Source organism: Neomonachus schauinslandi, chromosome 3 (assembly GCF_002201575.2).
Source record: "Neomonachus schauinslandi chromosome 3, ASM220157v2, whole genome shotgun sequence".
Taxonomy (NCBI): Eukaryota; Metazoa; Chordata; class Mammalia; order Carnivora; family Phocidae; genus Neomonachus; species Neomonachus schauinslandi.
This window is the reverse complement of record NC_058405.1, coordinates 172,241,947-172,379,438: the sequence shown is the minus strand read 5'-3', so window position 1 is coordinate 172,379,438 and position 137,492 is coordinate 172,241,947. Positions and strand designations below refer to the sequence as shown.

Genomic DNA, 137,492 nt, shown 5'->3' with positions numbered 1-137,492 from the left:
AGGAGGGCAGGCAGTTGGGCCAGCTTCACCAGACGGGGCTTCTATCCCAGCTGAAGATGAGCGTCCCGGCCGTCCTAGAGCTTCCCAGGGCTGCTGACACAGCTGCTCCAGATACTAGAGCACGTGTTCTCATGGGTGCCGCTGACTGAGAATATTTGGATGCTGGGAGAGTGGTTTCTAGCACTTCAGGAAAGCCCAGCCAAGTCCCCAGTCTCTGCAGGGACCGTTCCAGAAAATGAGACCCAATATCTGGTAGGTGAAGTGAGGGAGAATGAATAGGGGTAGAAAGAGTCAGGACATGTGGCTTCTGGTCCTGGCTCTGCCACTTAGGAACTGTGTGACCTTGGTTATCATTCCCCCTCCCTGACCCTCAGTTTCCTCCTGTGCAAAAGTGAAAAAGTCAGATAGGATGTATCTAAGTTTACTTTTAACTCTTTCCTTTTATGGATCCAGCATCACTCAATTTGATCAAATAGCTACACGGATCATCTAGGCAAAATCTAGAATGAGTCAGTGGAATTTGAAATTGGGAGAAGTTATCCATATTTGAGGGCCATACTTTGCTTAATTTTATTAATATTTTGGGCAGGAGTATTTTTTATACTTGGGAAGGTGGGCTGGGGAAGTTGGAAAGTACCTTATTCCACTTTACTTCCTGGTATATACACAGCCGAAAGGTTCAGATTAATTTGGGTGGACTGATATCTTAAATACTCACATCTCTTGTTTACTCTGAGGTGACTTTCTGATGTTAGAGGCTCTATTCTTCTTCCATCTGTATCAGTTAGATCATTTTTTATTGCAAGGGACAGAAAACCCAACTCAAATGGAATAAACCAAGCAAGGAAAATGTATTGTCTCACATGTCTGAACCATTGTCACTAAAATACATTTCTTCTCTCCTCTCAGCTCTGTATCGTCTGTATTTTCTCAAGTCTTAGGTAGGATCTCCCTTTGTGATCACAAGAGAACATCTAGAAACTCTCAGGGTCACATACATCCATATTAAAGTCTTTGTTGGCTGGGATAATTTGAGCTGCAGACAACAGAAAATATGATTCAAGTTAGCTTAATCAATGAGGAAAATCTTCCCCTTACACAACAAGAAATCCAAAGATGTAGCGAGATCCAGATTGTTTAAGTGCCTCGATAATGTCATCAAGGAGCCAAGTTTGTCTACTCCTTTATTTTCAGTATCAACTTTTCTCTCAGAACAGCCCCCCACATGGTCACACAATGGCTGTTGGAATTCAAAGTGTCATATCCAGACATTGCAATGCACAGCAAAAGAAGTAAAACTACCTCTTCCTCCAGCTTTTTCTTCAGAAAAAGGAAATGTTCCCAGAATCTCCTAGAAGACTTCTCATATATTATGGGACAGAATTGTTCCACTTGCCCGTTTTTCAACCAACCACTGACAAGTGGGATACAATTATCATGTTAGCTTAGACAAGTGGTTTTCAACCAGGGAAGATGTTGTCTCACAGAGACAATATCCAGACACTTCTGGGCATGTAGTGGGCATCTAGTAGGTAGAGGACAGGGATGATGCTAAGCATCCTACAGTGCCCAGGACACAGCCCTCACAACAAAGAACTATCTGGTTCAACATGTCAGTATTGCTGAGATTAAAAAACCTTGGCTTAGAGTGGAATGGTTAGTGAAGAGTCAACCACAATGTCTTCTACAGTGTTCTATCTGGAAACAACAGTTTTTGTCCCAACATTTCTAAGAAAATCTCACTATCATGTCCATCCCTGAACCAATTACTGTGTACAGGAGGATGAAGTGGAATGAAGAAATGATTGGTTTAAGCCTAGGTCAGGTTCTCCACCTCTGAGCCAGGATGAGTCAACCCTACCTGAAGCTGAGAGTGGGGGAAGAAAGGGTGATACTGCAGACAGAGCTGGGGATGGTAATCAAGATGAGGTGAATAGATGCTGGGCAGCAAAAACAACAGATGCCCACCACCCACCTCCTCCCATCAAGAGACTACAGAGGCAAGAACTGTGTTTGTACTTGGACTCAAAATAGCAGCAGCAGCAGTGGAAGGTCAATGGGACTGTCTAGGAAGACTCTGGACTGGTGCCAGTGAATTCTTCATTGCACACGGTAGGTAGACGTCCTATGGCTTTAATCACCTCCGTCCAGGCAGCACTTTTCACCTAAGGAGATGCTCAGTCAGCCTGGCAAAGTGTAAGCAGGAGAGGCAGAGAAGGGGGAGGGAATGGAGGATGTGGTAGCTAAGAAGTGTTCATAGAGAGGAAGAGTTGGGGCACAGGTGTGCTGTGTGTCCCCAACCTCAGATGATTTCTCTGCCCTGGAACTGAGCTCTGTGGACTGCATCACCCAGGCCCCTTTGTCCTCTGGTTTATGGTTGGGTTTGTCAATGGTTGGCATCACCAGGAGATGAAAGGGAGGGAGGAGAGATTCAGACATTTATTCCTCCTGATTCTTCCTTGCTGTCACGGTTCTTACAGTGGCCACATTCCATTATGACCAGTGCTTCTGTTGAGTCGTTCTTCTTTCATGATGCTTCTTTCATCTAGACTCCATCATACCATTCCCTCCCTTTGCTCCTTCAGGCCTAAAGGTAGCATGTTAACTCCTGGAGGTTACCTTCTTGAGTGACTCAACACTCCGTATTGGTTCCCTTATTCCTAACTACACGTCTGTATATAGTACCTTCAATAAAAAGTCTCTGAGTGTGTTGTCTGGTTCCTCTAAGAATCCTGACTCAGACAATAGGCAGATAGCAGCAAATATAGAAAGAGCCCAGATGTCCATTGACAGAAGAATGGATAAAGAAGATATGGTACACACACACACACACACACACACACACACACACACACACACAATGGAATATTACTCAGCCATCAAAAAGAATGAAATCTTGCCACTTGCAATGATGTGGATAGAACTAGAGGGTATTATGCTAAGTGAAATAAGTCAGTCAGAGGAAGACAAATACCATATGATTTCACTCATATGTGGAATTTAAGAAACAAAACAGATGAACATAGGGGAAGGGAGGGAAAAATCAAATAAGATAAAAATTGAGAGGGAGGCAAACCATAAGAGATGCTGAACTCTAGGAAACAAACTGAGGGTCAGTGGAGGGGATGTGGCAGGGGGGATGGGATAATTGGGGGTGTGGCATTAAGGAGGGCTCTTGATGTAATGAGCACTGGGTGTTATATGCAACTGATGAATCACTAAATTCTACCTGTGAAACTAATAAAAAATATAGGCAGGTGGCAGGTCCAGGATCCACTGAGCCACACTGTCATACAAGGTATCACATGCCTCGATCACACCCAATGTTCTATAAGTCTAAAGGATAGTCACTCACACTTGTTCTTTAGGACCTAGCCTTCTTGGGAAGCCTAATAGTTAAAATTATGGATTTGAGGGTTATTATCCCTCTCTGCTTTTAGTCCCTGCCAACATTTGTACCCTATTGTCTAAGTAAGTAGAAAGTGTGCTGACAATGCTATATTTGATAATGCTACCTACCATTTCTTGAACACTTATAAGATGCCAGATGCTGTACCAAGCACCTTATATGTTTTACCTCATTTAATTTGCACAACAAACTTATGGGTTAGATATTATTATTTTTCTTGTTTTATAGCTGAGAGAACTGAGGCTCAGACAGTTAAGTAACAAGATGAAACAGCTGATAACTATGGTCATTAATACCAGTACTCATCAATATTTCTGATTCTCTTCCCTTCCCTGGATACATAGAAAGCTATATTTCCCATCTTTCTTTGCAATTGGGGAAGGTCTTGTGACTAGTGTTCTCAATGGGTTGTGACTGCAAGTGACAAGGTACTTCTGGGCTGACATATTTCAGAGCTGGCATGCGACCTTCAATCATCATTCCTCTGCCTCTGCAGTCATGGTAGCATGTGTTGAGAGGGGATGCCTTAAGATTAAAGCAGCTTGCACTGCTGAGCACTACATGAAGGGAGCTGCCCTGCGGGGGCCCTCAGACCTGCACTGACTTGGTGGAAAGGCAAAATAAACTCTCATTGTGTTAAGAAACTGGAAATGTGGTGCTATTTGTTACTGAAGCATAACCTACCCTGTGCTGACTGAAACAGTGGAGGAGCTGGGATCAAATACAAGTCTTTCTGAGCCAAAAGGCAGTGTCCTTAGCCACTGAGCAAATTGCTTCTCTCTGCCTCTTTATCCAAGAAGACTTCTTAGAAGTTGTCACCCTGGAAAGATGAGAGAAAGGGGACATGAGAAAGGAATGTGATACTTATGAACCCTCTTACTAGAAGAATAAAAGAGTTAGGAAAGAGATTAGGAGAAAATCATGCTTGTCTTTCCTTTGGTCATTATATATATAAAAAAAAAAGGGATTCTTTGGAAAAAATTTTTATAAGTAGGGCCTCTGGCATTTTTGCATATAGCCAGGGAATTAATTGTAGCTGCTCCTCATTGGAAATAATTTTGCAGCCCATCTCTAGGGAAGCATAAATGGGAATGCTCTCTGCTTTGGAAGAGAAGCTCCAAGCTATAGACCTTCTGCCTGCAAGTGAGATAGAACCTCCATTCTGGTCACTGTCTCCCTATGTGGCTTTTCTCCTTCTTAGTTCAATAAAGACAATTTGTTGGTTTAAGACTGTTTATTAATGTCAACCGCCTTCTCCTTTCAGCCTTCTTTTACCTGCCATCCCCAAATCCCAAGATTGACAGGCCATGACTTTGTTTTGGAAAGAACCCAGGTAATGAGGCCAGTGTCCCCATATCTAAAGGCACTTTGTGTAAAAAATCACAGTCTCCCAAGGTTACTAGAGAACCTGAGTTTAAAGGGATTACTTTGGAAACCAAGATGTTAAAATGACCTTGCTTTCTCCACTGAAGAAGATAATTCTATTGTGGGGGAAAAGGACTGACGAGGAAGGTGGCACCAATTGCCCACATATTCATATACCTATGGATGAGAACATGGACCACTCAGTCTTACCCATATTCCCAAGCATGTGTATATGGGTCCCCAAACTGGGAACAGCTATGAGAGGATTTGCTAATTAGCATCATGCTTACACATTTATTGTCAACTATAATTACTTGTTTATTAGAGCAGAGGCTTCCCTGTTTATTACAGTCATTATGGTTTGTCAGTAAGAGATAATGTGCTTGAATTTCACAAGTATGTATGAATTGCACAAATCTTGCCAGTCCTAGCTAGGACCAACTTTCAATGAAAATGCTCAGAGAAGATAATTCTCAAGGAGGCACGCAATTTTATTTCAGCTAATAAAAAGTTATCCTGTCCAACAGAACTGCAAATTGTCTCCTAAACAAGGAATTTGCAGCAAGCTCCCTCCTACTTAGCAGTAATCTATATTTCTGGTCTGTTGTGTTAATGCTAGGCACTGTGCTTGGCGCTTACTTGATATGTGTGTTCTTATCCATTCTCATCACACCCTCTAAGGGAGGGATCCATGGTCCCATTTTCTAGATAAGGAAACTAAGGCTCAGAGAGATGACATGACTTGCCCTGAGAGACATGCCTAGGAGCAGCATCCAGGCCTTTCTTACTACAAAGCCCATGTCTTGTTCATTCTACACACACACGCTGCTCACAGGCATGTTCCCCATATAAGTGAACTGGAAGAGAATGTTAGCCAAGGTAGTTTTTCTGGGGCACATAACTGCAGGGGTGTATATAAAGGGGAATTGCTGGGTGACAGGCCTGTGAGATAGAGTCTCAAGATTAGAAAAGCAGAGCTGAGGTGTTACAGCGTGTTAGTGTAGGGGAGCTGGTGATGGGAGGAGGTTGTGTTGTTTTGCTGAGGATGTCAGAAAACATGACGCCCAGCTGGAAAATTGGAAGACCAAAATTTATTCATTTGGCTGTTATGGATGGGGTGGGACAATCAGAACATTAAAAATCATTAGTTAGGTTTCTGATTATATTTAAACCTTTTTGTTTTTGCAGATGCTTTTGGTGGTGGGAGGGGCAGGAGTTGCAACATGTAGAGAGTGCCATGCATTGAGTGGCCTCTGGCTGTGTCAGCACAAGGAGCTAGAGGTCACTGCAGCCATAAGGAAAATAGCCAACTGTTACTGAGAGTTCACTATGTGCCAGACACCATGTTAAGTGTTTTACATTAATTTTCTCATTTAATCTTTATATCACGCTGCAAGGTTGTTTCTGTTTTGTGTACAGATGAGGAAACAGGCACAGAAGGGTTGAGTAAGATAGCCAAGGTCACACAACCAGGAACTATCAAATTCAAGACACAGTGTCCCACCTTATCTGCACTAACAGAATTCTGAGACATGCCCATACACTATACTCGTTATTAACCTGATTCCAGTGTGTGAGAATGCATCCTGGACTTCAAGAGGCAAATTTGTGTTTTCTTACTTTCTTATATTGAGGTATTTACTTACACACAGTAAAGTGCACAAATCTTAAGTGGATAGCTTAACGGATTTTTACACAATTAAATACTCATGTAACAGCTCTCTATATTCATAGCTATATCTAATCTAAAAAGGTAGAGATGATAAATACTGCAGGAAGTGAAGGTATAATTTTAAAATTTCCAGTTAATATTGTTTAGAATAGAGCAATATCGCATGCACATGAATGGCATTACATACATCTTCTTGGTGTAGTTTACAGAGCTCAGGTTTTTCCTATTTTGCAGGATATATGAATCTAGACACTCGGGATGTACGAGGTGCAAGTTGGCATAAATCAGGATACTAAGGGGCTTTCTTTGGTTTTTACTAACTCTGTCTCACATCTCATGCACAGATAAACTTTTGTGCTCTCCACATAGGGGAGACGACATATCCTGTGAATTCCCCAGGACAAAGAGGGTATATAAATTCAAGGTTTTATTATTCAAGGTTTTATTATATATATAAAATATGTAATAATTTATTATTATTTATTAAGTATCTAAAAATCAATATTTCTATCTGTCTGGCTATCGATCTACATGTGCACATCAGACAGCCATTTAAAATAGGCTCTTTTTAAAGCCATGTTGCATTAAGTGAGCTCTCTGTTAAAATGGGTTATATATAGCACATGGCTAAAGTTTGCAGGGTATGGGTATCATTGTACATGTGTGAACTGGGCGGGGGTAATTCATGGTATAAATACAGATTATATTTCTGTTTAGGATTACATATGTACATGCACATCTCAGGTTCCTATAATTCTATGCATAGTCACATGTCACTGGAATAAGACAATATGTTCCCAAAGAGGGTTGGTTGGTCAAGGGCTTTGTCCCCACAAAGGACAAAAACCCTCATGTTCTGGGGCCAGGTGTGGGGTGGACACATCAAAGGCACATCCAGTGGAGCTTGGGGAATCTTCAGCTGAGACTACTTCTTTCTTTGTCCAAGGATGACTCTGAGCAGGCAACTGCCTCTCAGCACAATTGAGAAGCAGATTCTGTCTTTCATGTCCACTGCCTCATTGCAGGCTTTTTGAATATTTAACAATACAATTTGCCTTCCCAGAAACAGAGTTTGGAGAAGCTTTTGTACTCTCCATGCAGACATTGGTAAAGTAGGTGAGCAGGAGGGCTGTGAGACATGGAGCTGGCCACAATCATTCCCCTCCAGGAGTATCTTCAAATTGAAAACCCCAACAGATGGCTCTGAGCTAAGAATGTAGCAGGGAAAGGAGGTTGTGCAGGTGGTTTCAGGCACCAGTCAGGAGGCTTAGAGAGGAAAAGGAAGTGCTGAGCTGGTATCAAGTGACCATGGCATGTGGTGAGAGGGAAACCAGAGACTTACTCTCCACTAACGTATAAGAGCTTGGCTCAAATTCAGGCTACTGCAGTGTATTTCACTGAATGGCGAAGCTGGAATGAACCACATCACTCTTCAGATCCCATGCTTAACGGACTGAGCTACCCAGGCACCCCATAATCTGTTTAGTTTCTTTCTAGCACTTATCACCATATGAAATTAACTTATTTATTTGCCCACACTTTGTTCACACAAATGTGAACTTTGTGAGAGCAAAGCCTTCATCTATCTTGCTCCCTATTGTATCCGCATCACTGAGAATGGTCCAGGACTCCAGTGGTGAACACACAAATCTCTGCTCAGCACTTTTCCATACCATTATGTTGCCTCTTTTTTTTTTTTTTTAGATTTTATTTTTATTTATTTGAGAGAGAGAGAATGAGAGACAGCACGAGAGGCAGAGGGAGAGGGAGAAGCAGACTCCCCGCTGAGCAGGGAGCCCGATGCGGGACTTGATCCCGGGACTCCAGGATCATGACCTGAGCCGAAGGCAGTCGCTTAACCAACTGAGCCACCCAGGCGCCCTGTGTTGCCTCTTTTTGATATTGATTTGGAACTTGCTCTTTCCTCACTCATTTCTGGAGAAGAATATCAACTCCTAGCAGGGAAGTGTTCACGCTGCCCATGTAGCGGCTGGTAACTGTAGGGTGGGGGCCTGACTTTGAGCTTTATCTTATAAAGCAGTTTCTCTACAGTGGAACCCAAGTACCACCTGTTTCAGAATTGCCCAAGGAACTAGTAGAAAATACACATCCCAAGTCTATGATTGACAAAGAAGTAAAAAATCTCTGGAGGTGAGAGTTTACTGGGAAATCTGTACTTTTAACAAGCACCACAGGTATCTTAGAGGCATCCTTAGTCTTCAGAGGAGCTCTCTTAGGTTTTAAGTTCAGTCCACCAACTAAGCATACAAAATAATTTTGCTTTTTCCTGGTGAGTTCTCACATTTATACTTGCATTGTCTTGTGAATTATCAAACTCTCTGTCTGAGTTCAGAGTAGAGTGCCTTGGGGCACAGAAAGCATGGGCACAATGACTGATGTTCTCAGTGCCCTTATGTAAGAGTTATCAATTGCTGTGTAAGAAATTACCCCCAAATCTAGTGTGTTTCTCACATTTGGGACACTTTTTTGCTCATTAGAAACTCCTTGAGAAGGATGGGGTAGGGTGACATGAGTCAGGGGCAGAAAAAGAAGAGAAAATTAAAATCCATTTCAGATGATCCCTTATCAGTGGCTCAGTGAAAAGCTTACATAAAGAGGAGCCTGGGCTTTTGGTTAAGGCGAGGCTGTAATAATTGCTCTGGATTCTTGTGATCCACAATTGAAAGAGATCTATTGCTTGGAGTAATCCCTTTGGTGATGGTAGTGATGGTCACAATCCATTTAACAAGTATGTATTGAACACCTAGTACATGCCATCACTGACCTAGGCACATGGGATTGAAATGAACCAAAAAAAAAAAAAAAAAAAAAAAAATCCCTGCCCCATGGGCTTAAATTCTAAAAGAGGAAATGGAAGGAAATGATGCTAGCTAGCATCTCCCTTCCTGTCCAAAGCGTTTCCTTCTCATGAGTTCTTAGTCATGAGGGGTTTAGTCTCCACCAGGTCCTCAGGTTCAGTGAGGGATTCCCAAAACTTTATTTCTCCCAAGGCTTGCAGATGGATATCTACTCAAATACTCATGTATTTCCTTACATGCTGGGAAATGGACTCTTGGTTGAGAGGTAGATGTCTCTGTATGTGTGTTTGGGGTGGGGGCTGTGATAGAGTACAGAGAGTTTAAAACAACCACATCTATTTTACAGCTTCTGTAGGTCAGGAATTCAGGCACAGCTAAGTTGCGTCCTCTGGCTCAGCTTCTTTCATGAGGCTGCAGTCAAACTTTTGGCCAGGGCTACCCTCATTTCAAGGCTCAACTGGTGAAGGATTCATTTCCAAGCTCACTCATATGGTTGTTGGCTATATGTGGTTCCTCATGGGCTATTGGACTAAGGGCCTTGGTTCCTTGCTGGCTATTAGCTGGAGGCTATCCTCAGTTCCCTGCCATATAGGGCCTCTCTCAACATGGGAGCTGGTTTCCACCAGAGTGGGCAAGTGAGAAGAGCCAGAGAGAGAGTGAGAGCAAGATGAAAGTCAGTCTTTTATAATCTGATCTCTGAAGTGATATGCCATCACTTTTGCTGTATTTTATTTACTAGAAGCAAGTCACTAGGTCCAACCCACACTCAAAAGGAGGGGATTATGCAAGAGCTTGACTACCAGGGGATGGGGATCATTGAAAACCCTTTTAGATGCTGCCTATCACCGCCTTAGCCTGAGTTTTAAATAAGGGACACAATATGGCAGACAGATAATAACTGTGTGGGGATTCTATGTGGCACAGAAATTTAATTTAAAAGGCACTGTTGCATCATAAGAAGAGCATAGACTTTAGATTGAGAGAGGCCTGTCAGCTTTGGTGTTAGAATCTCAGCTTTGGTATTCACCAACTGCATAGTCTTAGGCTTAGTTATTCTGAGCCTCAGTTTTCTCACCCCAAAAATGTGGAAAATACCCACTACCTAAAGAGTTTTAAAAATAAAAAAATCACTTGGGTAAGGCACTTATTAAAATGCATTTTCCCAGGTTCTCCTCAAGAAATTCTATTCAGGAGACCTACGTGGCACCTAAGAATTTCTATTTTTAATAAATGCACAAATATTTCTAAGTATGTATGAAAAAGGTGTGTGGCTCAGTACATGGTAGCTATTAATAATTTGCATAACTTTAATTCTGCAATTATTCTTGAGAAACAATATGTTTGAAGAGATCCAACTGATATTTAGAAAGCAAACTATACTGAAGATCAGAAGATGTAGAAGTTTGAGCTCTTGTCTGACACTTACTTTGCTGTGGGATCTTGGGCACAAAGCCACCTAATCTTTCTGGACCTCTTTTTTTTTTTTTTCTTTCCACCCTCTGCAAAATGTCTTCTAGCCTGAGTACTCTCTGTCTAGATGAAGAAGAAACAATAGCAGTTAGTATGGGATCACCTTAGGACTCCCCTAGTTGGAGAAGCAAGTGCAATGGCCTCCATAATAAGTCTCTTCTGAAATCTTCATCTCCTAATATTTATTCCTGAAGACTATTCCTTAGAGCCTCTTATTCCTCTACCCTTCTAATTCATATGACCCCAACATCTCTGTATGTAATGAGATATATCTGAAAAACAACCTCATTTAAAAGAATAAATCTATTAAGGAGCTGAGAACTTTCTGGCATGAAATGAAAAATATTGATTGCTTCTCACCTGTTAGCAATGAAATCCCATCCAGTTAATTAACCTGCTCAGAGATAAAGTTTATTACTGCCCTTCACCTTCAGCTCCAAATCTTTAAAACCACTAAAACAAGTAACTGGTCGATGAGTAAATCTTCTCCCAGATTGGCATTCAGGGCTTTCTGTGATCTGGCTCCAGCCTACCTTTCAGTCTTGACTTCCAGCTGCTTAATTTCAAGCACCTACTGCTCCAGTCAAATGGAAAAACTAAAGTATTCAGAATCCCTCCTCCAAATTCTACATATTTTAACTCAGTTCATATCTCTCAGAAAGCCAAGAAAAAGGCTTTCTTGGAGCTCTGGCATCTCCACTTCTCCCCACCTCTCCCAATTGCTGCAAGCCATAAACATAGTTACCTCCTTATTTTAAACCATCCCCAAATTTTTATACCTTTGTAGCATTTATTATTTTGGACCTCATATGTACATATTTATAGTACTAGAGCCTTGAGGATGCAATTCCAACCAATCCATTTTTTGTGTTGCCGTCTTCCAACACAATGCCTTGCCTATGATTGGTGTTCAGTAAATATTTTTTGACTACTTGAATGGAGACTCATTGATTAACATTTTCTTTACTGTGGCTTTTACTCTTGGGGCTCACAACCATTGTTTCATCAATAGAGTAAGGAGACTCTAACTAGGTGAGGTGCTTTTCAGTATTTACATTATATTCAAAACAGAGCCCTCAAGCCTTCCAGTCTTTCTGAAAACAGCCCTGTTGTTGCTCCCTGTCCTTAGTAGCTTTCTGTTTCTAGAAATCTTTTTCCTTTCCGTGGAAGGGTTGGGAAAAACAATCTTATGGATATCACCCCTTTCTATAACTCTGAATATAGGTTTCATATGGCTCTTCTACTCCTACCCCAATTTACTTGCACGACACACTTGAAACTGGTATTTTATGAGTATTAGTATTTTACAAGACCCTGAAATTCAATTGTAGGTAAAGCAGATATTCAGTCATGTCTGAGAGCACTCACATGAATGTGTTTAGGTTGAAGGGGAGAAATAGAGTAGCTTCACTGAAACGAAAAGGCCCTTCTTTCATTCAGCATTCATTTTCTTGATCACCCACTAGGCTTTAGGCACTATGTTATATGCTAATGATACAAACATAAATACTGGTCCCTGCCTTCAAGGAGCTCTGTGTCTTGTAGAGGGAGATGAATATATGATGAGATCATTATTATAGAGTGTGATTTGCACAATGTCAGAGTCAGGCACAGGGTGATGTGGTGCACAGAGAATTTTCTTTGAGAGCAGATGGATTTTTGTAACAAAGAAATTCTCTTTTGCAGCAGAGTGGGTGTGCTGATATCAGTAATATACATATTATTTTGTAGTTGTTTTTGTAGTTATTTTTGTAGTATCCTCTTCCAACCATTCACCTTGGGCCAGGTGTCAGCATCCATGGTGGGTGTTGAGGCATGATTCATACAAGCAGCCACCTTGGCTTAATCAAGACCCAGACTTAGGTCCTTGCTCCTTAGAGCTTGTAGGAATAAATCATTCAAGGAGATGGCAGCAAAGGGGTAGTTTTCTTATGATTCATAGGGCAGAACTTCATGTCAGTGATATTTTGGTGCAGAGATTTTGCATGCTTCTCTGTCTATGGCTCCAATATTTCTAAAGGCATTACCACAGCTGTGTAGATGACTCATTGGGATAGCTTGCCCAAGTCTATGACCCTGGAGGTGTGTGTGTATTGAGGGGGAGGGAGGTTATGAAGAAAGGCAAGAAAGCAAACCTAAGTTTTAAATGACCGAAGTCTACAACTCTAAGTACTGAGTTATTTATATAGACCACTCTAAGTTTTCTTTTTCTTGCTCTTCACATTTGGGGAGACCTTACTACTCACTAGAAACTCCTTGACAAGGATGGGGTAGGGTGACATGAGTCAGAAACAGAAATAAAAAAGGAAATTAAAATCCATTTCAAATTACCTCTTGTCAGCAGCTTAGTGAAAGGCTTGGGTGGAGGGAGGCTGGAGATATTGGTTAGGAGGAGGCTGTAATATTGCTCTGGGTTCTTATGATTCACAATTGGAAGAGGTCTATAGCTTGGAGTAATGATGACTTTGATGATGGTGATGGTGGTCATATTCCATTCAACAAATATGTATTGAGCACATACTACATGCCATCACTGACCTAGGCACATAAGATTAAAATGGACCAACGCAACAACAACAAACAAATCCTGCCCTTTGGAGCTGAATTTCTAGAAGAAACTAGCAAAAATGATGCTGGCATCCCCCTCCCTCTTTGAAGCATTTCTTCTCATGAGTTCTTAGTCATGAGGGACTTAATCTCCACCGAGTCCCAGAGTTAGTGAGAAAATCACAAAACTTTATTTTTTCCAAAGCCTGCAGACTGATATCTGCTTACAATGTTTATGAGCAGGGAAACAGACTCTGGTTGAGATGTAGAAGGCTCTGTGTATGCGTGTTGAGAGGGCTGCTGATAATGGACATTGGGAAGAAATTCTACAACCTTACTATCCACACTGATACTTTCCAGCTGGGGGAAAATGTACCCTGAATTGCTCCTTTCCACCCCACTTGCCTTTCTCCCTTTCTTGCTCCCTCCTCCCTTCCTTCCTAAATCCCTCCCTAGCCTCCTTCCTTCCCTTTCCCTTGGTCCCTCCCCATCCCCTTCCCTCGAACAGTTCTCTTCTCCTCTCTCTCTCTCTTTCTCTCTTTCTCTCTCTCTCCCTAGCCTCTTTTCCTCTTGGCCCCTTTCCCTCCTCCATCCCTCCGCGGCGTCTGCGTCAGGCCCCTACTTGCGTGACGCGCGGGGTCTGGGTGGGAGCTGTCCACTCGCCTGGGGTGCTGAATGCAGCAGCGGCGGCCGCGGCGGCGGCGGCAGCGGCGGAGATAGCTGAGAGCCTTCTCCGCTGCAAGAACCTTGTTTCCATTTCTCGGACGGTCAGCTCACCGCCCCGCCACCTCCCTTCCAGCACCACCCCTTTGGGAACTGAGCCAGGGGGGCAGCAGTCGCGGCGGCGGGTGCTGAGCAACGGCGGAAGACGAGACAACACCTGGCAGCAGCCTGGAATCTGATTTGCTTCCTCTCGCCTTTTATAAGAGATATATTTATATACGGCTTTGAGGAGTCGCGAGGACCAAGCCGGAGCCAACTGCTGGCTGTCTCCCACCTCGGCCACACTGCTTCGTTTCCCCCTCCCCACCTGCAACTGGCACCGCAAACAAGCCTTACCTCGTTGCATCTGCGAGGAGGTAGCAACAGCGAGCCCAACCAGCCGGAGGCAGCGGAGAGGAGGGAGGGGCGTGGGGGGGGGGGTGGCAGAGAGCCGGCCGAGGCCGCCCTTGGTGGGGGTAGCGGGGGCAGAGCTGCCGTGAAGACCCAGCAGCCGCCCTCCTCCACCCCCACCCCTCCAGAAGCACTCTTTCCTGATTATTTGAGAACCGAATTATTATTCTTCCACTAGTTTTATTTCATTTTTTATTGCCCCCCCTCCTCACTCCCCAGCCGCCCCCATCCCTACGCCTGCCTCGCCGCTGGTTGCATGGCAGCGCTGCCCGGGAGCGGGGGCTCAGAGCCGGCCCCCAGGGAAGGAGGAGGAGGAGGAGGAGGATCATGAAGCCGGTAGTCGCGGCCGCGCCGGACGGCGAGCAGCAGCCAGAGGACGAGCCGGAGCAGCCCCCGCCCCGGAGACACCGGGACGCCGACCAGCATTCACTGCTGCCGCCACAGCAGCATCGGCGGCCGCGGGCAGACTCGGAGCAAGAGGAGGAGGGCGACAACGGCCCAGAAGAGGAAGAGGAAGAGAAGGCGAGGCCACTCACCCGCCCGGATCTGCCCTTCTCCCGGCCTTTGCCCCTCGCCCAAAGGGACCTTTGATGGAGCCAAAGGGAAGGGGCCCTGGATTTACAGACTGCCGCAGGGGTGGGCTGGAGGCTGAGATCATGTAACTACTCCTTCCTCCTGTCTCTTCCCACACGCCCCTTTTCTCTACCCCTTCTCTCTGCTCCACTGCCTCCTGTCCCCTATACACACACCTTTCCTCTAGCCAGGATCTTAATGCTCAGGAAGGAAGCGGCTCTGCAAGGGTTAAAGGATCTTTTCTTTTTTCCCCCTTTCTTTGCCCTTCCTCAGTCCATTATTCTCCCACTTCTGTTTCCCTTAATTGGCTTTACCCTCTTCCGTGCAGCCTTTTGGCTGCAGAGGCAAAGCACAAGCCCCTTGCCCAATTTCACCTGCAATCCCTACTCACGCCCCACCCCCCAACCGCTCTCTTAAAAACAACTCTGGTGCTTCTGGGGATTAATTGCCCCAGTTTTCCGCCCAGGAGAATTAAAACTTCTCCCAACATCCTCTCCTCCCCACCATACCCCCCACCCCCCACAACCAATCTCCAGCTTCCTGAGGAAAACTATCTTTTCTCTCTGCATATACAGTACTCAATTTTTCACTGAGCTGTTTTGCCCTAAGTGCAGCTCAGTCCACTCCAAATTTGATTTATAATCGTCCCCACCCTTTTATACAAAAGAAAAGAGATTTCCCACTGCCTAGGAATTTGAGAAGAACTGAAAATATCTTCTCTTGGGAAACTTTCTGACAACTAGACCTTGATCTCAAGGCCCAAAGAGCCCTTCCTCAACATTTTTTTTTTATCCCCCTTCCCCTGCCATACCCCCAAGTCAAAGGCAAAAAAGGAGACACTCTGAGCAAAGCTAAGGTTGGTGTGGGGGGGGGGGCAAGAAAACCCTTTTTGTTGTTGTCAGTCTTTCCAGGGAGAGTTCAGAACCAGTGACTCACAGTTCTCTGTCCTGGGGGCAATTGATTTGCTACTTTGAGGGGGTGTAAGAGGAGGCAGCAAGAAAGCAGATTCCCCCCATAACACAGCTCTGCTGGGGACCCCCCAAAACCATTCTCCTATCTTCCTTTGAAAAGACTCCAGCTGCCCCTCCTGGGCTCCCTGCTTCCCCTGGGCACATGCTGATGCCCTTGAGCAGGCTGCTCGGGTGGTGGTGGTGCTTCTGTTGTTGCTGTGCCTGGTACCGCTGTGGATCGTGTGCCCCGGCTCCCCAGATGTTGCGCCACCAGGGTCTCCTCAAGTGCCGCTGCCGCATGCTCTTCAATGACCTGAAGGTTTTCCTACTGCGGCGCCCCCCTCCAGCGCCCCTGCCCATGCACGGCGACCCCCAGCCCCCCAGTTTGGCAGCCAACAACAACACCCTTCCGGCTCTGGGTGCCGGGGGGTGGGCAGGCTGGAGGGGCCCTCGAGAAGGGGTGGGCAGGGAGACCACTCCTCTGCCACCTCCACCACCTTTGCCACCTTCTTCTGTGGAAGATGACTGGGGTGGCCCAGCCACCGAGCCACCCACCTCGCTGCTCAGCAGTGCCTCCTCAGATGACTTCTGTAAGGGGAAGGCTGAGGATTGCTACTCACTGGGCAGCAGCCTGGACAGTGGCATGAGGACCCCGCTCTGCCGCATCTGCTTCCAGGGGCCGGAACAGGTGAGACCCTTTTTCCCTTTTCCTGCTGCCTTATGGTGTCTCTAGGTCTTGCACATTACTACTCCCCTGCTTGCCCTGGGGAACCATAGTGCTGTCTCTAGTGTGAGGAATATACGTTTTAAGGGCTCCTCAATGATGTTTCTTGTGGTTAAGTTTGCCCAAAAGGTGTCTGGTAGAGCCTGTTTGGTGACTCAGTTGTACCCCAGTTTTTGAATTTTCCTTCCAATGCTAGTGTCTTCAATTCCATCCAAAAATTCCATAAGCATCCACAGAAGAGAAGATTCAGAAGTCAGAAGTGATAAAATGAAGGAACTTGGTGGTACATTCATGCTTGAAGCCAAGATACCTTTTTATCTGATTTGTTGTTACTGACATTTCCCCCATCCCATCTTCAGTCCCAGATTCAAACATCTTCCCTCTTCGGAGGGAAATGTGCAGAGATTGTCTCCTCTTTCCCTATTCTCATAGACTGAAATACAACAAGCCTGACCCTATTTTCTTACTTTGAACTACCCCCTACCATATTACACTAACATCCTCAGCAGTATGTTTTAGTCAGCAAGGAAGAAATGGGGAGAGATTCTAGGTCCAAGAAGACTCTACAGTTTGCTAAGACACTTCTTGGAAGACTTATGTTTTTTTCCCTAGGTTGAAAGCAAATAGGTAAGTGGGTTGAGAGTGAGTTTAAGAGATATGGAGAAGGAAGTAAGGAATCTTGTCATATCTACTCCCCTTCTCAGGCCTGAAGCACATCAACTTAGAATATCCCTTAAACCGTCGCCATCCAGGACAGGGGTTGCCAAGTACAATCATGGACCAGTCTTCCTAAGTTTGAAGGTCCTCCCTTCCCTGTTCATTCAGATTTTCACAGATAGACTCACCCCAGCCCTTTCAGCTCCACTTCCAATCTAGTGTCTGCTAGAGGCTGGAGATAGTATGTGGACATTCCCCAAGAGTCATGAATTATGGCAACACTTCCCACAGAATCCCAAATAGAAAAGTCTCATCTGAAAAATCTGATCTAGTTAGTGATGCTGGAGAAGGAACATTAAATTGCACCTTGGTCAGGGTTCTGTGGCCGCATCAGCTACTTTTTCAGTAGCTTCCCAGAAGTGGAAGGAAGACTTCTGGGTGCTTCCTGAACAAGTGGGAGAGCAGTAGATGCCATGCCGGTGATCCTGAGGGGGTTCTGGCTCTTGCTGAAGGCTTGCTTTGTGAGAGACAGGCTTAGCTGATATTTTCATTCATTTTATCTTTGCTCTGAATGGGCAACATGCTTCAGGGACAGATGATGACCGGGGCCACAGCCTGGGCATTATGAGAGGAGGTGACATAGATCTCAGTGTGCATAAACGTTTCTGAGGGGCTAAGGGCTGGGTTCCTCCTTCTTACGACTAGGCTTACTGAAGTCCCAAATGAAGTCCTGCCCAGAGTTGAGGACTCTTGTTAGGTGAGGCAGTCCAGGGCACCTGCTCAGTGCCTTTTTCCAGACCTTGTCTCCACTTCCATTCATGGGCACAAGGTGGGATGGCTTGGCTGAGAGCAAGAGTGAGGCCTCATTTTGGGATGCTCCTGGTCAGCCTTTTGCCCCAATCAGGAGCCTCATCTTTTCCAAAAGAAAGAATTACTTAGCTTCCAAATTTCTTAAGCTTTTTTTTTCCCATATGGGTTGGCTTAGGTCTGCATGTCACAGGGGCTGCTGGGAGTGTGGCTTCTGGCAGAAACACCCTTGTCTCTAGAAAACAGCAGGACTTGGAGCCTGTTCTGGATGGTATTTCACTGTGTGAACTTCTTCAAATCACTTTATGCCTCTGGGCCCCTTTTCCAACTTCTGTGGTTTAGAGGCACCTTTTTCTGTCCTCCTTTTTTTCCTTATAAGTGTGTTGGGAGGATTCAGTAGATAATGAGCCTGAAAACATCTTGAAAGGGATTAAAATATAATGGCAGGTATTTTGATCATGAAAAAGCAGTACTTTGTTGAAAAGAGGAAGAAAAGGATCAGTAGGAATATTGTGAAATACCCACACGTGATATGGGGTCTGGGCAGAGGTTAGGAGCTTTTATTTCTTGTTCATTATTTTTATGGTGTTTCATAAATAAAGCACTGAATAAAAAAGCTAACACCAATAAAGGAATGGGCTCTATTATTATGTGGAAGGAATAGGGGCATCGTGTTGGCATTAAGACTGGATTAAGTCAAGCACTTCCTGCATATGATGATTCTATTTGGGGGTTTGTATTATTCATGCAGGAGCCAGGAGATTTTAATGAGATTGTGCTATAGTAGTGATAAGAGAAGCATGTGTTGGATATGAACATATTTTTCCCTCTTTTTACTCAATTTTCTTCACAGGATTTCAGTGAGGAAGGGCGACAAAGGGGAGATGGGGAAACCCTCTAGAGTAGGAAGAGACAGAGAGACAGAAAGACAGAAAGTGAAGAGCTGAGATATCAGTATCCTATTTTCTGTTCAGGGAGCCAGCTGTCCAGCAATCCTGCACATGTGGCTCTGAAGGGAGAGCAGTCTGCAATCTCAGCAGCTGAATGTCTTGGTCTTTTCTTTGCCCAAACAAAGGAATCAAACAGCTCCCTAGTCATTTGCCTGCTGCTCCAGGGGCTAAAAGACTGCCCCAAATGAAGATCTGATCTCTTCCTGACAAGGGCTTCTATGTGGTAAGGGGCCACTGGAGGGTCCAACTAGTTCCAGGTTTGCACGTCTGTAATGGTCTTTACATTCATTCATTCATGCATGCATTTACTTTTAAAATGTTTTCTGGGCACCTACAGTGTGCCAGATGCTGTTCCAGGCACTGAGTATCCAGGAGTGAACAAAACGGGCAAGACCTCTGCTGTCCTGAAGCTGACATTTCTAGTAGAGATGCAGAAACAGACCAGTCAACTAGTAGATAAATAAAGTGATTTCAGATGGTATTGAGGACCATGATGAAAGTCAAACAGGATAATGAGTTAGACAAGAATGAAAGGGAGGTTTTGGGAAAGATGCAACTACATTAGAAAAAGTGATCAGGGACAGCCTTCCCAAGAATGTGCCATCTGAGCTGTCCCCTACGTGATGAGAAGGACCCCATGATACATTGGCCTGGGGGAAAAGCATTCCAGGTGGAGGAAATAGCAGGTTCAAAGACCTAAGTGTGAACAAGCTTAGCATGTTTGAGAAACAGAAGAGAAAACAGGAGAAGGCAGATGGATGGTGTGTGAATAAATGCTTGGAGAGCCAACTTGGCTCCATGCTGGAAAGCTGACTGAGTAGCCACTCCCCTCCTCTCAGCCATTCATCCAGGTTGGACAGGGGTCAAGGATCCATGGAAGTGTGGGACAAGAGCCCAGTTGGCAGCTCTTGACCCTCTATTTCTGGCTGAAGCTGCACTGGTTCACTTCAATGGACCATAGTGGGTAAGCTGAGGTCTCTGAAACCAGATGGCCCCAGTTCGAGGCCTGGACAAGTAGCATGCCCCTCCGTGCTTCAGGTTCTTCCTTTGTAAGACAGGGATAATAATGATAGACCCCAACTGATGGTCATTCTGAGCAACAGATCAGTCAACACAGTTAGAGCCATGCTGTCACAGTGTTTTGCTGTTATTATCTCAGAGGGCAAGACAGTGCTCCCTCTGCCTCATTTAAAAGGAACAGTGGGCCCCAGCTCCCAGTCTAGTCCCTGGAAGGACTGCTGTGATTGTGGTCTGGTGGTGGTAGTAGATTGCTTCTTGTGCACTCACAATCCTCTAGGCGCAGAGTGCGGCTCCTCTGTTTCCATCATCAAAGGGCTTTATTAAGTAAGTGCCTCCCTAGGCCTGCTGCTCTGCTGAGCAGAGTCTGGAGACACAGGGCTGATGTGGCCCTGCCCTCTGGGAGTTTCACAATCTAACCCAGACATCAGAGAGACTGATAGAGATCAAGAACTCACAAACAGTGGGTCGCAGGTGAATTATAGTAATATTGGATACAAGAAAGAGATGTGTGCTTAAAAGCAGCTAGTGTGTGGGGTGCCTTTTCAGAGAGACAAGTGGGGGGAATGTGCTACCTTTTCCCCAATTAGTCAGAGAAGGCTTCTCTGTTGCTGCTGAAGACCAAGTGAGAAGCAATGGATGTAGGCTGAGTTTAGACAGCTGGAAGCAGAAGAGCTGTGAGACACATGGACACCTCGACAAAGAGGTGAAACCATCTCCTAGGCAGGGTCAGCTGTGGAGCACCTAGAGATGGGTTCAAGAATGAAATCCACCATGGCAGTGGTGGTGGTGGTGGGGCACCTGTTTTGGACCAAATGGAAAAGAGGAAATGAATTTGGAAGAGATGAACAGGCTTGGTTTACCTCCCTTATTCTTCCTGGTGTTTGCTTCCATGGAGCTCCACGTTCAGAAGGGGCAAGAGTAGTGTGAAATATTTTAGTCAGTGTTTTGGGTCCTGGGAGAGTAAGAGAAGAGCTTTGCAGTGCTCGGGAAAACCTGGAGATCCCAAGATGCAATCAGAACCCTGGGAATGGAGATCAAGTAGAGCATTTTAGGAGAGACCCATACAGTGTATTATTTTTCTTAGCACTATGGTTCAATTTTACATTTGTGTGTGTGTGTGTATGATCATTTAATTAATATCAGTCTCCACGAAGAATGGACCCATCTCTAACATTTATGGACTCTAGAACAAAAGTATAGATAGAGGCTCACATACCATAAGCCAGAATACCTAAAAGTAATAAATCCAGATAACTGTTAAATAAAATGAATTTTATCCTCCTATCCTGGCAAATAAAATGTCAAAACAACCTGGAAGACAGGTTTGAATTTAGAATTATTGGATTCCTTAGAATTCTGTGCTAGCCATATGGGGGGTATCCAGCCCTTAGTCTACAAGCCACTTTGATTTTCTTTCCACTGCTGGCTACATCTGGCAGCAGGATGAGCCTTTGTCACACACACACGTGGACATTCCAGCTGGCTTGCTCAAGCTCTGTCCATACAACCCCTAAACAGCTGTCCCTTGCCCCTCTTCCTTTGAGCCCAAGGAAGAGAAACCTTGAATGTTCTGAGAGCAGGCTCATGTCTCAATACACAGGAATTCTGGGGTCCCAGGTAATCAGAACATGTTCTAGAAGAGAGGCATAGCTCCTAGACCTCACAGATTTCCTATGGGAAGGGTACAGGTGAAGAAGGGCCAGAGTGGAGCCTTCTGCAGCAAGGGACCCTCTTGTCTGGGTCTAAGGAAGGTATGCAAAGGGGTTATAAGATCCCTAGAAGCAGCAACTTATGTGTGTTTGCTCATCATTGGGTCATCAGCTCCCAGTCTGGTGCCTGGCACCTGTTTCATACTCTGTAAGTTTTTGTTGAATGAATGATCCTCTAGAGCTCATCCAGTGGACAGCTCCACAGGTAGGGGGCTGGGGAGAAGAGACTATAAGGAAGAAAAACACTTGCCGGCATCAACTGCTGAAAATGTGCTGTGCAGAAGGGGCAGACCTGTTCTGTGGGATCACAAAGGGCAGTACTTTGGCCAACTTTGGTTTTGATAGTAGAAAGAAATTTCTATCAAAGCTGTCCCAAGATAGTATAGTCTGCCTTAGAAAGGGGGCTCAAACGGGTGACTGGAGCTAATGACTCTCAAGATCCTTTCTGAGCTTGAAAGTTGGGGTTCATTACAAGGAGATTGCTTGAGGGTCCAGAGACATTTTTAATCTAAGTGTAAAGAGATGAACTTGCATCCCTTTTCAATTCAAGGGGTCATCTCATCCCAGTATCTAATCTTAGTGTGTGCAATAGATGGCATGTACAAATGTGTCTTCAGCAGAAATCACAAAGAATAATCTCTGTCCTGTGTTCACAGAAATCCTAAGTTGTTCGCAATCATCAATTTACACCGGGCACATACTAAAGTAGGAAAGCAGCATGTCATGAACAATAAGCAACAGATACTATTGTGGACCTAAGGATGCAGAACGTCCCAGAAAAGGGGAAGCCCAGTTACCCCCCCACCCAGAGTCATGAGCAGGTGTTGTCATGTTCCCCTCTTGGGTTTTCCACTGTGGTTTTTCCATTTCTACTTTGGTCAGTCCTGGTCCTGTTTAAACGGAAAGCTGCAAGGACCCTGTGCTCTCATTCTTTATTGGGAAGTGATGTAAGGATGTTCAACCTCCACCATCAGGTCCTTGGCTACTTTCCAGATTTAGCCATCTATTTTTTACACACACATACATGCACACACATGCACAGGAATAAAGCATCAAGTGCACCTGTCTCACTTTGACAGAATTAAGGATTGGAGGAAGAGAGGCACCTTCTGTCTTGACAGTTGTGGAGTGATTCTCACCTTGATTGTCTGTAGATCCTCTACACAGTGTTCACTTTGGAGTCATCCTTCCTCACTTGTCAGCCTGCGTCTGGTTGTGGTGGGCTGGCTAATTTATTGGGTGTGGCTTCTAGCTGAACCCCCCACATAGAGAAGTACTTAATAAAGCTGGTAGGGCAGGAGTAAAATACGGATTTCTAAAGAGCCTGGGAGGAGAAAGGCCAGATACTAGGATTCTCTCTCTCCTCCCCTCCACCACCGCTCTCCTCTTTTCCAGCTGGTGTGTTGGAGAAGCCCAGCTGTGGCCTGTAAGTTGGGGGAGGGGGAGCAGGTTGAGGGGGGAGGGGCTACTCGAAGGAGTGTGGGAATGAGCGAGCTGCTTCTTGTTTGCTGGGAAGGAAGCCAAGTTGGAAGTGAGCCCGGATGTAAAGGAGCTGGCAAGTGAATACTGTGTGGCCTGAGCTGCACACCATCTCCCTACCGAGATGTATCATATGTAAGATAGAGTCTATGCGTGCGTATTGCATAGAGTACACATTTGATACCTCCCTCTGCGTATGTTAAAAGTAAAAATGGGGTGCACGTGGGACTGACTGCCTCATAACAAAATAGGCAAAATTGATTTAGTTCCAATTTGAGTTCTAGGTAAATGTAAACTATCAGCAAAAAAGAGGATCCACAAATAGAGGCTCTGTCGAACTCCATGATTCAAGCCCCAGTCTTGGGTCTAGTTCGTTGCCCGTGTGAGGATTTCTTCAGGGGTCCTGTTCAGAGATGTTGAGGTGGACAGATCAAATTAGTTTCCTTCTTTATGGAAAGGTCACTTTGGATGTGGTTGAAGTCAATCAACATCAATTTCTCCAAAAGAAGCCTCTTGAAGCCACCCTAGTGGCTAGCATATGACTCTGCATACAGTAGGGGCTCAAAATTTGTTGATCCCTTGGTCTCCTTCTTGGCACATGTTCATTCCAGACTAATAGTGCTATCTGTGGTCCCTGGTAGATGGTATATTTGGTACACATGGTAGATGGTGTATTTGTGTGTGTGTGTGTGTGTACATGTGCACATATGTGTATGTGTCAGTATACAAATTAAAATGCCAAGCAAGAGGGATATGGATGCTCCCTTGAGACCCCCCCTCCGCCCCATCCAACCTCCTTTTCAGATTCTATCATAACAAATAGTGATGATTCTTATCCTAGCAATCATAGTGATTGTTGTCCTGGCTTGAGTCCACTTGGCCAGGAGCAGACCTGTTCTTGTTCTCTTGCTGAATGATGGGAGGAACACAGGCTTTGAAGTCAGAAAGACATGAATTTAAATCCCAATTTGGGCCCTTCCCAGCTGGGTGACCTTGGGCAAGTTACTTAATCTCCCTAGACCTTGATTTCATTGTCTACAAAACAAGAATAAAATATTCAGCTTGAACACTTACCATAAGTGGTGGACATGCTGTATTAAAGTTCTAGGCACACAGCAAGCTGTTCATTAAATGGGAGTGATAATTACCCCCATTCTGTCAGTGTGACTCAGAGACCTGGAGTAGGGTTCCCAGATCATGCTGCTGCCTTTCCTACTACTCTCTGTTACTACAGCCTTAAAAAATCAGGTGCTCTAAGTAAGGCTGTGCTGTGACCACAGTAAACCCCAGCTGTTTTTGTGCCTGACATCAGAGGTGCGCATTCAGATCCAGTGTGTCTGTTTAGCTGACTTTCTGCCTCTGTATTGCCTGATTCAGTTCAACCTCCCTGCTCTCCTGCCCAGGTCTCTCACCCCCAACATAGTTGTCTTTATGTATCTCCATCACCGCTATGTTCCTGACAGATCTTTATTAAGCAGCACTCTCTTCTTGGCAGGAACTGTGCAGAAAGACACTTTCCTAGATTCTGAGTCCCTAGAGGCCAGGAGCAGGCTATGCACACAGAGGAGCACATAGGGGAAGGGGCAGAAGAAATGATTGCCCAACGTGTGACAGCAAGGTGTTTGCATTCAGGGTCATCCCTAGACTAGTGTTTCTTTTTTTTTTTTTTTAAGATTTTATTTATTTTTTTTTTATATGACAGAGAGACACAGCGAGAGAGGGAAGACAAGCAGGGGGAGCGGGAGAAGGAGAAGCAGGCTTCCTGCGGAGCAGGGAGCCCGACGCGGGGCTCGATCCCAGGACCCTGGGATCATGACCTGAGCCGAAGGCAGACGCGTAACGACTGAGCCACCCAGGCGCCCCTAGACTAGTGTTTCTTGAAAGCCTGGGATGAGATGGGTACCGCAGACAGACACCGTGTTAAATAATGTTGATCATCAAGTGAGGAACGCTGTTCTCTTTTCAGTTTGTTCTCATGCCTTATGATTATGTCTAGGGGAAAATCTCACTGGAGTGATAATATGTCTTTAACACCTTTTTAACACTTGTCAATTTCCTTTGTAAACAAAGAGAAGGCATCAGGCTCAGAGTCTTTGGACATCCAGTAATATCTAGCTATAATTTGTTAGTCTTGTTTTATTTGCAGTTGTATGTATCTATTCTTTTATTAATAGATTATTTTTTAAAGCAGGTTTAGGTTTGAAGCAAAACTGGACTGAAAGTACAGAGTTCTCATATACTCACTTGTCGCCAACCCTCCACCCCAACCTCATCCTGCACCAGAGTAGTGATTTGTTACAATGGATGAACCAACACTGACACATCATTATCACCCAAAGTCCATAGTTTACATTGGGGTTCATTCTTGGTGTTATATGTTTGAAGGGTTTTGACAAATGGATAATGGCATGTGTCTACCATATATGGTATTATTATTGTTTCATGGCTTAAAAAGTTCCCTGTGCTCCACCATTTATCCTTTTGCCCCCACCCCCTAACTCCTGGCGATATAGCCTGGCCTCTGCCAGAATGTCATACAGTTGAAATCATGCAGTATGTAGCCTTTTCAGACTAGCTTCTTTCACTGGTAATATGCACTTACAGTTCCTCTGTGTCTTTCTGTACCTCGATAGCGCATTTCTTTTTAGCACTGAATAATATTCTATCATATAGACACAGCTTGTCTATTCCTACTTTGGTAAACGACATCAGTTTTTTATTCATGGTAGTGACAAAAGTCTCCTTTAGAAATACATTTATTGAAGTAAAAATGTAAGACATTTCAAGAAAAATGTTAAGTATCAAGTAAATAATAGTATAGATAGTACATGCATACCTTGAAAGTGTACGTGACTGAAGTTTGGGTGACATTGACCTGAGCCGCATACTTTATAATAGTGCTGAAATGTTTGTGGATACCAAGAAGTGCCTCCGGGGGGGGGGAATGCTGAGTCCCAGGCCATGGCCCCGGGGTAGTGCCCTGAAATCTGCATTTTCAACCACTGGCTTTGACAGTTCTAATGCAGGTGATTCAGGAAGACTGTGTTATTAGGCAACAGTTTGGAGAGGCAACCAAAGTGGGGAAGAAGAGATGCCTCCCCCAGACCTGAGGACATACAAGCAACAGGCGGGTGGGCACTGGAGGTGGAGAGAAGACACAGGACCATGTGACTAAGAAGGAAGTAACATGTGTCACTCAGGGGAGAGACAGGAAGTGATACCTCTTGCATCTCTCTCTTTCCCTGCCTCAGTGATCTGAGAGCTATAAGTTTCAAACAGGATAGCTGCAAGATGGAAAAAGCTAACCAACACAGGGCTGTAACACGAGGGAGATGCAAACTTTGATTATATTAAGATGCTGAGACTTGGAGGTTTGTCTGTTGCCCAGCTAATGTTAATTTCCCCGGCTAATACAACCATTATTTCTCACTCCTGAATTATGTTCAGAGAGTATTCTTGAGCAAAGTCAAATCAGGGGCCTCACTGGGGAAGCCCCAGAGTTCCAAGGCAAGCAACAGAAAGTACACAGCTTGCTGTCCCATAGCTCACTGAGTACCCACAATGACATGCATCAGCTCACAAATGACACATTGCTTTTACCTACAGCTCATTGGCTGAATCTAGAATGGCTCTACCTAATAGCAGTAGGGATGGAGAGTGTCATCCTCCTGGGTGCCTGGAAAGAGAGGAAACTCAGGTATGGTGAGCTCTAGACGTCTCTCCCTCAACAGTATTAGTACCTCTCTCTTAGGGTTGTGAGAAAGGTAAATGAGAGAACACATATTGAGCATGTAGAAACTGCTTGACCCACAGTGAGCACTCAGTAAATACCAGTGGTTTTGTTACTATCTCCTCAGTTATAAAAGGAGGAGGTTGTCCTCAGAAATATCCAAGCCCCTTCTAGTTCTGGTATCCTCTTCATGCCATATCATGTGGAGGAGCAGCACCTGGGGCCGGCATACCAACTCCCTCCACCAACAGCAGTCTCCCTAGAAGAATGAACTTAGAACTGGACCTTAAAGACCAAATCAAGGAAAGAATATGGAAAATAGGACAATGAAGACTGTTCCAGGCATAAGAACAACGGAAGCAAAGAATCAAAGATGCTTTTGCAGAAAGTTAGCACAGTGGATAAGAACATGGGTCCTACATAGCCAAGCAGAACTGCCTTCAAATCCCAGTGTTGCTGTGTAGTAGTGGTATGATATTGGGAAAATCATTTACAGACCCAGAATCTTCATTTTTCTCTACTATAGAATGGGAATGATAATAATAGTATCTGTCTCAGAGGTTGCTGTGAGGTTCAAATGATAGAACACATGCAAAACTCTTGGCATAGTGTGGAATGCAAACATAAGGATAAATTTGCAGATGTCCAATAAACATTAGCTCTTAATGTTGTTATCTGACCTTACTCACTTCTTCAAATTTTCTTTGAGAATTTCTGCCTTGGTGTGTGTGTGACTGTGACTGCTGATCTCAGGAGGCGCTGCCAAGACATCATCAGGTTAGATGAAACTAAATATACCCAAGCACTGCTGGTAGACTAAGTGAAAATTATCACACAGATATACATACTTTTTTTTTTAATGTGTATGAAAGCCACTGTGATGAACAAAATCAAAAGCATCCCTCACTTTAGTGTAGCATCTTGTCAGTAAGTATATTCTCAATCAACAAATACTCAAAGTACTAGTCAAGTCACTTGAGTGTTTGTGAAAGTGACACATTAAAAGGGAGCTAAATCAAGGGACATTCTACAGAACAACTAGCCAGTACCTTCCAAAAGTGTCAAGGCCACAGAAAATGAAGAACAATGAGGGAAATGTCCCAGATTAAAGGAGTCTAAGAAGATATGACAACTACATACAATGAGTGATCTGAATTGAATTCTGCACCGAGTAAAGGACATTAGTGGGACAGTTGGTGACACTTGAATAAGGTGTATAAACTAGTTAACAGTATCGTATCAACGTTAAGCTCCTGGTTTTGGTCACTGGTCTGTAAGATGTTAACCTTTGGGGAAGTTGGCTGAAGGGTCAATGGGAACTCTTTGTGCCATTTTTACAAGTTTTTAAATGAATCTGAGATTACTGCAAAATTAAAAGTTAAAAAATAAAAATAATTTCAATGGGTGTAGTTACTTCTACATGGAAAAATTGGGAATTACTAGTACAGAAAAAAGGCCATGATTTTGATGGTTTAAAAACCTCATTTAGAACTTGGGCTCTAGAACTTCCTAGCTGTGGGCTTTGGGCAAATCATTTAAATCCTTTGAACTTAAGTGTCTTTTGTCTGTACCATGGAGCAAATAAAAAATACTTCATAGGGGTGCCTGGGTGGCTCAGTCGTTAAGCTTCTGCCTTCAGCTCAGGTCATGATCCCAGCATCCTCTCCTGTTGGGTGCATGTTTGTGGGAGTGAGCGAGAATGCTGAAGGGGTAAGGGAGTGGGGGGGGGTGTGCACAGGGAATACGACTATTGAATTCAGAAGAAAAAAGCATTTGAGGATGTTGGTCCTTTCACTGCTCCAGCCTTTTGCACACCTTTGTTCCAGACAGAGCCTGGAGAGTCTAGTCTTTGCAAAATCAGTACTGATGTTTTACATAATACTTGTCGCCTTGTTTCTTGCTTTGGACACCCATTAAGTGTTTGCTAGAAAAAAAAATTAGTTTGGGGCTTTGGAGGAGTATATGATACGATTTCAAAGGTTCTTCCTCCCCCCCAAAAAAACACATAGAGGTTCTTCATGATTTAAATTAATTTTCATCTTCCCTGTGAATGTAAAGGAAGTAAAAAAGTGTTTATTTGACATGCTAGCTGGAATTTGCTTCCAAACAATCCAGTGACTGTAGATGATACAAGACTGATCATGTGTTTAAAAGTGCTGAAATTGGGTGATTGGGTTTATTGTACTATTTTATCTACTTAAAAAATGTTTTATTACATTATATTTTATGTGTACTTATATATTTTATAGTTATATATATTTTATATATCTTTCTCTACTTTTATATGTGGTTGAAATTGTACATAATAAAAAGGTAGGACATATTTTTGCTATAAAAAGACAGTTATTAAATAGGTTTCACAAAAGGGGAGGTGGAGCTAGCTGAGGGTGGATGAGATAGCTTTGGGCACAATAATGCTGGGGACCTGAGTCAAAGACAGAACGTGAGGATGTCTCACCAGGTACTTCATTAATCTTGCTCAATGAGGGGAATACATTTGATGACCTCTTAAGGGATCTTCCATCCCCAAAGGTCATGATTTAAAGATGAGAATGTCCTGTTGTCCATTTCCTTCCTGGTCTACTTGGTCTGATGGCAGCAAAAGGATCAGACAAAGATTACCAGAGAAGCTAATCTTTGAGTGGACAAGTTGGGCTGAGAAGGAGGAATTCTCCCAGGGAAAGTGTGTGCCAAAGTACAGCAATACAAGATCTACCTCATTCTCCTCATTAGAAACATATCCCTTTCCACTTGGCCTAATCCTCTCTCCCTCTCATTGCTTTTCAAATTGCCCTGCTATGTTTTAAGACCCAGGATAGCTTTCCTCAGAGAGCTGGGTGGATTAAAGTGTGGGCAGGGTGCAGAGAGGGGAGCGGTGGGTTTACTCCTCTCCAGCAATTACTCTCAATGCTAGCTTCTCTGGGCTGGGTTCTAATGGCCTTTCTGTAATAAGAGCCTCATGGTCTGGCTGTGCTTGGGAGCCACCTGCCTGGGAATAGTAACGCCACAGAAACTTGCATGGTTAATTGAACTGAGTTTTTATATGGAAGCTTCAGGAGAGTCTGGAAGGACCCTTGGGGTTCAGGAGCTTCCTTAGCCTCCAATACATGCTGAGGCACTAGCTCATAATCTTGTGGTAAGGAGGGAAGAGCAGACGTTATTTTTCTCATTTTTAGAAGTGAGAAACCAGGATCCAGAGAGGTGAAGTGTTGTGTTCCTATTTTCAGACTGGGAAATACCAGTCAATACAGGAGAAAGTCATTCATCCTTACCCCACTCCTCTTTCAGCCATAAAAATATTTGTTCATTCACTTCCTAACACACTCCTATATTGTAGTGAAGTGTTAATTTACCAGAACATTTGGAGAATGGAAGAGACTAGGGAGGGAGAATGGGCAGGGATAGGGTCAGCTCATGGTTAATTTCATTTTCTAGTTCATTCAGGGATAACCCTATAATTTATGTTATAGCTTTTATTGTTGAGAATCTTTACAAAACGTAAGTCCACCTTGCAGTGAGTTTGAACATTTCCCAAATATCTTTTATGTTGAAGGATTATTGTTTAACACTAGGCTCTGTGGTTATAGAAGGCAAAGGGAATGGAGTTCTAGCTTCACAGACCACAGATACCTTGCGGAAGTTGGTGAGTGGATTTTATTTAAACTGTGATATCAACTTGTTTCATCTTCCTCCCACAACAGGGGAGTAAAATTTCTAGTTCCTTCATTCAGCAAATATTTATTGAGCAGCTGCTTTATGCCAGAACTGTGCTAAGGGTTCTAGATATGCTAGTGAACTGGAACCTGGCTCTTGTCCTCCAGGAGCTTTGCCGTCCCATAACTGCAGTTGGGGTGATAACAAGGCAGGATGGTAAGCTGATAGTTGTGCTGAGTGCAATGGCGTGCAGGCTTGAGGATCAGGGAGGCCTTCTCGCAAGAGGAGAGATCTGTGCTGGACCTGAGGTTGGCGAAGATAAGAGAGTGGGAGGGCATTTCAGGCAGAAGTAGGAGCTTTTCCAAAAAACTTGGAGGGAAGAAAGGAGCGTCACCCCCAGGAGGAATGGAAAAGCCCACTGTGCTTCAAGACACAAGCATCACTCATCCTCCTTTCTTTACATCATCTGGGAAATCAAGTTGGCTGCCTCCCTAGGGTGCCAACTGTGGAAGCTGTGAGTCTTGCTCGGCTTGGGGCTTCATCTGTGTGGCCTAGTCCAGCCTGGCTTCTGCCTCGCTTGGCCCCCTTGAGGAAGGGGACACAGGGGTCCATTGTGGGTGGTCACCATGGTAACCAGTATCTCAGGTGGCTGGGGAGGGCAGCCGATTGACAAAGGGGGTATAGAGGCCCCAAAACTGCAAACATGTGGAGGTCTGTGTTTCACTGAGGTTTGTAAATAGTGTCCCATTCAAGGCCCAGGTTAGCTCTCTCTAACCTAAAGGCCATTTTCTGGCCAAAGAGTCCAAAAAAAAAAAAAAAGTCATCAATATAGCACTGACCCCATCGTGTTTCCAGACCTTCATCTTCTCCAGCTCTCCCATCTCTCTGTGCTTGCTCCCATCTGTGGAGATCAGGGAGACACAACAATGGTACTACGTTTGCCTCTCTTTTTTCCTTGTTAAATTATCATTCCTCAGTTGCCATCAGCATTATTGCTACCTACCTTCATGCTAGAAAATGTTAACAGGTTTTGTTGCTTATAAAAGAGTATGTTGGGAGAATGGGATGTCCCTTTATTTTTGAGATCAAGGGAATCAAGGTCCAAAGAAGTTACGTGATGTTTCTGTGCTACTGTTATGCACACACCCTGGACTAGGCATAGATGATACAGCCACGAACCAAACAGACAAGGCCTCACCTGTCATGGAGCTTACAGTCTACAGGTGAAGTCTGGTGGCATTCTGGCCCCAGGTCATGCTAGTGTCCTGGTAGGCCGTGGCCATCCTGGGCAAACTGCTCTAGCTTCTTGGTACAGTTCTGTTTGTAGCTCTTGCTTTCTCTCCTGGATAATGCTAGTTTCTTGATCAAATTTCTAGTCCCTTTCCCACTGCACTTCTGCTTCAAATATGCACAAGAGATCCTTTTTCTGCCCTTGGTGATGTCTGGCATGAAGCAGAACTACCAGTGGTAGCAGCGATATCTGTGTTATGCCTGTTGTTGCTCTATAAACTCTCCAGACTCTGAGCAAATAATTAAGGGGTAGGACAGAACTTCAGCCCTAGTTACGCTCCAGAAATGTAATAGAGTCTTCCAGGACAAAACTATGGAATAGAGATTACCATCCCTTGCTCTTCTTATGGATGAAGAGGCTGACTCAGAAGGGTTGTAACTGCGTTGGTTTGTAGGGCTGGACTTTAGATTCTGGGCTCCTGGCTCCTAGTCCAGTGCTCTTTTTTTTTTAAGATTTATTTATTTATTTGAGAGATAGAGAGAGCATGAGCATGCAAGCAAGGAAGGGGCAGAGGGAGACGGAGAGAGAATCTCAAGCAGACTCCTCACTGAGGGCAGAGCCTGATGTGGGGCTCGATCTTAGGACCCTGAGATCATGACCTGAGCCTAAATCAAGAGTCAGACGCTTAACTGGCTGAGCCACCCAGGCGCCCCTCCAGTACTCTTTCTACTATTTAATTAAAAATAATTAAATGCAGTAGTTATTTGTTAAGTACCAATGATGTGCCAATCATGGTGCTAACCCTAGGAATACAGAGAAATAAACATGGCTCCTTCTGTCAGGGACCTTTCAGTCTTGTCAGACTGAAGTATGTGAGGGAACTGTCATAAAATTAATGGTGGAGAGATGTTCTAGTTATAGCATGGGCAGAAAAGAGGGAAGGGTCAACTCTGCTCAAATGAATCAGAGGCAGGCAGCCTCATAGACAAGAACCTCCAGCCGGTGCTAAGAGAATGGGCAAGAGTTCACCAGAGTTCAACCTGGCACTTGCAAAGGTGAGCTGGTGTGGCATGTGAAAGGGATACACGTGAGGAGTGTCAGGAGACAAGACGGTGAGGACCAGAGGTCCTTGAGCATGTCCAGTGTGTTGCCTCCACTAAAGCTACTCCTTTCAGTAAGGAGGCAAAGAAACATCCAGACCACACCCTGACTCTACAAAAAAGAGTTCTGAGCAGTTCGCTCTCCTGCTTCTTACTGACACGGAAAAAAGCTAAATGCCTTTGGTTTGGTGACAAGCAAAGACTGTTGGGATTTGGACCTAACCAATCCTTCCAGCCTCCAGCCTCCAGCCTCAGCACCTTGACGTCCCATCAGCCACTCCAGCCAATCCCCACTGCCTGCCATTTTCCATTCTCCAAACACACCCCTTGGCTCTCTGCCTTTTGGTTTCCATTCAAAGGCTTTGTTTCACTTGCAACCTCTTTCCTTCCTGCCTTCACCACCAGCCCGAACCCTGACCACCTCCTCACCTGTCACCCTCACCTGTCACCTTCTCCATGAGGACTCCCTCCTACATTGCATCTCATCCTGGCTGTGCTCCCATAGATGCACTCACCACAGGCTGCCTGCCCTGTTATCACCATTGACCTTCATTTCCTTTCCGCAGTGGCAGGTGAGCTCAAGAGAGCTGATGCCACGCGTATAGCTCACTGTTGTATCACTCGCCGTGCCTAGCAGGCTCAAAAAGGCAATGTCATTAACAGAACCCAAGTCCATTAGGTGCTTAAATACTTTCATGGATCTACTCAAGAAAAGCATTTTTTTTTTCTAACCAACATTTTCTGCTTTCTGCTAATGTGGGCGCTATGGACTGAATTGTTGCCCTCCCCCCCAATTCACATGTTGAAGCCCAACCCTCTATGTGATGATATGTGGAGATAGGGCTTTGTGGGGGCGGGTAAGAGGGTTAGGGGAAGTCATGAGGGTAGGGCTGCCATGATGGGATTAGTGTCCTCACAGGAAGACACACCAGAGCATTGTTGGCTCTACCTCCACCAGGTGCAGACACAGCAGGAAGGTGGCTGTCTGCCAGCCAGGGTTCTCTCACCAGAACCCAACCATGCAGGCACCCCAATCTTGGCCTTCTAGCTTCCAGAACTGTGAGAAATAAATATCTGTTGTTTAAGCCACCAGTCTATGATATTTTGTTATGGCAGCTGAGCAGACTAATACCGTGGGGGAGGGGATCTATGAAGCGTGTTTTTAACCATATCTCAGTGGCTGGCACCTCACCCTCCCTGCCATTCCTTCAACACAGTCAGTACTGCTTCTAAGACTGGGAATCTGTCAGTGAGCAGTCAGACATGCCCTTGCCCATAAGGAATCTACCTTCTTTTATTTATTTATTTGTTTGTTTGTTTGTTTGTTTGTTTGTTTTTTAATTGTATTATGTTATGTTAGTCACCATACAGTACATCATTAGTTTTTGATGTGATCCACGATCCATTGTTTTCGTATAATACCCAGTGCTCCATGCAGTACGTGCCCTCCTTAATACCCATCACCAGGCTAACTAATCCCCCCTCCCCGCCCCCCAAAACCCTGTTTGTTTCTCAGGGTCCATAGTCTCTCATGGTTCATCTCTCCCTCCGATTCCCCCCTGCTCATTTTTCCCTTCCTTCTCCTAGTGTCCTCCATGCTATTCCTTATGTTCCACAAATAAGTGAAACCATATGATAATTGACTTTCTCTGCTTGACTTATTTCACTTAGCATAATCTCCTCCAGTCCCATCCATGTTGATGTAAAAGTTGGGTATTCATCCTTTCTGATGGCTGAGTAATATTCCATTGTATATATGGACTACATCTTCTTTATCCATTCATCTGCTGAAGGGCATCTCAGCTCTTTCCACAGTTTGGCTATTGCGGACATTGCTGCTATGAACATTGGGGTGCATATGGCCCTTCTTTTCACTACATCTGTGTCTTTGGGGTAAATACCCAGGAGTGCAATTGCTGGGTCATAGGGTAGCTCTATTTTTAAATTTTGAGGAACCTCCACACTGTTTTCCAAAGTGGCTGTACCAACTTGCATTCCCACCAACAGTGTAAGAGGGTTCCCCTTTCTCCACAACCTCTCCAGCATTTGTTGTTTCTTTCCCTGTCCATTTTTGCCATTCTAACTGGTGTATGGTGGTATCTCAATGTGGTTTTGATTTGAATTAAGGAACCTACCTTCTTGCTGTCAGAGGCAGAAACCCGAGGACGCCACACAGGTGGACTCGAGGGACATTCAGCAAACAACTGATGTATAGTCTTCAGGGATTTCAAGATCCTAGAAGAGGAGAAAGATTGAGGGACTGTTGCCGATGGCAGGAGACCAGAAATAAATAACGTTAAATGAGGTGTGGGAGCCTGGAACCCAAACCAAACATGGGAAAACTGGTGAAGTTTGAGTGGGGTCTTTCATTTAGTCATAGTATTTAGCATAATTTCTGATTCTCATGGTTGTATGGTGAATGCGTATGATGTCAGTATTGGGAGACGCATGAGGAGGGATATACAGAAACTACCATTTTTGCAACTTTTCTGTAAGTCTGAAAGTACTTGAAAATAAAAAGTTAAAGAAAAAAAAGAAACCTGAGCATAACCCTCAATTCCTCTCTTTTCTCCTGCCCTTTCTCCATCATGGGCATTTTTCTTTTTTTCTCTTTTTAAGTAGGTTCCATGCTGGGCATGGAGCCCAATGTGGGGTGACCCTGAGTCTCGAACTCTTGAACTCATGACCCTGAGCTCAAGATCTGAGCCAAAATCAAGAGTCAGATGCTTAACGGACTGAGCCACCCAGGCATCCCTTCATGGGCATTTTTCAACCAACATATTCTTCCATTGCTTTTACTTCTGTTCTTTTTTTTTAAGATTTTATTTCTTTATTTGTCAGAAAGAGAGGGCACATAAGCAGGGGGAGCAGCAGGCAGAGGGAGAAGCAGGCTCCCCACTAAGCAAGGAGCCTGTTATGGAACCTGATTCCAGGACCCTGGGATCATGACCTGAGCCAAAGGCAGACACTTAAACAACTGACCCACCCAGGCATCCCCTTTTACTTCTAAATATCTTTCCAATCCATCCAATTCTCTGGGCCTGGACTGCCACCACCTCAGTCTGAGCTGCCTGCTTCTCTCTCCCTGATTCTTAAATCTCTGCTTTCACTCCTGTTTACTCCATGTCTGTTCTCTACAGAATTGCAGTGATTCTTCACCCACATGGGCTTCACACTCAGGACCACATCCCAGCTCCTTGACCTGCTTTATAAGGCCAACCAGCCTCTACCTACCTCTCCAGATTCTTTTGTTGCCTACCCTCACCTCCCATCTTTCTTATCTTTCCTAGAGATACTGACCTTCTCTCCGGTTCAAAGGAGCTCCCATGCTCTTTTTATCCCATGCAAATCCCCATTCCTTCTGCTCAGGAAGCTCTCTGCCCCCTCACATATGCACTTCTCCTCTCACCTAATTAGTATCTCCCACCGTTCAGAAGTCCCTACTTCCTCTGTGGGTTGGGCACTCCTCCCATAAGCTATGTGGATCCTGCACTCACCCTGGTGATCACAGCACCCACCCCACTACACTGTCATTGCTCCTATATTCCTCCCTGGACTGTAATCCCAATGAGGGCGGGTATTGTGTCTACTTGGGTCCTATTGCTTCCCAGCAACTTGCACAGAGGTCAACACACTGAGGACACTCAATGGATTTTTATTGAATAGATAAACCAACATTTCTAAGCATTAACTTTATGCATCAAAACCCTACTTCCAAGCTATGTGTGTTCATGAGGGGGTGGTGGGTACCAAAGAAACAGATCTTACCTTTGATGGGGTGTGTGTGTGTGTATGAATTCATAACCATCTCCTGAGCTTTCCTGGTGTAATCTGACACCAGCCCCTATACGCAGAGGGCAGGGAGAGACTGAGGAAAGAGGCAGGCCACCCCAGGTGATAGGTGGCAATTTTAATACTAGCAAAGGGAACTTACATATGAGGCTTGTCTTGGGTGGCAAGAAGGTGAATGGATCCCTGCACCTGTCTTCCAAGTCTTAAAAGCTTATAAAGGGTCCTTAACTGGGCTCAGCTGGGTATACTGTGCAGGTGTTTTCAACACCACCTCACTATCTCAAGGCTCTGGCTTTGGAGCAGCCTCTGGGAGCAGGGAAAGCAAGCTTGCAGGTCAATGGATGGTCATATCTTTTTTTTTTTTTTAAAGATTTTATTTATTTTTTAGAGAGCGAGCGAGAGAGAAACAGCATGAGAAGGGAGAGGGTCAGAGGGAGAAGCATGCTCCCCGCTGAGCCGGGAGCCCGATGTGGGACTCGATCCCAGGACCCTGGGATCATGACCGGTCATATCTTTTTGATCACATTTCCCAACTGAGTGTGTGTGTGTGTGTGTGTGTGTGTGTGTGTCTAGAGTGTGTAGGGTAAAATCGGTTCTGAATGTTACTTGACATAGGGTGGCCAACCATTCCAGCTTCCCAGAAGACTGATGAATTTCCCACAGTGCGGGACTTTAGTGCTGAACCTGGAATAGTCCCAGTTGGGCCCGGACCATTGATCACCCTACAACAGTGCTCCAATGAACTGCACCGTAGACTGCTACATCCAGGGACAACACCTCAGATACTCACTGTCTGTTTACCGTATGTCAAGAAGCACTTGTTGATTGACTGATAGGTGCCTGTTTTCACACTCTAGGATAAAGCAGCCATCAGCTGTTTGCCAGGCTGCCTAGAGTCAAGGGGGTGTGATCTCTGAGACCCTCCTATTAGATCTTACACAGGGCAGGAGGGAGAGCTTAAGTTAGATCTCTAGCACAGAGCTTCTCAGACTTTAAAATACGTATAAAACGCAGGGAGTCCCTGCTGAGCTGCAGCATCTGATTCCGCATGTCTGGGCTAGACCCTGATGTTCTGCATTTCTAGAGGTTCGCAGGTCAATGCTGGTACTTCTCGTCCACAGAGCACCCTTTGAGTGCAAGGGACTCCGTGGTTCTCAGTGTTAGCTGGCATATTAGAATTATCTGGGGGGACGCTACAGATGCCCAGTCACAAACCCAGACTAATTAAGTCAGTCCGTAGGGTGGGAACAGCCATCAGTATTTTTAACTCTTCCCGGGTGATTCCAATATGCAGACAGGGTTGCAAATCCCAGGGGGCGGGGCAGGAAAGAGAGAAAAATAGCTGATGATAAGGGCTGATTGATTGGTCCAGATGGGCTAGGCTGTGCTGTCAAGCGATTTATTGGAAGTGGAGTCAGAAATCTAAAAGAGGGAGCTTATTTTGGAAAGCCTAGAGGCAAGATTCTTTAAAAAAAACAAGGCATGACGGTTTGTGTTCTTTGGCCCTTTAGCCAGAAATCAACAACATTCCTTGAACCCCCGGGGTGATGGAGCCCAGTGCAAAACCGTGGGGAGAAGGGGCCCTGCTCTGAAAGCAGCTGATAGGGGAGGGCAGAGGTCTTCTGAAACCCACACCAACAGGTTTCACAGACGAATCATCTACGCTGGTCTTCCGACTATTCAGAATGTCTCTTCTTTCCTTGCTTGTTGATGTCCCCTAGCAGCTGTTCCAAACATTGCCCATTCTCATCAAGCTGCCCACCTCATTCTGAGCAGATGAACTTGTCTCCTACTTTCCTGAGAAATGTGGGGTCAGCCATTCACATTCCATCATCTCCCCACTTCCACCGGTCATCATTCTCCCTTCCCTTCTGCAAATGTCCATCTTTACCTCGTGTCTCCCCTCCCTCCTATGTGCCTCCTTCCCAAGATGATGACCCCAGTGCCCTTTGTTCCAGCTCACCCCATCTTCCATCTGCACTGGGGCTCCGGATCATCCACTGCCACTGCATGCACATGCATGCTCTCAGACATTCCAATCACATCCTCTTCGCTGGCCCTGCTCGTGGGCACGCAGGCGTGCTAAGGTCTTCAATATCCCCAGAAGGTGTAGTGCTCTTTCATCCCCTCATGTGCACTTCTGTTGTGCAGTCTGGTTTCCTCTCCACCATTGACTGAAAATGTTCCTTGGAAGGTCCCTGATGACCTAATTCTAAAACCCAGTGGCCTCTTAGAAGCTCTCCTTTCATGGTTCCTCTGCCCGTTAGACACCCTCAGCTCTTCCTTCCTTGCTCTCCTGGGTCTGTCTTTGTTAATGTTTGTGTGCGGTGCCCATGAGCGCTGGCCGCTCACCATCCCTCCCACCCTGCTTCCAGTGAAGACTTGTCCACACAGCCGGCCCTCCCCTGCAGGTGTGGGTCATGAAGTCAACTGCCTGACTGCATTATAGCCAGCATTCTCTCCCATCCCCCACCCTCTGCCCTCCCATGAAATACACCAGAATAGGATAGGATGAAGTTCCGAGCAATACCTACATTCCATGTAGGAAGGGTAGGTATTGTTAAATGTATATTTTTGCTGCAGATTAGTTTAAAAAAAAAAGTTGAGAAGCTTCTGTTCTACTTTGTCCTTCTGTACTGCCAAACCGGGAAGTGAAAACGACATTCCCACACCTCTGCAACATTTCTGAAATCACAGTAAGACCATCTTCTGCGAACTGAGCCCTCCTGCCAAATTCCCTATGCTGCTGATGGTTTCTCCAGGGTTCCCATGCCACAGCCTGCATCCTACGACTTCTCCCTCTCCTCCTCCCTCCGTGCACACCTCCATGTGCACTGAATCAGTCACCAGGGCCCACTCGGAAGACTTCAGCATCCACCCCCCTCCCCTGCATTTCCCCTGGCTTCCACCGCACTTAGAGATCTTTCTGTTCAGACCCATAGGCTTCTAAGTACTTTCCCCACCTCCCGTTTTAGGAAGCCCCCCAGCTCAGTTACCATCCTGAACTGTCATTCGTGAGCTGTATGAGCTCAGGAATGTTGTTTGACATTTCAGAGTTGCGGTGTCATTACCTACCTGCAAAGTGGGAATATTTAATATTTTTCTCACAGGGCTGTTTTCAGGATTCATTGAAAGATATATGAAGAGTATATATAGGGGCACCTGGGTGGCTCAGTCATTAAGCATCTGCCTTCGGCTCAGGTCACGATCCCAGGGTGCTGGGATCAAGCCCTGCATCAGGCTCCCCGCTCAGCAGGAAGCCTCTTTTCTCCCTCTCCCACTCCCCCTGCTTGTGTTCCCTCTCTCGCTGTGTCTCTCTCTGTCAAATAAATAAATAAAATCTAAAAAAAAAAAGTATATATAAAGCTGGATGACTGATTATAAACAGTCTGACAAATGTTAAGAACTCAGAGATTAGCTGTCAGTCTCCTAATTCATCAGACACCCTGCTATCAAACCTTCTATGACTCCCTATTGCCCACTGAATAAAATACCTCAGCTCTGGTCCTAGTCCCCTAAGAGTCCTTCAACTTGGCCACAGCCTTACATTTAAATCTTCACTTTCTACTAGTCCCTGTTTTTCTCGACAGTGGGACGTATTACCATTCCTTTCACACACACGCTCATTCCCGTCTTCATGCTCTTTTCCTGGGCAGTTCCTTCTGCTCACCTGGTCCCTCCCCTAAGTTCCACCTGTCTCCTCTCTCTGGCATTCCAGAACAGTCTTGCAGCAGGGGAATACGAGAGCCTTCCCCTCACTGGTGGCCCCACTGGAGACTGTGGGAGCTGACTGGGTTAGAGCCCAGGCGCTGCAGGTGTCTCAGAGGGCAGGTGCACGGCTGCACATGGGAACCAGCTCCTAAGGCCCAGGACAGAGAAGAAGGTGGAATGTGGGTCTTTCCACAGGCATATGGAAAATAAGACCTCATCCCACTCCTCAACTCTCTTTGCAGGGTCTCTGACTCCCCTGCCACGTCCCAGATTCACTCATCCTCTGAGTGGAATAAGCTCCAGAGTCTCTCTAACTTCTATATCCCCATTCCCACTCCTAAAGAGAGGTCGGTGCCCCCTTCCCTGCTGCCCGCATAGCAGAGCATCCTAGGCCCGTCACAGCAACCTCGGTTCCCCTGCTGGTCCTTCTGCAGGTCTGCTTCTCAGCCCAGCTCATCTCTTTGACAAGACAGGTGTGGACCTGAGCACCAGAACGTTTGTGCACCAGAGGGGGTCCTTTCTCCTCCTAAACAGAGGCCGCCCTGGGTTCAACCACCTGCTCTCTCTTGTGCTAGACAGATGCCCTGGTGACTCCTGTCCCCATAGACCACTGATCCTTGGTCCTTCTCATCTGTCAGCTGGAGGGAATAGCATGAACCTTATGGGCGGTTGTGAGGATTGACTGTAGTTATAACCTGTAAAGCCCAGCCCAGTTCCTGGTGTCCTTAGGCCGCGGTGCTTAAATTGAAGGCTCTCTAGGGCTGTGTGGGCAAAGGTACATTTTCTTTGACCAAAGCTGGGTATATAATTTATTTTTAATTTTTTAAAAGATTTTATTTATTTGACACAGAGAGAGAGAGCATAAGCAGGGGGGGGCGGCAGGCAGAGGGAGAGGGAGCAGGGAGCACTATGCGGGGCTCAATCCCAGGACCCCGGGATCATGACTTGAGCCGAAGGCAGACGCTTAACTGGCTGAGCCACCCAGGTGCCCCTATATAATTTATTTTTTATGAAAATCATACACACACACCCTAGAAGTAACTCCTTTGAAAAATTGTTAGATTGGAAGGCCCAGAATCATTGGGTCTTTTCTTCCCAGCTATGGGCCATTGCTAAGTGGTGGTTGCCCCTAACTATGGGCAGTTTGCTATAGTCCCTCCATAGTCCCCTGATCTGACCCTCCGTGTATATGGCTGATATTTAATATTGCTGCAATATTGCACTTTTTGACTGCTGGCTCCTGAGCAGCTGCTGTCTGGGGCTCTCCCATTCCTACTGCCCTGGCTCTTCCACTGGGATTAATGCTCTCTGATCTCACCAGGATCCAGCAACTAAAGGGTTAATGCCCAGCACGGCCAAGCACCTGGGAACCTTGTCAGGGCTCCAGAGCAGCTGATTAGTTGGTGTTTGTGCAGGTCCAGTTATTATTTTGAACAACATCACTGCCCAGATGTACTAGAGCCTGTGCCTCATGTTTACCTCTGAGTCCCCAGCATTGAGCCGGGACCCAGCACACGGTATGTGTTGTTTGTTGACTGGCTGACTGACGGACTCTGCCTTATCTTCTCAAAAAGTGTTAGTTTCACCTTGTTTTTTTTTTTTTTTTTTAAGATTTTATTTATTTTTGCGAGAGAAAGAGAGAGAAAGAGCGCAGGCTCATGAGCAGCGGGGAAGGGCAGAGGGAGAAGCAAACTCCCCATGGAGCAGGGAGCCCAATGTGGGACTCGATCCCAGGGTCCTGGGATCATGACTTGAGCCAAATGCAGGATGTTTAACCAACTGAGCCACCAGGCTCCCTAGTTTCCTCTTGTTAAAGAACAAAAAGTCAACTGAGTCAATTGGAAGATCTAGTTGGCAGATCTAACGAAGCAATTCATGAATCAGGCAGCATCCCATCTAGGAGGTAGAGGGGAGCCCCAAGATGTTGTACAAAATGGACGGTTTTTATAGGAAGGAAGGTTGGGCAAGAAAGTTAGCAAAAGAAAAGGTCACCTTCCCTTAGGGGGAAGGGCAGGGGGTCTTATTAGGTGGATCATCTCCTCTTCCTGGAGGGGGTAGGTGGAGAGGGCCTATGTGACAGATTAACTCACTGGTGCTTATCAGAAAACTCCTGCCTGACTGGTTAAGACCTACATTTCTGGGGGAGGTTGAAACTGCAATTAGGTTAGATAATCACCCCAGTTTGGTGATTTGGCCTAAGTGATGCCATTTTGGGCCTGTGATTTTTCTTTTTAACACACTCTTTTGCCTACCTCTCCCCTTCTTTGGAGGCTAACAGGAAACTGGGTCATCCTGGATCCTGCCCTTCTACTCAGCTGTCCCTCCCAACCTCTCAGTCCATAACTGGATTCCGGGGGTGGGCTGGGTTGGGTCTGGTGGTGTCCCCGGACCCACGGCTCTCAGCAGCAGACAGCCCTCTTCCAGAAGCCAGTGCAGAAGAATACAGATGGTGCCTTCTGCCTTGTGGGCAACCAAAATGTAGTCATGCACGAGAGACCGTGGGTGTAATCAAAACCATTTTATTTCTCAGACAATGGAAACAAACAGAACAGCAATCTCAGTCAGGACATAGAAGGACCAGCAGGGAGCACACAGATTGGAGGAACTGCAAAATGGCATAAATTAATGAAAATGATTCTGCTGGCACTTCTCACCGCTGGCCTGCCTCCTTGGAATGGTACTAGCAACCGCTTTCCTGGGGCCCAAGCCCTTGGGGGACGGGCACCCTGGGAGGGCACGAACTTGAGGGTTTGCCAGCAGGAGGGAGTGTCAATAGAATGAGGGGGAGGCAGAGGCACTGACAGCCACGGAGCTGTTCGGAAAGGTGCAGATGTTGAATTTGAGAAACCGGGAGGCTCCTGGGTGAGTTCTGTGCTGCTCCTGGCTGCCTGGGTGACCTTGGGCAAGTTGCCTCACCCCTGGGGGCCTTGGTTTTCATATCACTGGACAGACTGGCTACCGGAGTTTGCAAGTCCCTGCCAGCCCCAATATTCTGTGCCCCCCCAATACGTTTTCATGCAGACCCCCGTCCTCATTCCCTTTGTTGAAATTCTTTGGCTTATATATTGCTCTCCTTCAGCTGGGAGCTCGTCCTTAAAGCCAAGGATCATTTCCTTTCTCTTCTGGATCATGAGGTCCTAAGAGCATGGAACGTGCTGAATCTGTGCTGGAATGATGGACAGAGGGACAGCCTGGGGGATGGCTAAAACTGTTGCAAGCAGTAGCCACGCAGGCTACTTACAAAGGAAGGGTGGGGGTCAGGTTAGGAAATCATGGGCTTTGGCTCCGGGTGGGGTTCATTAGTTTACACTGAGGCTCTGACCTGGAAGCCCCCCTCTGCCTCTTCTTTTTCCTCCCCCACAGATACTGTCGGGCTGAAAGCTGCCAGGGAAAGAGCTCTGGAGGGCATCATGTGTGAGCTCCTAGCTGAAACTGCACCGCCAGCCCTTCAAAATCATTTTGGGTGTTACATTCACGTGCTACTGTATATTAAGACAACAACAGCAACAACACGCGCACGGGAAAGTTTCCCCGTCAGCCCACCCAGAGGTCCCTCATTTTGGCCATGAAAATGCAGCATGGGCCCCAGAACTGGGACTGTAAAGCCAATCTGACAGTGCAGATGCTCCAGGGAGGGGTGGTCTGAGCAGCCGGCCCCACCCTCTCGACTTCCTGTTTCCTTTGTCTGGGGCGCCGGGTCCTGGAAAAGGGGGTTGCGGAGGGGTGCGCTGGAGGGCTGGAAATTCTGGCTTCTGCACCCCAGACTCCGAGGGGAAGGGGGCGGTGCTGGGGGCGGAGCCACGGGCGGGGAGCCAGCTGCCGCTGGATTTAAGGAGTTGTTTTCAATACACCCCAGCAGGAGGCCCAGGGTGATGGTGGAAATTAAGTGCACCGCACCCCGCACCAGGCTCCCTGGTACCCAGTGGCCCGGCAGAGCCCTGGGTGATAATGAGGCCTCCCAGAGGGTCTCCATAGGATCCCTCGTGATGCCAGCTTTCTACTTGAGAGACCCCGATAAAACCCAAAGCCCTAAGTCAGTGCCTGCCCCATAGTGGGCAAATGAATGAACGAATGAGCAGATGGATGGAGGACCAAGAGGGCAGATGAGGATTTGAAAAGGACTGCAAGACTGCCAGACTCGCAGTGTTAATGCCACTTTTGCCTTTGTTGAAGCAAAACACGGCTTAGCTGAGCAGCCAAGAGAGTAAAGCATGTCTTAAAGAAGGAGGGGAGGGGAGGGGGGATGAAAGAATGAATGGATTTTGTATTTTGAGATATTTACTAAGAAATGTAGCAGCTGTTTAGCACCTGCTCATTAGAGTCAGAGCAACCTGAATTCTAGTGATGTGGAGGTGCCAAGGGAGGGGAGCCAGGAGGACGGGCTGGATTTTCCAAGGGGGACCATGGGCTTTTGCCCATTGAGGATGGAGGACTGTGGAAGGCAGGAGGGTGGGCATGAGGAACTGAGGAGGTGCCCAGAAGGGCAGGGTCACTTCACACGTGGGCATCTTCTGTGACAGGCCAAGCACTCTCTTCTCTCACAGATGCCAACGCGATGGGTGTGCTGCTGCGGAGCACCAGGAAGGGGGTCTTGGTGACCAGGTCTATCCTTTCAACTATAGCTCAGGAACTGCAATACTAAAGGTCAAAGGACTGGTCCAAGGTCACTGTTGTGTTTTTTGTGCTTCACTCTCCCCTTTCTGGAGACCCTCTCTCACCGCTCTGCTCCCTCCTGTCCAACCCAGGGACCACAGAGTGGTTGGAGACACAGACCCTGGACTCAAACTAACTGCCGGGATCTTCAAACACCTCCTTCCCTGACTTGCTGGCTGTCTTTGGGAAAGTTACTTTGTCTTCTGGGTCTCTGCTTCTTGTCTTGTAAATGGAGAGATAATAGTAGCACCCACTTCATAGGGTTCTTGTGAGCATTAAACAGATGATCCAATTAAAGACCTTGACATGTCCTAAGTGGATGTGGGCTATCATCTTTGAAGACTTGGGAGTCCAAAGGCCATGAATGTCTTAGCTCAGCCAGTGAGTACCTGTGTGACTATATGGATCAGAGTCTGTTTAGGAAAAGAGAGCTCATGCTGGTTAGTCCAGGAGGGAACTAGTTTTGCTGGTGTGGGAGGAGCTGTAAGTCCAGCAGGAGACTTTGAGGCAGAACAAAGAAGCAATGCAGTAAGGTGGTACCATCCCTCAGCTGGAGGGACAGAGGGAGGGGGCAGGTTCCTGGAGGCTTCCTGGTGGGATCTGGGACCCCAGAGGAGGGGTTGTGTGGGGTAGGGGGTACTGAAACTAAGAAGGCTACACAGCTACCCCTGAAGTTGTTCCCTGAAGCTGAGGGAATAAGGACCAACCTTAGCTTCTCCCTAACTCCCACCCTCCAACCTCCTGCTTGGCGGAACCAGTTGGCCGTGGAGCCTCAGAAGTGTGGTTTCCAGGGGTCAGTGCCCTGTGACATAGAGCAGAACTGGGCAAGGCAAGGAGTGACCCACACAGGGACATGGGGCACATGACTTACCCTAAAATAGTGTTTTAAATTGCTTAAGAAAAAGTGGGGGAAGGGGGAGGATGCTTGGTGGTTGACCTGGTGCAACCGTTGTGAGCCTCCTATGGGCTAAGGCTGACAAAGCCCCCGTGGTCATAGCAAGTATTCAGTAAGTGCTCATATGTCTTCTGGAAGGCGCTGCTACCCCTGTGACCTTACACCACCTTGCTCAAACTTGAAAGTTGAGCATTTATTGCACAATGCAGTGCCGTTGGGGATCAGATATCTGTTTCTTCCACTAGAGGATGAGCTGCTAGGAGTGACTTCCTCCTCTTGGCATCCCTTGCTCCTAAAGGGCCTGTCATTCAGTAGTTGTTGAATGAGAGTTTTGTAGGTCGACATACAACATATAACTGTTCAAAACATTCTCCAAGCAACCCTTCTCCAGCTAGGCTGGAGTTCATGGCATATGGATTTCTAGAAGTAGTGAGTCACTAACAGAATTTTAGTGGAGGGAAAGAAAAGACAAGAAGAGAGGCATGAAGCTCAAGGAAGATGGGAAGTATGACATTTTGGAGAAGGACATCAGGGCTTATTCAAGGTCACACACATAGTGAGGATCGCCAGCTCTCCAGGCTTCTAAGCTAGTAGGTGATTGAAAACTTTAGCTTTTTTCTCTTTATAAAAAAATAACACATTAACTGTGGAAAATTTAGAGAAGCCAGGTAAGCAGAACAAAGAAAATAAAAATTATGCATAAAGCCAAGCCCCAAAATAACCACAGTAAATAGTTTGGAGTTTATCCACTCAGTCATACACATATGGCATTTTTTTTTCTTACTAAGAGTAGTATCAATCTGTTTTGCAACCTATTTTTTTTTAAAGATTTTATTTATTTTAGAGAGAGAGCGTGCACACACACAGAGGGAGGGGCAGAGGGAGAGGGAGAGAGAGAGAATCCTGAAGCTGGCTCCTCGCTGAGCGTGGAGCCTGACTCAGGCAGGGCTCCATCCCAGGACCCTGAAATCATGACCTGAGCCAAAATCCAGAGTCAGAAACTTAACCGAGGTGCCCCTGTTTTGCAACCTATTTTTTTTTAAACTTAACAATAATGCTTGAACAAGTTTCCAAGACCCTAAATTTGCTTTCACAGCACACATTATAAAGATAAATTATAAAGCATCATAACAGTCCACTGTAGACAGTCACTTGATTTAACCCACCTGCTCTTATTGAAATTTTTGCTTGTCTTTAATATTTTACTGTACTAGAAAATCATATGAGGAAATCCATATAGCCTGATCCTTTTGCACCTTGTCATTATTTCTTTAGGATAATTTCCTAGAAGTGGAATTACTGGTCAAAGCACATGCACATTTTTACAGCTTTTAACAGGGATTGCCAAATTGCTTTCTAGAAGGTTTTTTTTTTTCTTTTAATTATTGGCATTCCCATTTGCTGTAGAGGAAATGGTTCTAGGTAAACTTACCAACACTGAATTGATCTAATATTTTGCCAAAAATCAATTAACCAACTGACCCATTCACAAAATGGCCAGTTAGGAAGATGATAGGTAGGTAGGTAGGTAGGTAGATATAGATAGATACATAGATAGATACGGCGAGCAAGCCAAAGCCAATTCATTAAATGGCCTATTAACAGAATAAGTAATTTAACAAATGTACTGATTAACATTGTCGTAAAGCAATTTCTATTGCATGAGAAGGTTTTCCTGTGCCTGTGGAGATGGCCGTTATGTGTGAGTGCACTGGTCTCATTTTGTCCTTAGAGCAGCAGTTGAAGAATTGCTCAGTTTCTTGAAATAACGGGTTTGTGTGTGTGTGAGAGTATCTTTACATTTTTATTTATTTATTTTTAAGTAATCTCCTACGCCCAATGTGGGTCTCGAACTGAAGACCCTGATATCAAGTGTCGCACACTCTACTGACTGAGCCAGCCAGGTGCCCTGAGAGTATCTAATAATCAGAAAAGTATATTTCTTCATTAGAAACTAGCTTGTTGGCATTGCAACTAGGAATCTTCCTGTTTTTACTAATTTCTTCTGAAATCCTTTTTACATCACTTTCCGTTGCTACACTTTTAACATTTTTATGAGACTTCAGCTCATTTCTCAATGGTCCTTCGATTGATTTCTAGCAATTAGTAAACAAAATTTAATATGTGATCTGGGTACTACTGTCACTTTTTAGTCCCCCTGTTACCTTAAATTTGCCTAGCATTTTTAGGACTGGTAACCAATTTACTTCTTATCTTTCCTCAATAATTGTATATTGATGGTTAATGTCCATCATATTGGAGGCACTTGTCACACTGTTCATTCTCTTCCAGATTCTTGTTTTCTTTTTCTGCTGCTTGCCCTTTCATGTCTAGCCTTCCAAAAACTTCTACTAAGTCATAACATTCCAGTTGCTCCATGTTAGAAACCCACACCTCAAGATTTCATGTTAGATGGGACTGTGTCCTCTGGTTTCTTTGGCATGCTGGGGACTATCTTTTAAACTTTTTCAATTGTATGCATTTTTAGCATTCATTTACTAATTCCCAAATTGCATATCAACCTTAATACATTCCTAGCAGTTAAATTTTTACATTTCAACATTTCCCCTGTGATGAGATCATTTTGGACACTTGTGCATGTCATGTTCTCTGTTTTTCCAATCTTTAGTCATTTGGGAGCCTTCTATCATCAGCTCCTCAAATGGCATATCAGCTTTGATTTTGAATTTCTGGAATTAATGGACGCAGTTCTTTCTGCCCTTTTCTTGCTTAGCCCGTCTTCTGGTGTTTATTAAGATTTGGGGCCAATGACCGTTTGGCTCCGTTGTCAGCAATTTCAGATTTATGGTGCACATACAGAAGATTTTGTGGTTCTGCTCTGTCATTGGTATCTTCTTTTATGTGTTTTGACCAATTTTGCCTTGAACTGTGAACTATATAGATTTTCTGCAAATTGCTACCAAGCTGATCTTCCTGTTTATTTTTTCCAACATACAAATCATACATCATTACTAGAAATAACACATAGCCATTTGAACGGTGGGAGCAGCTCTGAAGATCCCCTCCCCATGCCAATCCTCACAATACTCCAGAATCCACAAGTTACTTTACGGTGAATCTGGTCAATTGGTTGATTTATTGGGCTCACTGGCTATTTGGAAAGTTCATGTTTTAGCGCATTCTTTTCTGATAAAACAGCCTGTTTCCTTGCAAAAGTCCTATTTCCTGGCATCCTTGCCAACTCTATTAGTTTTCTATTGCTGCTCAAACAAATTGCTACAAACATCTTAGCTATAAATAGCACACATTTATTTTCTTACAGTTCTGTGGTTTCCAAGTCCAGTATGGGTTTGTCTCATCAGACTAAAATGAAGATGTTGGCACATTGCATTCCTTCCTGGAGGCCTTGGGAGACAATTTGTTTCTGTTCATTTGGGTTGTTGGCAGAAGTCAATTCCTTGTGATTATAGGACTCTTGCTGGCTGTAAACTAAGGGCTTCTCAGCAATCAGAGGCCACCACCTTCCTGAGCTCATGGGCCACTTTCTTCATCTTCAAGTCACCCACAATACTTAGTACTCCTGTTGAGCCTCTGTGACCCACGCTCAGCCTTCCTCTTCCACTTTAAATGTGGGTATGATTAGATGGGGCCCACCTGGGTGATCTAGGATAATCTCCTTAATTTTATGTCAGCTTTGTCATGTAATGTAACATATTCACAGGCTCCCTAGTTTAGGATATGGGTATCTTTGGGCGGCCGTATTCTGCCCACCATGCCAACATTAGTGATTATTGTTAAAAAAGAAAATCACCTCAGCTAGGCTTACTTCAGGCCTCGATTTAGGGGAGTGGGATAGGGGACCAAAGGTTGCTTCAGCATTGTGTTACAAAAACATTCCCTCCAAGTCCTGAGTGGAAGGGATTCCAGGTGTGGTCTGTTGCTGCAGATGTCGAGGGCCCTGTTTGCAATAAGCAGGAGTGATGGCCTATGAACCATCTAGGTGTCTCCCAAAGGCCAGCCAAGCTAAAGATAGCAGAATGGAGGGGGAACAGGAGAAAAGAAAGCTGGAGGATTTTAGAGAAAATGGGGTCAAAAGAAATCGTTTTAGAGCAGAGAGAAATGTGAAAAGCAGGAGGAACTGAGGGGTTGAATTTATGATTCACGTCCCTTGAAATTGCTGGGACAAAGGGTGTGCATGTTCCTCTTGAGTAGAGATCACCAAACACTGTTCATATTTGTTGTACTGATGTGAACCCTCCCCCGGCAAGGAAAACCAAACTCTGGAGCAGAGTTGTCTTAAATTTAGCCAATCCAGTGGGATTGCATGGTATGTCATTGTGGCTTTAAACTATTTTTTTCACGATCAACGAAGCAGAGCACTTTTTCTTAAATCAATTGGCCCTCTGGCCATCTTCTTTCGTGAAATACCTGTTCAAGCATTTTGCCCCCGTTCTACTGAGTTATCTGTCTCTTTCTTTTTGACTGGTTGGACTTCTTTATAGGTTCTGGATTTAAGGCCTTTGTCATAGATGTGTTTTGTGTTTGTCATGTACGTGTTTTGCAAATATCTTCTCCCGTTCTGGGAGTTGCCTTTTTACTTTCTAAATTAAGTCTCTGGATAAACTCAAGTTCTTAATTTTACCAAATCCTCCCCCCACCATGGTTAATGCTGTTTGTGTGCTGTTTAAGAAAACTTCGCCCATCCCCCAAATCATGAAAATATTCTTTGTTTTCGTCTAGAAGCTTTATGGATTTGACTTTCACATTTAGAACTGCAATGCATCTAGACCTAATGTTTGTGTCTGAGATGAAGTGGGTTCAAGATTCCCTTCTTTTTTTCCATATGGATATGCAACTGGTACAGCACCATTGATTGAGAAGACCAGTCTGCCCCCCGCAGCCCTGCAATTTCACATTTGTCATAAATCTAGTAATCACGGATTTGTCCTGTTTATGGACACCTTTCCACTAGTCTCTTTGAATTAGTTCAATACCACACTGAATTAATGACTGTGGCTCTGTCATTAGTCTTCATGCCTGGTGTTGCAAACAGCTTTGTCCTTCACGATTGTATTGGTTATCCTCAGCCCTTTGCATATCCACATACATTTTAGAATTCACATGTCAATTTCCACAGCGAAGATGGAATTTTGATTGGTATTGCATTGAACCCATAGATGTGCTTAGGGAGATGAACATCTTTATATTTTATTAAGTTTTTCCTCAGCAAAGTTTTGTAATAATCAGTATAAAGTTCTTGCAAGATTTCACAAGATTTATTTTTATGTATTCGATATTCTCGATGCTATTTTAAGTAATATCATTCTAAATGTTTTATTTTCTGTTAACCACTGATCTATAAATTGATTTCTATTAGCCCTAAAAATCAAGAACTTTTGCCAGATCATTTTAAATTATAATCACTTATAGATTATTTTTTTCTTATGTGCACAGTCATATTGACACAAATAATGGCAACTTTACTTGGTTTTTTTTTCTGATTCTTATACAAATTTATATCTTTTCTTCATTTATTGAAGTGGTTAAGACTTCCAGGAGAGTTCGAATAGAAATGAAGGTAGTGAGCATTTTTGTCTCATTTCTGATTTCAGAGGAAAATCCTATAATAGTTCTCCATTAACTACTATTTTTGCTTTAGGATTTTTGTAGACATTCTAGAAAAAATTTGGAAGTTCTTTTCTAGTCCTAGTTCACAAGGAATTTTAATCATTAATGGGTGTTAAGTTCTATTAAATCTTTTCTTCTTCATCTAATGAGATGGCCATATGATTTCTCTCCTTTATAAATAAATAAACATGTTTATTATGTTTATGAAATGAACTACATTGACTGGCTTTCATTTGTTAAACAGTCCCCATGTTTCTGAATAAATCTACTTGGTCCTAGTGTGTTGTTCTTTTCAGGTATCACTGGATTCAATTTGCTGATATGTATTTTGTTTGGGATTTTTGTGTCATGTTTATGAAAGAGATCAACCAGAATTTTTCTTTCCTTTTAATGTCAGAATTTAGTATCAAAGCTATACTGACTTCATAGAATGTAGTACTCTTTTTTTTTCCTCCCTCCCTCCTTCCCTCCCTTCCTTCCTCTCTTTCTTTCCTTTAGTTTATATAATATTGATATTATTTATTTCTTAAATATTTGGGCTAATTCACCGGTGAAGCCATATGGGCCTAGAGTTATCTTTGTGTGAAGATTTTTTGTCAAACATTTATTTAGTAGATCTAGAGATACTAGATTTTCTATTTTATGTTAGTTTTGTAAGTTGTACTCTTCTGGAAAGCTGTCTATTTCACCTGAATTTTCTAAAACTTTTAGCATAGGAATTTTTAATATTCTATTATGAACTTTGTAATGTCTTAAAGGTCTGTGGTGAACTTAATTCCTGATATAGATAGTTTGTGCTTTTCCTCTTTTTGTCTTGATGGGTCTTGCCAGAGGTCTATCCATTTTATTATTCTTCTCAAGGACACAATTTTTGGCTTTGTTGGTCTTCTTTAATGTGCATTTGTTTTCTGCTTCATTAACCTCTGATCTTATTTTTATGATTCTCTTCCTTCTACTTACTTTGGACTTAATTTGCTGTTCTATTTCTAAATTATTCAGTTGAATGCTTAGATTACTGATTTTTTTTAGCCTTTCTGTTTTCCAATATAAAGGTATAAGGCTTTAAGTAAAGCTTTGGTTGTATCACATCGTTTTGGTATGTCACACTTCTATTAATAAGAATGGAAATTTCCATGTGACTTCTTCTTTGACCCGTGGATTAGTTTGAAGTTTATTACCTAATCTCTAAACATTTGGTGATATTCTAGTCATTTTTTTGTTCTTGATTTCTGGCTTAATTGGACATGCTCAGAGAAAATTGAGTGATCTCAGTTCTTGGAATTTTCTTAGAATTTGCCTTTTAGCACAATATATGTTCAAATTTGGAAAATTTCACGTGCACTTGATAAGAATGTACATGTTATCATTAATATGAGCAGGGTTTTACCTCTGTCTGTATTTCAAATTTGTTTGTCATTTTGTTTTTCAGATCTTTCATATCCTTACTGATTTTTTTTGGTCTGCTTATTCTATCTGTTCTTAAGAGAGTTGTGTTAGTTTTCCCTTGTGACTTTATTTCTCCTTTTAGTTCTGTCCATTTTTGCTTTATAGATTTTGAGTTATATGTAGTTATCTATAAATTAAGAATTGTTATATATTCCTGACTGATTGACCATATTATCATTATAAAATATCTCCAGTAGTGCTTTAAGCTATAAAATCTACTTTCTCTGATATCAGCTTAGCTACAATTTTCTTTTGGTTAGCGTTGACATTCTCACTTTTCATCCTTTACTTTCAATCTTTCATGTCATTATATTTAAGGAACATATAATTGGGTTTTTATTTTTTTAATCCAGTCCGATAATGTTTATATATATATTTAAAAGATTTTCTTTTTAAGTAATCTCTATACCCCACATGGGGCTCAAACTCACAACCCCAAGATCAAGAGTTGCATACTCTATGACTGAGCCAGCCAGGTGCCCCAATTATGTTTATATTTTAACTGAAGTATTTAGTCTATTTATATTTAATATAATTACTTACATCATTGGGTTTATATCTACTATCTTTCCATTGTTTTCTGTTTGTCCTACCTGATTCATGTTTTCCCCTCTCCTTTCTTATCTTCATTTGTATTAATCCAGTACTTTCCCCCTCTTTCAGCCTTTTAGTTATATATCCTTTTATTTTTCTAGTGGTCAACTTTACTGACTATAGTCTAATATAAATTGGTACTTTTCCCATTTTTGAGACAATGCTAAGAATTGTCAGATCTGAGAACGTTTAAACCTCTTAACCACTATCTAGTCAGTTTGGGCTCTAGAACAAAGTATCGTAGACTGGGTAGCTTATATGCAACAGAAACTTATTTCTCACATTGCCGGAGGCTGAGAGTATGAGAGAGGGTGCCAGCTTGGTGGGCTTCTGGTGAGAACCCTCTTGCGGTTGCAGACTGCTGTGTTCTTGTTGTACCTTACATGACAGATAGAGGGCAAGAGAGCTCTTTGGGGTCCCTTCCCTAAAGCACTAATTCCAGTAAGGGATGCACACTCATCACCTGATTAACATCTTCTAACACCAACATATTGGGGGTTAGAATTTCAACATACGAGTTTGGAAGGGGCACAAACACCCACTGGAAGCATTTCTGGCCGTTTTTATTTTTATCATGGATTTAAATCCTACAAATATTTTAAACCTCATAAATATCATTGTTATGGTTTTGTGTAGTCAATATTCAGTTTTATTTATCCACATATTTACTCTTTGAATTGCCCCTCATCTCTTCCTGCATTTTCCATAAAGGACTGATATAAGCTGTGGGTGGCAGCCTAGCCACTGAAATGTGAACAAGGACTCTCACGGCCCCTTGAATCAAAGCTGGCATGTAGCAGGGAACAGTGAAACAGGACCATCAGACCTGGGTTCTGTCAGCTGTGTAGACTGAACTAGTCATTTAATATTTCCGAGCCTCAGTTAATATTTCTGAGCCTCAGTTTCTTCATCTCGTAAAAACCAGACTGTATACCTGCTGGCCTTACCTGTCTTACAGGTATATTCGAGGTTAAATGAGATAGTAAATGTGAAAACACTGTATACATTCTAAAGCGGAGACTGTAAACTGACCCATGACCAGCGGGCTGGAGCTGAACAGTGCTCCTTCTCTGTACCCCACCCCCGCCCCCAATTCTCAAGACATACCCACGTGCACTCATGTTGCTGAGTTTACATATCTCTGCCATGTCTCGCTCTATGGCCCTTGCTAAGGCATTATCAGTATTAGTGGTTATTACTCGTTTAAAAGTCAGAGACACACAGGGACAGAGTTTTCTAGTGTTAAGTGTTGCCAAGTGCCGCAACAGGTGACTGAGGGCGGTTGTAGAAATACTTTCCTCTGAGACCTAAAAATAAAACAGATTTATGCACAGCCTCTCCTGGATGCAGGGGAGGGGGCAAAATGACTGCACTAAGTTCCTTCCAGGTTTTAAATTGGTCTGGGGGTGGGGAGGCGCTATTTTAGAAACTGTATGTTGGAGGGAGAGAGGGTGGAGTTTTTTTATAGATAAATTATATATTGTAATATAAGTCAACATTTGGGAAGCAAAACGTTTCACTAAATAGACAACAGAAAGAGCACGTCACTTTTGTTTATCAAAAGATGCATGGGTTTGTCAAGACTTATTGAACTGTACTTAAAATCTGTGATTTCCTCTTTATGTAAATTACATTCAATTTTAAAAAGCACAGAGTAAAAACAGAAGTTTAAAAGGGAGGCATGGGGTAAATTATAATTCTTACTTGTATGAGGCGCTTCTACCATGCTAAGTACCTTATGTGGATTAATTGGATTATTCTATCCTCACAATACCTTCTAAGGTAGGTCCTGTTATGATCCCCATTCAGCCAGGTATTGACACTGAAGTTCAGGGTGAGGAAATAACCTACCAACTTCTCCAGCTGGTAACTGGAAGAGCCAAGTCTTGAATTCCACATTGAAGGACTCCAGTGCCTAGATTCTTATCTACTCTATTCTATGTTCTAATAATTTGGATGATTGCAAAGAAGGAGAAAATTAATTACTGTACACCTGTGGAGGCAGAAATGATGTGAATGTAACTTTCTGCAGTTTCTTTTTTTAAAGATTTTATTTATTTGTTTGACAGAGAGAGACACAGTGAGAGAGGGAACACAAGCAGGGGGAGTGGGAGAGGGAGAAGCAGGCTTCCCACCGAGTAGGGAGCCCGATGCGGGGCTCGATCCCAGGACCCTGGGATCATGACCTGAGCCGAAGGCAGACACTTTACGACTGAGCCACCCAGGCGCCCCATAACTTTCTGCAGTTTAAACATCTGTTGATGAACACACTTTGCTTGTTCTATTTTAGGTACACTTATTCAGAAAACCCAGCTGCTAAGAGTTACCATTGGGAAAGGGCACTTCGAAGCATTGGTAGCTCTTTGCCAAGGAAATTATGACTTCTTTTGCCTTAATAGTAAATACCTTTGTTTTCTGACAGGACATCTCATGACAAGATGTTTTTATCCTTACGGAGAATACTCTGACCTACCCAGGGAGGTCATCTGTATATCCCAAGACCAGGCATCCTTCAGCTGATCATCTGATGCTAAGAAACCTCCACATAGAAAAAGTGTTCATGTACACATATGTGTAAAATAATACTACAGTTTCAGGAAGCTCAGAGATCCCTGAAGTTCATTCATGGACCCCAAGTTAAAAACTTTTGCTCTAAACCAGAATGGGGCCAGGTTCCAGGGACCAAACCAACCTTCAACTTTTCTGATTCTAGGCACCTCATTGCCAATTGTCTGGTGTTTGTTTTCTTCTCTCCTAATGGTTTGATGCCCACTTCTTGCTTTCTCCTTGTCTACTTAAACACGTTTCTCCTTGTTACTGGTTCTGGTAAACACATTCCAAAGACAAGCTAATTTTGCTTGTTCTCATTCTTACTCTCTTTAGACTTTTCTAGTCATCTTTGGTGACTTTACCTTTATTCACCAGGACACACACACACACACACACACACACACACACACACCTGAGTATGCATCATTGTGCACAACACTTTTATCATCCAGTCCCTCCTTGTTTCACTGCTATTTCAGTTACAGAGACTTGTAGAGCAGAGGTCTGTCCACAGCTCCATCATGTATGGATGTGACAGTTGTTCACTGGACAAGGGTGTCTGGTTTGAGTTGGGGGAGCTGGTCCTCAGGGTAGAAATCTAGCCCATGCTTTACTCCTCTAGCCAGGTGTCTTGGCCTGAGTTGGGTCTTCCTGGAGGAATGGGTGCCTTTTTCTAGCTCAGACAAATGCAGTGTATAAGACAGTGGCAGTCCTGCCTGATAGCCGTGTCACCAAGGAGTCCAGAAGACTGATATACCAGAGAATAAAATACCAACGTCCCCATTCTGGTTTTGTATCACCAAGTCATCTTGTCTCTTCTTTCTCCTCTGTGAATAAAACTTTCAGTGTTCCCAGGGCTACATTCCCTTGGAAAAATGAGACCTGAAGGATCCCTTTCCTGTACTGTCCCATCTCCATTTCACGGGATTCAGGTTTCTGCCATGGCAAGCTAAGAGGGAGAGAGGGTGGGAATGGCTGGATAATTCTATTAGCATTTTCCCTCCTTTTCTGCCTACTTAATTCCTAGCCATCATTCACATCTTGGCTCAAGCGTCACTTTTTCAAAGACAGACGAATCCCCTCTTACATGCTTTTCTAGCACTACATAGCTCTCTTGCATTGGACTTAACCACCACTGCAATTTCATATTATTTTAGATTCTATTGTATATAGACATAAGCTTCATGGGAGTGGGGATCATTCTGTTTGTGTTTATTGTTTGTTGCCTGGCTAGGTGTTTAATTAAATATTTTTTGAATGGATGAATGAATGGGAAGTACTTAGTCCAGGTTGTGGGAAGCCTTGGAGTTTTGACTGGGGAGTTAAGGCCCTCATACCAACACTAGGAAGTCCATTTCCTAGATTAAATGACCCTCTTGTCTCACCCCGGGTTTCTATTTTGAACTTCTATTTGTGTATTACAGCTCTGGCATTTTAACGTCATTGTTCCTTTCCACTCTTACCCAACTTCAGAGAAATTTTTCAAAATCTTACTTAAAGGAAAGGCAGCTACACTATACATCCTAGGTGTTCTAAGAGGTTATCTAGTGTGGGGGCTAAAATCATAGGCTTTGGAATCTGGTAGAGCTAGGTTTTCAACCTGGGTCGTCCACTTGCTGGCTGTGTGATTTTGAGCAAATGGTTTAATGTCTCTTAACCTCAGTTACTTTGATCTGCAATATGAGGTAATGCTGTCTTCCCTGCAGGATTAAATGAATTAAGTTATGTGATATGCTTATCAGAGAACCTGACTCAAGTGGGTGTTCAATCAGTAGACAATTTTATTACTAACTAAATTGGATGCTTATAAGAGAGGTAGAGAATTAAGCACCCATAGGAACTGGGCCATAAAAAGCTAAAATGTGACATTTGCCTTTTTACTTATTTCCCAGAAAACATCACAGGAAGAATATCTTAAGAGTTGATATAATTTATGGGTTTGTTTAACGTTGAGTCCTTTGTGTTCTCTGAATCTACCTTTGTGTTTTACAATGGTTCTAGGTTCTAAAATTTTTCACTCTCTCTTTGACATAGCCCAGTGCACTAGGGAGATGAAGAAGAACTTAAGCAAGGCATTGGCAACTTGTACATTCATCGGGGCTACCAGATTGGATGAGCATGTCAGGGGCACCAGGTAGCCAACCTGGGCTTCCCAAAAGGCCAAAAGAAGGTCTGTAGCCTCTTTGCTAAAAATCATAGTACTTCTATAGCTGTAGAGCTTTCTACAGGCATGGCTAATTTGAAACCCTGAGGATGGAGTACAGAAGCCACAATTATATTGACATGATTCAGGAAGGGCCTGGGAGTTTCTTATTCTCCTGCTCCAGGCAGAACATGTAACCCATCTCAAGAGGTTCAGAGTCCATGAGCATCTATGAGAGCCCAACACGCATTTGCGTGCAACTCCAAGTACTAGCGATGCAGAAGCACCATCCTGCCCCTGAGGTGGTGGATTCATTTCAAGGAAAACACACAGTATGTTCTGTAAGCATTGCAACAATCACAAATTTGTTGTTTAAAAAGGAAATAAGTTCCATCGTCCTATCTCCCTAACATGATTACTTTCATTTTTGCATGTTCCTTTTCTAATGCCTTTGTTTTTAACAATCTCTTTTTTTTTTTAGACTTTATTTATTTATTTATTTGACAGAGAGAGAGAGACAGCGAGAGGGAACACAATCAGGGGGAGTGGGAGAGGGAGAAGCAGGCTTCCCGCCGAGTAGGGAGCCCCACGTGGGGCTCGATTCTAGGACCCTGGGATTATGACCTGAGCCGAAGGCAGACGCCTGATGACTGAGCCACCCAGCCCCCTTTAACAATCTCTAAAGAAGTAGTTTTAATAATTTTTCTTAGTCACATCATGAAAGTTTTGGGGAGAAAATCTCTTTAGTTGTAAGTGCTTCCCACTAGCTAATTCAAAGTTTCACCCATGACCAACAAGGCCCTGAGGGATGAAGCCCCTGATACCATTTTCTGACGTTCTCCTATTCATGGAGGCCTTCATGTGGTTCTTTGCTCACCCCAGACTGCTCCTACCTCAGCACCTGTGAACTTGCACTCCGTCTGGAGCGGGGATCCCCCTGATATTCACACTGTTCATTCCCTTACTTCATTCTATCACTGTTCAAATTTCATCTCCATAGAGGCCTTCTTTGATTTCCCACTAGTAGCTTCTATCACTCTGTCCCTTTATCTAGATGTAATTATCTTCACATCAATTATGACCCCTGACATATGTATTTTAAAGTACTCATTTGTGGTCTATCTCTTCCCATTGGACTGAATCACCTGAGAGCTGCCTGGTTTCTTCACTGCTGTGTCTCCCGCACCTAGAGCCATGGCTGGCCTGACAGACACACATCTGACTCCTGAATGATGCATCTGCTTTGGCTCCTTTTCCCTTACATTTTGCTCAATGCAGGTTGCAAGGAACTACCTTCCTCCCTTGGTATAATATTCTTTTGGGGATGAGCTGCTCAAACGCAAGCACTAACTTACAGAGCCTGGAGATTAAAAACATAGTTGTAAGTGCTTGGGTGGCTCAGTCATTTAAGCGTCTGCCTTTGGATCAGGCCATGATCCCAGAGTCCTGGGATCATTGGGCTCCTTACTCAGCGGGGAGCCTACTTCTCCCTCTGCCTGCTTCTCCCCCCTGTTTGTGCTCTCTCTCTCTGACAAATAAATAAATAAAATCCTTTTAAAAAAACCATAGAGACTACTCTGCTTCCATGGGTAGTTGTAATGAGCTTCCTGCTGCGAGAAGGGAAGATGCTCTGATGAACAACACCCTATCATTTCTGCAGCTTGCATCCCAAGTCAGCTGACAAGGGTTGGTTGCATTTGTTTGGCAAAACCCTTTCTTTTTCCTGGTGACTTATTATTATTGTTGTTGTTGTTATTTTTTTTTTTTTTAAAGATTTTATTTATTTATTTGACAGAGAGAGACACAGCGAGAGAGGGAACACAAGCAATGGGAGTGGGAGAGGGAGAAGCAGGCTTCCCTTGGAGCAGGGAGCCTGATGCGGGGCTCAATCCCAGGACCCCGGGATCATGACCTGAGCCGAAGGCAGACACTTAACGACTGAGCCACCCAGGCGCCCCGTTATCATTATTACTGTAGTAAGAACACTAGACATGAGATCTACCCCCTTAAAATTTTAAGTGCACAATACAGTATTTTAACTATATGTGCTGTGTTGTCCAACAGATCTCTAGGACTTACAGCCTTGCATTACGGAAACTATACCCACTGAAGAGTAATTTCCCATTTTCCCCTTCTCCCAGCCCCTGACCACCGCCATTCTACTCTGTGTTCCTATGAGTTTGACTATTTTAGATACCTCACATAAGTGGAATCATGCAGCATTTGTCTTTCTGTGAGTGGCTTATTTCACCTATAGCTTAATGTCCTCTAGGTTCATCCTAATGTCATGTATGTCTGGATTTCCTTCTTTTTTAAGGTTGAATAATATTTCAGCACATGTTTAAACCACATTTTCCTGATGGGGTCATCCATTGATAGGCATTTATTTTATTTTATTTTTTTTAAGATTTTATTTATTTATTTGAGAGAGAGAATGAGATAGAGAGAGCATGAGAGGGGGGAGGGTCAGAGGGAGAAGCAGACTCCCCGCTGAGCAGGGAGCCCGATGCGGGACTCGATCCCGGGACTCCAGGATCATGACCTGAGCCGAAGGCAGTCGCCCAACCAACTGAGCCACCCAGGCGCCCCATTGATAGGCATTTAGATTGTTTCCATGTCTCAGTTATTGTGAGTAATGCTGCAATGAACATGCATATACAGATATCTCTTTGAGTTCCTGATTTCAATTCTTTTGGATATATGCCCCAAAGTGGGATTGCTGGATCTGTGGTAGTTCTATTTTTAATTTCTTGAGGAACCTCCCCACTGTTTTCCATAGGAGCCACGCCATTTCAGATTCCTACCAACAACATACAAAGATTCCAATTTTTCTAATCTGTCTTTTTGATAATAGCCATCCTAACAGGTGTGAGGTGATATCTCAGTGTGGTTTTGATTTGCATTTCCCTGGTGATTAGGGATATTGAGTGTCCTTTTATATACCAGTTGGCTGTCTTCTCTGGAAAAATGTCTATTCAAGTCCTTTGTCCACTTTTCAATCAGGTTATTAGTTGTTTTTTTTTGTTTGTTTGTTTTTCTATTGTGCTATAGGAGTTTCTTACATATTTTGGATATTAACCCCTTCTAAGACATATGGTTTGCAAATACTTTCTCCCATTCTGTAGGTTACCTTTTCACTCTGTTGATCATTTCTTTGCTGTGCAGAAGCTTTTTAGTTTGATGTAATCCCACTTGTCTAATTTTGCTTCTCTTGCCTTTGCTTTTGGTATCTTATCCAAGAAATCATTTCCAAGCCCAATATCATGAAATTTTCTCCCTATGTTTTCTTCTAGAAGTTTTATAGTTTCTGGTCTTACATTTAAATCTTTAATCAATTTTGAGCTGATTTTTGTGTATAGTGCAAGATGAGGTTCAATTTCACTCTTTTACATGATGGGTAGCCAGTCTTCCCAGCACTACTTGTTAAAGACACTATTCTTTCCCCATTGTGTATTCTTGTTATCTCTTTTGAAGATGATGATATATGCATGAGTTTATTTCTGGGCGCTCTATTCTGTTCCGTTGGTTTGTATATCTGTATTTTTATGCCAGTGCCATATTGTTTTAATTACTGTAGCTTTGCAATATATTTCAGAATCAGGAAGTTGATGCTTCCACCAGGAGTTGTTTTCTTTCTCAAGATTGCTTTGGATTTGCAGGATCTTTTGTGGTTCCATATGAATTTTAAGATTGTCTTTTCTATTTCTGTAAAAACAGGCCATTGGGATTTTGAGAGAGATTGCACTGAATCTGTAGATTGTGTTGAGTAGTATGGACATTGTAACACTATTAAGTCTTCTCATCTATTAACAGTAATCTTTTCACTTGTTTGTACCTTCTTTAACTTCTTTCATCAGTAATTTTTAGGGTTTTTTTTTTTCTGGCAATTTTAACATGTGCTTCCTTTATCTACTCAGTATCACACAGCTAGAGCCATGGCTGAGATTTTTCCCGTGTCTTCCATCACCACCAACTGCCCTGCAATTGCAGAATTCACTGGAGAGTCAACGTGTCCATTGTTCCCTCTTCCATTCATATGCTTCACGCCATCACCACATGACCTGGTCATATCCTTTCTCTCCTTTCTCTCCTTTCTCTGCCTGTGGAGAAGTGTAAAAAGAGTTTGCTTTGAAAGGAACAGGAAGCTGATGTACATCAGAGCCCATACTGGCTCCTCGTTGGAGGGGGAAGGGTGTTTAGCGACCACAGGAACTGGATTTGATGTTTTAGAGCCCAACGTCCCTGCTGCACTGCCTTGACAAGACATGATGAAAGCTAACTACACACAAAACATTCCCATTACCCTAGAAACTCCTATGGAGATGAGAAAATAACACTGCCAACCAATGGGGCAAAAATAGAGATTCTAAAACCCATAGATTATCCCTAAAACCTCATCCTGGCTGATGTTCTCACATTTCCACTCGCCCCAACCCCTCTTTCATCTTTCTGCAGAGCCACGAGCAAAGGGCGGCATGGTCCCCTCTTCCCTGTCCACGCTGTGGGGGCAACTACAATAAGGAGGAAGCAGCCAGAAGGCGGACACCAGGAAATGAAAGGAAAATATCCCCCAAACATCATACCTACACCCCCACCCCCCAGCCATCCTAGTGACATGGATAATTTAGATCCAATCACACAGGGAGTAAACATGTTGTCCACTCCCTAAAATAACAGTTTAATATTGGTGATACTTGTCCCTTACATGTCTAGGGTAGTAGTTCTCAGCCTAAGTATAAGAACCACCAGGGGTGGATCAGTGAAAATACAGATTCCTGATTCTAATGCTGAGAAGCTGATTCAGGAGGTCTGGCGTGGGGCCAGGTGTGTCAATGGTGGTGGTTTTCTACAGGCCACATTTTGCCAAAAACTGAACTAAATGCTCTCAAACATATCTCCTAATTCAGAATCATTCCAAGACTCTCTAAGGATAATTAGGTAATATTAAGAAGAGCTAAGACTGCATTAAAAAAAAAAAAAGGCTTTCAGATGACCTAAGAGTGTTTGCTCGAACCCAACAGGAGCCAGCCAGAGATCGGAGGCTGCGCTGTGCAGCATTTCTCTGACGTCAATGTGCACACGAATCACCTACGGGTCTTGTAAAAATGCGGTTCTGATTCAGCGGGTCTGAGGAGGAACCTGATACCTCATGCTCAGTGTTCTAGCTCATCCTCAGTGTCTCACCTCACAGAGGAGTTAGGAGGATAACTCACAGAGGAGTGATGATGGGAAAGAACTCTGCAAGATAGAAAGTGCTATTCACAACAATGGTTATGATAGTTGGTCAAATTTAAAATACAGTTGAAGCCATATTTAAGCCCAGGGGTCTGAGTCTACATCTGGATGTACAACGAGTTTCCACATCCTCTGCCTAATTAGTACTTAGTGAAGAAGAGGGAATGTGGCCTGAGAGCCCCTTCTAGCTCTCTGCCTGACCGTCCTTGGGGCGCCCTGAGCAGTGGATGCCAGCCTTAGTGGAGAGCTTCAAATATCCCGATGCCTCAGACCAATTTCATCCAAATCTCTGGCGGTGGGACTCAGACATTGCATTTCCCGCAGTTTCTCAGGTGATTGCACTAGGCAGCCTGAATTGAGAACCACTGTCTGGGAACTTGCTAGAAATCTGAATCTCCAGCTCTGCCCCAGACCTATGGAGCCAGAATCTGCATTTGCATGGGATCCTTGGGCAAGTTGTGCACACATTGGTAACTGCCACAGGGCGAGTGTCCAGCCAATGCTTTACCAGAGTGCAGGTCCTGCATAAAGACACCAATTAGAGATGATGGCTTGCTGGGGGAACACTCGCATCAGGTGTGTACTTAACAGTCAGAAGCCACTCCTGGGTTAGCTGGGGTTCCAGTAGCTCGAGAGTTACACAGCTCTCACCTCTTCTGGGCAGTCTTCCTCTCCCACCTTCACTCGTTGCCGGCCTGGGACACCTCCGATGTGCTCAGCAGCTAGTGTCTTAAACATATCCATCCTTATTCTCTGCGCTGGGATTCTCAAAGGGGGATACACAGAACGCCGGCTCTGAACCACCCTTGGTGCTTTTCTAAAATGCAGATTTCTGACCAGCAGCACCCCGGACCTGCAGGGGGTGGGGCCAGGAGCGCGCAGCTGTAGGAGAGCTTCCGCCTCAGTCTTCAGAGTTTATGCCATGTGCTTTTCTTCCTTGCTTTAAGGATATGGTTTCGGGGTGTGTCTATTCTTTTCTCCTCTGTTCCTTTGACCGCTTCGCCCCCTAGCTCCCCACACATTCTCCAGGGCTGCATATTTCTTTTCTCCAAGAAGGCGGTCTCCTTCTTCCACCATGCAACGCTTTTTCCTAGAAACTCACCTTTTATCTGCATCTTGAATCAGGGCGCTGCTCTGTTTTGCAAGGTTTTGCAATCCTTGGCATTTTTTTTTTAATGTTTGAGAAGGACTTGGGGGAGAATAGGGCCTCTTTTATTATAAGGGAGTGGGCAGGCAGGGACCCCACCACGGGGAGCACAATTAAGAACATTCCCAGCAGGAAGGCTGCTCTCCCGGAAGCACAGAGAGCTGTCAAGACAAGTGACCTTTCTAATCACGCCTGACATTTCACAGCCTCGAAGGCGGAAGGGCTGCCCTTATTCCCGAGGCGTTGTGTCGCGCTGTATCACCCCAGACACCTGCGTCTGAGGCTCTGGTGACTTAGCCTCCAACTGGGCAATGAATCAGAGCACGCAAAGGGCTTTGTTTCCAAGGAAAAGAGAAAACATTGTGCAGGGGGCTTATGTGGATGGGGTGACTGTGTCGAAACCGGGGATAGAACGGGTTTGGAGAAGGATATTGCCTCCCTGGGGGATTAGCCCTGTTCCTGAAGTTCAGGTGATGCTGATCAAACAGACATGCCAGGAAGAAGCTGAATAGAGGGGATTATCTTCCAGCCCTCTCTGGCCCGAGGGGACTGCGATGACTCACTTCTTACCCACCCAATATAAAAGCTTTGTTTTTTTTTTCTTATGAAAAAATAGTAATGCATGCTTGTTCTAAAATGACCAAACAACATATAAAGGTTTCACAAAGAAAGTAAAAATTACATGGAATCCTGTCAGTCAGAGATAAAGCGTTGTTAACATTTTTTTTTTTTTTAAGATTTTATTTATTTATTTGACAGAGAGAGAGATAGCGAGAGCAGGAACACAAGCAGGGGGAGTGGGAGAGGGAGAAGCAGGCTTCCTGCCAAGCAGGGAGCCGGATGTGGGACTTGATCCCAGGACCCTGGGATCATGACCTGAGCCAAAGGCAGACGCTTAACGACTGAGCCACCCAGGCACCCCGCGTTGTTAACATTTTAAGGACATTTCTATGCATACATATATTTTAAAACAAAATACAGTGCTATTGTAAATATTGTTTTATAACATGTATCTTTCACTTAACACTTGAACACAGTTCCATGTCAATAAAATATAAATTTTGAAAACATTATAAGATCATTCTGAATGATTTCACTGTATTCCATTGTACCAATGAATCTCTGGAGGTTGCCTCTGGCTTTTAAGCATGATAGAATATACGATAATGAACAGCCTCATTGTTAAATCTTCCTAAGGAACTGAGGATATTTCCCTATGAAAAATTCCTAGAACTAGAATTGCTGACTTGAAGAATCTGCATATCTTTAAGACTTTTGCTGCCTGCCCTCTAGAAGGGTTATAGCAATGTACATCCCCCCAGCAGAGAATAGAGTAACTGCTTCTCTTCATTCCTCTCAATTCTGCTCACCAATTTTTGCCAATTCCATGAATGAAAAATGGCATCCAATCATTGTTTTTATGTGCATTTCTCTATTTAGTAGAGGAGTTTAACAGTTTCTCCTCTGCATATTGGCCATGTGTGTTTCTTTGTTTTGTGAACTCCCTTGACCCTTTCCTCCTCTTTGGGAGCATTAACCTTTCTGATATTTGGTTTTAAAGGACTTTCTAAACAGGGAAGATAGTAACTGTCATGCAAGTTATAGTCATTTTGCTTCACTGACTGTTGGTCTTTATGTGCTTTCTGCCATGAATAAGTTAAACATTCTGATGTTGTTGAACGTCTGTGTTTCTAGCTTTTTTGGAACCACATGTAGAAAGGGTGTCTCTACTCCACGGTTATAAAAATATTTATCTGTATTTTCTTCCGGTATGTTTTAGCTCTCTCAACTCTCATGGTCTTTTGATAGCTGTCTTCGGCCTGGAATGATCTTCCTCCCCTCTGTAACTGGGTGGCTCCTTCCCATTCCTCCAGTCTCAGAGTAAATATCTCAGAGAAGCTTTTCCTTGTTTTGTTATGGAACCTGAAGAATGTTCTCCCAGCTCCTGTTTTTCTTTCTCTTAGCACCTTTTGTCTTCTTTCATGAGCTTTATCAAGAATCACAGTTATATATTTCACTTGTCTATTTGCTCAATATTTGCAACTAGACTGTAGACTCTCCGGAGGGCAGAAATGTCTGTTTCCTATTCCCAGCACCTAACCTGGTGTCTAACCTAGATACACAAAAGACATTCATTAAAAGTTGTTGAATGTTAAATTCATCTAGAATTTATTTTGGCATAAGGTTTGAACTAGAGATCTAATTTAACTGTTCCTAAATAGTATCTTGTGATTACAACGCACAACTATAATGCAGATTGGTTCTCTTATAATCCCCACTTCACTTGGGAACCAGAAGCAAAACCTAGGAAGCAGGAGGGGGAGAGAATCAATGGCTCTCATTACTGTGGCTCTCCAGCCCCGCCCATTCCTCTCTCTACAATGACTTCCATTTCTCCATTATTGCCTTGGCCCTAAGTGCTTCCCATCATGCTTATTTCAGGGCTCAGCCCAGAGTGGACCCTTAATTAATGGTATTTACTGACTGATTCAAATCATCTAAATGGCAGGGGCATCAGTTATCTACGATGTGTTTCATACAATATTCACATCAGCCTTTGGGAGCCCAGAAAAATCTCTGCCCCCTCCATACCCTCAGAAACTGGATTTCTCCACATCCCTTCCATATCTAGGGATCACATCGAATAGTTGTGAATGAAGACGAGAGACAGGTAGGGAGTCAGAGACAGCTAGCGAGAGGAAGATGACAACCACCACCCTCCCCCCCCCGCCCTGCTTACATGTGCTTTTAAAGTTTTCAAGTGCCATCTCATGATACATGTCATCGCTCCTTCAAAGCTGACTTGTGCAGTTCTCAAGGGGCAAATGGCATGCAATTAAAAAAAAAAAAATGAAAGAAAAAAGAAAAGAAAAAAAGAGGAAAACTGACCTGTGGAGTAGCTATTATGGCTTTACAAGGCCATAACTTTTAGTATTTAAGATTTGGGATCAGTGAAGTTTTTTCCAATTTATGAAAGTAATACACTAGGCATACAATAGTGGAAGGAGTCACAAAAAAATTGGTTTTACTCTATTTAAAAACTGCTGTAATGAACCTAAGAACGTTCAACTTGACTAATAATCAAGGAAATGCAACTTAAAGGAGTAATTAGATACCATTTATCTCTGAAAAAAATGGAATAAGTCGCAAAAGAGGAACCAATTTTACTCCATTTAAAAATTATTTTATTAAATCTAAGAAATTTTCTACTCTACAAATAATCAAAGGATACAACTTGGAACCACAGTTAGATATCATTTGCTCCTAATAAATTCATTGCAATATAAGAAATTATAAAATTATATGTAATGCTGAGCAGATTGTGATAAGACAAGTGTTTCATAAACTATGGGTGGAAAATAAATGGATGCAATGTTTCTGAAGCGGAATTTGCCAGAAAAAAAGCAAAAGCCTTACAAGTGTCCCTACTCTATTGTCTTCTAATCTTACTTCTACAATGGTATCTTCTACTAAAATGCTCATATCATGTGGTTATTTATTAAAGGAAAAGTGTGAGAAAACCAAAGTGTTTGACAATAAGGGCATGCTTCAGCCACAGTATGGACTATTCTGGAATCATTACCCATAATGTTAATTAATGACATTGGATATGTTCCTAAATCTAAGAAGTATCCAGAGTTTGAGTCCAGATTTTATTTTTAAATTAAATTTATATTGGGGCACCTGTGTGGCTCAGTCATTAAGCATCTGTCTTGGGATCGAGCCCCACATCAGGCTCCCTGCTCAGCGGGAAGCCTGCTTCTCCCTCTCCCACTCCCCCTGCTTGTGTTCCCTCTCTCACTGTGTCTCTCTCTGTCAAATAAATAAATAAAATCTTTGAAAAAATAAATAAATTATATTTATATTTTTATAGGAGATTAGAAGAGAAATAAAGTAGTAACAGTGCTTACCTCTAGGTGGTAGGATTAAAGGAAATCTTTTGTTTTCTTCTTCCTGTTTCCCAAATTCTTTTTTTTTTTTAAAGATTTTATTTATTTATTTGAGAAAGAGAGAGCTCATGAGAGGGGGGAGGGTCAGAGGGAGAAGCAGACTCCCCGTTGAGCAGGAAGCCCGATGCGGGACTCGATCCCGGGACTCCAGGATCATGACCTGAGCCGAAGGCAGTCGCTTAACCAACCGAGCCACCCAGGCGCCCCCCAAATTCTTTATAATCCATTATATTACCATTTTTACTTAAGTCTCTTCTCCTCTTCTCCCTTCCCCTTCCCCTTCCTTGGTGATGATAATGTGGCCTTCGGCTACATTCACTGAATTACAGAATCCAGAAAAGAGCAGTAAGAGCTCTCTTATATTCCTCTCTTGTCACCTACAGAAGTGGGTTAAAAAAAGGGTGACATGATGAAGGGACTTAAAACTCTGAAAGATGGCCAGGTATAGGTGTAGCGTCAGAAGCCAGACCAGCTATCTATGTATGTACCTGAAGGTTATGATGAAGCAAAGAGAGTAAATGCCTCTGTGTCACCCCAGAAAACAAGACCAATGGTTGGAAATAACAGACAACTAGCTGTGGGTTCACTCTAACACCGAACTTTGTAATGACTGGGACTGTTCCAAAGTCAAAGGGGGGCCTTGGTAAGGACAGATACTCACTGCAAGGGTCAAGGATGGGTGACCACCTGATAGCAAAGTTGAGAGGAGTCTGGAATCACTTGAGTGGTGAAACTGGTTAAGTAGCTTTCCGGGTCTCATGTAGGCCCATGATTCTGTGCTTTGCCCATCATAAAATGGGGAGGAGAGGCCTGGAGACGTCATTCCCTTCTCTCTGCTGGTTCCTCAGCTCCAAGCTGGAAGGCACCAAAGCCATTTGAGGTGAGTGGTGTATGTTTGGGGATGGGATGGAATGGGGCTTTAAGATCAGGGAGATGGAGCTATATCAGTTAGTGCTCTTGGTTGTAAGTGACAGAAAGCCAACTGAAACTGCATTAAGCAAAATAGGAAGTGTATTAACTAAAAAGCCAGGGAAGCCGAAGTGAATGGAACTGGGCGCAGCGTGCCTGGAGCCAAGGGGTTTTATCTCTAGCAATTTCAATTTCAATTAGTTTTTTAAATTTAATACCAGTAAATTTTTTTTTCTAATTTCCATGGTATTTATAGGCTGACTCAAATCATTTAAATGGCAGGGGAATCAGATTTCAATTTCCATTCTTTGGTCCATGTAGTGGAATCTGTCTGCATCACGACACCACCCTCTTCATGTGGAAGCAGGATGTTCTCTGACATCTTTGAGTTTGTGTTGTACTCACAACTCATAAGCTCAGACTAAGATAGTGTCTTTCTCCAAAACTTAAGTAAAATCCTTAGGAAGACTTCCTTTGATGGTTTTGGTCATGTGACCCATTCCTAAACCAATCACTGTGTCCCAGAGTAGATGTCCCCTGGTTGGTTAGCCTGGGTTCCATGCACCTGCCGGGAATCTGGGTGTATTGGAGGCAAGTTAGCCTTACGTGGACGATGTGGGTTGAGCAGGAGATGTAAAGGAAAGTGTCCTATGTCCACTATAGGGAGTTCTCTCTTATTTTAAAAATATTTTGGAAAAGGAGACGTACCAGCTGCCACGGAAATCTATTTCCTGTCCATACCATCTGGTAATTCTACCTCTCTTCTAGCTTGAATTTCTTCTGCTATAATTTCCACCCATCTTGCTCTGTTCCATCTTCAGTGTAGATTTAGATCAAAACCTCTTTCCTCACAGACACACCGTGAGGATTAATTAGGTTTTCCAGAAACCATCTGTAAAGTGCCATGGGATCTTCAGAACCAGATGCTTTGTAAAGATATGTTGCCATTAGAATCAACTCTTCACTTTTTATGCTTATGGGGGATGGAGGTGAGGATGCATCAAAAGGCAAGGAAATGGAAGTTTACAAACAGCACTGAGATTTCATTTTGGCCATTGAAAACTATTCTTTTCCCTCTCCAAATACTATGCCTCTGCCATTCATCAGGAGTAAACGCAAAGAACAACCATGATACCATGATTGATTTAAATGTCCATACCTATCTCTGAAAGGAATAGGAGAAGGTGGGAACAGGGGGCCAGGAGTGGCTAAGCAGGTTGTATAATTCAAATCCAACCAGGATCAGCACCCTGAGGATTAGCAGCTGGCTATGTTGAGTGGCTTTCCTTTTTTAGCTCAGGTTAATGAGCTATGAATGATATATAAGTGTCTGGGCAGTATGCAGACATTATAGTCTGGGCTCCACAGTGAACCAGCAGCATCCCTTTCTGAGCACTGTTAGGGACAAGTGCTGGGAAGCACAGTGCTTAGTGGGAGGGTCAGAGCACAGGGTTCCAGGAGCAAAGTGCACTAGTCACATTTCAGGGAGGCCTGGGCACACTGTAGGGCTCTCCCATCCAGTCTGCTTATGTGGTTACATGGACCCATCATCAGCCCACAGGGTGGCTGACAAAGGAAACCCGTGTCCCTGGTTGTTGAGGGCAGCAAGGTCTGGGGCCCAGGACAGGAGCTCCCTGTGCCTAGTATTTCTTTAAAAAATTGTCTCCCCCAACTTTTAATTTTAAAAACATTGAAACACATAGAAAATTTGAAAGAATAGTACAATGAACACTCATATACCCTTTATCCAGATTCATCATTTTGACATATTGTATGCTCTCTCTATATGGATAGATGGGTAGATATATAGGTATCTAGATAGGTAGATATTTAGATATTGAGATAATAGATAGATAGATAGGTAGATAGATAGATAATCTATAGAGAGATATAGATAGATATGCTGTATATACATAGGAGATATATAGTATATATAGAAGGTGTGTGTGTGTATATATATATATATATATACATGTACTTGTATACACATATGTATATGTATGTACATCTATCAAAAACTTATCCCTAAACCACTTGAGAGTAAGTTGCAGACTTCATAATACTTGACCCTTAAATATGTCTTCATGAATCTCCTAAGAGCATACTCTCCTATAAAAGTACGATATAGTTATTACACCCAAGAATTTAGAATTGATACAGTGCTAAGAGCTAATATACAATCTCTACTCAAATATCCCCAAAGGTCCCCATAAAGGCCTTTAAGGTGACTTTTTTCTATCTAGCTCCCTACCTTTGTCTATTGTCAGATCATTGACAATTTTGGAGAGTGAAGGGCCCAGACCCATTGTTCTGTAGACTGTTTCTCAAGGTGGATTTGTTTGATCATTTCCACCTGATTGGATTCAAGTTAAATGCATGAATTCTTAGCAGTGTGACCTTTAGCAAGTTACTCAGTTATGCAGAGCCTCAATTTACTGATAATATTACATACTTTGTAGGGTCGTTGTGAGAACCAAGAGAGATCATATCTAAAGTTCTTAGCACAGGAACTGACAAAAATAAGCACCTAAAAATTGTTTGCTCTATGATTAGCATCCTCATTGACATCACTATCCAGAGCTTGATAGACCTTGTTCCCAAACAGGTTTTCATTTCCCTGGGAAACTTCTGGAGCCCCTAGCCCCTTTCTTTTCATCTGCAAATGAAGAAGAAGCCCTCCTCTGAATAGCTGACTGAGCCCACTGTGAGAGTCAAATAAGAAATATGATCGCACAGTGCAAACTGGAATAAAATGATACTGATATAAAATGTAAGGAAGCGGCATTATTATTTTCTTCATTTACATACTTTAAAATGACCCTCTTTTGTAGAAAGAAAAACCCAAAGTAGGGGCTAAAATGAAATACGCATCTTTAAAATACCTAGCTCCTGTGTTTAACTAATGCGGTAGTTCTCAAATGTTTTTAGCAGCAGAACTTAATTTTTAAATTAAATTCATGGAAACCCAGTATATAAAGTAGATGAAGAGAAAGTTACCCTGAGTGAAGTTTGGGATGGAGATGGGGTACTCAGGGGCCTTGGGTCACTCCTGCAGAGACCCCAGGCTCCGGACCCCAGGCACCATGATAATAGGACCTTCTCAGGTGACCTCAGTCTCCCCGTTGGTACCTGCTCAGAGTCATTTCATTCTTTATAACCTCCTTCTCAATCCTGGCCCATTTCTGCCCAGGAACGGTATTAGGCATCCAGCCCAATGGCAGTTTACTCAGTTCATTATTCATCATTATTAATTGCTTATAGACACCTTTCCCTGGAAATAGCCCTAAAGGCCTTGACCTCGGGAGACAGTGAGGGGTCACATAGTGAGGCCCCCATAATGTCCATGGGCAGAGGGGCTCCCAGCCTCAGTGTGACCGGCACCTGCATGCTTCCCACCTGAGCCTGAGGCTGAATGTCCCTCCAGTCCCTCACCCTTAGTGAGTGGGACTCCATCAGATAACATTGTCAGGCACTGCTCATGCCAGAGCAGCACCGCACGGGGGCGCGGGGGGGTACAGAAAACTGACCTGAACTCAGTTCCCACTGTGTGCCGCCAGGCCACGTACTTCTCTATTAATTCTCACAAGGAACTTGTTCAAGGGCACCAGGCCAGGGCAGAGTAGGATTCAAACCAAGGTCCTTTAGACTCCAAAGATGATGCACACCCATCCTGGGCCAACCTATTTTCTCAAGACTTATAGAAACAGCCTGTGCTACATGGTATGGATGGATCACAGCAACCGGCCTCTCCTTCCAGCCTTTCAACATTGCATGAAGCAAAGCATTAATGATATTAGCAACGTGTATTTGCAACCTATGTGCCAAGTGCTCCTAGTGCTTTCTGTATATTAACTCATGTCATCCTCCCCCCAACCGCATGAGGTAGGTATTTTGCAGGTAAGGACACTGTGGAAGGACACTGAGAGTCTCAGTGACCCGTATAGAGCAATGTCACACTGCTAGTGACATCAACTGAATGTCTGTGTTCCCCCCAGATCCATATGTTGGAGGTCCTGACCTCGATGTGATGGTATGAGGAGGCAGAGCCTTTGGGAGGTAATTAGGTCATGAGGGTGGAGTCCTCATGAATGGGATTAGAGCTCTTAAAAGGGATCCTGGGAGTTTGCTCATCCCTTCCATCATGTGAGGACCCAGGGAGAAGATAGCCATCTATCTGGCTCTCACCAGACACTGAATCTGCTGGTGCCTTAATCCTGGGCTTCCTAGAACTATGAGAAATAACTGTTTGTTGTTTATAAGCCACCCAAACTAGGACATTCTGTTAGAGCAGCCTGAAGGGACTAAGACAGCTAGTAAGAGGCGGAGCTGAGATTTGAATGCTGGGCAGCCTACCTCTAAGAGCTAGGCTTTTAACAACGATGCTAAAGCCGAACAAGGGTTAATTGCTAGCTCCAATTTACTGACAAGGGAGCTGGGAGGTTTACAGGGGTTGGATGACCTGCCCAGGATCACATGGCATTCACTATAGGACAATATGCTGGGGTCTCATGATAATGTGGAAAAGAGGCCAAAACTTGGTCTATGAAATAAAAGTAGACTCTTTTCCACTGGCTGGAGTCAGGGCAAGACCAGCAAAACAGGAGCGGCAAAAATAGACCATGTATGCCCAAGGGTGGAAGTCTGGAGACAAGATTAAAGTCAAGACTAGGAATAGTTGACAAGAAGACAAAGCATGGTAACTAGGGCCAGACATATTTATTCCAGGTAAATTCCTAGGGCAGGGAGTGAAGGTGAAATCCTGGTGGGCACTCTTTTGAGGGCTTGTGACCCCATTTTTGGTTAGTCTAAAATTTCTAAGACTTGCAAGGTGCAGAATTACAGTTAACCATTAACAGTTGGGGCCATATTTGGAAGTCAATCTTTTGACTCTGATCAAGGCTGAAGCCACATGGGGAAAGCAGACAGTATGGCTGCTGGGGAGTCTGGAACTTTCATCAGGCCAGTGAGGGTGACCTTGCTTCCTTGGGTGCCCCTTCCTCATGTGGCCATCCTTCTTGCTGAGATGTGTGTAAGAATGTTCACTGTAATCCGAAACTAGAAACAATCCAAAATTGCACCATCATTATGATGCATTCATACGGGGCAACATTCTACCACAATGAAATGTTCAAACTACTGCTGTACGTAACAGCCTTAACCCATCGGTAAGCATGTTCTGCTAAGTGCCCATCCAGCACTGGCTTGGTCAGGAGTACACCAGGTCGAAGCTGAGCTAGGCTGGACTCAGCGAGAACACGGTGTGTCAGGAAGAACTAATGCAATTGCTTAGCCTGAAAGGGAAGGCTGACCAGGCAGAACCTAGTTAGGGCCAGAGAGCCAGTGGGAAAGGGCCTGTCCACTGGACAAATTGGGACAGACAAGGAAGGACTCAGCACCTGAGGGACAGAGCGGACGAGGCAGAGCAGGATGCCCTTGCCACTGGTCAGAAAGTGTGGCTGAGAAAAGGTAAGCCCTTTGTTCACAGTGCCTGGGGTGAGCTTGGAGGGAAGGCATGCCTGCTTTTAAGAGGGAGCTAATGTGACCTTGGACAGTCTATCTAGATAAGGCTTCTGTCTTAGTCCATTCAGGCTACTCTAAGAGAATACCATCAACTGGTGGCCTATAAACAATAAACACTTATTTCTCATGATTCTAGAGCCTGGGAATTCCATGATCATGGGGCCAGCAGATCCAGTGTCTGGTGGAGGACCTGCCTTCTGGTGCATAGATGTGTCCTCACATGGTGGAAGGGGTAAAGGACTTCCCTGGGATCTTTTCTAAAAGGGCACTAATCCCATTCATGAGGAATCCCACTCTCATGACCAATGGCAACACCACCTAAATACGATCACATTGGGGGTTAGGCTGCAACATATGAATTTGGGGGTGGGACACCAACATTCCGTCTATAGCACCTTCTGAGTTGCGAAGACCCAAACTCTAAATTTTAAAGCAACTACTGTTTAAGTTGCAGGCTGCCTGTATATTGTCTCTGTGGGACAGAAAAGCTCTGAGTCAATCAGCAAAATCTTTCAAAAGTCTCACATGGTTCCCGGGGCCAGTGTGGTTCCTGGAGTCAGCGTGGCTACATAGATTGTGCACCTCATGACTCCAAGGGCCCCACTCACATAGCCTACAATGGGAATCGTGCCTGCTGGAGTTGTGCTGTGTACGGCCTACACAAAGATATGCTGCAGCCCCAACTATGCGGTCTGGCCCCTCCCTCCCTCCCCCCTTCCTACATGGTTCTCCTTCACTCTGTATTCTGGCTATGCTGACTTTCTTTTAATCCCTTATGTTTGCTGTGGTGGATTAAAGATTGCCACAGACTCTGACACTCGCTCATTGAGAGATGGGGTCTATGTTCCCACTTCTTGAAGAGGCTTTGCAACTGCTTTGGCTAGTAGAATACAGTAGAAGTGATATGGCGCTGGTTTCTGGTTGAGGCCTTAAGGAAGTAGGAGTTTCCACTTTCTGCCTCTTGGAACACTCTCTGGAAGCCTGGGGCTGCCATGTATCAAGTCCAATGACTCTGAGGCTGCCATGTTGGAGTGGCCACGTGTGGGCCAACGGTCTCAACTGAGTCCAGCTTCCAGTCATCTTCACCAAAGTCCCAGATGTGTGAGGGAAGCTATCATGGGCCCAGGCCAGCCCATTTGCCAACTGAATACCACAGAGTGGCCTCGGTCAATGCCCCCTGGAGCAGAAGTCCCCAGCCAAGCACTGTCCACATTTCTGACCCACAAAATTGTGAGATTGGTAAAAATCGTGGTTATTTTAAGCCGTTGGGTTTTGGGGATGTGTTGCTAGGTAAGAATTAATATCAGGAACCCTTGCCATGTTCTCTTGTCCCTTCTCTCTGGAATGCTCTTCCCTCCCCTCTTCCTGTAGTTACTGCCTGTGTTTCAGCCCTCAGCCTGCATATGGCTCCCTCGGGGTGGCCTCCCGTTGGGTGACACCATGTCCTCTTTTTCACAGGGCTTGTCAGAGCAGCAGTTTTACATTTGTTTGTGTGATTAGTTCATGAATGTTCATCTCCCGGGCTAGACCATAAGCAGGGGCCGGGTCTGTTTTATTTGCTACAATATCCCCCAGCACCTCGCATGGCGCTTGGCACATAATAGACATCAACAAGTATTTCACGAATGGATGAGGGAGTGAATACATGAGAAGGTGATCCTCTTCCTACGCCATGTTGGTTGAAAGCTGTTTTCGGTAAAGCTAGCACGGGAACCACGTGTGCTCAAGTGGGTGGGGATCTGGAATCTCCTGTCATGTCAACAAAGACAGCTTCCCTTTTACTTATTTCAAATAGTGGCATTCCTCACAGGATACATTTGAAGAAAAGTTTCTGGCTACTTAAAAAAAAAAAAGTATGTTTGGAAACCACTATCCGAGACCTGGCCCTTCTAGTCAGCTATCCCTTGCTCCTTCCCATCTCCTCTTCCCTTCTTTTTTCCTCACAGAAACTTCCATAGAACTAATGCCTGGCAAGGGTTTAAAAATAGAAGCCCCTCTCCCTCCCGCCCGCCCTCCCTCTATTTCCTTTCCTTCCCATCCCCTTGTAATTTGCTGTAAAAAAGGAAACTGTCTGGATGTGCTCCACTGAAAAGACATGCTCTTCCTCACTAAATAGAACAACATGCAGACGCACTCCCCCCCCCCCCCCCCGGTGGTCACCTCCCCGTGTGTCACTGTGAGCGGCGGGGCGGAGGGGCCCGGCCTCCTGCACAGCAGCCTGCTCCCCTGCCCTGGGTGGGACCCCTTCCCCGCCACACACTCACACACACAGCCACCACCACCACCACTACCACGGGAACCACGTGGCCCCCTCCTTCAGGCCTCCAGCTGGAATCGGGGGGCACTCGTGGATGTGAAAGTGCAAGGATCCACTAAGGGGCTGCCGACAGGAGCTCCTCCCAGGCGCTTCCCAGGGACTGTGGGACGCACCTAACGGAGAAGGAGGAGAGAATGAGTCAGGCTGCCCCTGGGGGTGGGGCCTGCAGTCTGGAACAAAGCACATGGGGTGCGTGTAAGTGTGTGAGAGACAGACAGACAGGGGCCAGAGCAAGGCAGAAGGTATGTGCAGCCAGTGGGCTCAGTATGATTATAAATGAAGAGAGAGCTATTGTGATACGGTAGAAACAATGAAAGCTTTTAATAGTCAAAAGCTGAGTTTTCAATTCCCTGGTTCATCGTATAGCTGCTGTATAACGTTGGGCAGGTGGCCTCACTCCTTTTAGCTTTAGTTCACTGATATATAAATGGGGATAATAATACTCACCTCTCAGCACTGTTGTAGCTTAAATGAGGTCATATTTATTTGATGCCTGCATGTACCGAGGCAGTTAATAGAGTACCCCTACTCTTATGTGGGAGGGCATCTTCATTCTGGTGAAGACTCAACAAACACTCAGTACGAGAAAACTGATAGTGGCCGAAACTGCCCTCAGTAAAATTTATAGTTTATTAAGATCTGGCAGAAGATCCCAGCTTCTTGAGAAAATTCAGATTGGCAAATTTTGATCCAGAAAAAATTAAATTTGGAAGGATTTTAAAGGACACAAAATAAAACTTTCAATGACGGAAGCTATAATTAGTGAATTTTAACATGGACCCAAAACCAACTAATCGAATGGTTAACACACATTTTACTTATAAATATGATAAAAGGAATTATCCCAATGAGAAGTTTCAGTAACATTAAATGAGAAATAGAAAAACTGGTAACAGTTTAACTGCTGTATATTAAAAAATATTGATCAGGGGCACCTGGGTGGCTCAGTTGTTAAGCATCTGCCTTCGGCTCAGGTCATGATCCCAGGGTCCTGGGATCGAACCCCACATCGAGCCCCGCATCTAGCCCGGCATCGGGCTCCCTGCTCGGCGGGAAGCCTGCATCTCCCTCTCCCACTCCCCCTGCTTGTGTTCCCTCTCTCTCTGTCAAATAAATAAATAAAATCTTAAAAAAAAAGATTGGTCAAAAATTAAATTGGCTTAATGGAATTCTCTTGGAAAATACATTCTCAAAGAGTGTGTAACAATGCATATCTAATTCCCATTAAAACCTTGCACTTGTAAACATGGAATCAAAATGTCCCTGGGGTCCAAATGGTGAAATTGAAACAATCTCAACCCCGATGATAATGATGATGATGATGATGATGATGATGACGACCATCATGAAAAATGTTTAGGTGAAAGTGGGTGGGGTGGGGTTAGGTAGATGTGTTGGGATGTCCTCATGAGAAAGAAGTGTTTGGATAGAAGACAGGCTAGGATAAGTTTTGCATGGTCCCTTGCCTCTTTATTCTTTAGGGTTTATGCTGTGTCGTTACTCTGAAGGGCTTGGGCAAAAGGGACAAGCATGGGTACAGGGAGATGGCTGGCAATGACCAGCCCTTAATTCCCTTCCATGTGACCAAACCACCCAGAACAGCCCACAGCACAAGTTGCTCCATCCCCACATGGACCTATGATAAGAGGTGGGAAGCCAAAATTCATGGAATCGGAGCTCTTTGCCATGGAGTCTGAGTGTTTATATATGGATGTCTACCAGCTTGGCTGGGGCCATGAGGGGCCTACCCATCCATCCCACTACTTTTCTTGGTGAGTCTCTTGGCAGCTCCTAACATCCCACATTGGCTTTTTTTTTCTTTTTAGGGAGGGATAGAGAGGAGTGGGGGTTAGGGGCAGAGGGAGAGGGAGAGAGAGAGAGAATCTTTTTTTTTTATTATTATTTTTTATTTTTTTTTAAAGATTTTATTTATTTATTTGACAGAGAGAGAAATAGCGAGAGCAGGAACACAAGCAGGGGGAATGGGAGAGGGAGAGCAGGCTTCTTGCCGAGCAGGGAGCCCGATGTGGGACTCGATCCCAGGACCCTGGGATCATGACCTGAGCTGAAGGCAGACGTTTAACGAATGAGCCACCCAGGTGCCTGAGAGAGAGAGAATCTTAAGCAGGCTCTACACCCAGCATGGAGCCCGATGCGGGGCTCGATCTCACAACCCCAAGATCATGACCTGAGCCGAAATCAAGAGTCGGATGCTTAACCAACTGAGCCACCCAGCCACCCGCCATGCTGGCTTTTTAAACTCATGTTCCCCTCCTCTTCACTGCCTCTGTTCCATTCTTCTTGCCTCTGGCATTTTTGTCTGAGGGTTAGAGTCAGGACAAGAAAAGTGATGCTCATGGTGAGTAGAGATAGGTATTTATTCCAGAAGAGGCAGGAGGGACATGGGATGGGGGAAATTGTTGCAGAGGTGATGAGAAAGGGCACTCAGGCCATGTACCATGACCACATGAACATTCAGAAACAGCCACAGTACACAACCTTGAACTGACATCTGCCTATCTCCTTTTCTTCTCCACACACTAATACAGACATACATGCCGTATAACATGATCATTGTCCAACCTTTTGCAATACCTCTTCACCATGCCTTGCACAAAGCCCTGCTCTCCTGCAGCCTGCAAATCTAATAGTTATCATTGCTCTAGCAAGCATTCACTAGTTGAAACTATTAAAAAGTACAATGGGTAGCCTTTAAGGTACTGAGCTCCCTGTCACCGAGAGGCTGGTGAATCATTAGGAATAACATAGGGAATGCTTGCATGCTGAGTTGAATGGCTCCCATGGAGTCTGTGAGTGTTTTTCACTCTTCTAAGGGCGAAGACAGACTTGACTGATGGGTATTTAAAAAGCAAAGACAAAACAACAGAACAAAACCATAAATAGATGGTATTGACCTCCATCATGTACCTGTCAGGAGTAATTCATGTCTTTGGTCGGATGGGGGTGCAGAGAGCGGTAGGAGTGGGAGGGAGGGGGCCACAACCTTAGGAGGCATTTTGCCCCAAACTTCCCTGCAAGGTTGTGCTGAGGGAAGTCTGGAACCTTGACTTAATGACCCTTTAGTCTGGGTGGTCCTATTTTGAAAAGACATAATTCAGGCCAAGAAAATTTGTAAGAACCCAGGATAGAGACCAGAAGGCTGATTTATGCTTATAGTGGAAGACACAGAACAGCCCCCAGCTGCTTTTCACTACTTTTCAATACCTGCTTTTCAATACCGAGAGTGCTTCTGTGCCCACGTCCAAGGAGCTCATTCTAGGATCTCATGTAGCTGAGCAGCCAAACAAAAGATAAGAAGCTTGTTAAGTGACATGCGGGCACGAGGAAGGAATCAGATGCTCTGTAAAAATAATTTGGGGCAAGCAATGGGAATCTACCCTTCTCCACTCTAGGGAGCAGGCCTTTTCAGTACCCTGAGGACTCCCACGGCTACATGCTTCTCCCTCTGCTGTACTGCAGACGGCCCTAGCTTTGCCACCTGTCCCCTCACCCCCAGTCAGGTGGCCCAGCCATGTTTCCCAGTCCCTTGGACAGAGAAAGAACGAGGTTTACCTCCACTGACGCTGTCAATCTCTTACAGATGCAGGGAATGTAGGAAAGACCGTCCTCTGAAGGGGTGATCTGATGTGTGCCACCAATTACTTCTTTAAATGGCTGTCCTGCTAATTTCCCCAACATTGACGGCCCAACTGGGAGAAGTTAGGCACAGGTGCTTCTGCACCCGGCTGTGATTTAGGGACCAGGTTTTGGGGGGGGAGGGCCGCATCCAATAACGGGAGCCTCTTCTGTCTTCTAAGGGCAGGAATTAATGCGACCTTCCTGGGGCTCTTTTTCCCAAAGTTCCCAGATTTCCATCTGCTGTTTTTAGGAGATGAAATTCTCACCACTTCAAAGAAGATGCTGTGTATCGGCCATGTCTTTTATTCTGGCTATTTTCATTTCTATGTTCTGAGCTTAAACCAGAAAGACGTCTTGTTCCCCAGTAAGGAGATGGGAGGTATGAATAGGAGGGGCACAGTGAGAACGGAAACAGAATTGAGGTTTTGGGTTTGCTTTGGTTTTAGAAGCTTGTCTTCATATCTCTATAAATTATAAAATTCCATTTTTAAAGATTTATTTATTTATTTATTTGATATATATATATATATAGAGAGAGAGAGAGAGAGCGCACAAATAGAGTGGCAGGCAGAGGGAGAGGGAGAAGCAGATTCCCCACTGAGCAGGAAGCCCGATGTGGGACTCGATCCCAGGACCCTGGGATCATGACCTGAGCCAGAGGCAGACGCTTAACCAAGTGAGCCACCAGGTGCCCCATAAAATTCCATTTTTAATGGTCTCCTTCAATGCATCTCTCCTACCCTAACTGAATTTTTGATAAACTTTTAAAATAAAAAATTGTTAATAAAAATCAAAATACACAATGAAAATAAAACTGTTCAGTAGTTATGAATGATGTTTAATTGCTTTAAGTTTTAAAGGTTAATGAAGTAGTTTCCCTGAAAATTCTGAATTTTTATCAAGCTCTCATCTCACAAAAACAGTTTTCTGAAAGCATTGATTGTGCTTGTATGTTTTTTGGGTTTCTGCTTTACTTTTTGCCTGCAGGTTCATTACAGCATTAGGTCAACAGAGCACAGTGGGTCAGTGACCAGCTCCACTCCCCTCTGCTTCACTAGAAGTGATCACAAAAACACATTTATTGAGTCTCTGCATTATTTGAAGTGCTTCACATCTTATTAGCCTTACCAACGGTCCTATTAGATAAGTACTGCTGTTGCCCTCATTTTATTGATAAGAGAACTAATCTACGAGGAGGTTAAATGACCTGCCCAAGAGTCTCTGAAAACCACAACACCCATCACCGTATGTTTATGCTAACAAGTTTCCATTGTCTGTTTTCATGGACACATCCGCTGACCTACACGTCATCCCGTCACCCCCGTTCTGTGTGTGTTCCGGGAAACGCCATGGCAGAAAATACAATCTTTGCCATGAGGACATGCTTTCCGCAGACATTATCACATTCCTGTATTTGAGTGAAGAAATGTGAACCTGGCTCTGAAGCATCAGCACAGGAATGCTATGCGCGCGCACACGCACACACACACACGCACGCACGCACACGCATACACACATGCATGCACACACACACACACGGGGACTGAGCTTATATCGGGGAAGTTCTCTGAGGTAGGGGATACTGGTTTTCTTGGCCATGTAAGTGACAGTAACTATGTAGTGCTTCTCTTGCGGAAGTCAGCGGGTGGGCACAGAGATGAACGGGTTTCCAGGCCTGATGCTTCTGTGCTGACCACACCAAGGATAGTGTGTGAGAGAGTCCTTGACCCTGGCGGGAGTCCAGCCCTGGAACCGGCCCAGTGGTGTTGCCGCTGGGATGAACCCTGAATGTGGCTGGTCTTTGCTGTCATGCACCTCTTCAGGGCTTTTCCCCCAAAGTTTCTCTCACTTGCTTCAGGGGAGAGGACCGACTCTTTCATGCACCACCTGCCATGATGCTTTCACAGCCAATTAAAATTCTATTCCATTCCCAGCAAGGGAGCTGGCAGGCTTGGGTCTCCCCAGCAGGATGGACTGGCTGCAATTAGTGTCTCTTCTGGAGCCTGATTAGCTAAGGAGAGGCCAGGATACCTATCATACCCCCAAGGCCACCTATAAATTAGGAAACGGAGGTTCCCCATCTTGTTGCCTCTATCCCGAGTCATCAGTTAATTCAAATGTGTTAACCCTTTCTTTTTCACTTTTGATATTGGAGCTGGGTCAGAAAGCCAAGAGGTCATCTCATAACTGGGCAGTCCCAGGAACACAGGGAGGAGAGACCCCCTGATTCCCTTACTATCCAAATTCCAGATGATTGGAATTAATTGAGGGCCTACATACTGTGTTATCCACAGGCTGGGAGTTGGAGATTCAACAGAAGACACAGGCATAATGTTTAGTGTTATTATGTTGAAGCTTTGAATGTAGAAGGTAATTCATAGAAATAATGCATTTAAGGGAAAAAAGAGAAAGTCCAAATGATGGAAAAGGAGAAGGAATTTAACACATATGGAATGTTTTTCATGTGCCAGACATTGTACATATATTATAGCAAGGAATCCTACAAAAGCTCTGCATTTTTACAGATGATGGAAGTAAGCCTCAGAGAGGTTAAGGAAATTGTCCAGGGTCATAGAGCTAATGTGATAGATTGATTCTACTAATGGCCCTAGATCTTTATGCTTCCCTATAGTCACTTCCTTTTGGTAATGCCTACTCACATTGAGTCTGGAGCAGGCCACATGACTTGGCCAATGGGACATTACGAACTTGATATAAACAAAGGCTTGAAAAGTTGCTTGCACATCTGGGCCGACCCTCTCTTGCTGGCAGGAACTCTCCCGGAATTATGTGAACAAGCCCAGGCAGTTCTACTGGATGATAAGAGACATGTGGACAGGGGGCGCCCGTCTTAGATCAGCCAGCCTCTAGCCAGCTCGCATATGCAGGAGCGAGCCCAGCCAAGCTCAGCCAAACCAGATCAGCAGAAGTACTCAGCCAACTTATAGACTTGTGAAAAATAATAAATGCTTGTTATCTTATACCACTAATTTTGGGGTGCATATGCAGGAGGATAGTTAGCAGCTGAAACTAAATGACACAGCTAGTAAATGGCAGAGCTAGAAGTTGTTTGATCTTAAAACCTGTGCATCGTCCATTCATTGTGAAAAGAAAGAAAAAGGCTGAAATTGTAGCAAGGAAATTAAGGCCAGATGACACCTTTAACAGCAAAGTCACCCAGTCACACAAGGGTATCGCTATCTTAAAGGGCAGTTATCCAGGTGAGGGGTGTTAACTGTGGGACCCATTAGTCCCAGGTGTCTTAGCTTTGTAGTCTGCCACCCCAGAGACTGAGCTATACTGAGACTCTTGACAAGAATACTCTGAGTCATCCTTGTCATCATCCATCATCCATCAGGTCTCTGGAGAAGAAAAGCACCCCCCTCCCCAGCACCCAGTCTAAGAGAACCAGGTGCCCACTGGTTCTCCTTTATGGTTGAAATTCTCCTCCAGCATTGCCTCAGTTATCTTGCTGTGAATTCTGGACTTAACTCTGCCCCAATCCTGCAGTCACCTCCTGCTCGTCCTCCATAGTGGAAAGAAAGGTAGAAAAGAATAGACCAATGCATTTTCTGAGCCTTTTTTCTCAGGGTCGCAGCTATGGTACTACTGACTGTTGCCCATGAGAATGTGGAGAAAGGACAAGACCTTGAATACGAGGCAGTAACAGGAGGTACTGACACACTGTAATGATATGGATGGAAAATGGGTCATCTTGCACAAGACCAGCTTGGTAGTATATACCAACAGTCTTAAAAATGCCCATGCCCTTTGAGTTAGTAATTCCATTCCAGGACTCTTTTTTTTTTTTAAGATTTATCTATTATTTGAGAGAGAGAGTGAGTGAGTGAGTGGGCATGAGTGGGGGGAGGGGCAGAGGGAGAGAATCTCCAGCAGACGCCCCACCAAGTGTGGAGCCCGACATGGGGCTCGATCTCACAACCCCAAGATCACAACCCAGCTGAAATCAAGAACTGGATGCTTAACCAACTGAGCCACCTAGACTCCCCTCCAGGATTATCTTTTAAGGAAATAATCATGGGTATGAACCATGAAATCATGGATCACCATGAGAAATTTTCAATGACATAGTGTGAATAGAAAGATACAAGTTAAAAATAGGCTGTATATTACATTCCTAATTTGGGGGAAACTATGTGTATGTGGGGTGCATAGTTATGAGGGAAACTTTGATATATAATGAATCTCTACATATTTCTATATGACCTTTTCTCCCCCAGCTTCTGGACATGAGGATCCTTGGCTGTCTGGGACATAGCAGGAAAACTTGCCTTAAAAACTTAAGCAACTGGTGAAGGCCTAGAAAAAAGAGGTTGAAATGATGCCTGACATGAGACTGGGATCTAAAAATAGGACTTTTCACTGACGGACGACTGCTGAGGGGAAGATGAATACAGTTTTAATCACGAAATCTAAAGGGGAGGAGCAACATGCATTTGGATCACCAAATCCCAGAAATTGACTGAAATCCCAGAAAAGTCTTGATTGTTTGCCTAACCACCTTGTCATCTAAAAAAGGTTAAAGGCAAATAAAAGGAGGTGATATTTTATATACCAGCCACTAATTAAATGAAATGCAGGGCAAAAAAACATGGTAAAAGCTGAGCATCTAGATGGGTTTGAGAAAGCACGTCTTAGTACATGTGTGGCGTGGACAGGCGCCATCTTGTGGTCTCAGCACCAGGGCCCAGAGCCGGTGCTCAACCGAGGCCACCGAACAGCTCCTAAATGGAGACTATGGGCTATAGCCTCAATCTTTTGAAGGGAAACACTGCTGGTACATAAATATCCCACCAATACTTGAGTGCAGAAGCTTGGGCTGTTCTATGAACTTTGGGCTTGTCTGCACTGGTTTTCTTTTCTTTTCTTTTCTTTCTTCTTCCTTCCTCCCTCCCTCCCTCCCTTCCTTCCTCCCTCCTTCCTCCCTTCTTAAAGATTTTATTTATTTGAGAGAGAGAGAGAGCACGAGCAGGGGGGAGGGCCAAAGAGAGAAGGATAAGCAGACTCCCAGCTGAGCGGGGAGCGGGACCCCAGGACCCTGGGATCAGGACCTGACCCGAAAGCAGACGCTTCACCTGTTCATCCACCCAGGCACCCCTGCACTGTTTTTCACATATGGATCTAAAAGGGCACTGGATAAGTGTGGGAGGCTCTGGGCCCCCCTTTCCTGACATTACCTCTGTACGGGAGCACCTCCTATGTCAGGGTTGGGGACAGGTCCTCTGCCCAGAGGCTGGGGGATAAAGCAAAGGGCCTTTGAAGACCACCCTCTTCCCAGCCCCAGAAGTAAGGAATATAGAATTCTTTCAAACAAAAAGTAAAATTGCCAAGATGACAGAAGCTACAACCACTTGGAGCAGCTTAGCAGAAGCTTGGAGTCAACAGACCGGAGTCTATTCACACGCCATAGTAATTCAAATTCTACTTAGCGTGCTTATTCCTGACAGGGAAGCAGAGCCAAGACTTCAGGAATAGTATGCTTCCTTGAGAGGTGTGAAGAGAACGGGGCTGAGCTTTCAGCAGGCTCTGGAACGGGTATCGCCCTGTGCAAGGCCTCAGTCCTGCAAGGGTGGAAGCTCTGGACCCACGGGGGGAGGGTGCCCCACCGCACCACGGCCCTCCCTGGGCTTTGGACTTTCCAGTCTGAATGGAGGATTATCTGAATGAAGCTTGTCACAAAGAAAAAGTGCAAGTCCCATACAGAGAAAGAGCTGAAAAGCATGTCAGTGTTTATACTCTTTACAAAGCAGGCAGAGGAAATTATGGGGCAAAACTCTCTTTTCCCTCTCTTACTTCCCTTCTCTCGCTCAGCTCTTCGTGATACAGATCATTCTAGCCTCTCCGGCCCTGCTTTCACTTACCCTCATTCCTGTGCCTCCAAGGGCCTCACAGAGCCCTCGGTTGGCCCTGTGAACACACGTTCACAGCCTTGCCTGAAAGGGGGCAGAGAGGAGTGATGGCTGGAAACACTCCCGGCTCAAGGCCCTGTCATTTACCCCCTCATGGGAGGAAGGAGCAGAAGCATGTGAGGGACAAGGTGTGGGGAGGACTCCTAAGAGACACGGAGGCCAGCAGGTGGATGTGAGCTGGGGTATCTCTTTTGTCCTTCCCTCCCCCGAAATAACAGGGTAGTTAGCAGCACCTGGAGGCTCCTGGTCTTCATCACACTGTTATTACCTTCCACTCATTATCCAGGCCTCTGAGCAGCCTAAGTACTCCCGGGTTTCAGACTGATGAGCTTCATTTACAAGGTGGTCAAGTGAGGTGCTTAGTAAGGTAGCAAACTGCAGAGACACCCCATCCGCGGCACGAGAGAGCAGCATCCTCCACCTGCCCCCTTTTGTTAGGATGTGGAGACTCCAGAGGCTTGGTGGGTACATGAGTGACAATAAGGAATGATCTACAGTGGGCACCCACTATGTGTCAGGCAGGGTTCTAAATACTCGCACATTATTTCCTTGAATCTTCATGAGACCCTAGGGAGGCAGGAAGTATCTTTGGCCCCGCTTTACCTGAGCAGACTTGCCAAGGTCACATAGGTAATAAAAATGGTAGAGCAAGGACTGAAACCAGCCAGTCTGGTTACTGCTGGCCCCGGTAGCCGTGCTATCCAGCCTCCTGCATGGCAAGTGCTTAGGACAACATCGGGGGGGCCCCCAGTGCATGCTCCGTGAGCGTGAGCTCCTAAGATAGACAGCCATGGCAGCCACAGCATTTATAAAAGCGTATAGATGCAGATGACGGGGCTGGGGCTCAGAGTGGGTAAGTCGCTTGCACAATGGCATTCACCCACTGAGTGGAAGAACCAGGATTTGAACTCAGCGGTCAAAGTGGGCATATGGGGCCTAGCACATAGTAAGTGTTCAATATGTGTTAGCTATTGGTATTTGTTTTTATCTCTGTATACATAAGAGTCTTAGAGTGATGCAGAAGACAGAAGGCTTGCTAAAAAGTATCTGGTTCAGGGCTTTGCAAAATCAGTCTTAGCCAACCTTGCTTCAAGACAGGAAGAGTGGGTTCACATGGAATCAGAATCTCTGGAGCAAAGCCTGGGTATCCTCATAACAAGATTCCAGGTGGTTCTTGCGTACGCTGACTTCTAAGAAGTCAGGAATCAAGGTCTGGATGGCTTAAAGCCAAGGTCACCAGCCAGAGGGTGGCAGAGCCGGGGTTGGCCCCCAGGAAAGACCCAGCTTTTTTGCTTTGTAGGAGCCAGCCCTACAGAAGGTTCTGAGAGCCTAGGGTTGTGATTCAAAACATCCATGAAGTTCAACCCATCCTCATAGTTCATTTGCACTTGTAACATCTGCTGTATCCCCTCAACACAGAGTGATATATTAATTACTGTGACGAAAATTAATTTTTGTAGAGTTTCACCACAACCCCTTCTGGTAATACAAAGGTTTTGCACAATTGGAGCTGGGCTTCCCTCTGCCAGCACGTAGGGAGTAAGGAGGGCTGACCCCAGGGGGTAACTGAGAACTTGCCCTTTAACTTGCCATTGACTCATGCCCTTGGCTCGGCCTGACTTGTGGGAAAGAAAGAGGACACAGTGACCTGGAATCTCCGCACTTTCAACCTGGCGGCCTGGAACCCTAGAAACGGGCCCAGCCGGCTGCCATATGCAAATAGCCCAATTCTGGCCAGCTGAGGTTTATCGAAATTACATTTTTCTATTGAGTCAGGCAGAGGATTGAGGGCAGATGAGCCTTTAATTTTAGCTCTTTGGTAACAACGGTGATGGCCATGATGAGTTACACAGAAAGACAAACGGACAGTATATTGCACATTTAGGTCATTAGAAATACAGATATGGTTATGAATATACACATAAGCTATGACCTTCTTTCTTTCCACCAGCCCCTGTATAGCGTGGTTTATTTATTATGCAGACCACGTTTGACTTTATGGAATTGGATGTTATTTAAATTCAATTATTGTGAGGTTAAGTTCTTCTTTCTAGTACCAGTTGAGTAAGTTTAGAGGCAGTTAGAGGAAATAGGTACATTTGTCTTATACCAGTTAAATTATAAGGGGAAAAGCATTGCAGGAATAAAATAATTATCATGAAAATGAAAAACCATGGTTTGGAGGGTTGGGTTTGGGCTTGTGTGTTTCTTTTCCTTGTCTCTTTCTATATTCCTTTTTTTGAGCTGATGAACAGGAAGGCTGGAGATTTTTTCATGAAGGGGGAGGCAGATTATATGTGTGTGTTTTGTGTGTGTGTGTGTGTGTGTGTGTGAAAGTAAGCTGCTGGTATGACAGCAGAACTAGAAATAATTATGTGGTTAATTGGATTTAGTGTAGATAACTATAGCTCATTAAGACCTTAAATTTTTTTTTTCTACTTAGTAATAGAGTTCTTTCTTCTTAAAATCAAATTATCTTGCAAAAATTCCAGATTTCCTTGTGCGAGTGTTGATACACTGTTAGTCTCCAGAAGCCAAGGTTTGGCCCTCGCACCCCTGAGCACGGAAGTGAGAAGCTGGCCTGGCCTGGCTGGGAAGGGGGCCTGCTACATGCCCTGGATGGGTGACAGAGCCAAAAGATAGGCCCAGAAGGGCTCCAGGCAGAAAACAAAGAGCTGCCCATACACGGCCTGACACAATATGTAGAGAATTCAGAATTGCCTGTCTGTGTATAATAATAGATTCTGGGGCCATGGGATCTCTGAAGTCATCTTGCCCATCAACCTGTCTCCATAGATAAGGGGGAAACTTGCTTTATCATCCTCCAGGGCAGAGAGTCCCACCTTCTCCTATTTATCTCTCGACTGCAACCTTTGCTGGTAAGAAGGTCTTCATGATAGGTCATTTCTCTTGATCATAATACCAGGATACATTGGCCTCTTGTAGGTCTCTGGAATCAAGAAATTGTTGCCTGGCTTCCTGCAGGAAGAAGACACCTGGAAGGTTTTCCTTCAAGGCACTTGCCCCATCTGTGCTCCTGCTTTGTTTCCTTTCTCCCCAGCCCTCCCCCACCAATCCAGATCACAGCTACATAAATAGTTGGCCAATATCATGGACCAGTTTGGTTGCATCTGTAGAGTTGGAAGGATGTGTTATTGATGAACCTTACTGTTAGTTGATCTTCCAAATATGTGGAGTGCAGGGAGTGGTACAAAACAGTTCTTTCCCTATCAAGTCAACTCTCCATCCTCAGACTACCCAGAATGGACACTGGGGAGTCCCTACTTTCTTTGGTATCCCTCCCTTTTCCTACCCACACTCGCTCCTTATTCTTCACCACAATCCTAATGAACTGCTTCTACTCTTATACCCATTCTTCCCCACCCAAGGACACATGGCTTCTGGGTCTACCCTGGAGGGGAAATTCTGATTGTAAGGCTTTAGGTCCTCTGTGTCTTCACAGTGGAGCATCTATAAGGCTACTGTAACTTTCCTTATTAATCTAGACTGCATCTCAGAGAAAACATTAATGTATTACTTTGCTTACAAAAATCTCTCTCTCTTAATTTTGATTTAACCAATATCAGATGGGGAGGATCTGCCAAGGGTTGGAGTGTGAGGAGGAGGAAGTGAGGAGGTAGTTAGCCTGTCCTCCACCACTACCACATCAGTTAATACCCAATGAACAATGAACAATGCCTGGAATTGGCTTCAGAGAAGAGGGGCAAAGGGGGAAAGGGTTTCTGCCTCTGTGTTTGTATGTTCCTGGGGGAGCCAGCAAGGTCAGCTCTCTGATGAACAGGCTGCTGGGGGCAGGAGAAGAGGAGACGAGCACGTGATGCTGAAGCTGGCAGAGATGCTGTGGGTATAGCCTGATGGACAGAACTGGTTTCAGAGCCTACCTCTGCCTTTCTCCTGAGCAAGTTGCAGCCTCTTTGAGTGGGTTTCTGTATCTGTAAAACAGGAGAAGTAATTATTAGCCTCATTTGGTTATTGAGGTAGTAGGTGGTAGAATGTCAATGAAAGCATTTTGTTAGAATTGTGAAATGTTTATAACATTAGGATTTTTAATAGGAGAATGTTACATAAAGGGTGAAGGAGAAGGCAGGAAATTGATCAACGTTTGAAGGAGGTGAGAAGGTGGGCTTAGAGGGAAGGAGCTCTGCTATGACCCCTCCTATAACCCCTTACATGTGAGCCAGCATTTGCCGAGAGCTTACCGGGTGCCAGTCATGGTGCTAAATATATTCCCTTACTACAGTCCTCCCCCAGTCTCACAGGTGAGCCCTTTTATCTAATAGAAAGGACCCTCCATACTGCCAGCAAACATACCTTATTTCTCCAGTCTAATCACTCTTAAACTCCTGCAGATGACTATTTTATACCAATTCTCAGACCTCCAACACCGCCTCCCCCACCTTCACTCTCAGCCCATGACTCTGCTTCATATTGCACGTAGACAGTGAAGAAATCAAGGAAAACTTGCCAAATCCACACTTAATTCTCAGTTCTCATCCAACTTTACCCATCAGCAGCATTTGACAAGGCCGTGGCTCCCTTTTTTTTTTGAAACACCTTGTCTTCTTGTTTGGCTGTTGGAACACACGTGTTCCACACATCGTGGAAATCTGTGAATGGAGAAACCACTGGAGTGTTCCCTTCTCCTCTCACTGACCTTCCCTCTCAGCCTCTTCTCCTGCTGCTTTCCCATCTCCCAAGCTCCAACATGTTGGCATCCTCCGGGGAGCAGCCCCGGTATCCCTCTCTTTCCCTACCCACACTTACTCCTTTGGTGATTTCACCCAGACTTATGGCTTTAAACACCATCTGTATATCAATGACTCTCAAATTTATGTCTTGAGCCTAGAACTCTCCCCTAAACTCCAGACTAGTATCTATTGCAGTCTCTGATGCCTATTTAATAAGCATGTCCAAAACTGAGCTCCCATTCTGCCCTCCAAAACCTGCTCGTCCCTCAGTCTTTTCCATCTCAAATGAGAGCAATTCTCCATCCTTCTTATGGCTCAAGTCAATATCAGTGTCATCCTTGTTTTCCTTCCTCTCATGTACCCATCTAATCCATCAGCAAATCTTATTATCTGTATCTTCAAAATGTATCTAGAAACGGACCACTTCTCAGAACTCCCACTGCTTCCATATGGGTCCAAAACACCATCATCACCCCCCCCGGATGCCTGCAACAGCCTCCTGTCTTTCTACTTGGCCTTTCTGTGGAGTCTGTTTTCAAGACAGCAGCCAAAGTGATCCTGTCAAACATGGTCAGATCATGACACTCTCCTCTCCTCAAAACCCTCATGACTTCCCATCTCATTCACAGTAAGGGCCAAGTCCTTAAAATGGCCCACAAGCCTCTCCTAATTTGTCCCTCATTCTTCAACCTCATTATATCTCTGACATCATCTCCTACTCCCCTTTCCCTCACTCACTTTACCCCAGCACATCAGCCTTTTTGATGTCCCTACAACATGCCAGGCATGCTTCTGCCTCAGGGCCTTTGCACTGAAATGTCCAGCCCCCAGATGTCTGCATGCTTTGCTCCCTGACCTTCCTCAAGTCTTTGCTCAAATGTCCCCATTTGGTGAACCCTTTCATAGCCAACCTATTTAGAATTTCAACCTGCCCCTTTCCTGGTATTCTATTTTCCTTTCCCCTGCTCATTTTTCTCTATAGCACAGGATAGCATCTAAGATACTAATAGTTTGTTTATATTTTTTATTGTCTGTCTCTCTCTACTAGAGAATTTTGGTCAGTTCCATTCACTGCTGTATCCTTGTCACCTAGAACAGAACCTGAAACATACTAGATGAATACTTGATGAATAAAGGAATGACTGAATGAGGCCCAGAGAGGTTAAGCAACTTTCCCAGGGTCACACAGATTGTAAGAGCCTGGATATACCCGAGACTTCCCAAGATCAGAGTCCAAGCTCTTAACCACCACATGAGTGGCAATAAAGGAAGATGCCCCCAAACTGCACCCCAAGGCTAGGGTTTCTATTGTCTCCTTTGTTCTGATCTTCCAGAGGAGCTGCAAACTGCAACGGGGCTGGAGTCTTTGCATCACTAGACTGTATTTGTTTCTTTCTGCTCAGTGGCAGGGATGCCCAGTACCCACGTGGATGGAAGGGGAAATCTTGGCTTACCTGCCATTGCCATGGCAACCAGGTAACCTAAGGACTCCAGAAGCGAGTCCTTTCAGATTGTGATGGGGGAGAATCGAAGCGAGCCGGAAATAAACAGAAAGAAATCTGTGAATGGAGAAACCACTGGAGTCTTGCATCTGCAGCTCGCTGTGTCATTGGCAGTAAGAAGAATCCACCCTGTTCTCTTCCTCAGCCACCGGCTCAGCCACAGCCAAGGGCTGCAGATCAACTTGTCCTGCCTCCTGCCTCGAGCATGATCCCACTTAACCCCTCCAAGAGGCCCACGCTCTTCTGTTCAGCATCCCCAGGGAAGGAGAGCACACCCCTACCCTGTGCTCTCAGCATCCCCCTCGTAACCGAGAGGACATTCCTGGGCCATAAGTCGGCAGATCTGTGTTCTGACCTCTTATCCACTTCACAAGGGCAGGCTCCCCTCTCTCAGGGGCTCTGTTGACCTTTTACCTATGACCTGGCTCCTTCCTTCCTTATTTCCCAGAAGAGAATAAAATAGAGCTATAGTAGGAAAAAAAAAAACTATGAAATTAAAGTCCTCATGGAAATGGGAGTTAGAATTGTAACACACGCACAAGGGGATTTACTTGTGCCAGGCGCCGTCTCCAGCACCTCTGTGGGTGTGATATCACTCAATCCTTACAGCCACCCTTGGAGGGGGCAAGAGTTGCCGGCAACAGAAAGATAAAGAAGGCTCAGAGAGGTTGAGGGACTTGCCCAAGTTTGCACAGCTGGTGAGCATGAAGAGGCATTCAAACCTAAGGAGTCCATCTCTGAAAACCATGCTCTTCATTCCTCCCCCACACCGTGTCCGTTGGGGGCGGGGGGATTCGAGAAGACCCGAGTTTTCTTGCCTTAGCCATTCCCTGGGCCCCAGAGCCCCGAGCAGATATTGAGAAGTGTCTGGTGCCCTTTGCATTTAATGAGCCCCTTTGATCTGTGGCATTTGCTGAGCTCTGCAGACAAGATGGTAATAATAAAAAAATAATACAAATAAAAATAAATAAGATAAATAAATAAAATAAAAATTACAGAAAGAAAAGATGGTAATAATCACCCCAACCCAAGGGCTGCAGCCTCAGGAGCTGGGCCGGCAGGGGGCTCATCCTCTGCCACACCCTGGTGCCCCTCCAGCCGGCGAACATTCCGTATTGGGCACCCGTGACGTGCTGGGCTCTGTGGGACACACGGGAGCATCCGAGTCCTGGAAGACACAGAGAGCAAGTGCCAAACTCTGGGTGGCAGTGCAGGGAGAAGAGACAGGCGTGCAGCTAGCAGGCGTGAGAGACTTGGCGGAGGGGCCCGGGTGGGGGGTGGGGGTGGAGGACGCAGGCAGAGGCGTGGGAGGGACAGCGGGGACAGAGTGCCCAGGAGGGATGAACAGAGTGGGGTGCTGAGAAGTTTGGCGTCTGGTGTCAGAAAGACCAGGCTTCCCGTTCTGGCCACGCCACCGGCCGGCTGAGTGACTTGGAACTGGTCACTGGACCTCCCTTTTCCTACACTCAGAGATGTTTACCACTTCCCCTTCCCTGCCCCGACACTTCAGCTTTTCACGGAGTTGACTTCAAAGCTCATCTTCATGAAGTCGAACCTGATCCGTCGGGCCACTGGCTCATTTCCACTTCTCTTGCTCCTGAAGATGCGTAGACCTGACCAGCCAAAGACGGAAAAGCGTCCACGTTAAGGCCTCCTAGAAGCCTTAAACATAAAGAAGATGATGGCCCTTCTCCCAAATGTACATAAAAATATACCAGATCATAAAATACAAAACTTATGTAAATGCCAAGGTTAAAATAACATCTTTCCAGATTTACTGTTTTTTTGCAAAAATCCTGGATTGCTTCCTTCATCAGAGTTAAACTTTTCCAACAGTTTTGGTGTCCTTGCTTTCTAATCTTTATAGCACCCGAAGTGAGTTCCTATTCTGCCTTTTGAGTTGTCCGGTTCTGGGGGGAGAGCGTGGGGGAAGAGGAGCCGCTGGGGACACAGTGCACGTTTGGCCTCTGGGCCCCATAGCCAGGCATTGGGACCAGGCTGGGTCATGCTCTCCCCTTCCCCACAACAGTGTGTGGCAGTCCGGGGCCCCCTGTGAGCGCTGGTGGTGTGTTCGCACATCCAGAGTCACGCTGGAGAGCTCAGGTCTTGTTATCAGTTGTGCCCAGCCAACAGCCCTCGCTGCCCTGTCCCCTAGCTGCTGCTTGGAAGCAAGGAGTACAGCCCTTCTCGGTCACTTGGCAGCATTGCCAGGGACCGGAAGTAATGTCTCTTACTTCATTGGCAATTTGACATGGCTGCTTAACAACCCGATTAATCAAACCCAGCTCATCCTGTTAGAATTAATGAGCCTAGGAAATGCTGCCATGAATAATGAGGGCTTTGCCCCTCCCCCATCACCTCTCCCCGCTCACCCCCTCCTATTTCTTTCTCCAAGCTACACAGCAACTACTCACTACCAAGGGCCCTTTAGACCTGGAAGGCTGTGGCGGGTGCCCAGCGATGTGGGCATCTCCTGCCTCTTCTTCTCTCCCAGGTGCCACAGTTGTCCACCTGGTGCCAGAGCTGGCCATGTCCTAGGGGAGCAGAACTTCTTGTTCATCAAACAGATAGGAATGCATTTTGCCATCAACATTGCAAGGAGTATCTGTTTCAAGCACAGCACTAGGTGCTAAGGATGCAAAGATGGATAAGCTATTGTCCCTGTAAGGGGTCACGGTGCAGTAACCCAGAGACAAATGGGGGAAGTGCTGCAACAGTGGGTATAGGAAGGGCAGGAGCTACAGTGAAGGGGGCCTGTCAATACTGGAGGAGCAGAGCGGGGAACTGGGAAGGGTTATATGGGGATGAGGCGCTCTGAGCGTTTCTGCTACCAAGTTCATTCATGGCACGTATATACATTGAGTGCTGGGCACTGAGCAAGGTGCTGGGGTCTGGACGTCCACAAATGGATATGATTCCCATTCTCATGGAGCAGGCATCTCATCCCTGTTCCTCAGGACAGTGCAGGTAGAGGGCTTCCATAAAAATCAACCCACTCATTTCGTAGGCACCCCAGGACTTGGGCGGCACCCAATGGGAGCCGAGGCTCCGAAATGTTAGTTGAGTTCTCTGAAGTTGCCTGGCTCCCCTGTCCCCCGTGGATTCTGGTACTTCCCAACAAAGCCAGGGACTGGTTTAAGTGGTGTGGTCTCTTATCCGGGTGGCCCAAACCATCACTCCAGCAGCCACCCACCCGCCAGACTCCAGACCCAGAACTCACCACCCTCTGTCTCTCTCCCTGCAGGGGGAGCTGCTGAGCCCATGCCGCTGTGATGGCTCTGTCAAGTGCACGCACCAGCCCTGCCTCATCAAGTGGATCAGCGAGCGGGGCTGCTGGAGCTGCGAGCTGTGCTACTACAAGTACCACGTCATCGCCATAAGCACAAAAAACCCTCTGCAGGTACGACCGGGGTGGGAGAATGTTTTCCCCTTAGAGTCCAGGGCAGTCTGGAGAAAAGTAACAAGATGAGCTAGGTGGGCACGACAACAGTGACATGCGGGCAGACAGGATGAGAGCTCTTGTGTTTTCTCCTCAGCCTTAGCAAGAAAAGAAAGGGACGGGTAAAGACAGAGGAAAGATTTAGAAGGAAAGATGTGTCGAGAATTAAATGGTAGACAGGATCAGTGAGCTAAGGGATGGATGGGTGGATGGGTGGATGGATGGACAGATGAATGAGTGAGTGGATAGATAGATGTAAGGGTGGGTGGATGGATGGATGTAAGGGTGGGTGGGCAGATGGATGGATGGATGGATGGATGGTTGGTTGGATGGATGGATATAAGGATGGGTGGGTGGATGGATGTATGTAAGGGTAGGTGGGTGGATGGAAGCAGAAAGGAAAGAAAGAAAGGAGGGAGGGGAGGCAGGGAGGAAAAGAAAAGAAAGAGGGACAGACTAGAGGGCAGATGAGAGCAGGATGGAAAAAAGAGGGTGGGAGGTGTGGGAGGAAGACTGAGGGAAGGCTAAGGGCGGGAAAAGAAGAAATAAGGAGGAGGAGACTCAGCGGCCTATCCCAGACATTAAGGTGCATTCAGTTCACCTGGAATCTTGTTAACATGCAGACTGTGACTCAGGAGTCTGGGGCAGGGCCTGAGAGTCTGCATTTCTAACAACCTCTGGGTGATGCTGTTGCTGCTGGTCCATGGACCACGCTCCTCGTGACAAGGAACCGCAGAAAAATGAAGAGACAGGAGAGGGAGGCAGTGAGAAACAGAAGGGAAGGAAGAAGGAAAAGGAGGGACTGAGAAGGGGCTACCATCAGGGGCAAGGGCAGAGGGCCGGGCTGGGGTGGGGCCTGCCGCATGGATTCCACGGATTGGGGCAGGGCTGCACCCCCATCCTCCCCCACCCTCCCGCCCTGCCCTGACACATCCCTCATCCCCAGCGCTGCTGGCAGGCCCTGCTCCACCTCGTAAATCCTTCAAACCCAATGGCTCTCCCTGCAAGGCACACTCACATATAGAGAGCACTTTGCTTCTGAAAATACCTGCACATATGCATGGTCAGCCAGTGAAGCTGCCACATAATCAATGAGCCAGCACACCAGTGGCCTGGCACACTTGCTTCACTCCTCCTTTCTCCGGGCGGGGGTGGGGGGCGGGCGGTGGCGCGGGGAAGAGTGGATTCTGATGTCCCAGAAGGGCAGTGGTGTGGTGAGACTGTGGGGCTGGGGGCTTCGTGTGGAGGGGCAGCCAGAAGCCTGGAGCTGTGGTGTCCAGGCGTTTTAGTTTAAACACTGTGGAGTTTTACATGAGGCACTGCCAGGAAGGAGAGTGTGTGTGCACGTGCACGTGTGTGCGTGCGTGTGTGTGTGTGTGTGTGAGAGTGCTAGCACATGCCTGTGGGCCAGCGGGGGGCATCATTTCTGGAAGGAGGCATTAAAACTCCCAGGCACCTCAGCCATCCTGATGTCTACGAAGGGGTCGGAATGAGAGGAGCCTCTCCCTGTGCTGGTCCCGTCTTCAGTCATTCATTTCAAATCTTCAAGTGTCTTAAAATAGTGGTGTCGTGAGACTGCAGAGTCCATACCCTCTGGGGTGCATTCACTCTCTTCTTCTCTCATTCAAGCCTTGGGAAAGGGTCAGAGTCCAGATCCACAAGCCCACCCCCAAATCCCCCCTTGGTTCATAAACAGGCACCAGACTTTGACTCATAAAATGAAAAACCATTTAGGGATAATTTTTTCTCTGGGAGTTAAAAAAAGAAAGAAAGAAAGAAAAGGTTATTCTGCTCTCTTAAGTATGGTGAGCAAATGGCAGTATTGACAATACTGATTCATGAATTTAAGTGACTAACATGTCTCTAACTGTGAGTTTCTAGGCACCGGGGACTCCCTCTGATTCTGTTGCTCTTGGAAATGCATGATGTGTGCTCAGTAAATGGCACTGCACTTTTCTGGACAGCACCAGAAGGAGGAAGTAGTTTGGCCTATGGCAGTATTGTGTGGTTGTGGCCCAGATTGTCCCAGCTGTGTGTCCTGGGCTTCTCAGGCCCAGCCAAGAGGGAGGCAGCCACCAGGGAGCAGCTCGTGCTCCCACAGCCCAGCGGAAGCACCCGCAGTCGGGGATGGAGCAGGCGGGCCCTCCTGCAAGCAAGTGGAGCTGCGGGTGGGGTGGCAGGGTGACAAGCCTCTGCTGTCAGAGTGGGGCGGGGGGCCTCTCCCACGTCTCAGGTCCCTCACCTCGCGGTCCAAGCCCCATACAAAGCTGTGAGAAACAGTGCTCGCCCCGGCATGGTATCTCAGTGACACGCGCAAGGTTCTGTTTCTAGCAGAAGAGCCATCGAGAAAGGAATCTCGGGGTGGCCTCGGGGCTCCCTGGCTGCTCCTCACCCTCTCTCTGCTACAGCTGAACTGTAGTTATATTAATGACGTTTAGTTAGTGCTTCCTGGGGGCCCCTCTAAGTCTTCACGTGTATTATCTCATTTAATACCGAAAACAACCCAATGCAGTGGGCACTGTTCTTCCCAATCTACAGATGAAGCAGTGGAGGCACAGTTCACTCACAGTTACCCTGGCGGGGCGGCTTGCACACAGGGGGCTGACTCTTCCGACCTGCGGTGTGCAGCCACGGCTTTGCTGAGTGCGTTTGGGAAGGTCCCACCTGGGGGGAAAAAGGGAGTATCCCACCGGGACGTGCGTCACTGTATTTTTACTCAAACATACTGGAAAGTGGAAATGATGCTGCCTGTCCCCTTCAAAGAGTTCTTTCATTCCACCCTCACGGCACTCTAGGGAGTGGGAAGGGCCAGTGATTTCCATTGTTATGAAAGGGAAAACTGACGGGCCTTATGACTTACTGACTTCTACTAGCTGACACCGTGCAAGCTGGAGCAGAGCTCGGCCAGAACGGGGTCCTGACCCCTTCCGTGCTCAGTGCCCCTTCCGGGGTTGAAGGAAATGCCCAGTCTTGGCGCTGTGGTGCGGGGGTGGGGGGGGAAGTGGGTACTGTGATACCCACTGGGTATCAGTGGGTACTCACGATACTGCGATTGGAACCTCGTTTGGAATGAAGCCCCAATGTTGGGGGTAGCAGAGTCTCTGGAGCCTTCGCCCCTTCCCAGCCTCCCTTTGAGATTTCAGAGCTGTCTTATTCTCTCTTGCTCTTTGCAGCTCTGTTCCCCACCCCTTTCGTAGAGGCTCACATAGGACAGACAGGAGGAGAGTCTGGCTACAGCACCCCACCCTGTTTCCTTCCCATCATGCTTCAGACTGTAGTCAGGGGCCCTGCTGAGGTTCGACAGCTCACTTGGGGGATTAGGGTGGCTTTAGGGATTAAGGGGACCTTTCTGTGTCTCTATATTTGGGTGTTTTGAAGTCTGGAGCAGGAGAAAGTGAAGGTTATTGATGACTCAGTGGTCAAAACAAAAAGCTCAGTCAGGAACCCTCTTCATGGACGGAGAGGCAGGCTCTGGAGAAAGCATTTGTGGTGCAATATTTGAGAGGAGTCTGTAGGATCAGGCCATCTTCTGTAAATGCCCTTGTTTTGTGTAACCCCAGGCTGGGGGAAGCAGTGGAAAATTTAAAGGCCCAATTACCTGTAATGGGATGCTATCTGTACGATTAAATGTAAAGGCTGATGTCCTACATCTAGAACAGCAAGTGAAATGTATTCCAATGGTTACAATTCCTTAGGGGCCGCTGGTCAGTCCCTCTGGAGCCGGACTCAGTGCTTGCATCCACGACAATTTAGTGCAGAGGAAGGACTCACTACTGGCAGATGGAAAGTTGTCTGATTTTTCTGGGGAGTTCAGGCTGAGATCCTGCTGGGGGTGTTCTCCATAGGGCTTTACACAAATCCCGACAATCAGAAGATTGTCCTGCCCTCCGCCTTCCCAAATGGGATCCTGTCACTTCCCTGCTTAAAACTGTTCCATAGCGTCATGTTTACTCTTAGGACCCAGCCAAAATTCTGTGCATATTCTTCAAGATTCCACATGGTCTTCTCTTCTTATTTTCCCAGCTGTCTCACCCCACACTCCCTTTTGCTCTCTCTGCTCCCCCCTTTCTGGTCTTCCAGGTTTTCATATTCACTATACTTTTTTTTTCTGCCACAGGACCTTTGCACACGCTTTCTCCTGTGCCTAGAGCACTCTTCCCTCCTCTCTTTGCCTAAACTCCTACTCAACTCAAGCATTGCTTCTTCTGACAAGTCGAATCCACCTATCAAAGGCTCTCATAGTTCTATGTACCTCCCTCGCTTATGCCTGGTGAACTATAGTTGTAAATAAATTATTTGATCATCTGTGTTTCCTAGACTATAAATTCCATGAGGACAGAAATCTTATATGTTTTTGCTTACTGCTTTATCTCCAGCACCTAGCAGAGTACATATTTGTTGAGTGAGAGCATGAATAAATCCCAAACTAAAATCCAACTCCAGGCTTCTTTAGGCCTGTGCTACTGAGGGCAGCCATAGAATCATAGAATTTCAGGGTGCCTGGGTGGCTCAGTTGGTTGAGCGACTGCCTTCGGCTCAGGTCATGATCCTGGAGTCCCGGGATCGAGTCCCACATCAGGCTCCCTGCTCAGCGGGGAGTCTGCTTCTCCCTCTGACCCTCCCCCCCTCATGCTCTCTCTCTCTCATTCTCTCTCTCTCTCTCAAATAAATAAATAAAATCTTTAAAAAAAATAAAATAAAAACAAATTTTATTCTTTTTTTTTTTAAGATTTTATTTATTTGACACAGAGAGAGATAGTGAGAGCAAGAGCACAAGCGGGGGGAGTGGGAGAGGAAGAAGCAGGCTTCCCGCAGAGCAGGGAGCCCGATGTGGGACTCGATCCCAGGACCCTGGGATCATGACCTGAGCCGAAGGCAGACGCTTAACGACTGAGCCACCCAGGCGTCCCCGTAGAGCCTACTTTAAAAAAAAAAAAAATCAACAGAAGTCAGAGTGATCCCAACCAGTTGGGGAAATGGTCAAAGAGTATGAGGTCTTGGGTGCCTGGGTGGCTCAGTTGGTTAAGTGACTGCCTTCGGCTCAGGTCACGATCCTGGAGTCCCTGGATCGAGTCCCGCATCGGGCTCCCTGCTCGGCAGGGGGTCTGCTTCTCCCTCTGACCCTCCCCCCTCTCATGTGCTCTCTCTCTCTCTCATTCTGTCTCAAATAAATGAATAAAATCTTTAAAAAAAAAAAAAAGAAAAAGCACTACGCTAATAGCAGTATTGAAGGATGGATTGGAGGCTGAGGTGTGCGTGGTTTTCAACTCTGAAATTCTATGATTCTTTTTTTTTTAAGATTTTATTTATTTATTTGAGAGAGAGAATGAGATAGAGAGAGAGAGCATGAGAGGGGGGAGGATCAGAGAGAGAGGCAGACTCCCTGATGAGCAGGGAGCCCGACGTGGGACTCGATCCCGGGACTCCAGGATCATGACCTGAGCTGAAGGCAGTCGCTTAACCAACTGAGCCACCCAGGCGCCCGCGTAGTGCTTTTTCTGTTAAAAAATGAGATCTCAGTGCTCATATATAGTCAGTAAATTATACTGTTTTTCTTATCTCTCCCCCACATCCTGTGTCCTCTCCTTGTCTGTTGAATTGGTAATATCTGGCATTTATATTAAATGACATGTCAGGTGTTGTAGAAAATAAGTAAAAGAAAGGCCTGTGCCCTATTAGTGTGAAAATAAACAACGTTGCTCTGAAAAGAATATTCTGGGCCCTAGAATACCACCTACACTGGCTCTGCGCTTTCACTTTCTCTGTCTGTATCATAATCAATTATAAAGGCCTTCCTTCCCAGCCATGGCTGCCCAGAACTCCCTCCCTACAATGACTTCTGACCATTTGGTGTGGTATCAGTTTCCTCCATATTAAAAGTGCAACAAAAAACTCAGAAACTTGGGGCGCCTGGGTGGCTCAGTTGTTAAGCATCTGCCTTCAGCTCAGGTCATGATCCCAGGGTCCTGGGATCGAACCCCACATCGGGCTCCCTGCTCGGCGGGAAGCCTGCTTCTCTCTCTCCCATTCCCCCTGCTTGTGTCTCTGCTCTCGCTGTCTCTCTCTGTCAAATAAATAAATAAATAAAATTTAAAAAAAACTCAGAAACTTGTAACGATAGCCATTGTATTCCAAGTTAAGAAGCTTTGCATTAAATCCTAAACCCGAGGTAAGAGGTTGGGGCAGCAGAAGGAGGAGGGATGGGAATGGGGTGGAAATGGGGTAAGGGCATCCAAGCAACAGCTAACCTATCCTTGTCTTCTTTGCAGTGGCAAGCCATCTCTCTGACAGTCATTGAGAAGGTTCAGATTGCAGCCGCCATCTTGGGTTCCCTCTTCCTCATTGCCAGTATCTCTTGGCTTATCTGGTCAACCTTCAGTCCCTCAGCAAAATGGCAGCGCCAAGATCTCCTCTTCCAGATCTGCTATGGGATGTACGGATTCATGGACGTGGTGTGCATAGGTGGGTCTGGGGCCTGTCTCTATGGGAAGTGAGGAGCCATGTGCTGGTGAGTTAGACAGATCTCTCAGGATCCCTCCCCCTGAAAGGTCGAAGCACCAAGCTTGAGACCTGTAAACTCAGGAGGAGCCAGCACCTTAGATTTGAGGGGTCAATGGGGTGGGGGAGGAGGCAGGCCAAAGGAAGAAGATCTAAATCTTTCCCAAACAAATCTATTCTTGCCCAGTTGAAGATAAGGATAAGGAGGCTTGCCTCTAAGAAGACTTGAGAAAGGTCAGTTTGTCAGTCTGTCCGCCTCAAACGGGATGTGGAGGCCCTCTTCTCTGTTGTGTACTCCATGGTCGCCAAGCCATGACAAGGGATGACTATACATTTAATTCCATTCCTTTCCCAGCAAAATGCCCAGAAACAGCATCATGATACCTGCCCTTTCCCCCTTTTCTGCAGCTTTCTATAAGCCTATTATAGTGCCCCAGATTTCTCTAGTCTAGTGGTTTTCAAATTGTATGGAGTCCCAATGTTCCACACATAGCTTCAGGAACCAATTTTGGGAGTGGGCAATGGAACGCAGGGCAGACAGCCTCTGAATCTTCGCCCTTGCTTCACCTTGAGTTTCGGTACTTTTATCCATTTACATATATTTCTGTTCTAAATAAATCTTTGGTGTTTTAGAAAAAAAGTTGGAAACCCTCCACTTTAATTCCTGTCTGTTCCCTTACACCATTCCCAAATCTGTGTTCCTTCCTTTTCTTTTATGTTAGGTCGATTGGTGGAGGGCCGGGTCTTTTTGTTCTTCCCAACAAATGCTTATGGTTTTCAACTCTGGAGTTGTCATTCAGGTGACCACGATCCTGGTTTTCTTTCAGTGACATGAAGCATGGTTAAGCACTGGTCATACATCCTAACCTGGAAGTCTCATGTTACCCCCTAGGCCATGATGCTGATGGCACTAAAGTTCCACAGTTTTGTTCTCTGGGCTTTAGTTTGTACATTATATCAAATAGGCTACACTGCTCCGTTTGGCAGGAAAACATCTATTAGCTAGAATTTGGCTGGAAGATGCTATGTGAATTTCTTTGGGGCTCTTTAATATCAGGAGTCAGAGAGGCCTGGAGATTTGCATCTGATTATGGCAACCAGAGACCAGTGATGCTGGCACTTGATACTTGTCTAAGCATCTTGCTGCCTCTCCCTGCTAGCTAAACCAATGCCTCAGCCCTGAGTTCAAGAGCCTTTTTAAAAGCAGCCTTTTATGGCACCTAGACAGATTGCCCAGGTTTGGAGGACCGTGGAAGAGAGGACTGTGAATGGGGAGGAATTTGACTTGGAGCATTCTAATTTCGTTCCCCCTCTACCAAAACCCTTTCCTACCCTGCTGAGGCACGGGTGGTGGCTGCCAAAAACCAGGTGTGTCTCCATATGGAGGTGTACGGCTCTGGCATGAAGGGGGGGCAGCAGCGGAGGGCCTGGCGGAGCCTCTCCAGCTGTCCTTCATTCTCCTTCAGGAAGGCTTTTGACTGGTCCCTTCTACAAATCTTGCTTTCCTGTCACGTGGTGTATTAGTCAGCTTTGGCTGCAGTAACAGGCAACTTCAGAATTGCAGTGCCTCACAATGACAGGCATTTATTTCCTGTGGCTGGGTCTGCATGACAGCTGTGGCTCAGCTGGGCTTGGCTCGGTTTGGCTTCTGACTGTGCATTGGGTTCCAGCCCGCTCTGAGTGGCTTCTCATGCTGGGGCCCAGGTAAAGGGGCAGGGACTTCTGGGGTGTACCTTTCTAGGCAGGTGCAAGAGCACAAGAGGACTGGTGGAAATTTGCAAGGCCTCTCAAAGCTTCTTCTCAATACTGGCATACTGTCCCCTCTGTCCACAGCCCATGGGCCAATGCAAGTCATCAACGAGACCAACATCAGTGTGGGGGTGGGCAAGGGAAGCATACTCCTCCTCCCCTGGAGGGAGCATGGGAGGGAAAGAGGAGCATGAATACCACCTGCCATTCAGGGCTTCATAGATTTGAAGACTGAGAGAAGGAAACATAGAAGAGATCATGGGATCAACCTGTATGATTCTTGTTTTGAAGTTGAGAGAACTAAGGCTCAGAGAAGGGAAGTGATCTGCTCAGTATTGCTCAGCTGGGATTAGAAGCAAGGTCTCCTGACTGGCAGTCCAGTGCTCTTTCCATTCTCTTCTTGCATCAGAAAGCAGGAGTCTTCTGTGTCCCTTATGGAACATCTGCAGATGCCATCTGCAACTTTGAGTGTACCTGGGCCCACTTATAGGAAGAGCCCTCACAAACAGACCTGCTCCCTGTGGCTCTGAGCCACCCAGCACCTCTGCTCGTGCCTCTGGCACCTGGTCCCTCCTGCTCATAGTGTCTCCCTCTGAGCAGGACTCCACAGAACCATCTCGTCCTCTGTCTCTTTCTTGGCTCCTCTCCATCTGCCTCCCTCCAACCCACTTCTATCTCTCAAATTCTTTCTCTTCTTTCTCTTCATATATATATATGGCACTCAGTCACCCAATTTCTGGAAGAAACACAGTGAGCTAGATATTGAGAGTTTTCATATTGCTTTCCTTCCTTCCAAGCTTTTAAGAAAACATAATTTCCCAGGATGCAAAGCCATACCATGATCTGTCCATTCTGCTCTGACAAGCCAGTGACTGCCTGGAGATAGCCATTGGACAGGAGGGGGCTGCCTAGGGACCAAATGCTTTTAGTGCCATCCCAAAGTAGTCAGATATATTTATATTTAGACTAGCTCACCTTTAAAGAGTTTAGACTGCTCTATCATTTTGTTGATTATAACTGGAGCTAATTCAGTTGTCAGACCATTTCCCTGGGGGCAATAATTTTCTTCCCATTTTTCAGATGGGGAAACTGATACTGAAGGATTTGTCCTAGGCTGACTCAGGCAGCAGAGCAGGACTCTCAATTCATTGTTTTTCTAGGAGAGGTTGTCCATAGGAGAATATTCTAGGAGACAGAATCAAAAAGAGAGTAACATGTGATCTAAAGAAGAGAGTGGAAGATGATGGAGAGTAGTTGAAATGCACAAACAGATTCTTGTGATGGTTGCATTGATGATTTTGATATTGGTGATGATAATCAGTAGTGATGATGGTGGTTTCAATGGTGAAGTTCAGGTATCAGTCATTTACTTCTCTTCTGCAGTGTTCTAGTCAGTTGAGGAAAAACACTCAGTACTGTATAAGTGGTTATAAAATATCAGCCTCTTAGGGGCTCCCTGGTAGGACAGTCAGGTGGAGCCTGGAATGTACCAGCAGTGTATTTATTTTTAGGCTCAATTAGACACTTAGACTCACAGAACTACCAGAGAGTACACTTAGCACTAGATTCACTTAGAGGAATTTAGGACAGGAACCACAACCTCCATAAGGCAAGTCCAGATTACTTCTGCAGGTGAGTCCTTGCTGTACTCCATAACCTAGTCCAGGGCTAGTCTCTCAGCCCCCAGCTGATAGCTCATGAAGAAAGAGATGAGACCCACAATAGTGCATACAGAATCCACCTTGACATAGTTCCCCACAAAAGTCATATGTAGTTACAAGTGTCCCTGTACTCAGGGGCGCCCAAACTACAGGCTCCCACCAGGCATTGATAGTAAAGCAGCCACCAGTCAGGGGTTACCTCCACCCTAGGGAATGTTGTAACACGGCTGACACTCCACCTTCATCAGAATTCCAGGGAAACAAGCCAGAATGGCCACCCAGGGTCTAGTTTGTTTTGAGAGAAGGAGCAAGTATGCTTGCTCCCCTCTATCCTACCACCTCCTGCCTCTATCCATGAATCTTGACTCTGGCCACACAAACCTGTTTCACTGAACCAATGCAAGACAGAGGAGCTAGAACATGGAAAGAGACCTGGCTAGGTGAGCCAGAAGGAAGCATAATGTGGTCTTCTTACTGCATGAAAATGAACAACATGGATGAGAGTCACAGGACGGCACCTATATTACTATAGAGGTGGTCATCAGTTTTAAAACTCAGTCAATTAGTTGATTCCTATGGGAAAAGGGAAGTTTCCCTTCCAGAAGTCTTAAGAAAGTGGAAGAAAATGATGTGACAGAGTGGACAGAGGAAGAGATGATTCCTTATCAGAAAGTAGGTAGAAGTGATAATGGGAGAGGTGACTATTCTCAAGAAATGTTGGTTGGGGGCGCCTGGGTGGCTCAGTCGTTAAGCGTCTGCCTTCAGCTCAGGTCATGATCCCAGGGTCCTGGGATCGAGGCCCGCATCGGGCTCCCTGCTCGGCAGGAAGCCTGCTTCTCCCTCTCCCACTCCCCCTGCTTGTGTTCCCTCTCTCACTGTGTCTCTCTCTGTCAAATAAATAAATAAAATCTTAATAAATAAACAAATAAATAAATTTAAAAATCATTACATCTGCTTATATCCAACTCAGCATTAAATATTCATTGAATTAAAAAATTAATTCACAGGGCGCCTGGGTGGCTCAGTCGTTAAGCATCTGCCTTCGGCTCAGGTCATGATCCCAGGGTCCTGGGATCGAGGCCCGCATCAGGCTCCCTGCTCGGCGGGAAGCCTGCTTCTCCCTCTCCCACTCCCCCTGCTTGTGTTCCCTCTCTCGCTGTGTCTCTCTCTGGCAAATAAATAAATAAATAAATAAATAAAAAAAAAGAAATGTTGGTTGAAAAAAGTGTTAAATGAAAAAATCCATATCCATAGACTTGAGCTCCTTGGATGGATGGAGAAATTCAGTACCTGGATGGAAATTTATCACTAGAAGAAGGAAAATGAGTCTAGCCTTGTGTTAGCTCAAAAGGCTGAGTAAGAAAGGAATAAGACCATCTGTTAAAATGAGTCTTTGGACTTTCTCTATTTTTCAGACACCAAAAACAATTTGTCTATTCCCTAAGACTGTTAAATGGCCTCAGACAGTAAAGAATCTGAGTAAACATGAAATATATAGCTTTAAGTAATCCTTAAAAATAGATTTACCTTTTATCAGAGCAGTGCTCTAAGGGAAAACTCATGAGAGTGGGCAGGACACAAAGAGACACTCCACTGGGCGCCAGCACCAGCTGAGCAGATATTCTCTGCCATGAAGCCAAGAGGATGCAGTGTATGGGACATGGTCACCTTGCTGCCCACGAAGCCACATCTGCTCCATCCACAGCTATGTCCACCTGGCTGACCTCCAGGGAAGGGCCTTTGGTTCTCACCAAAGAATTTTGCCTGAAATGGGTGCCAGGAAGGTCTGCGTTCTCTGTTGGATGCAGCATGGGTCCAGGGTTGTGGACAAGGGCTCTAGACTTGGTTATATCAGAAGGTTGTACATTCTGGGAGACAAGCTGCCCTTACAGATTAAACGTCTCTCGGGTAGAGTCCTAACTTCCTAGACCAATCCATGCCACTGTGAAAACCAAAACTAAGTTGCTGTGGACAGAAGAAACCACCAAACACTCCTGCAAGGGCACAGAAGAACTGAGAAAGGGCACAATAACCCTAAAAGATGAGCAGGGTAAGTCTTATGATCCATATTTAACAGATGAGGAAAAGCTTAAAGTAATAGTGCTCCAGGTCACATAGCTAAAAAAATGGCAGAGCTGAGAATTAGGCCAAAAACCTTGGACTCCAATTCCAGGGTGCTTTCCACTGCCTCTTTTATCTCTGATTGCTCTGTGAAATTGCAAACGCAGAGCTTGGATGGGGAGGCAGGTTGAAGGGAAATTGGTCCAGCAATACCTTGACCCATAAGGTAATGGCTGAGCAATAAGAAATTTAGTGAGTCCTGGGGGCTCCTGTCCTTTATTCAGGGTCTTGGAGTTCAGCCATTGTTGCACCTCCCTTTTGATCAGTGCTATTCTGACACCAACTGAGAGGGAGGCTTAAGACATTGAGGTAAGGGGTGCCTGGGTGGCTCAGTTGGTCAAGTGTCTGCCTTTGGCTCAGGTCATGATCCCAGGATCCTGTGATTGAGCCCTGCATTGTGCTCCCTGCTCAGCGGGGAGTCTGTTTCTCCCTCTCCCTCTGTGCTCTCTCTCGCTCTCAAATAAATAAATAAATAAAATCTTCAAAAAGAATAGAAATTGAGGTGAAATTTGGGTGGTTTTTCTCCCTGTGAGACACTCTGGTGGAAGGAACTTAGGGCAGGGGAAGCTACATGTCCTGGCTAACATGAACTTAGGGAATCCTTTCATTCACTAAAAAATATTTATTGAAAGGGCACTCCCAATAAGAGAGTCACTTGCTCTCAAGGATCTTACATTTCACTGGGAAGGCAGACAAGTTAATCATTTATCATTTATCATTTATGAGTCAGAAGGGGCTCAGGATTAGCATCTCCATTCATTCAGTAGCATTTCCTGGCTGTCTGATTTTGTTCCTAAATCTAGGGAACTTTAATAAAGTAATGAAGGAGACACAGTCTTTGCCCTCAAGGAGCTTCTAATCTACAAATAAATCACAGCACAGTGGCAGCCAGGATAAGATACAGAGAAATGTGGAACAGAATAGAGGGCAATTAACTCCCTCTTGGAGGAGTCCAGGAAGGCTTTTTGAAGGAAGGAACCCTATCCTTCGGCCATTTTCAAAAGATAGGTCAAAGTTTGTCCAGAAGAGAGGAAAAGAACATTCCAGGCAGAGAGACTAGCATGTGTAGAGGTCAGAGACTTGAGAGAACCAGGGACACTTGGGAAACTCGGAGCAGGTGTGTATGCCTCAGTGTCAAGAGCCAGAGTGGGAAGGTGGGTGATGGGCCATAGGGATGTGGAGGTTGGCAGGAGCCAAGTCCCACAGTATCATGAATCATGGGCTAAGCAGCTCAGACTTCACCCTGTTGGTGACAGGGAGGCATTAATAAGATTTTATACCAGAAAGAAATGTGGTCAGATGTATGTGTGCTTTACAGAGGTAACTCTGGCAATGGTAGGGAGGATGGACCAGAGCTGGAAAGACTAGAGGCAGCGAGGGGCCAACTGGAAAATGCTTGTAATAGTCCGAGCAAAAGGGAAAGAAATGCAAAACGGTGCAGTGGGGAAGACGTGTATGGGATGACCTTGAGAAGCACTTAGGATGTGGATAAGATAGGACTGTATGAACTTCTTTGAAGCAAGTAGGAATCCCAGGGTCTGGCTTGCGTGGGGATACCACAGCTGAGCATGAGAATGGGGTTGGCAATGGGAGAAGCAAAGAGGAACCAAAGGTAAGTCTTTGGCAAAAGCACCAAACAAAAGGCCCATCACAAGCCTAAAATCCAGGCAGTGAGGTAAGAGGCAGCTCCTAAGCGAAGAGTTTGCAGTAGAAGAGAAGCAAGACGCATGGAGTACATTATGGGCTGCAAAGAGGGGAAGGCATTGCCAGGAAAGAGTCTCTGCAGGGGTAGAAAGAAAGAAAGGGCCTTTGGTGGCCTCCTGTTCATCGAGGAAGATTTGAGGGCATTGGACCAGTTCTGATGAGCATCGGTGACTAATGAGAAGTGGGGGAGGGAGGTAAGGAAAGGTTTCTGTAGGCGGTTGGATCATAAAACTTGAACACGGGTTTGGGGGTCAACAATAAGAGGGGGTAAAGCTGTGGGTTTTGGCAAAACAACTTAGAAGGAGCATTCAAAGAGTAGGTGGCTACGGATGGAGACCTGGGGACCATTATAGGCTTAAAAGATGGATGAAGACAGAGAATGAGAAAAACAAGAGGGAATGGGTCACAAAACCCAGGATGGTGGGTTTCTGGAGTGGCAGGAGTGTGCCACCTGGATCACGTGTTGCTCAGTTTCTTACTAACCTTGAGACCTTCTGTGATTTGCATAACCACTCTCTGCTTCCCTTTCCTCATCTGTGAAATGGGATAATAATACCATTTTCAGAGCATTGTTGAGAGGATTAAATACGATGGCATGTGGAAAGGAGCAGGCATTCATAAAATCAGTGACCAGGCTGGGAGACACTTGATCCGGGTAGATTCCCCTTGGAGTGGCCACTCAATAAAGGTTTGCAGAAACTGTTAAAACCAGAAGCTAGTCACAGCCTAGGAAGCCTGACTCCGTGTCCTCACATAATTGAGAGTCTGCTGTTATATGGAGCAGTGCCTCTTCTTGAAGGTTTTTAGTTCCCGCACGCATGTCCCCTCAATGAGAAGATCTGATTACATTGAATGTCCTCCCCGCACCTGCCTCCTCTTCCGTCATTTCTAATGAGGGTGGCTGCCTGAGCAGAAAAGCTGACAGAGCCTCCCAGCAAACAAATGGGACAGTCTCTGCTCTAGTGGGTCAAGTTATTAGGATTTAACAAAAGCAAATTAATTAAGGTCTTTGGCACCAAAAGCATTTTTTTTTCACTCCACAGACTCAAGAGATTGGCCACCAAAAAGTCAAATCTGCAAAAAAATGAGGACCTCATCGTTACCACGTTTGTTTTTTTACCCTTGAGTGGGATGTGGTCAGGGAAAGGAAGGAGAGCATTTCCGAGATTGTTCCAAATCTTTAAAACAGTGGAATATGGTAATTTACAGAATTACAGAAAATCTTTTGTTAAAGCTTCCTCTGTCTGCTATTCATTGAGGTTCTTTCCTTTAATTTAGAGATACCTGGTGCCTGCTGTCTGAGATAAAGGAATTCAAATTCCAATTTATAGTAAGTGGGCAAAGGGTAGGAGCAGCAGGACTACAAAAACATGATTTTTCAAACTTAATTTTAATTCACATTAACTAAAAAACACTTACCTGGCACAAAGATTCCTTCCTTTCTTCCTTCCCTTGGGCTAGAGATGACCCCATCTGTCAAACCTTTTAATTCCCTGATTAATAAACTGAAAATATGGGGAAGGCAGCCTGGTACCCCAGAAGAGACTAGGAAGTAGAAAATCTAGGTCTGAAGACTAGATTTGCCACCACTTCTGTGACCTTGGGCAAGTTACTTCTTTTTGGAGTTCAGTTAAGTCCTCTATAACATGAGATGGTTGGAACTGATAACTTGCAAGGTACTTCTAGATCTGACATTCTAGGATTTTGAAGTCACTTCCATTGTAAGAAGACGTCATAACTCTCAGAGGTTGACCACTGTGATGGTGGGGGAATTCCCAATCATGTTGGCTAGACCAAACAACCGATAAGCGTCAGCCATGTAAATGGGGAGGATGATGTTCAGTCTGTGTTCCATCAAATGCATATGGCTTATCCAACTCTCCAGATTAACTGTTAACTCATATTCCACACACCCCCTGCCTCCCCCGACCAACAAGGGCTTCCTGTGCAAGGCCCCCTCTCTCCACCTCTAAATGCTAGCTGCTCAGTAAGTGCAGATGACTGATTTAGAAGCAGACACGCCAAGTGAGCACTGTCCCCCTCAAAGAAGACCCCTTGGGAGGCACTTCATTTCTTCCAGTGTGTGGACGGGGCTCAAATAGTTTAGGAACACCTCTTGGGAACCATCTTCAGTGCCTACAGCACAGTCTTGGGAATAGCTTCAGGAGTCGCATGTCTGTCCATTGACAGTGGGTCTATAGCTAGAAAAAAACCCCCAATCTAGTAAATAAGGTGGCTGCTTGAGCCAAGTAATATATTTTGGGGGAAAACATGAAACATGCATATATATATATATATATATATATATATATATATGCATCTGCTGGAGTTAGTCTAACTAAATACCCTAACTAAAATACCTGTAGTGCTAGGGTAGGGGCCACAAGAGAAAAGCAGCTTTTGGTTCAATGGAATGTGTGTGTATATATATATATATATATATATATATATATATATATAAAATTTCAGTGGTTTAATGCAGTAGAAGCTCCTGATCAGTGGGGAGGTTCTCCGCCACACAGAGACTCAGGGACCCATGCTCCTTCCATTTTGTGACCACAGTCCCCTAGGCTTTTGAATCTTTTATTTCCAGCTAATAGAAAATAAGAGCAAGCATGGATAAAGCACACACACACACACACAAACCACGTACTTTCCCCCTCAATACCCATTCTTAAACCTCTAATTAGTCTAATTAAGACTAAGAGGTAAATCACCCAACATCATACCACTAGAACCCAGTTTCATCTGATTTCAAAGCCCACATCCTTAACCACTTGGTTATAACGCTGTTAACACATTTTTTAAATGCATAGCACAAAAGACATCTTATTGTGAATTGAAATAGAAATTGTATATACAGACTATAAAAAAATTATCTCCTCCATAGCTGCTTTCTCTGGGGGAGCCCACGACCTGCAGCATGGAGGAGGAAGGAGCCCAGACACATGGCACCATTCTGTTTCAGATGAACCTGAGTTTATGTCCCACTACCTGTACAAGCTGTGTGTCTTTGGGCAAGACACTAAGCCTCTCTGAGCTCAGTTTCTTCTTTGTCAGGTGGAGACAATACCACCTACCTCATGGGATTTCCGTGAGATGTAGACTATATTTGCAAAGCCCTTTTAGAGTGACAGAACATAGGAAGCATTCCCTAAGTACTGTCATCACCATCACCTTCATTACCGTGACCTGCACCACCATCGCCCAGAATGGCTGAGAAATGCAATTCTGTCTGTGTCTTTCCAGATAGTGATAGCTCTGAGCTTTTAGAGAACTGCCACGGAAAAAACCCACAGTATCTTGGGACATAGCTTCATGCACACACTTCCAGGAATGAACCCCTCACTTGTACCAATGCAGGGATATTTGGGGCTCCAGGAATGTTTCTCTTCCCTACCCAGTCCTACTGAGTTAAGCTCATTCATTCATTTCAAGGAGTCTCAGCACTCTTAATGATTTTCTAGCTAAGGTCTTCTCAAAGGTCTCTGCAATGCCTTGAGTGGGCAGAGGGGCCGGGATGATTCTGGCTCTGATGTGTCTAGAGACATCCTGGACAGCTTGACCAAGGTCAACCAGTCCAGCAAGGACTCTGCTGGGAAGGGAATTCTAATAAAAGTCGCCTCCAAGAGGACAGCCCCTCCCTGGACACTGGTTAGATTGATTTCTTTCCCACGATTGCAGATAAGTTCTTCAGTGCAGGTTCTGACAGGGCTGGGCCCTCGAGGGGGTAGCATCGGGAAGCTGAGCTTGGCAGTGGTGGGGCTGCAGGGTGAAGTCTTGCCCCACAGCCGTCCGACAGCAGGTGACTCTGCAGGCGGGGAGCATCACTCCCTCGGCACTGCTGAAGGCTCTTGGTGGTGGGAGAGGAGACGGGAGTGGAGGCTGGTCACCACATCTGCAGAATCAGCCCCTAGAGCTCCTCTCAGCTCCAGCATCTTATTCATCTGTCAACAGTGACTCAGACTGAGGATTGGGAAGGGCATTTAGGAGTCAGAAGAGCAGGTGCTTGCGCTTGGGAAGGGAGTTGGCGATAAAGGAGGAGGAAAAGATACGAGTGGGCTTTTTCTGTCCTGTAACTTCTACCCCCACCCCCACAATAATCAATATCATGTGGCTTTGCATGTTAAATGTGTGCCGGGCACAGCACCAAGCAGGAGCACACAGGACTCATTACCTCCTTTAATCTCCTAACAACCTATAAGCAAGGAGGTATCAGTCCCAGTTTACTGAAGAAGAACCTGAGGCTTGGGAAGAGGAAATAACTTGCCTAAATCCATAGGGCGAGTAAGTGGCAGACACTCTGAATGTCCAGTGCATGTTCATTGGCGAGGTGCCTCTGAACTGTGGGACCCAAAGTCCTCTGGGTCTAGAAGGGAAGTATCCATTTCTTTGGTTGCGTCACATTTCCATGTCTGTCCCATCTGGAACTAGAGTATTTTTAAAAATTACCTATAGCTCTTGGGGCATCTGGGTGGCTCAGTGGGTTGAGCATCTGACTCTTGGTTTCGGCTCAGGTCATGATCTCAAGATGGTGAGATCGAGCCCCATGTCGGGCTCCATGCTCAGTGGGGAATCTGCTTGGGATTCTTTCTCTCTTTCCCCCTTTGCCCCTCCCCTCCGCTTGTACTCTCTCTCTCTCTCAAATAAATAAAACTTTTAAAAATTTACCTTTAACTCTTTATTTGACCAAAAGTTAGAGCCTTCCATGAAGCAGTAGGCCAGAATAAGGACCATGTTCTAGGCAGTGCTACTCAAGTGTGGTCCACACACAGGCAGCATCGGCTTAGGAATGCAAATCCTTAGGCCTCATCCAAGACCTACTGATTCAGACTCTCTGGAGGTAGAGCCCGGGAATCCATGTTTTAATAAGCTCCTTGGCTGATTCTGATGCATGCTAAAGTTTAAGAAGCACTGTTGTAGACTTGTCTGTAACTTTTTTGCCACTTAAATCAGGATACCTGCAGGAGATGAGGGTTGGGAAGGAAGATTTGGGCATTACTGAGGGGACCAGAAGCTTCTCTGCAGACTTCTCAGTTAGCCTTGGCCTGTTAACTCCGTATGTGATAAGAACCAGTTTTTTTTGTTCCATCACAGGTGTTCAGAAAAGCAAATAGTAGGTACTCAGGAAATATTACCTAAATAGAATTAAACTGTATCTCACTGCTTTGGACACAGCAAGAGCCAATGGGCAAAATTCAGCAGGGCAGGATTGGGATGCTGATCCCAACCAAGGACTGAAGACTCCCTGACAGCCCTGGGTCAGTGGTGAGTTAGGGGCAGGAGGAGCCAAGCAGACAGGATCACCCACTCACAGTGGCCACCTTCCCTCCCTCCTTGTGGGCTAACCAAAGGGCCACTTTAGCGGGAGGCTGGTGGGAAGAGATAATATGATGGCAAGCAAAGTGTTCTGAGAGTTATGGAGCCTCCAGCGATGTGAGGAAGAGTTGCCCCCAAAGGTGGAGAGATGTCAGGGAGATGAAGGTGGCAATTCTTCTGGAACTGGATTTCCCACAAATACAGCTCAGGGTTGGGCACCTTGTAGGTGGTTATGAGGTCACTGTTAAATGAAACAGAAAATACCAGAGAAGGACCCAATCAAAACATACTGAATTTCCGGTACTGCCATGCATTCTAATGGTCCATCTTCTTCTATTGCTTCTCTGCCTCCCTTCATCAATAGCTTTCCTCTTCCTATTCTAATTTCATCCTCTATCTCCATCCACCACCATTTCCAACCCATCTTCCTTCTCTCCCATCTCTTCAACTTCCCTATTTTCACCTGTCCCAATCAGATGAGCCCTACCCACCTTCCTCCGTTTTTGTTTTGTTTGTTTTGTTTTTATTCTGCCATCCAAGGAATCAATAAGTAATTTGTAGAACAGGAAGCAGAGGGAGAGCTAAGGGAAGTGGATGCGAATGAGGTAGTTCGTGCTTTTCCCATTTTTGCCCAACAAGCATTATCTTCAAAAACAGGTGCACCTTCCCCCCTTCAGCCATCTATCCATTAAAGTGGTTTAATTACTTCCTGAACACTAGACAGTTAGATAATTAAAAGGCAGCGTTCAGACCAAAATTTTAAGCCACCCTCTTCAATCAGGGTAAAATTGTCTGATCAAGAAGCTAATTAAGAATCAAGTGTAGTGGCTGTTACTGGAAAGAGTTAGTTTGGGGCTTCAAAAGATTCTGCTTCTCTCTCCCCGAGGCCCCCATTTCCTCCATCATCACCAAGGCTTCGTTAAGCTCCAGCTACTGTGTTGGCTGCCCAACCCTCAACCATTCCTGGCCTCTGTCCTCAAGGGGCTAACAGTCCAAGGAAAAGAGCATTGCAATGTTCAGATAGGCTTGTGGAAATAATGAACACAGGACACGTATTCACAAGGTTGAAGGAAGTGACTGGGGCAGGGTGATGAGACAGGGGGCAGAGAGGTCTCCTTGTTCAGGGTCAGGCAGGCCATATGAAGGGGTCCATTGGTGGTCTTCGGGAGATTGATGAACCCCTAGATTCATCTGTGTGGTTTTTGTTCCAGGGAGATGGTCCTTAGCCTTCATCAGATCCTCAAAGTGGCACATGACCCAAGAGATTAGGAACAACTGGGCCACAGGGAGACTGTCTCTCTAAGGAACACTTGGAACTTGTTGCCAGAGGGCAATCTCAGGAACTGTTGTCACGCTAGAGGGAAGAGTTCCAGTGGGTGGCTATCTTGTCTCATAGAATCACAGTGTGTTCAAGGTTGGAGAAGCTTGGAGATGTTTCCATTCCGTCTCTGCTTGACATTGAGGAGGCTGGAGTGACTCATGGCTATTTGCTCCTGTGAGTCAGCTCTTCCTCATCCCCCACCCCCCACCCCCACCCCCCAGGCCAGGCCATTAGCCTCCCCTCCACTGACAGTTGCTGCAGGGTGAATGCCCAGTCTTCTCACTCCCCATCACGGGGCCCAGCCCCCCAGACCACCCTCATGATATGGACAATTACCACTTTCTTATTGTGCACTTTCCTTAACTGGCCCCGTCTTCCCAGCCCTTCCTCTGGACCTCATGGTCCATCACTAGCAACTTCTTCTGTGAGTGTTCTTTCATTGAAACAGCTATCTTCTGAGGACACTGTTTCTTGCTGTCTCAAGTGGTAGCTGCTTTTTCTCCCATATACTGTATTCTACAGGGCCTGGAGGTAAGGTCCACATCCTCTTTGCTCCCCATTACCGCTTCTAAACCGCCTCTCTTCCTTTATCCTTCAGAAGCCCCAGCCCCTGGCAGTGTATGTCATCATATTTGACCTCTCCTTTCCCCTTCTTTATGCTATTGGCTGCTGGCTGCCTACTCACTCCTCACATTCCTAGGGGCCCCTGGTTCATACACTCCCTCCCACCATTCCTGTCTTTAGCATCTCTGTGATCAGTGGCTCTCAGCAGAGGTGACACTGTCTCCTAGGGGCATTTTGCAAATCTTTGAGGTTTTTTTGTTTGTTTTCTAATATAGTTGTGCCCCAGAATTTGTTTTGAAATTTATATTGCCTGGTTATAAATGACTTGTCCTGTTTTTCGTTTTTTGTTTTTTTTTTTAACATTATCTGTTTAGGGCATTTTTTTTTAAAAAAGAAATCACGGTAGCTTATTTTATCTTGTGAATTTCACTTCAGAATAAGTAAGAAAGGGGATATTAAACTATATTTGTTTTAAAAGGGGGCATTTGGTCTGATAGCATTGAGGATGGTTGATGCAGATAATCTGTCCAACTCCTTGGCTACCTCATTACTCCACGGGCCTTTTCCTTTAGCCCACCTCAGCCCTTGCCCAAGAGGACATTCCCTAGACCTCATCATCACCAAGAACCACACCACTTCCAAAGTCTGGATTTAAACATCCTACTCTCTGAGCATCACTCCCCCTCACCATCCTTGTAGATCACTGACTCTAGCAATTCTGTAACTTCAAAGAGACCTCTTGGCATTGACCCTATCACTTTCCATTTTTCCTTATCCCTTTTGTGTATCACTTTCCTTCTCCCCAGCCTAGACTCCATGGGCCAGTGTGATAACTACTCCCTTGCAAACATCCATAATTCTCATTGTCCTCTCTTATGTCTCACTTGCCTGAGAAAAGTCCATACTGATTAAACGCAACTTTCATACTCCATAGGTGCACCTAGAAGGCAGTTGAAGGTATGGAGAAAAGCCACACAACTCATTTCAAATTTGTGGCCACAAATCTCAAATGGACACTCAACACTGTCAGACAATTCTTTTACATCTCCTTTGTAAATTCAGTCTCCCATTTTCCAAGATAATCATTTCCCACTTTTTCTTCTCTCCACAAATCTTCAACACTTCCTCCTGTATCCCTTCTGCTGATGACATAGAAGAGACAGAGGCACTTGGCTGAGAACTACCTGATTTTCACATCTATCATCCTCCCTCCACCTGTGCCTACTAAGCCAATGCACTCCTCATTCCACCTGAGCTGCCCTCTCAATGGAGTTTGAGAGTTAGCACACTCTCTTTCTTGAAACACATTCTTCTCTAGACTTCTGGGTCTACACACTTGCTGGTCTTGCTTCTATACCATTTATTGCTCCTTTAGAGCCTCCTTTGCTGGCTCTACCTCCACCAAACCTCTACACATGAGAAGGCCCAGGAATCTGTCATTGGCCCCCTTCTCTTATCTGTCTACCTTCTCTCCCCAGGAGATCTGGGCCATTCCTAAGGCTTCAGATTCTACCTCTACACTGATGACTTATACCTCCTGGCCAGACCTCTCCCTAACCTCAGACTCATATGTCCAACTGCCCACCTGGACCTTCCAGTGAGATTTCTATCAGATATCTTAAATTACCATAACCAAAATATAACTATTAATCACTGTGGAAGGCTGAATAATGGCCCCCAAAGACATCCAGGTCCTAATCCCTGGAGACTGTTAATCTTACCTTATATGGCAAAAGGGACTTGCAGATGTGAGTAATTTAAGAATTGTGACATAGGGAGAGAATTCTGGATTATTTGGGCAGAACCAATGCAGTCAAAAGTGTTCTTATAAGAGCGAGTCAGAGAGAGACATTGACAGAAGAGTAGGAGATATGACATTGGAACAAAGAGGTGGAGCGATGTAGGGAAGAGACAGGTAATGCAGGCGACTTCTAGAAGCTTAAAGGCAAGGAGATTCATGAATCCTCCTCTCAAAGTCACCAGAAAGAATCAGTCCTCTGACACCTTCACTTTAGACTTCTGTCTCCACAACTGTAAGAGAATACATGTGTATTATTTTAAGCCACTGTGTGGTCATTGGTTACAGCAGCAACAGGAAACTGATATAGTCATGACCACAGCCACACAAATTCATACCCCCTACCCTCCTGCCGTCCACATATTAGTAAATGGCACCGCCACAAGAAGCTCCTGAGTTGTCCAGATTTTCCTCTCGACTCACACCTTACCTGTCAGCAAGCCTGTGAGCACTACCTCTACATAAACCCTGACCACACAAGTTCTCACGGAATCCACTGCTATAACCCTAGTCTAGGCCACCCTCCCTTCCTGCTTGAATCACTACAGCCCTTCCTGCTTGAATCACTACATCACTTCCTGCTTGGTCTCCTGCTCCTATTCGTTTCCCTCATCCAGTTCCACAGGATCGAGAATGAACTTTCTGAAGGGTAAACCAGATCACATCACCCCGACCCTCCCATTAAAACCCTTCAGGGGCTTCCCATTATAATTAGGATAAAATAAAAATCCCTTGCCTTGGCCTATAAGGCCTTATCATATTGACCTCTGCCCTACCTTATCTCTCTTTGTACTTCCCACCCATCACTGCACCCTGGCCACACTGACCCTCCTTCCTGACCCATGTGCTTTCCGTTCCCACCTGCTGGCCTTCACACTTGCAGTTCCTATCACTAACATGCCCCTCTGCAGATCTTTGCATGGTCCCCTTCCTCATCATTTACATGTCAACGTAAATATCACCTCCCCCCAAAAGGCCTTTCCCGCCTCCCTCTCAATAAAGCAGGACCCTCAGTGTCTGCAGCCAGTGTCTATTTCACCCTATTTTATCTTCCTTGTAGCATTTGTCAGCACCTGACATAGTCTCATGTGTTTGGTTACCTGTCCACTGCGTGTCTCTCCACTAGAATATCAGCTCTGGGAAGGCAGGACTCTGGTGTCCTGCTCACTGCACCAGCCCCAGTGCCTGGAACAGAGTAGGCACATAATCCATTTGATCTGCCTGGTTGTGTGGCGTGGCTTCTTTCTGGCTCTACGCTGCTTCTGGCCAGTATAGCTGGGTCCAAGTCCTCTCTCCCAGGGGTGTAGTTCAGTAGCACTGGGCTATTTGTTAAGTAGCGGAGAGTTAACCAGTGGAATTCCAGACTTCATTCGGCAGGTACGGAATGCCCATGGTCCCGTTCATGGTGCCTTTGAGAGCACACGGTTCATTCAACATCTGCCAAGTGCCAGGTGCCACGGCTACGTGGTAGAGGGAGGAAAATACACTTCTATCATGCCTCAGTGGATGATGATTTGGGGTTTTGTCAAGCCAAGAAGTGGGAGGGGTGGAGGAGAGGTAGGCAAAAGCGTTGCCCGTAGGCACGCGACCATTTCATGAACTAGGTATGGCAGCCTTCCACCTTCCCCTTCTGAGGACACATCGAGCCTAGGAATACAGGGATGGTAGCCCTGTGGCTCAGAGCTGAAAGGGAGGTTTGAAAAGAACAAATGAAACCCATACAAATCCAGTTGGCTCCAACTTCTCTCTCGGTGGATACGCGCAGGGAGACAGTTTTTCCGGCAGTGACTTCCGGTCTCTTACTCGGCCTTTGCTTTCCTCTCTCCCTGGCGCCACAGGTCTCATCGTGCACGAGGGACCCTCCGTGTACCGCATCTTTAAACGCTGGCAGGCTGTCAACCAGCAGTGGAAAGTGCTGAACTATGACAAGACGAAAGACCTGGAGGATCAAAAGTCGGGAGGCAGGACAAACCCCCGGACCTCCTCAGCCACCCAGGCCAATGCCCCCTCCTCGGAAGAGGAGGCCGGGGACACCCCGGGCCCCGAAGAAGGCCCTGCTCGGGCGGCCAGCCATCCCTCAGGCCCTCTGTCCGATCACCACTGTGCTTACACCATCCTGCACATCTTGAGTCACTTACGGCCTCATGAACCGCGGAGCCCCCAGGGCGGGAGCCGGGAGCTTGTCATGAGGGTCACGACAGTGTGAGAGGAGACACCTGAAAGGGAGGCCGTGACCATGCACAGAGACGGGGAGGCGGGGCCGGGAAGGGGCGGGGCCCAGCGGGGCCGCAGTCTGGGGAGCAGGTGTGGGGAGGCCAGGGGGCACCCCAGGGGCCTGAGGAGAGGGCAGGCAGAGGGCGGTGGGTCTTGAGGGGGCCCTGGAGGCAGGGTCAGAGCTGGAGTGAGTGAGGCTGGTGTCCAGAGAGCTCTCGTGATTCCGATCAGTCAAGCCCAATCTCCCACAAGAGCAAGGAACTCCAGGACAAACTCAACAAGGAAGTGCAATCCAGCCCAACCCAAGGAAACACAAGGACAAGAATCCTGGATGTGCCCATGCACAAAACACCCGGGAGAAGTGGGGGCTGGGGGAGGGTGAAGCCGGCGAGTTGGTGGTGGTGGTGCCCCTGTGTGCACCAGAGCTGGGGAGGAAAAACCCAAAGGGTGCACGAAGGAAAAGCACTGTGGCCTGCCTTGTTTCCCCCTCGAGTTTGCTTTTGTTTCTCCTGGGGTTGTGTTTGGGGCCGTGGTGGGGAGGGAGAGGGATGGGTGTGGGCTGGCAAGGATGACAGGCAGCATTGGTGGCCCCTGGGCTCATCTGGGTGGGCAGGATTCCTGACTCAGATGGCTTTAGGGACTCTGGGGTCATGTGCAGGGAGGGAGATGTTGGAGTGAGCCCCCAGAGGGAGGGCGATTTCAGCTTCTCCCAATTTCAGAGGGCTTAGGCTTAGGCTTCAGCTCAAAGAGGGCTTAGGTTTGGAGATGGGTGTCTTTTCGTGCCCTTGTTACTTTATTTTATGGTGGTTTGGCTCAAAGATGTTTACAAGAAACACACACACAACCATAGAAAAGTACAGATTTCCCGTGGGTATCTCAAGCACAGTCCTGCTGCTGTGGCTTCAGCCTTCAAAGCTGTCAATCCAGGAGTGACTTTCCCGACTACCCAACCCTGCCCGTGGCCAGGACACGCTCAATGTCATGCCTTCTCCTGCTTTGGCGCATGCAGAGACCCAGGGCCCCCCAAGGGCAGAGCACTTCCCACCCAGGGTCTCCCAGGATAGCTGCTGCAGCGGATGGGAGGAAGCTGGCAGGACGTGCCCCCAAGGAGTGGAGTGGAGACCAATCTAAGTATTCCTTGCAACTCGGGACCCTCCCCCGAGGGCAGTCATCCCTCAGTGCTACAAACTCCCTGGTCCCTCCCATGCAGCTAGGCAGGGTGCAGGGACCCTGGCAGGGAGCACTGCCCTTGAGCCTACATGCTGGCTCCTGGGACCTTGCCAGGAAGACCACTGTGGGGTGGTCGGTCACCTGCAGAGTTTCTCATGTCAATGCACAATGGCCACGCCATCCATGGGTATTAAAGGGACACTGTCAAGTACTTTTTTAAACTAGTTTTTAGGGTTTTTTAAAACTCTCTGTTGTTTGTATTATTCTCTTAAAAGCTTGAAAATAAAATTTCTTTCCCTATCATTAGTGTCCTTTTCCATATGGGAGTTTTTCCTTCCTCCCTCCAGCTGACCCTCTGTGGCATCATCTTGACTCCCCTATCTTCGTCAGCTCCACCCCGAGTGTCTTCTTCCTTGCGAGAAATCAGTTCTCTCTCAGGGCCCAGAGGGGGCAGGTGTGTGTGTGTGAACCAGTGGCCCTGACCTCTCGCTGGCCTCCCAGCAGATGGATTCCTTCAAGTCAAAAAAGAGAACCAACTCCCAAACTCTCTTAAGTTTCTGCCCAGGACTCCTAAAAGCAAAGACCATTAGTGCTCCAGGAAATCTGGAGAGATTTTTCCCCATCAGGTCATTTCAGAGAAGCTGAGAGAACCACAGGAAAGAGGTGTGTTAGGACTTCATTCCCCTGACGGTTTTCCACTGAAGATCAGAAAAAAGCCCCCAGGGCAGGGCTCTGCAACAGGCTCTTGCTTGCACATCTCACCAGGCAGCAGACCCTTCCTCCCTTCAACTTGCCTGGGTCCGCTCCGCCTCAGGCCAGCAGTCGGTCAGGCAATGTCCTCAGCGGGATGTGCATGGGCTTAGGAAGATTCCTCCCTTAATGAAGCTCACGATCCAACAGGTCAGACAAGAAATAATAATTGGCAAGAGACCAAAGAACAGTAAAAGGAAAACACACAAGCAAGAGAAAACCATCAAAATGGTACAAGTAACTCATGTGGTGTGTGTCTACTTCTCCATGCGTTCTAGGAATGGGCCAGTTTAATTCAATATTTATGGAAAATGTCGATGTGTTAGATAGACTATTTCCAAAAAAATATCAAAACGCAACAGAATACGCTTGTCACCAAAACTATAGTGGTCATCATGCCATCTTTTTTTGGTGATTCACAGGACACTTCAGAATCTTATGGCCATTTGGGGTCATTCAGAAGATGCTGTACTGAATAAGAGGTGATTGATGAGACGTTCTAATAGCATTCTGGAGTTTGTTGGGTCTTGTTTACTGCCAGGACCTACAGTAGTACCTGGCAACAGTAGGTGCTTAATAAATATTCTGAATGAGGGGCACCTGGGTGGCTCAGTCAGTTAAGCGTCCGACTCTTGATTTCAACTCAGGACATGATCTCGGGGTGGTGAGATTGAGCCCCACATTAGGCTCTATGTTCAGCAGGGAGTCTGCTTGAGATTCTCTCTCTCCTTCTCCCTTTACCCATCCCCCTCGTTCTCTCTCTCTCAAATAAATAAATCTTAAAAATTTTTTTTCTTAAAAAATTTTTAAAAAATATTCTGAATGAGTAAAACACTCCTGGAAGGATACAGGAGTACCTTCAGCATGCTGGAAACATGCCGCCTCCTTCGTCAACTCACACTCTAGCTCTCAAGATCAATCACAGAGTAGAAAAGAAATGTCATCTTTTGACTTCTCTACCCAATAGGATGGTAAATTCCCTGTGCCTTGGGAAATGGAATTTATGGGTACAAAAATGAATGGATTGGGTTTTTATATTTTACATGCATCTCTGGGGAGTGAGTAGAAGTGCACCCTGACAACCAGAGACCATTGCCCCCTGCCAAATGTGCAAATCACCCTTCACGCCACCAGACAAATGTCTAGACTTCAGAGAATTCACTGTGTGTCATCCACAGGTATGGCCCCATGCATGGGACAAGATACTAGCTAATACCTAATGCTCTCAGTATGTGCCAGGCACCAAATTAACTACTGTATATGTATCAACACATTTCATTCTCCAACAACTGTTGAAGCAGATACCATTATTATCTTCATTTTACAGATGTGGACGCTGAGGCAAAGAGGTGAAGTAACTAGGCCATAATCAGACAGAATTCAATCCCAGGCAATCCACTCCACTCCACTCCTGCAGGACAACTGCCCAGCTAAGGTCATGTAGCCATACACAGCCGTGCTGGGATTTATACCTCAGCAGCCCGGTGCAGTGTGTTGGGCTGTTAACCACTACGTTATACTGCCTCTCAGGAAAGTGGGAACATGCGTGAAAGGTTTATCCTGATTTGTGGGGCATGGGAGGAAAATGAATGAGCCCAGATGCCATCTCTGGACCTGTCCCTCAAAGTCAGGGAACGTCACCTGGAACATCCCCATCCCCCGTCCTACAAGAAGGTTGATGCCCTCAGCTGGACTCTTAGTAATTTGGATCTTAAAATTTGTTGCAGTTGCTTCCTACTCCAATTTCCAGAATCTCCTGAATTCAGGGTTTCTGTTCCATCTTAGTGATTCCTCCACTGTAACTCTAGGTTCAACCCAGCCCAAATGGCGGGCAGGATTCCCCCTCCTTGGCTCTTCCTCCCACCCAAAATTTTACTACTTGCAGTCATGTATATGATAGCTTTACTGGGAATTTGAAGGTAACTTGAAGATTATTCATATAAAAAACCAGTAGTGAGAAACTGCTACGTGGAAGGTTCTTATGAGGTAGACATCTCCAATAGCAATCAGATACAACTATCTTCAAGGGTCTCACTGCCTAGTTACTAGACTCTAGTAAGAGGCTCCGCATTTCTAAACAAAAAAGCTTTGCTCATGAAAGAACCTGACAAGCTCACTCTTACTAACTGTAAATAAGTAAATTAACAATATTCCCTCTCCTGAGGAATTAGCATTTTTAAGAGATCGTTTTTAAGCAAAAACTCTGTAAGTGGTGGGATTTCAATCCTCATCAAGCAGGTGGAGGGTTGTGTTGTGTTCTTTTAGCCAGATGGATCACAGCCACGTATGTGCATTTGACACAGACACACATACAGAAGGACAGAAACACAGAAAGTGTATGACAAAGGCATTCCCTAGAAAGTGACCCTGAGTCGAGGCCTGTTGACTGAGCTGCTCTTTGGATTTCCTCAGGAGGACCGACATCCTGTAACAGGTGGAGAGGAGCAGAAGAGGAAGGTCTCTCCCAAGCCCCCTGAGATCTGGAATGTCACTTGGTTTGAGCAGCCTCTGTGTAAAGGCTGGATTTGGGATATCACCACTCTGTTCCAGCCAGTGGTCATTCCAAGGGGTGACTTGTTGAGAGAGGGGCCCTCCACACCCTCTAAGACAGGCTACTATATCCTTTCAAAAAAGAGATATAGAGGGGCGCCTGGATGGGTCAATGGGTAAAGCATCTGATTCTTGATTTCAGCTCACGTCATGATCTCAGGGTCGTGAGATCGAGTCCCACATCAGGCTCCATGCTCAGTGGGGAGTCTGCTTGAGATTCTCTCTCTCCCTCTCCCTTTGCCCCTCCCCCAGCTCTCTAAATCCATCCATACCTACCTGCCTACCTACAATCTTTAAAAAAAAGAGAGAGATGTAGAAATTCTGGAGTTGCCACTTCCCTGAACATGCTGAGAGCCTACACCTGCCTGGTAAATCATGCTGACATTATTGTAAGACCTAGCCCCCCTTCAAAGCCTCAAGGCTGAAGTATTATCTCATGCCGTCCATCAGTCCTCAAGTCATTTTGGTGGACACCTGTTGCTTTTGTCCATCCAGTGCACATAAATCCTCTTTCCCCCATAACATGTGGTTTTGGTAGGGCTGAACCCATAAACCTACTCCAGCCATAGCAGTGGGACTGGGACTCAGGCTTAGATACCGAAGTATCTTATTTCTTGGTCCACAGGAATTGGTTCAGAAATGGGCGCATGCCCAAAGCCAATCCAAGTCTTCCAAGGGATTTTTCCATCAGAGCTGGTGGGAGACAAGGTTTCCCTCCACTATGGTTGTTAGGAACCTGGGAGTCTGGGAAAATGAAAGACCCCACTTTCTGCCACGGGGGAAGCACATGTCTTCAGAGCAAGGTCAAGCAGAGATGTACAACACAAAAAGCAGGAGAGAGACCATCCTGACTCTCCTGGATCCATGACTGAGCCCATTCCTTCACTAGATTTCCCTTGACATTTGCCAATAAATTGGATTTTTGTTTACATTAGTCTAAGCTACATTTATGTCATTTGCAACTAAAAAAAATTGCTGAATACAAAGATTTCCATATATCCCAAGACAAAGCTTTGGCTTAAATCCATGGCACGTTGGTTGAGGGGCCAAAGGAATTGGAATGGGTTGCTTCTCTCTCCTATTGATTAGGGTCCCAAATCTTCATTATGACAGTGATTGCAACTATTATTCTCCCCTAATTGTCTTTAGGAACCTGTTCAGGGGTATCCAATGATTAAGTAAGAAGATAATATGCACAGACATGCATGCAGAGAGTGCTCTTTAAAACAGAATCTTTTAAAAATTTTGTTAAGATTGCTTTGGGGGAGACAATGAAAGGACCTAAAGAGAAAAGAAAGCAGGCCTTAATCAGAACTCTGACTTAAGGGCTTAGTAATGGGAAAGACCCAGGTATGAGGCTATAGGACAGAGCCAGGGTGTCAGGATACAAAGCAGGATGTGGGAGGCAAACCTGGGAGCAAGATCTTGACCCATTGGCCAAAGCCAAAGGGGCTCTCATTATCCTTGGTATTTGGCCATATAGGTAGTACGGCCCCCCATATGTGCCTCCTTATTGCTAGTGCTATTATTCTTCCTGGATTAAGAACACCCTGGTTCTGCACTTTATGAATGGGAACCTACAGAAGCAGCCAGAACCAGACCAGAATCCCTTGCCTTGTGGGCAAGTAACTTAGCTTTTCCAGTCTCTGGTTCCTTATTAAAATAGAGCTAATTTGTCTCTCGGGATCTTTGTAATATCGAAGGTAACACATATAAAATCGGCAGTGAATAAGTTATTGCTATCATCATTTTATTGTTTAACAGAGTAATAGGAAAGTTGTACCATTACCATAATGTATAAAAAGCAAGGTTAAATCAAAGCAAATATGGGTATCTGTCACCAACACTGTGTCTCATTCCGGTTTTCATTCAACTACAGGTAACAGATGCCCAACTGGTGGGAGCTTAAACAATTAAAGGTTTTGTTTTTGTTTTTTTTTTTCTGTAATGAGATATGCAGAGAAGGTGGTTGCTGGCGTCGGTCCACAAGTGACCCAGGCTCGCTCTTTTTGCTCCGGCATCATTAGCATGTTTATTTGTCACCCGTGGCTGTAACCTCACCATCCCAAGTGGGCAACTATAGCTCAAAGCAAGAAAGAAAGGAGAAGGGTGGCCCTGGTCACATCCTTCCTTCACTTCGGGAAAGCAAAAGCTTTCCCAGAACCATGTTTCTACTCCTGGATGCTTCTGTGTTCGTGTGTGCACGTGTGCACGTGTGTGTGCGTGTGTGTGTGTGTGAGCACGTGTGTGTACCGGCCAGAAATGTATCACATAGTTCCTCTTAACTGCAGGAGAAGCTGGGAAAGTGTCTTTTTCAGCTCCTGCTGTGGATTGCACCAAGGGAAAAGGGAAGGAGAAAGGATGGTGCGGAGGCTGGCCAGTGATTCTGCCCCACCCTGTGGGTAAGCAGATGAATTAGTGTGCTGCTTTGGAGGGCCATTTGGTAATATTCTATTGAATTTAAAACACACATACCCTTCAAACCCAGGGATTCTATTTCTTTGGAATTCTCCTAGAGAGAGAGTAGCAGATGTTGCCTTCTCAAGGAGCTTGGGAAATGAGGATCAGAGTGGTATCATTGTAATAATGAAACAAATTGGAAAAAAACTAAGTGTCTATCAACACGGGAGTGATGAAGTGTGAGATACTGAAACCATGGGATACCATCCACATCAGAGAGAATGTATCCACATCGGGGAGAATGTCATAGACCTTGAAGGACTGACAGGGACAGAGCTCAAAGTCATGCTGTCAACCAGAAAATATAATCTGCAAAGTGACAGGCACAATGATCACATATGTATAGAAGAACCGAAGAAGAACTCCACCCTCATTTCAATTTAAAAATGCTGTATTCCAAAGGACTATGGAAGGGATACCACCAAGCTTATCGGAGTTATTTATTTCTGGGAGAGGATGAGGTTGGGAATGTGAAGAGCAAACTTTCCCTCTGTGTTGTTTGCATTTTAATAATAAGGATGACTTTGTGTAATACTTGTGTCATTTTTAAAACTATGGTACATACTATACAGAGTGAAATTTCGAGTAACCACTGAAAACAAAGATGAGAAGCTTTCTAGAAAACAGGTGCCCTGTCATGGGAGCAAATCCTTGCTCATCTTTCCTGAGAACTTCGCTTTGGAAGAGGAGCTGCCCTGCAGGGGGGTGAGGCAGAGGATCCCAAAGGGCTTCCCAGTTTCCGTGCTTCTATGGTTCTCTGACAAGGAAAGTCTGAGAGTAAGGACGTTTGCGGTGGAGAGTTTATCTGCCAATCCAATGGAGGGCAAGGGCCGGGAGGAGGATCTCAAGTTGGATTCAGGAGGGGCTTCCCCTACCTTCGCTTTGGCAGTGGGCCTCCAGAGCAGAGGTTTTCTGGAGAAGCCTGTGCAGCAACCAGAGATGAGCTTTTGCTGCCAGAACACATTCGAGAGAAGAGCCTGCCTGGCTGAGAACGCGGAGCGCATCTAGCCAGGCGTCTGTGGGGGGCCTCCTGCTGGCCCAGCCCTGGCTGAACGGAGCTGTGGGCAAAGCCAGCCAGCAGGAGCAGCAGCGTTCAGGTGGCTGCTGGTGGGTTCTTTCCCCTTCTCTCCCCTGCTTCTCTTTTCCCACCTTCCAAATCTTCCCCAGGCAAGAGTTCTCAGGAAGCAGCCAGACTGCGCCTTCTAAAAACAGATGATGGTGGACAGGGCGTATGATGTCAGCACCCCGCTCCCCAGGCCCACTCCAGGCTCCAGCCCTCGGGAGCCGTGAGGCTCTGTTTGTAGGGGTCCGCCAGTCCTCTGCCCCGGAGTCGTGTCAGCTGGGCACGGTCCCTGAAGGCTGCCACTTGGCCGTCCTCCCAGGCACCAGTCCTGGCCTCAGAGCCTGCCAGATGTGACTCGGGAAAGTCACTCGAGGAGACTGACGATGTGGAGAAACTGGCAACAAAGCCGGGGAGGGCTGCTTTCTGGGCTCTAGGCAGGTGGAGGCCCCAGGGAATCAGGCAGAGAAAACCAACGCACATCAAACAAAGAGTTCTCCAGCAGCAACAACACCGAGAAGGGAAGGCACAAGTGAGGCATGTTCTCTTTGTGGGTATTTCAACATTTTCTTAATAAAAGTGGGAAATTCTCACAATCAAATTAACAAAACAGCCCCCCATCATAGCACCCTTCTGTGCCCGTATGCATGCAGTCTCTCTGGCTTGGAAGGCCCTTCCCCTCATACTCTTCGTGCATAAATCCCGCAGGTGGCACGTGGCCCACTCAGAACGCTACGTTCTCTCGCAAGCCCTCCCTGCTGCCTCCTCCTTCCTCCCCCACCCGTAAGAATCCATCAGGGGCTTCCCTGGGTTCTTATCTCATTTTGCTTGTACCATTCTGATAACAGCAATTCCATTCTCATTTATAAAACAGTGATCTGCATGCTGATCCCATTAGCCACCCTGAGAGTGCCTTTGAAGGCAGGAATTGTGATTCATTAATCTCTCTACCTTACACACGGTCTAGGACAATGGGAACTGATCATTGAATAAAGAGATCAATCATTTATTCATTTCATAAACCTTCACGGGGCATCTGAATATAACAGGCCTTGTACTAGGTGGTAATTTTAACAAGATAAATAAGACCGTGAACTCATTGGCCTCCTGGAGTCTACGGCCTGGGAGAAGACAGCCATATAAACAGATCATTCGAGTGAAGGGTTATCGGTGCAATCACAAAAAGTATGCACGAGGTAGAGGCGAGGGTGTGAAGGAGAGAAGGTTCAATTCTACCCGAGCGAGGTTAGGAAAGTCTTCAAGAAAGAGGGGATGCTAACTTGGTACCTTAGTTCAGGTCCATGCAGAGAGAGTGTTCGACAGTCACGGGATTCACTGGTGCAGGGAGTCGGAGAAGGTGTGAGGAAGAGCCCGCAGACCACAGTGCAGGCCTGACCCTAGTGAGAAAAGATGGATGGGGTAGAAGAGTCTCAGACTTCTGGACAGTTCCAAGAGAGGTGTGGCCAGACCAATGAAGAGTCCTTGAGCCAAAGCTGCTCGCTGGAGGAATTTCCTATCTCGTTGGATGGGGCTGCCTTCATGACCCACTGTGCCCAACTGTTGGCTGGGAGCAGCCCATGGGACTCATGGCCTTGGCATGAATGTGGTGGCCGATCCAGCGGGGCAGCTGTGGGGGCCGCATCAGTGATGCCCCCCGCCACAGGAGATATGACTGACACATCCTCCTTTATATGTAAGTATCAGCAGGCATATAGGTGTGGATATGTGGGAGCAGACAAAAGGGAAAATGCTCCAGGATGATGGAGCCACATGAGCAAGGACCCCAAAGCATGGAACAGTGTGGCTCATTAGTGGCCTGTAAGAGTTGGGCACAAATGCGGTGTCGGCAGGCCGGGTGGCAGTGGCTCCTGCATGGGGGGTACCGCACGGGAGCAGTGGGGAGTCATTGAAGATCAGGGGTACTAGAGCAGATCGGGGCTTGCAAGGAGGCTATGGTGGCCACGTGGAGGAGAGCTCAGAGGAGGCAGGCTGGATAGGAGGTGCTGGCACACATTTGGGAGTGACATACTAAGGAGGTGGATGGGGAGAAGGAGAGGGAGAGAGGGATGAATGAACGGCAGGATGGATGAGTGAATGCAGGCAGGCAGGTGCAAGCCCTCGCTTGGTGCCTCCCCCGCAGACAGCTCCACTGTATTTGAATCCCTGCGTCCTGCTCTGTGTCGAGATGGGAACGAAGCAGCTACTAGAACTCCTTGCCACTGAATAGTTTCCATTAGGTGAAACTATGCCCTGATATATTACCTGATTACTATTACCTGATATATTATATAAAAAGTCTCTCCCCAACATCCTGCTCTGCAGAAACACAGGAACACTTGCCCCCCCAATGCCGGCCGGTCTACGCAGGAATGAATGTGACTCGGCTCCCAGTTGGAGCGCGAACCCGCAGGAGGAGAGGCCATCCTTTCTCGCTCCGTTCATTTTCAGGGCCAGATGGTGTTTGCCTCATTGACTTTCACTGCTGATGTAGTCTTGTTTGCTGGGTTTTCACAGGTTGCTACGTTTCGTTTATTGCAATCCATTCTTCCACTTGCCCCACTTCTGCTCCCTGTGTCACGTTCATCATGATGGCAGGGAGACAAGAGGAGCTCTTGGCAGGTAGACACCTTTGGGGAGCGGGCCAAATCTAGTTCCCCCAGCTCAGCGCCCCAGCCCCCACTCCACCCGACCCCACCTCCTGGCTCTGGCAAAACACGCTGGTGGGAGCCCTGACAATGGTAAACTCAGGTTTTTGTTTTTGTGTTTTTTTTTTAAAAAACACTGCTGATTAAGCAATGTGGCCAGGCCACCAGTAACAGCCATGACCAGAAGGATGGTTTCCGGTCTAATCTCCTTCCTCTGACCAAGCTCTCTATTACCATCTTGTATAAAACCAAGTCTCAAAAGCAACGTCAAGGATGTTCCCCACCCAGGTGCTCCATTTGGTCCCCAGCAAGGACAGTCAACATATCCACCTGCTCACACAGGGCCCCCCTCTGGCCTCAAGTGCCTACCCCCAAATCAAGAGGCTCCATTCTCTTTCTAGTCAAACAACATCCTCTCCCACCTTTAAAATTCAGCTCCACCTTCTTCTAGAAGCCATGTTTTCAGCAGTCCCTGTTACTTACGTCCACCCTCTGTCCACTTGTGGCTAGTTGTTAACTTGATTGGATCTGAGTTCCCTTGAACATTAGGTATTTCTGTTCTATCTTTTTCACCACTCTCAGATCCTCAAGACTGGGAATGAAGGCTCCTTCCTCCTTTTGTGTCTCCAAGCGTCTGGGGAATGGCAGGTCGTCAGCACGCGATCGCATGTGACTTGCAAGGCCTGGCTTCTATTTCTCCTCTAGGTCTGCTCTGAGTTCTCAAGCCAGCCCTTGACCCTGTCCCTCCATGGAAAGGCCAGCTTCTGCTCACCCAGATGCCTTCTCAGGGCTGGGCTCCAATGTGTGTGACCTGTGAAGTGCTCTGAGATCTTAAGAAGAAATAGGACAGTCGGATGCCCGGGTGGCTCAGTCGGTTAAGCGGCTGCCTTCAGCTCAGGTCATGATCCTGGAGTCCCGGGATCGAGTCCCGCATCGGGCTCCCTGCTCGGCAGGGAGTCTGCTTCTCCCTCTGACCCTCCCCACTCTCATGCTCTCTCTCTCTCGCTCAAATAAATAAATAAATAAAATATTAAAAAAAAAAAAGAAAGAAATAGGACAGAGAGACTCATGGCCATTTTCAGAAAGTGATCAACATTGGAAAAAAAAATCTTGTCTTACATTTTTCTTCTATTTTCAGCATTCTTATATACCCTGGTCCTTCTTATTTGGCTCTGCCACTTGCCTTTCTCAGCCCTCCTCCCTGCAAGTATTTGTGACATTATGTAAGCGTATTGTTCAAAATCTCTTACTGACTAGCACATGGCTCCCTGCGCCCTGACTCTGCACTTTGGTGGCTGTGGCGGTGGCGGTGGTGTGTGTGCGTATGTTAGCGGAACTGAGAGAAAGAAACAATCCAGCAAATGCTAACTGGCAGCCTCTCTGGATCAATAATATTAACGATTTCAGAGACTCCCAAAGAGCTATTGCCAACTCTTTTGGCTTTTTTCAATACCATTATCACTATCACAAGGACACCCTAAGGCCCTTTTACTTGAAGACATGACAAAATGCCCCAAGTGAGAGTACTGTTGATTTTTGTCTGTAAGGGCTGCAACCTCAACACTTCTTAGAGGGGTGAGGGGTGGAAGCCAGGCTTGACCTTAATCTGGGGTCGAGGTTTCAGAGGGAGGGATGGAACGGTCTTCTGAGAGCTCCTTTTTTGGATAACACTCATGTGACCACTTGCTCTGCCTCACCCTGAGAATTTCCACTTGCCTTTACGAACATGTGCTTAAAAAGACCTAGGGTTTCCCTGGCAAAAATGAGGTAGTGTTTAAAAGCTGAGGCTCTGGCACAGACATTCTGGTCCCAAACTCTGCTCTGCCCTTTATTCGGTGTGTGTTCTTTTCAAGGGCCTTCATTCCTTGGGGCCTTGTCCCCTGTTCCATGGGGTGTGGGAGTGGGAGGGCCTAATGATGAATGACCGCTGAGAATCCCGGCTGGTCATTCACCGTAGGGGCAGAGGGGAGCCAGAGGCAGGGCATATGGCTCAAGTGAGAAGATAAAGGCCTGAGAAATCTATGGAAGTCATTTATTCATTCATCCATTTGGCACACATTTCTTGAGGGCCTACTCTGGGTCAGGCCCTAGGTTCTGACTCTAGGTTCCAGACCCATGCTATCCAATAGATATTTCATGTGAGCGACATAGGAAATACTAATTTCTAGTAGCCACATGAGAAAAGTAAGAGGAAACAGGTGAAATTAATTTTGACGATATGTTTTAGTTGACCCACGATATCCAAGGTATTATCATTTCAACATGTAATCAATATATAAAGTCTGAATGAGATATTCTACGTTCTCATTTTCATCCTGACCTTTGGAAATCCCGCGTGTGTCTTACTCTTATGGCACATCTCGGATGATGGCTACACAGGCTTTGACATCTGAAGACTTGCACTTGGACACAGTGATGGCCAACATTCATTGAGTTCTCATTAGGGGAGAGACATTGGGCTAAGCACTTCCCATACATTAAATAATTGCATCCTACAACACAGCTAATAGATACTGTTTCACTGAGAATGACAAAAAAAATGGAGGCCCAGAAACTAGAAGTTGCTCCAAACCATGTGGCTCCTGAGTGCTGAGCCAAGGAACCCAGTCCATCCGAGTCCATGTACTTGGGCATGTATTTACTATCCCATTTACCGTGTCCCTTTGGGCCAGTTAGCCCATGTGAATCTGTTAATAGCATGTGGTTGCTTCTAGCTCTCAGGGCTGCTGTGAGGGATAAAAGAAGACTATTGAAGGTGGTATGCATCGCTTGCTCTCCCTCACTCAGGACACCAAGAACAGCCAAAGCCCTTTGATTCCTCCAATTTAGATTAAAACCATCCATACACTAATAGGCAGAAATCCAGCCTTTTGGGGTCCTCTTGGTCCCTGGGACTTACGGAGTTCTAAAAGGACATCTTCCTGGGCCCATGGCCACCTGCCGCTGTCCCTGTGTGTCCTGCAGGACTGTGTGGAGTGCTGGGCTTCCCCCAGCGGTTGGCTCACCCTGAAGTTGGCCCGAGCTAACACCATAGGACACCACCCTCCACAGTGGGGTTTTCAAGCCACAGCTCAGAGGCAGCATGGGAACTTAAAATTCTGAACTTTTGAGCCCACATTTCAAAAATCACATTAAAAATCTTTTCACAAAAGGATCTGTACTCAGAAAACTATAGAATACTCATGAAAGAAATTGAGGAAGACACAAAGAAATGGAAAACGTTCCATGCTCATCGACTGGAAGAACAAATACTGTGAAACTGTCAATGCTACCTAGAGCAATCTACACATTCAATGCAATCCCTATCAAAATACCATCCACTTTTTTCAAAGAAATGGAACAAATAATCCTAAAATTTGTATGGAACCAGAAAAGACCTCGAATAGTCAGAGGAATGTTGAAAAAGAAAAGCAAAGCTGGTGGCATCACAATCCCAGACTTCAAGCTCTGTTACAAAGCTGTAATCATCAAGACAGTATGGTACTGGCACAAAAACAGACACATAGATCAATGGAACAGAATAGAGAGCCCAGAAATAGACCCTCAACTCTATGGTCAACTGATCTTCGACAAAGCAGGAAAGAATGTCCAATGGAAAAAAGACAGTCTCTTCAACAAATGGTGCTGGGAAAATTGGACAGCCACATGCAGAAGAATGAAACTGGACCATTTCCTTACACCACACACAAAAATAGACTCCAAATGGATGAAAGACCTAAATGTGAGACAGGAGTCCATCAAAATCCTAGAGGAGAACACAGGCAGCAACCTCTTCGACCTCAGCCACAGCAACTTCTTCCTAGAAATATCACCAAAGGCAAGGGAAGCAAGGGCAAAAATGAACTATTGGGACTTCATCAAGATAAAAAGCTTTTGCACAGCAAAGGAATAGTCAACAAAAACAAAAGACAACCGACAGAATGGGAGAAGATATTTGCAAATGACATATCAGATAAAGGGCTAGTATCCAAAATCTATAAAGAACTTATCAACTCAAAACCCAAAGAACAAATAATCCAATCAAGAAATGGGCAGAAGACATGAACAGACATTTTTCCAAAGAAGACAACCAAATGGCCAACAGACACATGAAAAAGTGCTCAACATCACTCAGCATCCGGGAAATCCAAATCAAAACCTCAATGAGATACCACCACACACCAGTCAGAATGGCTAAAATTAACAAGTCAGGAAACGACAGATGTTGGCGTGGATGCGGAGAGAGGGGAACCCTCCTACACTGTTGGTGGGAATGCAAGCTGCTGCAGCCACTCTGGAAAACAGTATGGTAGTTCCTCAAAAAGTTGAAAATAGAGGGATGCCTGGGTGGCTCAGTCATTAAGTGTCTGCCTTCAGCTCGGGTCATGATCCCAAGGTCCTGGGATCGAGCCTCATATCAGGCTCCCTGATCAGCGGGAAGCTTGCTTCTCCCTCTCCCACTCCCCCTGCTTGTGTTCCCTATGACCCAGCAATTGCGTTATTGGCTATTTACCCCAAAGATACAAATGTAGTGATCCAAAGAGGTACATACACCCCAATGTTTATAGCAGCAGTGTCCACAATAGCCAAACTATGGAAAGAGCCAAGATGTCCATCAACAGATGAATGGATAAAGAAGATGTGGTGTGTGTGTGTATACACACACACACACACACACGTGCACGTGCACACACAGTGGAATATTATGCAGCCATCAAAAAAGTTAAATCTTGCCATTTGCAACGACGTGGATGGAACTGGAGGGTATTATGCTAAGCAAAATAAGTCAATCAGAGAAAGACATGTATCATATGATCTCACTATATGAGGAATTCTTAATCTCAGCAAACAAACTGAGGGTTGCTGGAGTGGTGGGAGATGGGAAGGATGGGGTGGCTGGGTGATAGACATTGGGCAGGGTATGTGCTATGGGGAGCACTGTGAATTGTGTAAAACTGATCAATCACAGACCTGTACCTCTGAAACAAATAATACATTACATGTTAAAAAAAAAAAAGAAGATAGTAGGAAGGGAAAAATGAAGGGGGGGGAATCGGAGGGAGAAATGAACCATGAGACTGTGGACTCTGACTGAAGGTTCTAGAGGGGAAGGGGGTAGGGGGAGGAGTTAGCCTGGTGATGGGTATTAAGGAAGGCATGTATTGAATAGAGCACTGGGGTGTTATACGCAAACAACAAATCATGGAACACTACACCAGAAACTAATGATGTAATGTATAGTGATTAACATAATGTAATAAAATAAAATTTAAAAAAATC

The 137,492-nt window shown here is 45.6% G+C and overlaps 1 protein-coding gene across 1 annotated transcript; it reads left to right on the top strand.

Annotated features, from left to right (window-relative positions):
- Positions 1-16,081: 16,081 nt before the first annotated feature.
- Positions 16,082-121,590, top strand: MARCHF4 (membrane associated ring-CH-type finger 4). The gene is made up of 4 exons (XM_044913398.1): positions 16,082-16,606; positions 96,455-96,610; positions 102,919-103,111; positions 121,223-121,590. Exons 1-4 carry the CDS (start codon positions 16,082-16,084, stop codon positions 121,588-121,590), a joined length of 1,242 nt encoding a protein of 413 aa, XP_044769333.1.
- The last annotated feature ends 15,902 nt before the right edge of the window (positions 121,591-137,492 follow it).

Bases quoted from the DNA above. Each gene is read 5' to 3' on its own strand.
- MARCHF4 (XM_044913398.1), top strand. From the start codon at position 16,082: ATGCTGATGCCCTTGAGCAGGCTGCTCGGGTGGTGGTGGTGCTTCTGT. The intron at 96,611-102,918 runs GTACGACCGGGG...TCTTCTTTGCAG, and splicing joins GCACAAAAAACCCTCTGCAG to TGGCAAGCCATCTCTCTGAC. The intron at 103,112-121,222 runs GTGGGTCTGGGG...CTGGCGCCACAG, and splicing joins CATGGACGTGGTGTGCATAG to GTCTCATCGTGCACGAGGGA.